Genomic DNA, 125,267 nt, shown 5'->3' on the forward strand with positions numbered 1-125,267 from the left:
GAAAGTGTTGCCACAACTGAAAATCTTCAAATACCTGTATTTGGCTTTAATTTGACTATGGTACCCGTTTCTGTCAAATTATCCATTCCTGCCTCAGGATGTAGTGATTGAAGTGAACGCATATCACAGACATCCTCATGAAGTCTATGAATGGTATTTACAAGTGATACACATAAGGATTTAAAGGAGGAGAATGTATTGATGTCAACGACTTTATTATGAGGATCACAACATTTTGGAGTATATATTTACTCCTTCATTAGGTGAACATTCAGGATTCAGCTCCAATTGCTTAGATCAATGCTCATATTATCAATCACTGGATTGTCTGGTAAAGACCCTATAATTTACAGATCACTGTCCTATGGCTGGAATATTGCTGAGTGCGGCGTTAAGCAACAAACACAACATGTTTCTACTACCTGCCCTTGTGGATACCATTTTGAGGATCCTACACATTACTTCTTTTCATGTCATAACTATTGCCATCTTCGTAATAATATGTACTACTACCTGTGTTTTGAACATATTGATTTAAAAATGTAATGGATTTGCGAACAATCTGATTGTATATCTAAATGCTAATCAAATAATCACATGTTCACATGTTTTTGTATGTAAAAGATGTTTGTACAATTACATCAATCTAATAATTGTTCGTACGTGTGATATGCCAGGATGTCGAGGTATATGTGAACAAGCGTGTACATATGTGTATAAAATATTATGTAAATGTGCATGGACTCACCAGTTTGGCTATGTACCAGTATATGTATGTGTGCTTTTATGTGTGACTTGTATATTTGCATCATGATAGTTTCAACTGTTGGTACAGTTAATCTAAACTTATTTTTTGTGTACAGTTTATGTTTATTAATTGTTAAATGTCTTAGTGTTCAAATAAGCTTTGCCTCTTCACCAATCCTATTCCTCTTTTGGAATAAATTGTGTCTAATTCAAATGCCATCCCTGCTAGTCATCCTAGTGAACAAAACAAAGAAATGCACATCAAAACTATCATTATTATATATCTGATAAAGTAGAAAAAACTGTTATCCGGCAAGATACATTTCCTTGGTCCCCAGAAGCATGTAACATATTAAACTGACTTGATAAGTTGAATGGCAGTCGGCGTGGTTGTAAATGCACAATTGACTAAGCCGTCACTCCCAATTAAGTAATTAACAGACAATTGCAAGTGCTAATACCCACCCGACACTAATTGCACTGTTAATCCCTACTCCACTATGAGTTGACATTGAGTTCATTTTGCTAATGAGCTGTTGTGAGCGTAGCGAGATGATAAACATCAAAGGTGGGGCAGGCTTTGATCATGTGTTCCGTAGAAGAGAAGATGTCACTTGTTTTATGTTTATTTAGGATTAGCTACATCCCTTGATGCTACCAAGGCAGCCCTCGAGATTATCAGACAGTTTGGCTGGAGACAAACAGTTACTTATGTCTCCCTTGTAGCACACTATGTATCAGATAAGGACTTTGACCACTCTGTGCAGATGCATATCAATGCATAAAGAACGTGGGGTAGATGATTCAATAATGGCAAGCAAGTCAATGTTGGGTTTCACTGTATTTAGAAACAGTGATCCAATACTGTTTAACTTTATAACAGTAATTATGATTAATTTAAACTTTCCCAGACCAATATATTGGGCAGATTTGCCTGTTATTGTTAATCTTCATTAAGTTAATGTTAAAAAATGACAGGATAAATTATAAAGATATGATAATGATTTTAGTCATGAATATTGCCATGAATATTTGAATTAAAATCAAAACAAACAGGGAGGGTCACCCAAAAATGTGATAAGTCTCAAGGGGAGGGTTATGAAATAATGGACAATAAAATATAAAGTGCTTTGCGTTTTCTGTTCAGGGAGGGTTATGTCAAAACTGAATAAGAACATATCGGTAATACATGACCGGTCCCTTTAATGTAATATACATAGTTTTTAGTTGATGGTTCAGGTTGTGCTTTTCAGTTATATCTCTTATCAGTGACAGGTAATTTGACAGGTAATTTATTTCATGTCTCACCGCATACAAGTAAAATATATACAGGTCACGTGATAAAATACATGTGATGAGCCATCCCGTATGGGATTATGAGAGACTATAGAACGTAAAAAGATACACAGACGTAAAATATTGAATAAATATATATACGTTAGTAAAAAGGGTAAATAGCATAAAAATATTTATAAAAGTTTAAGATGTATATAAAAGTAATTTTCTAACATCTAAGGCATCCATGCAGATTCTGGCAGTTGGTTAAGTGTATTATTCCACCATGGTTTCTTCCTCAACCGCCTCCTCTTGTTAGGTCCCCATGTAAAGGTGAGTTTTCTGTTAGGTAGAGTACGGTCCTTCTCCTCTCTCACTGTACAAGTAAAACTATTGTAGGCCGCATCAATATCAGATTGATGACAGCTAGAAGCTTCCAGTTTATTGATGGTTTCATGAAGTATATGTTCACAGTTAGTTGAACTCATAAAAGTGTCAGGCACAGTTGATATATCATATTTAGTCATACACAGAGAATTGGTCACGCATTCTTGAACATGATCACTTATAGACACAGAAGGTAGTTTCACACTCCATGATAGAAACGAATGGTCCAGTTGGTTATGGCTTGACCACTGACACATCCTACACCCCCCGCTGCTTCCACCAGGTCAGATACACGTGTCACCTTGAAATCTGATATACTATAGGATGAATTTCATGTACTCTTTAATTGTAATTTATATTCTGCCCTAAGACAAAAATACCTTGTTAATCTTCCTATGCCTACTCATTGCAGTAATTCTCATGTAATAAATATTCTTAGTAATTATAATGAGCAAACATTTTTTCTAGTTTGTAAATTCTTATATTATGCTCACAAAATAATTAATGATAAATTCTGTGCCCTGTAAATATCATGCTCACATGTCTGTATTTTGGGCCATTGGCCTTTTACTGAATAAACATGTCTGTCTGTCTGTCTGTCTGATATACTATTCACATTCTCATATGGATATATACAATAATCGACAACAGATGCCCCCTTGCATGAAACACAAGTAAAATCATTCTTTACATTATTTCTACCATTTGAAATACAAAAATTAGCACTGACAAGGAAATCTATAAAAAGCTGTCCATAACTATTTCTAACTAAATCAATAGTTTCTCTTGGTGGTAGAACATCCAGTCCTTCAATATAGTCCAGTAGATTTCCACATCTGCTGTTCATATTACCACATATATAGCTAATATTTTGCACATGGTAAGTGGATATCTGTGATAACAGAGTGTCGTAAAAGTCGGCTGCGTCGATGTCACTGGTCGGACACTCTGGGGGTAAGTAGCACACTGTTCATATCACCACATATATAGCTAATATTTTGCACATGGTAAGTGGATATCTGTGATAACAGAGTGTCGTAAAAGTCGGCTGCGTCGATGTCACTGGTCGAACACTCTGGGGGTAAGTAGCACACTGTTCATATCACCACATATATAGCTAATATTTTGCACATGGTAAGTGGATATCTGTGATAACAGAGTGTCGTAAAAGTCGGCTGCGTCGATGTCACTGGTCGAACACTCTGGGGGTAAGTAGCACACACATATACAGAAACTGCAAGTCGTATCAGTCTTGTGGTTCAGTTTTAACCACATTATTCCTTCATATTCAGTATCTAAAACAGTCACATCAAAATTTAGTAAAATTATATTTTGTCTGAAATCCTTATGTACTTTCTTTTTGTATTTGGCGTGGTAGGGTAGCCTTGTGGGTAAAGCGTTCTCTGAAACCACATGGGTACAATGTGTGAAACAATAGCTGGAATAGTGCTAACAAGCTGCATGGAAATATACCAACTCACTGGCTCATTATGTTATATTTTGAGATCACTTACATGCCCCGTGTGATTGAAAGTATTGATTATTATGAATAGTTCTGTTTTTATGTATAAGAACCTATGTTACTTAGTTTTACATTGTCTTGTTTACCTTTCCTTACATTTGATGTAATGCAAACATTCAGGTTGCTCTACAGGTATTGTTTTAGAAGACCGGATACATTTTTGTATTTTCTGTACTCTTTTCTGTTTGCAATGGCTTATTTACATGTTCAAGGATTGGTTAAATATCAGTTGCAAGATAAATTATCAATACCTACTGTTCGAGAAAACAACTTTTTACCCTTTGTAAATATATGTGACCTGTTCCATACAAAGGGACCACATATCGGTAATACTGATACCGAGTAAATCGCTCCTCTTGAGCGCGAAATTTGAAATTAAGGTTTTTAGCCAATGGGATCCTTCAGACATCATTCTTCCTGACCATGATGTAAGGAATGAAACAAAGATCCCTTTTTTTCATTGATATTTTGTGAAAACATACGCAAGGATAAACGGTCCATAAGTCGGAGGTTAAAATTTGGACACTCTCTATTGATTTCTTTGTGATAAAATTGTAAGATTTAATGAAAAAACGTTGTCATTTATATGAATATGGGTTTGTATTTTATTGTTTAACATTCTCATTGGTAGGGATTTAGTTGTAAGTGTATGAATACATAGACCATACAATGTGGTTTTGATCTCGACGAAGACGCTGACACATGTGATGGTAAGTTCTTAAATACTGACACAGTATCTTAATTTTTACATAGGCGTATGTGTTTTTGATAACATCTTGCACACACATATAAAATTGAAGTGAAACTGTTCAGTTGTGAAATAAAGAAATGACAATTCATACAAAATGATTTAAAAAAAAAGAGGTACCACAAGTCGGTAAAAGTGTCATTCTACACTAAACACATAAACGGACCACAGGTCAATTTTAGAGTATGTTACACATAATAAAAGGAGCCAGATGACGCATTACACCTAAACGACTTTACACTGTTATTTCACGAATGGTAGAGTGATGTTTATTGATCCTGAGATGTAATTGCGCATGGTTATCTCCCAAAACCCCTACATCCCATTTCCCCTACATCCCATTTCCCCTACATCCCATTTCCCCTACAACCCAGTTCCCCTACAATTAGTTAAAACAACACGCGGCATTTACCTGTCTGGCATTATGAACTCACCTAAAGAAGAGATTAAGGTCTGGAGTAGAGGTAGTAGAAATGAAAGGGGTTGTGGGGGTGTAATATATTTTATTATTTGTATTCAAAATTTCATTTAATATTGTTTTCATAAGTTAGGTGAAATCGTGTGTGAAGAGATAGAGCAACCATGGGCAGATTACCGCTTTTGACACATTGAAACGAACTTTAGTTGCTAGAGAATGGATACATATATTAAAAATGCCATACTTTGACTCGTTACAAGTCATATTTGTGGCAATTTGGCTAATATATGTCAACATAACGTTTTCGCATACATACATGTTGCGCGGGAAGTCCCTACGGTGACTGGTCAAATTGTTCCGTACGTAAAAATATCCTTGATCAGCAATCACCAGTACCAAAATGCTACGCTGGTGGTTCTTATAACTTTAAATATATATATGGTAAAAGATGCAACTAAAGTAACACGATATTGGAATATATTATTCCTGATAAAACAATAAATTTCAGATACAATTTCTTCGGCCATTGCATCAAAATTCTTTGAAGTTGTATCACTGGTGAATAACATTAAGTATTTTCTGGTGTTTGAACTTTGAATTGTTTTGAAGGAAAGTTAGGGAAAGTTCCACTTTGAAGCTTCACAGCTTCAGTAGTCTTGTTATTATAAAATAATTTTGACTGTTCCAAAATCATGAAAGGTTTAATCTTGACATGCTTTAAGTCATGTTTCTTTATCATTGCGTATCGAGATACATATCGTATCGTGATCTTCCTGTATCGTTGCAGCCCTAATTCATGCCTTACGAAAGCTAGACATCTCTATTGGTTGAGCATTAATGGATAAGGTATTAGCAAATTAGTCTTCCTTCAACCGCTACAAAACCTGCAACTGGTGCTGCTAGACAATTGTATGGGTGTGGCGTCAGATGAATTACTATTGCTGTCAGTATTGGCTTAACAGGAGACACTTCATGCTGCATTTACTCACATGACGTGTGCTGTTTTGTGTGAAATTGCCAGGAAGTGTGTTCTTTCAGATGTTGATGTGTCAGGATGTAAGTTTACATGTTCAGAACTCTACCAGATTGCCGCCATTCTTGCAAAAGACAGGTTCATGGTGCGTTTTCGTTTTTCCCTGGCAGATGATGAAAACATTGAACAATACATGCATCTAAGGGTGCTGTTTTCACACAAGGTGTCATTTGTTGTGCATTCATCTGAGTTCCCTGGTCGGCTCTACAATCAGTACCTGTAGAAGAGAATATGAGTGCTTCAAATATTGCTGACAAACTGAACAGTTACAGGGATATTTCTGTAAGTAACTGTGGCGTTGCCTTTGCTCTTGAGGACTACTTTAATGAGGATGACGACAACCTGGATACATTCACAACAGGTAATAGTGACGTGATATACTAATACTTTCACAACAGGTAACAGTGACGTGATATACTAATACATTCACAACAGGTAACAGTGACGTGATATACTAATACATTCACAACAGGTAACGGTGACGTGATATACTAATACATTCACAACAGGTAACAGTGACGTGATATACTAATACATTCACAACAGGTAACATTGACGTGATATACTAATACATTCACAACAGGTAACAGTGACGTGATATACCAATACATTCACAACAGGTAATAGTGACGTGATATACTAATACATTCACAACAGGTAACCGTGACGTGATATACTAATACATTCACAACAGGTAACGGTGACGTGATATACTAATACATTCACAACAGGTAACAGTGACGTGATATATTAATCCATTCACAACAGGTAACAGTGACGTGATATACTAATACATTCACAACAGGTAACAGTGACGTGATATACTAATACATTCACAACATGTAACAGTGACGTGATATACTAATACATTCACAACAGGTAACAGTGACGTGATATATTAATACATTCACAACAGGTAATAGTGACGTGATATACTAATACATTCACAACAGGTAATAGTGACGTGATATACTAATACATTCACAACAGGTAATAGTGACGTGATATACTAATACATTCACAACAGATAATAGTGACGTGACACACTAATACATTCACAACATGTAACAGTGACGTGATATACTATTATATTCACAACAGGTAACAGTGACGTGGTATACTAATACATTCACAACAGGTAATAGTGACGTGATATACTAATACATTCACAACAGGTAATAGTGACGTGATATACTAATACATTCACAACAGGTAATAGTGACGTGATATACTAATACATTCACAACAGGTAATAGTGACGTGATATACTAATACATTCACAACAGGTAACGGTGACGTGATATACTAATACATTCACAACAGGTAACAGTGACGTGATATACCAATACATTCACAACAGTTAACAGTGACGTGATATACTAATACATTCACAACAGGAAATAGTGACGTGATATACTAATACATTCACAACAGGTAATAGTGACGTGATATACTAATACATTCACAACGGGCAACAGTGACGTGATATACTAATACATTCACAACAGGTAATAGTGACGTGATATACTAATACATTCACAACAGGTAATAGTGACGTGATATACTAATACATTCACAACAGGTAATAGTGACGTGATATACTAATACATTCACAACAGGTAATAGTGACGTGATATACTAATACATTCACAACAGGTAACGGTGACGTGATATACTAATACATTCACAACATGTAACAGTGACGTGATATACCAATACATTCACAACAGTTAACAGTGACGTGATATACTAATACATTCACAACAGGTAATAGTGACGTGATATACTAATACATTCACAACAGGTAATAGTGACGTGATATACTAATACATTCACAACGGGCAACAGTGACGTGATATACTAATACATTCACAACAGATAATAGTGACGTGACACACTAATACATTCCCAACATGTAACAGTGACGTGATATACTTTTATATTTACAACAGGTAACGGTGACGTGATATACTAATACATTCACAACAGGTAACAGTGACGTGATATACTAATACATTCACAACAGTGACGTGAAATACTAATACATTCACAACAATTAACAGTGACGTGATATACTATAATATTCACAACAGGTAACAGTGACGTAATATACTAATACATTCACAACAGTGACGTGATATACTTATAAATTCACAACAGTTAACAGTGACGTGATATACTATAATATTCACAACAGGTAACAGTGACGTAATATACTAATACATTCACAACAGTGACGTGATATACTAATACATTCACAACAGTTAACATAGACGTGATATACTAATACATTCACAACAGTGACGTGATATACTAATACATTCACAACAGTTAACAGTGACGTGATATACTATAATATTCACAACAGGTAACAGTGACGTAATATACTAATAGATTCACAACAGTGACGTGATATACTTATACATTCACAACAGTTAACAGTGACGTGATATACTATAATATTCACAACAGGTAACAGTGACGTAATATACTAATACATTCACAACAGTGACGTGATATACTAATACATTCACAACAGTTAACATAGACGTGATATACTAATACATTCACAACAGTGACGTGATATACTAATACATTCACAACAGTTAACATAGACGGGATATACTATAATATTCACAACAGGTAACAGTGACGTAATATACTAATACATTCACAACAGTGACGTGATATACTTATACATTCACAACAGTTAACAGTGACGTGATATACTATAATATTCACAACAGGTAACAGTGACGTAATATACTAATACATTCACAACAGTGACGTGATATACTAATACATTCACAACAGTTAACATGGACGTGATATACTAATACATTCACAACAGTGACGTGATATACTAATACATTCACAACAGTTAACAGTGACGTGATATATGACGAAACCATTTGAAAATTTTGAAATGTTCCCCAACCTATGGAAATGCCTATAATTCAAATCCTAGGGATCTTAGAAAGGAGTCGAAAATTTCAACATCTATTGCAATTAAAAGGAAAGCATTGACAATACTCTATGATTAAGTATTTACTGAGGTATTAACATCTGAATTCATGCTTGGAAATGTCTGCAAATACGGTCAAAGCATTCACGACATTGGTGCTTGTGCATACAAAAATACACGCTGATCATGTGTTTCAAAGGTGTAGCTTCTTCAGGATTAAAGTTGTATTTGTTGACATTGCCTCACGTGAGCAAATTCCATGATGCGCGAAACGCTTCATAGTAAATTTGCTCACGTGAGTCACTGTCTTCATCAGCTGATGAACGTCAACAAATACAACTTCAATCCTTATATTGGAAGATACATAAATCATAACAAAACAATCCACAAAACACCAAACTTTGATTATATAAAGTGAACTATATCAACGCGGAGAGTTCTGACGTCGTGACGTCATCAATCCCAAACATTCCATTTAGAGTGACATCCCTTGGTTTGGCAAACGGCAGAAAATGGCGGCTACGGCAATGCCATTCACTTGAAACAAAAGTTGCACCCAGTAAAGTATGCGTTAGAAAGAAATCCAGACCAGGCTGGCGCTAAATATGGATTGATATTAACGTTCTGTGAACTTTCGGTGTGTGTTTGAGCCATACTACAGCTGCTGGTGACGGGGATTACCGCTTGAGGCGGCGCTGTTGGATTTCCCGAAGCAGTACACGACATTGTGGAGCTCAGTGATTTCTTTTGGTAAGGCGAGCATTCTCTGTTATAGCTTCGAATGGACGCTTCATTTGGACATATACATGATCTGTCTGGCCTCAAACCCCGCATCATTCATAGCCTGAATCGATGTCGTCAGTTGTCCCTTATGATTTTTAATGTTATTTTTAGACATTGAGGCATTCCCCTGAAGTAGTCCTTTATGCCTCCGCTCGACTGACAACGTAATCACGTGACATACTGACATTCATCGGGAAATGAACGACAGTCAGCTTGGTAGTAATTACCTAGGCGAGGTCACCCGCTACTGTCAATATAAATGAAATAAACGCCCAAAGTTCACATCGGGAAACTATAGTTCATAGTTAGAAAAATCCGGTCATTGCATATGTTTCCTACTCTATTTGCGTTCGTTTTAATGGTGTAAAATCCGGCTTTTGGTCCTCTGCATGTGTAACAATGAGTGAGTGAGAGAGTTGGGTTTAACGCCGCTTTTAACAGTATTCCAGTTATATCGCGGCGTGTCAGCTTAATGTGGGAGAGAAGCCCGAAGTGATGCAGGTCTCAGACGTTTACCACTTCGGTGAAACCCACGAGCACGGGTATGGTGCTGACAAACCTAGAAACATAATCGGGGCGAAACGGGATTCGGACCCACAATCATAGGTTTCTGGCATGCCCAAGGGACGCAACTCTGCACAGCGAATCGCGGCGCCTTAGACGACTGGGCCACCCGTGCGCCCGCAAGTGTAACAAAGTATAAACGACATTAATAGTGTTCATCGTTAACGGTACAAATTTAATAATTGGGCAAGCGGCAATGCTGACTTTAAAGGAAGTTTAGAAAAACAGACAATATGCAAGACAGTACATTCACATTAAATATTATTTAAGATATATAATAAAGACAGGTTAAAGTACATTACTACAGGTTAATAAATAATAATGAATAAAAGGTATAATATTGAAGTACTAAATACATAACGTGTTTTTAAGCGGATCAATTCGTTAGATAGAAGGCCCCGTCCAAGGGCCATTATTGTTGGGAATGTCGTCACTGACCAAAGTAAAAATGCATAGATTCGGTGATATTGTTGATTTGCCTGGAAACTGAGCAGTCTTGCTTAATTAGAATTTAACCAAAAGATGTAACACTTACAATGTGGTCATATCAAATTATCTATCGTAAACAACCAATCTATTAGACTTAGAACTGATATAATTATATAACTAACACTTTTGATAAACACTTAATGTTTATTTTATGATATAAAGAAAAGAAGAGCATTGCAACATTATTTTAATCATCTCAAGAAGTCGGCGAGAGGGTTCAGTATACAGCTGGTGAGAAAGTCAGATAGGTCTGGTGCCACTGCCTGTGAATAAGGGATCTGGGGAGGGAGACTTGCCGCCAGTCTTATGTAACCCTACTCGCCTCTGGCTTCAGGTTTACAAATGTACCTGCATTTCTCAATGGCCTCCTGCACACGGCACATAGAAGCCTTCCCAATCTCAGCCAGCCGTGATCACCTAGCGGGAATCATAATTAAACGCTTATCTGGAATGCACATTGCCACGAAACACACCATAGGTCTCCACACTGACAGCTTCCAACATTCTCACCAGCGTGCTGCACATGTGTGCGTTTCATGAGCCTTCAGCGTTGAATGTAAGTGTTTTTTTCTTTTTCAATCAGTCTGTTCCAGTACTCAATTCTTTAAAAAACGTTTCACTTTGTCAGCATATTTTAGTGAAGCCGACCATTCCCTGTTCACAATGTTATATTGATATATAGTGTTATATCGATATATAGTGTTTATTTGAACACTATTCTACCATAACATTTTGCGATCCTACTTTCTGATTTGTTTGCCTGTGGTATTTATTGTAATACGCAAATCACCACAGAAAATATTTATTTCAAATATTTCTTTCTTTCACAAACCTGATCGGTAAGCGATTTCAAAAACTACTTCAACACCATAATCGTTGCGAAGCACCTTGTTTGGGATCAACCACATCAGTGTTCCGCCGTCTCACTTTTTATCAGAATCGATCTTACACATGTTTTACACAATGACGATTTACGTTGGTTCAATACTGTAACTAATAAACCAGTGCCAACAACACTTTTGTAACAGCAAAACCCGAGAGCAGACAGTTCGAAAAAGGTTCCGAGATCCATTTGAAATGTTTACCTCCTTATCCCTCTTCTGATAATGCCAAATAATATGTTTCTGCTTCAAAGGACCCCGCTAACGCAGAATCGCAAGCCACATGTAATATGGGCGAAACACTCTGCATGGTGCCACCGACGGTGACCATGGTGACTGACAGAGGGGGAAATTTTCCAAGGAACCTGGCTTTGTGACCTCATGTGGTTGTAGCCTAACCCAGAAGGAAATACAACGACATGTCAGATTTGTATAAATCATGTTTAACCAATCTTCAATGGCAAATTCAAAGCATTCTAATTTTACAACGAGTTCCTTTAAGAGACATGCTAACGGCATCTGAGAGAGATGCCATGCGAAACATTCTGTGTATCGCGAACGGTACTTGTGGACGATGATTCTGCATCAATAACCTGCACATTTATCGGGTTTTAAGTTTTACTGGATCTGTCAGGGTGGCCCCATAAGTTTAGAAAATAAGCCCATTATTTATGCTGAAGGGGTCCCTGTTTCCACTTGTTCAGTTTCTTGGCAGAACACTGAAGTTTTTATGTATGCAATGTATTATGTATCACTTTACGACAATTGTTTTCAATCTGCTACTTGATCTGGTCGTTATGAGGTTGAGTATTGCCAATGCAATGTTAATCTGCTGATCTATGAGATGGCGAGGTGAAATGGGCTTACATACTTAGATTTGTGCATGCACGTGTATGTGTGTGTGTGTGTAAGTGTGTTTGTCTGCTTGTGGTGAAATGGGTTTATATACTTAGATATGTGCATACGTGCGCGTGTGTGTGTGTGTGTGTGTGTGTGTGTGTGTGTGTGTGTGTCTGCTTGTGTCTGCTTGTGTCTGCTTGTGTTTATCCAGTCAAATGCTGATTTTATAGTGCTAGCCCACTAAGATACCATGCCGCAGTGTTAACATGACTACCCCACTCAGACACAGTATACTGACTCCGAGCCGACCAGTCCTTGTTTTAGTCCCGTAATGCCGAGCGCCAGACAGGGTAACAGCAAGTACCATCATATAACGTCTTTTGGTATGACGTGGCCGGGGATCGAACTCTCGACTTTTCGCTCTCCGGGCAGACGCTCTACCACCAGACAACAGAGGGGGTCCAATCTTTCTGTGTGTTTCCGATTCCTGGTGTGTCTTTTGTGAAGTATAAGAGGAATATGTTGGCCCAGTCGTCTTAGGAGCTGCTATTCGCGGTCCGTAAGTAACCGGTGGCGATCGGGTAGCCTGGTGGTTAAAGCGTTCGCTCGTAACGCCGAAGACCCGGGTTCGATTCCCGAGATGGGTACAATGTGTGAAGCCAATGTCTGAGGTCCCCCGCTGTGATAGTGCTGGAATATTGCTAAAGGCGGCGTAAAACCATACTCTGGATCAGACAAACCAGTGATAGATAATATTATCAACGATCCACGCCGTAAGGATACAATGACACGCAATCAACCAGCTGAAGGTCACTAGGTCACTAGGCCTGTCCATCCGATCCATTAAGTCGCCTCTTACAACATAGGTTGTTGTGGACCTTTTCTAACCTGGATTATTCTCTTAGACATTATAATAGCAACTTTCGTCTACAAGACAATACATACATGAATATTTCTTTCCATCTGCCAGAAAATGTTTGTCACAAAACAGAAACTCTGATAGAAAGAATATTAGAAAGATAATTCTGTTGTTCTTAAATATATATTTTAATTCATTCCAAGATAAGATTACAATTAAATTATCATTTATATAAGAATACGTGTCACGCAATTCCTTCTGTTTGAGGTGTAGACATTATCAATAAGCTCTAAAACAATGCAAAGCTTTGCAGAAAGAAGGGGAAATGACATGAATGAACCGCTGATAATCAGTGATGACACCAGGTATTCGCCAAAAGGTTAAGCGTGTCCTGCCCTACAAACACCACAAGCAACATGCAGTTAACTAGAAAGTGTTCATCTGGCCAACTCGCCGTCGGGGTAAAGTCGAGCGTGAAAGGGAAGCATTTCAACGTTATTCGAAACAAGTAACAGCTGCAGAATACATTGACCAGAGATGTACCTGAAGTGTGTGATGAGTCATTATCCTTGCATTTCTACATAGCCTAGATATAAGCCCCTAGACTGGTGCATGGTTCACACGGCGAATTGTTGTAGTTTTTAACAACATCCGATGGAAAGTAATCTAAGTTTGCACTGCCTCAACCTTGTCAAGGAGATACTATGAAATGTGATGCCAAAATAAAAACTGTATTTCTTTACACATTCCGAAACGGTACTATCTAGCAGTCTTGTAGCAGACAACATTATAAGTGAGTGAGTGAGTTTAGTTCAACGACGCTTTGAACAACAGTTCAGTGATATCGCGGGGTGTGATCTTGAAGTGGGAGGAAAGCCCAAAGTGATGTACGTCTGAGACGTTTACTACTTTGGTGAAACCCACGAATACGGTGCTGACAAACGTGGACACCTAATCAGGGCAAATCTTGGATTCGACCCCACGATCCAGGGACTGACTTAGTCGCCATTTCATGTCATCACTTTGAAAATATTAAATTAAGATCTAAACACACATTATAGAGCTCATCCGCCGAGCTAGAGGCCTCGAGGGCTTTCCGCAATAATGTTTTGATTTGCGCATAATATTTCCGCTCAGTGGGACATTGGGCGCATTCATGTAGATGAAGTTTCTTTTTCTTGTTATAGTTGCGTCCCTTGGGCACGCCAGAAACCTTTGATTGTGAGTTCGAATCCAGGTTCGCCCCGATTATGTTTCTAGGTTTGTTAGCACCATACCCGTGCTCTCGGGTTTCACCGAAGTGGTAAACGTCTGAGACCTGCATCACTTCGGGCTTTCCTCCCACATTAAGCTGACACGCCGTGATATAACTGGAATACTGTTAAAAGCGGCGTTAAACCCAACTCACTCACTCATTTTATTTTCATATAACTATGGGAGTCGCCGACTGTCTAAAACCATATTTTGCATCACTCGGACAGCTTTTTCAATTATTGAATGTAAACTTCCTGACTTTCGTTGCCTTATGCGTCTGACTATTATCTCAGCGCCTTTCATAGGCTGAAAGGCATAAATGGTCCAATCAGAATCGATCTAACACATGTTTTACACAATGACGATTTACGTTGGTTCTGTACTATAAACCAGTACCAACATCACTTTTGTAACAGCAAAACCCGAGAGCAGACAGTTCGAAAAAGGTTCCGAGATCCATTTGAAATGTTTGCCTCCTTATCCCTCTTCTGATAATGCCAAATAATATGTTTCTGCTTCAAAGGACCCCGCTAACGCAGAATCGCAAGCCACATGTAATATTAGCGAAACACTCCGCATGGTGCCACCGACGGTGACCATGGTGACTGACAGAGGGGGAAATTTTCCAAGGAACCTGGCTTTGTGACCTCATATAGTTGTAGCCTAACTCAGAAGGAATTACAACGACATGTCAGATTTGTATAAATCATTGTTAACCAATCTTCAATGGCAAATTCAAAGCATTTTAATTTTACAACGAGTACCTTTAAGAGACATGCTAATTGCATCTGAGAGAGATGCCATGCGAAACATTCTGTGTATTGCGAACGGTACTTGTGGACGATGATTCTGCAATAATAACCTGCACATTTATCGGGTTTTAAGTTTTACAGGATCTGTCAGGGTGGCCCCATAAGTTTAGAAAATAAGCCCATTATTTATGCTGAAGGGGTCCCTGTTTCCACTTGTTCAGTTTCTTGGCAGAACACTGAAGTTTTTATGTATGCAATGTATTATGTATTATCTTTACGACAATTGTTTTCAATCTGCTACTTGATCTGGTCGTTATGAGGTTGAGTATTGCCAATGCAATGTTAATCTGCTGATCTATGAGATGGCGAGGTGAAATGGGCTTACATACTTAGATATGTGCATGCGTGCGTGCGTGCGTGCGTGCGCGTGCGTGTGTGTGTGTGTATGTCTGCTTGTGGTGAAATGGGTTTATATACTTAGATATGTGCATGCGTGCGCGCGCGCGCGCGCGCGTGCGTGCGTGTGTGTGTGTGTGTGTGTGTGTGTGTGTGTTTATGTGTGTATGTCTGCTTGTGGTGAAATGGGCTTATATACTTAGATATGTGCATGCGTGCGTGCGTGTGTGTGTGTGTGTATGTGTATGTGTATGTGTGTATGTCTGCTTGTGGTGAAATGGGCTTATATACTTAGATATGTGCATGCACGTGTGTGTGTGTGTGTGTGTGTGTGTGTGTGTGTGTGTGTGTGTGTGTGTGTGTGTGTGTGTGTGTGTGTGTGTGTGTGTGTGTGTGTGTCTGCTTGTGTCTTCTTGTGTTTGTCCAATCCAATGCTGATTTTAAAGTGCTAGCCCACTGAGATACCATGCCGCAGTGTTAACATGACTACCCCACTCAGACACAGTATACTGACTCCGAGCCGACCAGTCCTTGTTTTAGTCCCGTAATGCCGAGCGCCAGACAGGGTAACAGCAAGAACCATCACATAACGTCTTTTGGTTTGACGCGGCCGGGGATCGAACTCCCGACTTTTCGCTCACCGGGCAGACGCTCTACCACCAGACAACGGAGGGGGTCCAATCTTCTGTGAAGAGAGGTTAATAAGGGTTTCTGTGTGTTTCCGATTCCTGGTGTGTCTTTTGTGAAGTATATGAGGAATATGTTGGCCCAGTCGTCTTAGGAGCTGCTATTCGCGGTCTGTAAGTAACCGGTGGCGATCGGGTAGCCTGGTTGTTAAAGCGTTCGCTCGTAACGCCGAAGACCCGGGTTCGATTCCCGAGATGGGTACAATGTGTGAAGCCAATTTATGAGGTCCCCCGCCGTAATATTGCTGGAATATTGCTAAAGGCGGCGTAAAACATTTCTCTGGATCAGACAAACCAGTGATAGATAATATTATCAACGATCTACGCCGTAAGGATACAATGACACGCAATCAGCAGCTGAAGGTCACTAGGTCACTAGGCCTGTCCATCCGATCCATTAAGTCGCCTCTTACAACATAGGTTGTTGTGGACCTTTTCTAACCTGGATTATTCTCTTAGATATTATATAGCAACTTTCGTCTACAAGACAATACATACATGAATAATTCTTTCCATCTGCCAGAAAATGTTTGTCACAAAAACAGAAACTCTGATAGAAAGAATATTAGAAAGATAATTCTGTTGTTCTTAAATATATATTTTTATTCATTCCAAGATAAGATTACAATTAAATTATCATTTATATAAGAATACGTGTCACGCAATTCCTTCTGTTTGAGGTGTAGACATTATTAATCAGCTCTAAAACAATGCAAAGCTTTGCAGAAAGAAGGGGAAATGACATGAATGAACCGATGATAATCAGTGATGACACCAGGTATTCGCCAAAAGGTTAAGCGTGTCCTGCCCTACAAACACCACAAGCGACATGCAGTTAACTAGAAAGTGTTCATCTGGCCAACTCGCCGTCGGGGTAAAGTCGAGCGTGAAAGGGAAGCATTTCAACGTTATTCGAAACAAGTAACAGCTGCAGAATATATTGACCAGAGATGTACCTGAAGTGTGTGATGAGTCATTATCCTTGCATTTCTACATAGCCTAGATATAAGCCCCTAGACTGGTGCATGGTTCACACGGCGAATTGTTGTAGTTTTTAACAACATCCGATGGAAAGTAATCTAAGTTTGCACTGCCTCAACCTTGTCAAGGAGATACTATGAAATGTGATGCCAAAATAAAAACTGTATTTCTTTACACATTCCGAAACGGTACTATCTAGCAGTCTTGTAGCAGACAACATTATAAGTGAGTGAGTGAGTTTAGTTCAACGACGCTTTGAACAACAGTTCAGTGATATCGCGGGGTGTGATCTTGAAGTGGGAGGAAAGCCCAAAGTGATGCACGTCTGAGACGTTTACTACTTTGGTGAAACCCACGAATACGGTGCTGACAAACGTGGACACCTAATCAGGGCAAATCTTGGATTCGACCCCACGATCCAGGGACTGACTTTGTCGCCATTTCATGTCATCACTTTGAAAATATTAAATTAAGATCTAAACACACATTATAGAGCTCATCCGCCGAGCTAGAATCCTCGAGGGCTTTCCGCAATAATTTTTGATTTGCGCATAATATTTCCGCTCAGTGGGACATGGGGCACATTCATGTAGATGAAGTTTCTTTTTCTTGTTATAGTTGCGTCCCTTGGGCACGCCAGAAACCTTTGATTGTGGGTTCGAATTCAGGTTCGCCCCGATTATGTTTCTAGGTTTGTCAGCACCATACCCGTGCTCTCGGGTTTCACCGAAGTGGTAAACATCTGAGACCTGCATCACTTCGGGCTTTCCTCCCACATTAAGCTGACACGTCGTGATATAACTGGAATGCTGTTAAAAGCGGCGTTAAACCCAACTCACTCACTCATTTTATTTTCATATAACTATGGGAGTCGCCGACTGTCTAAAACCATATTTTGCATCACTCGGACAGCTATTTCAATTATTGAATGTAAACTTCCTGACTTTCGTTGCCTTATGCGTCTGACTATTATCTCAGCGCCTTTCATAGGCTGAAAGTCATAAATGGTCCAATCAGAATCGATCTTACACATGTTTTACACAATGACGATTTACGTTGGTTCTATACTGTAACTAATAAACCAGTGCCAACAACACTTTTGTAACAGCAAAACCCGAGAGCAGACAGTTCGAAAAAGGTTCCGAGATCCATTTGAAATGTTTACCTCCTTATCCCTCTTCTGATAATGCCAAATAATATGTTTCTGCTTCAAAGGACCCCGCTAACGCAGAATCGCAAGCCACATGTAATATTGGCGAAACACTCTGCATGGTGCCACCGACGGTGACCATGGTGACTGACAGAGGGGGAAATTTTCCAAGGAACCTGGCTTTGTGACCTCATGTGGTTGTAGCCTAACTCAGAAGGAAATACAACGACATGTCAGATTTGTATAAATCATGTTTAAACAATCTTCAATGGCAAATGCAAAGCATTCTAATTTTACAACGAGTACCTTTAAGAGACATGCTAACGGCATCTGAGAGAGATGCCATGCGAAACATTCTGTGTATCGCGAACGGTACTTGTGGACGATGATTCTGCATCAATAACCTGCACATTTATCGGGTTTTAAGTTTTACAGGATCTTTCAGGGTGGCCCCATAAGTTTAGAAAATAAGCCCATTATTTATGCTGAAGGGGTCCCTGTTTCCACTTGTTCAGTTTCTTGGCAGAACACTGAAGTTTTTATGTATGCAATGTATTATGTATCACTTTACGACAATTGTTTTCAATCTGCTACTTGATCTGGTCGTTATGAGGTTGAGTATTGCCAATGCAATGTTAATCTGCTGATCTATGAGATGGCGAGGTGAAATGGGCTTACATACTTAGATATGTGCATGCACGTGTATGTGTGTGTGTGTGTAAGTGTGTTTGTCTGCTTGTGGTGAAATGGGTTTATATACTTAGATATGTGCATACGTGCGTGTGTGTGTGTGTGTGTGTATGTGTATGTGTATGTGTGTATGTCTGCTTGTGGTGAAATGGGCTTATATACTTATATATGTGCATGCGTTCGTGCGTGCGTGTGTGTGTTTGTGTATGTGTATGTGTATGTGTATGTGTGTATGTCTGCTTGTGGTGAAATGGGCTTATATACTTAGATATGTGCATGCACGTGTGTGTGTGTGTGTGTGTGTGTGTGTGTGTGTGTGTGTGTGTGTCTGCTTGTGTCTGCTTGTGTTTGTCCAGTCAAATGCTGATTTTATAGTGCTAGCCCACTGAGATACCATGCCGCAGTGTTAACATGACTACCCCACTCAGACACAGTATACTGACTCCGAGCCGACCAGTCCTTGTTTTAGTCCCGTAATGCCGAGCGCCAGACAGGGTAACAGCAAGTACCATCATATAACGTCTTTTGGTATGACGTGGCCGGGGATCGAACTCCCGACTTTTCGCTCTCCGAGCAGACGCTCTACCACCAGACAACGGAGAGGGTCCAATCTTCTGTGAAGAGAGGTTAATAAGGGTTTCTGTTTGTTTCCGATTCCTGGTGTGTCTTTTGTGAAGTGTATGAGGAATATGTTTGCCCAGTCGTCTTAGGAGCTGCTATTCGCGGTCCGTAAGTAACCGGTGGCGATCGGGTAGCCTGGTGGTTAAAGCGTTCGCTCGTAACGCCGAAGACCCGGGTTCGATTCCCGAGATTGGTACAATGTGTGAAGCCAATTTCTGAGGTCCCACGCCGTGATAGTGCTGGAATATTGCTAAAGGCGGCGTAAAACCATACTCTGGATCAGACAAACCAGTGATAGATAATATTATCAATGATCCACGCCGTAAGGATACAATGACACGCAATGAACCAGCTGAAGGTCACTAGGTCACTAGGCCTGTCCATCCGATCCATTAAGTCGCCTCTTACAACATAGGTTGTTGTGGACCTTTTCTAACCTGGATTATACTCTTAGACATTATATAGCAACTTTCGTCTACAAGACAATACATACATGAATAATTCTTTCCATCTGCCAGAAAATGTTTGTCACAAAAAACAGAAACTCTGATAGAAAGAATAATAGAAAGATAATTCTGTTGTTCTTAAATATATATTTTAATTCATTCCAAGATAAGATTACAATTAAATTATCATTTATATAAGAATACGTGTCACGCAATTCCTTCTGTTTGAGGTGTAGACATTATCAATCAGCTCTAAAACAATGCAAAGCTTTGCAGAAAGAAGGGGAAATGACATGAATGAACCGCTGATAATCAGTGATGACACCAGGTATTCGCCTAAAGGTTAAGCGTGTCCTGCCCTACAAACACCACAAGCAACATGCAGTTAACTAGAAAGTGTTCATCTGGCCAACTCGCCGTCGAGGTAAAGGCGCGCGTGAAAGGGAAGCATTTCAACGTTATTCGAAACAAGTAACAGCTGCAGAATACATTGACCAGAGATGTACCTGAAGTGTGTGATGAGTCATTATCCTCGCATTTCTACATAGCCTAGATATGAGCCCCTAGACTGGTGCATGGTTCACACGGCGAATTGTTGTAGTTTTTAACAACATCCGATGGAAAGTAATCTAAGTTTGCACTGCCTCAACCTTGTCAAGGAGATACTATGAAATGTGATGCCAAAATAAAAACTGTATTTCTTTACACATTCCGAAGCGGTACTATCTAGCGGTCTTGTAGCAGACAACATTATAAGTGAGTGAGTGAGTTTAGTTCAACGACGCTTTGAACAACAGTTCAGTGATATCGCGGGGTGTGATCTTGAAGTGGGAGGAAAGCCCAAAGTGATGTACGTCTGAGACGTTTACTACTTTGATGAAACCCACGAATACGGTGCTGACAAACGTGGACACCTAATCAGGGCAAATCTTGGATTCGACCCAACGATCCAGGAACTGACTTAGTCGCCATTTCATGTCATCACTTTGAAAATATTAAATTAAGATCTAAACACACATTATAGAGCTCATCCGCCGAGCTAGAATCCTCGAGGGCTTTCCGCAATAATGTTTTGATTTGCGCAAAATATTTCCGCTCAGTTGGACATGGGGCGCATTCATGTAGATGAAGTTTCTTTTTCTTGTTAAAGTTGCGTCCCTTGGGCACGCCAGAAACCTTTGATTGTGGGTTCGAATCCAGGTTCGCCCCGATTATGTTTCTAGGTTTGTTAGCACCATACCCGTGCTCTCGGGTTTCACCGAAGTGGTAAACGTCTGAGACCTGCATCACTTCGGGCTTTCCTCCCACATTAAGCTGACACGCCGTGATATAACTGGAATACTGTTAAAAGCGGCGTTAAACCCAACTCACTCACTCATTTTATTTTCATATAACTATGGGAGTCGCCGACTGTCTGAAACCATATTTTGCATCACTCGGACAGCTTTTTCAATTATTGAATGTAAACTTCCTGACTTTCGTTGCCTTATGCGTCTCACTATTATCTCAGCGCCTTTCATAGGCTGAAAGGCATAAATGGTCCAATCAGAATCGATCTAACACATGTTTTACACAATGACGATTTACGTTGGTTCTATACTATAACTAATAAACCAGTGCCAACAGCACTTTTGTAACAGCAAAACCCGAGAGCAAACAGTTCGAAAAAGGTTCCGAGATCCATTTGAAATGTTTACCTCCTTATCCCTCTTCTGATAATGCCAAATAATATGTTTCTGCTTCAAAGGACCCCGCTATCGCAGAACCGCAAGCCACATGTAATATTAGCGAAACACTCTGCATGGTGCCACCGACGGTGACCATGGTGACTGACAGAGGGGGAAATTTTCCAAGGAACCTGGCTTTGTGACCTCATGTGGTTGTAGCCTAACTCAGAAGGAAATACAACGACATGTCAGATTTGTATAAATCATGTTTAACCAATCTTCAATGGCAAATTCAAAGCATTCTAATTTTACAACGAGTACCTTTAAGAGACATGCTAACGGCATCTGAGAGAGATGCCATGCGAAACATTCTGTGTATCGCGAACGGTACTTTGGTGAAACCCACGAATACGGTGCTGACAAACGTGGACACCTAATCAGGGCAAATCTTGGATTCGACCCAACGATCCAGGAACTGACTTTTTCGCCATTTCATGTCATTACTTTGAAAATATTAAATTAAGATCTAAACTTAAAACACACATTATAGAGCTCATCTTTGGACTTTTGTATTTTATCTCTTTAATCCACTTTAAAGATGAAATTGCAAACAATTAAGTTCCAACTGAATCAATGCAAAACACAACAATGTTTTATGCACAAAGTAATACACGTCCACGGCTCGTTTTGTTTGAGGAAAATGCGAAAAAATGAAAAACACGTGCCTCTTGGTCAGCCCAAACTACACGTGCAATAAGGGTATATAAATGATACGGACGGCATGTCATTCGCTTACACTAATAAAAAAAAACCCCACTAAAATGCCACGACTGACACCCAAACAACGCGGGCCCTGGGTATGATACCTATTGAGGCACCAATGTCCACATTGCCAGAAGTTGCTCCTATGTTGCTGTTACTAACCTGATGCAACGTTACAGCCAGACCGGGCATACATCAGAAGAACAGGCAGACCCAGGGTAACTACGCCCAATGAAAGTCGGTACTTGCGTACTTTGCATCTCCGGAATCGATTCCTGACAGTGACCTCATCAGCGACGAATGCTTTGCGGCATAGGATTAGTCAAGTGGCCAGGCGACTCAGGGCTCAAGGAATTAGGGCTTACAGACCTTACAGAGGACAGTTATTGGCAGCGCAACATCGTCGTCAGAAAATTAAGACTGTACGTCGTTGGCAGCAACAAGACTGAGAGAGGGTCGACTTCACTGATGAAAGCAGGTGCTGTTTTTTTCAGAGCTGATTGAAGACAGCGTATTTACCACCGAAGGGGAGAACGAACAGTGGCATGTTACGTTCAGAAGGTCGTGCCGTATGATGGGGTGTTATGGTGTGGGAGAAATTTGTGGGCAGGAGAGAACACCACTGGTCATCGTTAATGGAAATTTGACAGCTCAACGTAACATGGAAGACATTCGTCGTCCGATTGTCCTACCATTCCTACAACAGCTGTCACGTGGTGTCCTTTGTCAGCATGACAACGCCAGACACCATACAGCCCGGATAGTACAGAGCTGCCTTGCAGCCAACAACGTCAAAGTGTTGCCGTGTACGCCTGTACGTTCCTCAGACATGTCCCCCATTGAACATTTCTGGCATGTCATGGATTGTCGTGTTCGACAGCGACCACATCCTCAAGCCATCCGACAAGAACTGATGAAAGCCACCCACGAAGAATGGCGACGTTTCCCACGTGACGTCATCAGACGAATTGCCTTTTTCTGTCCGCCGGAGTTTTTCGTGTTTTGCAGCAGGGGTTGGTCATACACGCTAGTCATATGACGTGTCATTGAACTTGAGCGATTTTGATGTGTTTGCCCTTTGTCCATTAAGCTGAAAGCTTGTTTTAGCTACACCACCTCAGTTCGTGCAACTGTCATGCCAATATCGGATGCTGTATGACTGCCATTTTAAATGATGATTTCATTGAGATTTTGATCTTTGCAACACATTTTAGTTCCTGCATCTATCTTGTTTTTGTTGAGTGATTTGAAGCCGTCACTTTAAATTTTAATTACGAAGGATGACTTAAGCGTCCTTAACCTATTTGTAACTACGAAGGATGTACAGTTCTTCACACAACATTGAATATATTAGGGACATAACGTTTCATGCTTCCAGGCTGCGTTGGAACCAAACGTACAATCAGACAGTATCCCACGAAAACGAATCATGCAAATGTCGAACATCATCACTATTAACTCTATCAAAGACAGTAAAACTGTTATGTGACAATTCATCAATTACAATGATGTTGTTTTCATGTCCTTTCTCCCTAACATTTATTTGTTTATTTGTTGTTGTTTTTTTATAGTTTTAACGCCGAACTCAGCAATATTCCAGCTATATGACGGCGGTCTGAAACAAATCGAGTCTGGACCAGACAATCCAGTGACTGACATCTTGAGCATCGATCTACGCAATTGGAATACGGTATCGATGACATGCATAAACCAAGTTAGAGAGCCTGACCACCCTATCCCGTTAGTCACCTCTTACGACAGGCATAGTCGCCTTTTAGGGCAAGCATGGGTTGCTAAATACCTCCTCTACCCCGGATCGTCACGGGGCTTGTTCATATTGACTTGTTCTTACAAGTGTTTTGTTCTTACTTTAAATAAAAGCGTCAAAACCCTTTCCATCTGAAGATTTCCATCATGAGAAATCTCTGGCAAAAGCAAAGTCGATTGAACGATTCTGACAACGTCATGAGCATGTGTTTATGAATTACTATCAAACAGTAATGACACCGGGTGTTCGCTAAAAGGTGAGCGTATCCTGGACAACCTATAACACTCGTGCTTTTTGACATTACCTGTTACAGGATTTTGTCACGCTACCATTCATTGCCAATCTTTGATTGAGTATAATGCTAGTAGGAGTGGTACATTCTAGGTTACTGGTTTCTGAAGAGCACGGTACAGTGATGTGTCCACTCATAAGTGTGCAGACGCTATAGAAAGACAAAACACAACAACAGAACTTGTGTCACTGTGCCCCAGACTCTCAGTGAGTAGTATGACACAAAGTTCCAGCATGCTTGGCCTTGGTGAGGTGAGCTTCCATCTACGTTACCGGCCTGGAGCTCAGCATGGTTTTTGAAGCCACTAGTGAATATGATGATACCATGTGCTCGCGAAGAGGGGGGTCTTATCTTGCCGCCCCGCCGGTGGCACCGTCACAAACACGTGCAAAGGCAAGGTCACGAATATTGCAAATGGATCGGGCATAAGTTTTGTCGCTGATGCGTCAAAGTTGGAATGTTCCTCCACATGGCTTTTGAAGGCTTTACTGAGACCTTGAATGTTGTTACCTTGAGCAACCATCATGTGAGCAAGAGACAAAGGAGCAAGCTCGATTGTACCTCAAAAGTTGTGGAATGTAGACACCAAAAACCGGAGCTGCTGGAATATTGCTCGACATAAAGGGTAAGTGGAGTTTTGGAAAGTTTTGGAAAGTCGTGTGGAGAGTTTATTGTTACTCGGAGGCTTTACGTATCTATAGTTATCAATGTGAAACACACAAGGCGGTCTCGCTGGTTTCTAGTTCAGTTTGGTACTTCAAGTGGAATGGAATTGGCTACTTGACTGTCATTGAACATCCCAACATCGATAAACCTGAAGCTTAAGTTAAACTTATTGGGCGAATTACCTCGTTATATCTTTCGGTGGAGAAAGTCAATGGTTAAAGCGTTCGCTCGTCACAATGAAGAACCGGGTACGATTCCCCTCGTTGGCACAATGTGTGAATCCTATTTCTGGTGTACCCCCGCCGTGATATTGCTGAAATATTGCTAAAAGGTGCGTAAAACCATACTCACTCACTCACTAATAATCATGGCACGCCTTAAGAGACGTAACTCTGCGCAGGTAACTTTGCACATGCTGCGGTTTTAGATCCACAATGAATATGAACGCGACAGGAAAACTCAACTGTGGAATCGACGTGAAACCGTGCCGATTACATTTTTCTCTAAACTAGGAATTGGGCCGGAATAATAATACCCCGTGTCTGTTCTGACTGATAATTGCCGATGAAAAACAAATATATGTATATTATGACTCATGAATAGCATACATGAATATATACCGTCGACATACCTATGATGACTACTTAATTAAGTAATAAACGACGAGTTGGTGTTGTTTATCGTGCAATGAAACACCGTAGGGAGAATAAACCGTAAGATAGAAGTCCCCAGTGCACCGAGTCGTTTATTTCTTATGCGACGTATCAACATTATGTACAGCCTCTTTAAGGATTATGATAAAATGTATAAGCTTTAAAAATATTTACCCGTCTTTTAATAAATAAATGATGATTCCCTCAATAGAATCCGACCTCGACAATGTCGGACAAGTCCATTTTATGGCCATCAAACCTGATCTTGCCCTTTTTGATAAATCCAATGAAATCATTTATATCATTGAAATTTCTGTCCCTTTTGACACTAATGCGATTGACAAGATTGAGGAAAAATATGGCAAATATGCGGACCTCACTTTCAAAATGTCACGCTTGCATGCCAAGTTGTCCGACTCCCCATTGTTCTCGGTGCCTTAGGTTTGGTACCTCCCAATCTGTTGACTGACATTGGGAGAGTACCCGGGTTTGCTACCAGGAGTACAGCCCTTCTGACAATCTGGGTAATGCAGAAGGCTGCAGTGTTGGGGAGTCTTCACATTCTCCGAAAAGTTCTGGATGGGTTTGACTAGGCAGCGCTTCCTGGAAGAAGTCCCATTCGCTGTGTGGGCTGCGTGTATAGTGGGCAAGGGCCCTGAGCTGATCATGAGCCTAACCAGCCTGACTGTGCTAGGATCACCCAAACCATATTTGCTGCATTTTTAAAATTTTAATCTGTAGATAATATTTATGATAATGGATTTTGAGGTCACTGGAATGTATTGGCCTCCCTGAGCGACTACTTGTTTTACTCAAGTCTTTAATGAATTGCTGGTCAACTCAACTTGAGATGTTTTCGCAGGGGCAGGTGGTGACTACGTAACCCATTTCCACTAGAAAAAGAATATTTCAGGGAGATTCTTTAAGTCCTTTGCTTTTTCACTTTGTCATTGAATCCTTTAAGCTTCTTGCTCAGCAAAGAGGAAGGTTATCACCCGGGACCTCCTCAGCACAGATCCCCAACACCCCTTACTCACCTCCTTTACATCGATGACCTTGAAGTTATTGCCAATGGAGGATCTACACTAAAAAAACAGGTTCTGCTTGTCGAATCCTTTTCTAATGATATCGGCATGTCCTTTGGACTCTACAAATGCAAAATTCATCATTTGAAATGTGGAAAGGTAGAAGAGGGAGGATCAGTCAGTTTACTTGGAGGAGGAGTTATTGACCATCTCATAGAAGGTCCGGCCTATACGTACTTAGGGATACAGATTAGGGACAAACTCCAGAATGCCCATATCAAGGAAAAACTTCGGACAGAGTACAAATGTAGACTTAAGAAAATCTGGAGTTCAGAGCTGAACGCTCGAAATAAAGTCAAAGCAACAAATACTTATGCTATACCCGTCCTTTCGTATTCTTTTGGTGTTGCTGATTGGATGAAACAAGAAATTCAGGGTATTGACACCCTCACACAAAGAATCATGTCAGACAATAGATCCCACCACCCTCGTTCTTCCCTCGATCGCTTATATTTACCAATTATTATGGGAGGGCGTGGTTTGATTACAAACATTTGCACACATTTATTTTTCTGATGATCCTCTTGTGAAGCACGTCAAGACTCATGATGAAAACAAAGCATTCCACAGTTTTCTAAAACGAGCCAAGGATGTGGAACATAATCTCAATGTCGGTGTTGATTATGTTGATGGTTCTGTACTGCTGGACGGTACATAAATGAGTGTCAACCAAGCGAGGTGCCATATCCAATCGGCCTAGACTCCGTTTTGAAAGGAGAGGCTATCTGAACGACCACTGCATCGAGATTATGAGCAGTGTGTTGACAAGGGTAGCAACCCTGCAGAGTCCTTCGCTTGGATGCGGTCGACTCGCCTGAAAAGTTAAACAGAAGGTTTTCTGTTTGCTGCTCAGGACCAGTCACTTCCCACTCGAAACAGTCAATGTGTGACTTTGTATCAAAATGTAAATATGAAATGTAGATTATGCAATGAATTTAATGAGACTATCCAACACATCGTCAGTGGATGACCAGCTTTGGCACAGACACAGTATTTTAAGCGACATGATGGCGTGGCTCGATCATTTTATTACCGTCTTCGTCATGCTTGTGGTTTTGACACAGAGGTCCATCCATGGTACGACCCGGAATATGTAAAAGGCGTCATGGAAAATGTTAAACACAAAATCCCTTGGAATAGACCCGTATACAGCCTCAGTCGTATCCAGGCCATCAAACCTGATCTTGCCCTTTTTGATGAATCCAATGACATCATTTATATCATTGAATTTTCAGTCCCTTTTGACACCAATGTGATTGACAAGATTCAGGAAAAACATGGCAAATATGCAGACATCGCGTTCTAAATGTCACGCTTGCATCCCAAGTACCAAGTTGTCCGACTCCTCATTGTTCTCGGGGCCTCTGGTTTGGTACCCCTCAATCTATTGACTGACAGAAACGCATGCATTAAATGAAAAACTCAAATGTATAAAAACTGCAACGGTAAATACCCAATGAAGCTGTTTTAGCAAGCGTACAGCGGAGATAACTCCTAAACACAATTACAAGCTAATTTGACTCCCGAGGCAAGTCTACAGTTAGAACCGTTATATACATCTAAACCATTTTTATCTTTTGTGTAAATCTCAAAATGTTTACTCATTTTTGGAAAAACCCAATAGAGTGATGCAAAGATGAGTGAAAACATATTGGTTACCCAATAACAAATGTAATTACCCAATTTAATTAGGAAATCTTCGAGTAAAGACTCATTTGTTCAAAACGTTATCTGGAGCTCTCATTGTCCCACACGATATTGTGATTAGTGAAGTTGATGATGTGGTCTGAGATTGCTGATTTTCGGTCTGAATTGGTGGTAGGTGCTTTATGTTCCATTCTGAGGTTTATGGCCAAGACCCAGCCACACTACTGCACCACCTCAACCAACAACACCCTCGTGTCGAGTTCACCCATTGAAACAGAATGACCAACCTCCACTTTTAGAATTCGCGAACACCTGGTATCATAACAGATAGTTATTTATAAACACATGCTCATGATACAGTCAGAATCGTTCAATGGACTCTGCTTTTAGAAGAAATTTCATCACTGATTAATCAAAATGTCGGAATTGTTTCCGAATCCAGCTTAAAACTTCAGACTGTCAGACTTTATCCAAATTTTTTTTATTAAGATGACATTTCAGGACAATGGTGTTGTATTAAAACGACATTATTTCGGAACTTTGCAATTGTGCATCATACATAAATCTAGTAGAAATACAAAGCGTGAAATATGAAAGAGTGAGTGAGTGAGTGAGTATGGTTATACGCCGCTTTTAGCAATATTCCAGCAATATCACGGCAGGGGACACCAGAAATAGGCTTCATACATTGTACCCACGTGTGGAATCGAACCCGGGTTTCGGCGTAACCACTAGGCTACCCCACCGCCCGAAATATGAAAGAAAAAATAGTATTGACACAAACAATGACAAAAAAACCAAAGACACGAATAGAAGTTCAATCGTTCTGCTAATCACTCAATGCTTATATACTCACACGCAAAAGAAACGCAAGTGGTTTTAAGCAAATAGGTAACAAACACGGAACCATAAATTGATACGCGTTTTAGCATGTTGTGAAGCCTGATGGTGTTATCAATATTTTTGGTTGCATTTTGGGAGCCCCGAGTAAAAACGCAACATAAAAAACAAATCGCCAAAACGCACCATTTCAATGAATATGTGGGTATCATGCACCCATTTCTCGCGAAATCGAAAATGCACGAACTGTCACGAACTGTAATGGGTATAAAACTGTTGCCGATTCTTGGACCTACCACTCCTTGGACAACAATGCCACGCCTAACTCAAATTCAGAGAACCCAGGCTATCGGACGTTTGGAAGCTTGAGAGTCTGTCCAAGATGTTGCCCGTCATTTCAACGTTAACATAACCACAATTTACGGTCTCCTGCATCGATACAATGCTACACAGACCACAGATGACCTTCCTCGGAGCGGTCGTCCTAGGGTTACCACACCTCGACAAGATCGGCAGATTACCCGTCAACACCAGCGACATCCGTTCCGAATGTGCTCGACATACCCTAGGAACACATAATCGACACATTAGTCGGGACACTGTGATCCGACGTCTCCGTTCCAACAACCTCAGATGTCGCCGACCAGCACGTCGTCCTGTTCTCCAACCACGGCATCGACAAGCACGACTTCAGTGGGCACAGGGCCATCACAATTGGCGTCATCGTGAGTGGAGGCGTGTCATCTTCTCTGATGAAAGTCGCTTTTGTGTCTCCCATGCAGACGGAAGAGTCAGAATTTGGCGGCGTCGAGGTGATCGTTTCGCTGACAGAAACGTTGTGGAAAGGGATCCATGGGGTGGACCTAGCGTCATGATATGGGCAGGGATTGGACTTAATGCGAGACTTGGACCCATGTGCTTTCTGAATGTTGGTCAAGGTCGGGGACACGGCGTCACTGCTCAGCGGTATATCGACCAAGTGATCAGACCCCACGTTGTTTCATTTTTGGCACAACATCAACAACACATTTTCCAGCAGAGCTACCAAGGCCTTTCTGCAACAACACAACATCCGTGTTCTACCGTGGCCAGCCCTCAGCCCTGATCTGAACCCCATCGAACACTTGTGGCACAATGTGCGCCCAGTCCCTACTGCCGATGAACTACGCACAGCTGCTCTGGATGTGTGCAGGAGGATCCCTAGGGCCTTCAAAATTCGTCTGATCCACTCAATGTACAGGAGATGTGTGGCAGTGATCACTGCTAATGGTGGTCACATCAGGTATTGACTGACATTTTGGTTATTGACACGAAACTGTGTAAGCCCTTAACATTTGAAAAAAACAATTATGTCATCTGCCTTTTAATCCATTAAACTGTCTTCAGACAAATTTTTGTCAATCTTGCCCTATTAGTATTTCTTGTCTTTACGGTTCAAAATAAATAACATGTATACTGCATACTCGACTTGCGTTTCTTTTGCGTGTGAATATAGTTTACACTGTACTGTGTTCTCTAGGTGACCGTGATTTGAGAGTCAAATAAAAGCGCCCAAACCCTTTCCATGTTCATATGAAATCTCGGCCAAAAGCAGAGTCGATTGTACGATTCCGACTATACCATGAGCATGGGTTTATGAATCAATATCAAATAGATATTATACCAGGTTTTTGCGAAAAGGTGGGTGTATCCTGCCCCACGGGTGGTACCCGTCACAAACACATGCAAAGGCAAGTCGATTGTACATGTGAAAAGAAACACGGGAACATATGGCACAAGTCTAAATAGGGAACTGCATCGGACATCAATTTTGTCACTTATGCGTCAAATTTGGAATTGTCATTCACATTCCTACCATAAAACTTTTTAAAAATCATTCCTGAGGCCTTGATTGCTGTAACCTTGATTGTTGTAACCTTGATGAAGTATTTCACGTTGCAGTTAACCCACTTTGAGGAGGAAGATGGAAATGTACCGTCTATTCTATCGCATACTGACATGCCTACTGTAGAGACGCTTAGCGTGCCACTCTCTTTTTTCTTGGCGACATGCATTTGTCAGACTGACAAAATGTATTTTTTGTTTGTGGTTGTATCCAGCAATATTCTAGCGTTATCACGGCGAATGTGTGTAGCGTTCATGTGCATGTATGTGTCAGGCTGCCAAGGTGTAAGCATGTAAAGAGTATATATGTGTGTGTCTGACTGACTAGGTGTAAGTATGTGAAGAGTATATGTGTGTGTCTGGCTGACAAGGTGCAAGCATGTGAAGAGTATATGTGTGTGTCTGACTGACTAGGTGTAAGCATGTGAAGAGTATATGTGTGTGTCTGGCTGACAAGGTGTAAGTATGTGAAGCGTATATGTGTGTGTGTCTGACTGACTAGGTGTAAGTATGTGAAGAGTATATGTGTGTGTCTGACTGACTAGGTGTAAGTATGTGAAGAGTATATGTGTGTGTCTGACTGACTAGGTGTAAGTATGTGAAGAGTATATGTGTGTGTGTCTGACTGACCAGGTGTAAGTATGTGAAGAGTATATGTGTGTGTCTGACTGACTAGGTGTAAGTATGTGAAGAGTATATGTGTGTGTCTGACTGACTAGGTGTAAATATTTGAAGAGTATATGTGTGTGTCTGACTGACCAGGTGTAAGTATGTGAAGAGTATATGTGTGTTTCTGAAAGACTAGGTGTAAGTATGTGAAGAGTGTATGTGTGTGTCTGACTGACTAGGTGTAAGTATGTGAAGAGTATTTGTGTGTGTCTGGCTGACTAGGTGTAAGTATGTGAAGAGTATATGTGTGTGTCTGAAAGACTAGGTGTAAGTATGTGAAGAGTATATGTGTGTGTCTGACTGACTAGGTGTAAGTATGTGAAGAGTATATGTGTGTGTCTGACTGACTAGGTGTAAGTATGTGAAGAGTATATGTGTGTGTCTGACTGACTAGGTGTAAGTATGTGAAGAGTATATGTGTGTGTCTGACTGACTAGGTGTAAATATTTGAAGAGTATATGTGTGTGTCTGACTGACCAGGTGTAAGTATGTGAAGAGTATATGTGTGTGTCTGAAAGACTAGGTGTAAGTATGTGAAGAGTATATGTGTGTGTGTCTGGCTGACTAGGTGTAAGTATGGAAAGAGTATATGTGTGTGTCTGACAGACTAGGTGTAAGTATGTGAAGAGTATATGTGTGTGTCTGACTGACTAGGTCTAAGCATGTGAAGAGTATATGTGTGTGTCTGGCTGACTAGGATTAAGCATGTGAAGAGTATATGTGTGTGTCTGACAGTCTAGGTGTAAGTATGTGAAGAGTATATGTGTGTGTCTGACTGACTAGGGGTGAGTATGTGAAGAGTATTTGTGTGTGTCTGACTGACTAGGTGTAAGTATGTGAAGTGTATGTGTGTCTGTCTGACTGACTAGGAGTAAGTATGTGAAGTGTATTTGTGTGTGTCTGACTGACTAGGTGTAAGTGTCTGAAAAGTATATGTGTCTCTGACTGACTAAGAGTAAGTATGTGAAGAGTATTTGTGTGTGTCTGACTGACTAGGATTAAGTATGTGAAGTGTATGTGTGTGTGTCTTACTGACTAGGAGTAAGCATGTGAAGAGTATGTGTGTGTGTCTGACTGACTAGGGGTGAGTATGTGAAGAGTATATGTGTGTGTCTGACTGACTAGGGGTGAGTATGTGGCGAGTATATGTGTGTGTCTGACTGACGAGGACTAAGTATGTGAAGAGTATATGTGTGTGTCTGACTGACAAGGTGTAAGTATGTGAAGCGTATATGTGTGTGTGTCTGACTGACTAGGTGTAAGTATGTGAAGAGTATATGTGTGTGTCTGACCGACTAGGTGTAAGTATGTGAAGAGTATATGTGTGTGTCTGACTGACTAGGTGTAAGTGTGAAGAGTATATGTGTGTGTGTCTGACTGACTAGGTGTAAGTATGTGAAGAGTATATGTGTGTGTCTGACTGACTAGGTGTAAGTATGTGAAGAGTATACGTGTGTGTCTGACTAACTAGGTGTAAATATTTGAAGAGTATATGTGTGTGTCTGACTGACCAGGTGTAAGTATGTGAAGAGTATATGTGTGTGACTGAAAGACTAGGTGTAAGTATGTGAAGAGTGTATGTGTGTGTCTGACTGACTAGGTGTAAGTATGTGAAGAGTATTTGTGTGTGTCTGGCTGACTAGGTGTAAGTATGTGAAGAGTATATGTGTGTGTCTGAAAGAATAGGTGTAAGTATGTGAAGAGTATTTGTGTGTGTCTGGCTGACTAGGTGTAAGTATGTGAAGAGTATATGTGTGTGTCTGACTGACTAGTTGTAAGTATGTGAAGAGTATATGTGTGTGTCTGACTGACTAGGTGTAAGTGTCTGAAAAGTATATGTGTGTCTGACTGAATAGGTGGAAGTATGTGAAGAGTATATGTGTGTGTCTGACTGACTAGGTGTAAGTGTCTGAAAAGTATATGTGTGTGTCTGGCTGACTAGGTGTTAGTATGTGAAGAGTATATGTGTGTGTCTGACTGACTAGGTGTAAGTATGTGAAGTGTATGTGTGTGTGTCTGACTGACTAGGTGTAAGTATGTGAAGAGTATATGTGTGTGTCTGGCTGACTAGGTGTTAGTATGTGAAGAGTATATGTGTGTGTCTGACTGACTAGGTGTAAGTATGTGAAGAGTATATGTGTGTGTCTGGCTGACTAGGTGTAAGTATGTGAAGAGTATATGTGTGTGTCTGACTGACTAGGTGTAAGTATGTGAAGAGTATATGTGTGTGTCTGGCTGACTAGGATTAAGTATGTGAAGAGTATATGTTTGTGTCTGACTGACTAGGTGTAAGTGTGTGAAGAGTATATGTGTGTTTCTGACTGACTAGGTGTAAGTATGTGAAGTATATGTGTGTGTGTCTGAATGACTAGGGGTGAGTATGTGAAGAGTATATGTGTGTGTCTGACTGACTAGGACTAAGTATTTGAAGAGCATATGTGTGTGTGTGGCTGACTGACTAGGACTAAGTATGTGAAGTGTATGTGTGTGTGTCTGACTGACTAGGAGTAAGTATGTGAAGAGTATATGTGTGTGTCTGACTGACTACGGGTGAGTATGTGAAGTGTATGTGTGTGTGTCACTGACTAGGAGTAAGTATGTAAAGAGTATATGTGTGTGTCTGACTGACTAGGGGTGAGTATGTGAAGTGTATGTGTGTGTGTCTGACTGACTAGGTGTAAGTATGTGAAGAGTATATGTATGTGTCTGGCTGACTAGGTGTAAGTATGTGAAGAACATATGTGTGTGTCAGACTGACTAGGTGTAAGTATGTGAAGAGTATATGTGTGTGTGTCTGGCTGACTAGGTGTAAGTATGGAAAGAGTATATGTGTGTGTCTGACAGACTAGGTGTAAGTATGTGAAGAGTATATGTGTGTGTCTGACTGACTAGGTCTAAGCATGTGAAGAGTATATGTGTGTGTCTGGCTGACTAGGATTAAGTATGTGAAGAGTATATGTGTGTGTCTGACAGTCTAGGTGTAAGTATGTGAAGAGTATTTGTGTGTGTCTGACTGACTAGGTGTAAGTATGTGAAGTGTATGTGTGTCTGTCTGACTGACTAGGAGTAAGTATGTGAAGTGTATTTGTGTGTGTCTGACTGACTAGGTGTAAGTGTCTGAAAAGTATATGTGTGTCTGACTGACTAATAGTAAGTATGTGAAGAGTATTTGTGTGTGTCTGACTGACTAGGATTAAGTATGTGAAGTGTATGTGTGTGTGTCTTACTGACTAGGAGTAAGCATGTGAAGAGTATATGTGTGTGTCACTGACTAGGAGTAAGTATGTAAAGAGTATATGTGTGTGTCTGACTGACTAGGGGTGAGTATGTGAAGTGTATGTGTGTGTGTCTGACTGACTAGGTGTAAGTATGTGAAGAGTATATGTGTGTGTCTGGCTGACTAGGTGTAAGTATGTGAAGAGTATATGTGTGTGTCTGACTGACTAGGGGTAAGTATGTGAAGAGTATTTGTGTGTGTCTGACTGACTAGGTGTTAGTATGTGAAGTGTATGTGTGTCTGTCTGACTGACTAGGAGTAAGTATGTGAAGTGTATTTGTGTGTGTCTGACTGACTAAGAGTAAGCATGTGAAGAGTATTTGTGTGTGTCTGACTGACTAGGGATGAGTATGTGAAGAGTATAAGTGTGTGTCTGACTGACTAGGGGTGAGTATGTGGCGAGTATATGTGTGTGTCTGACTGACGAGGACTAAGTATGTGAAGAGTATATGTGTGTTTCTGACTGACTAGGTGTAAGTATGTGAAGTATATGTGTGTGTGTCTGAATGACTAGGGGTGAGTATGTGAAGAGTATATGTGTGTGTCTGACTGACTAGGACTAAGTATTTGAAGAGCATATGTGTGTGTGTGGCTGACTGACTAGGACTAAGTATGTGAAGTGTATGTGTGTGTGTCTGACTGACTAGGAGTAAGTATGTGAAGAGTATATGTGTGTGTCTGACTGACTACGGGTGAGTATGTGAAGTGTATGTGTGTGTGTCACTGACTAGGAGTAAGTATGTAAAGAGTATATGTGTGTGTCTGACTGACTAGGGGTGAGTATGTGAAGTGTATGTGTGTGTGTCTGACTGACTAGGTGTAAGTATGTGAAGAGTATATGTATGTGTCTGGCTGACTAGGTGTAAGTATGTGAAGAACATATGTGTGTGTCAGACTGACTAGGTGTAAGTATGTGAAGAGTATATGTGTGTGTGTCTGGCTGACTAGGTGTAAGTATGGAAAGAGTATATGTGTGTGTCTGACAGACTAGGTGTAAGTATGTGAAGAGTATATGTGTGTGTCTGACTGACTAGGTCTAAGCATGTGAAGAGTATATGTGTGTGTCTGGCTGACTAGGATTAAGTATGTGAAGAGTATATGTGTGTGTCTGACAGTCTAGGTGTAAGTATGTGAAGAGTATATGTGTGTGTCTGACTGACTAGGGGTGAGTATTTGAAGAGTATTTGTGTGTGTCTGACTGACTAGGTGTAAGTATGTGAAGTGTATGTGTGTCTGTCTGACTGACTAGGAGTAAGTATGTGAAGTGTATTTGTGTGTGTCTGACTGACTAGGTGTAAGTGTCTGAAAAGTATATGTGTGTCTGACTGACTAATAGTAAGTATGTGAAGAGTATTTGTGTGTGTCTGACTGACTAGGAGTAAGCATGTGAAGAGTATATGTGTGTGTCACTGACTAGGAGTAAGTATGTAAAGAGTATATGTGTGTGTCTGACTGACTAGGGGTGAGTATGTGAAGTGTATGTGTGTGTGTCTGACTGACTAGGTGTAAGTATGTGAAGAGTATATGTGTATGTCTGGCTGACTAGGTGTAAGTATGTGAAGAGTATATGTGTGTGTCTGACTGACTAGGGGTGAGTATGTGAAGTGTATGTGTGTGTGTCTGACTGACTAGGTGTAAGTATGTGAAGAGTATATGTGTATGTCTGGCTGACTAGGTGTAAGTATGTGAAGAGTATATGTGTGTGTCTGACTGACTAGGGGTAAGTATGTGAAGAGTATTTGTGTGTGTCTGACTGACTAGGTGTTAGTATGTGAAGTGTATGTGTGTCTGTCTGACTGACTAGGAGTAAGTATGTGAAGTGTATTTGTGTGTGTCTGACTGACTAAGAGTAAGCATGTGAAGAGTATTTGTGTGTGTCTGACTGACTAGGGATGAGTATGTGAAGAGTATAAGTGTGTGTCTGACTGACTAGGGTTGAGTATGTGGCGAGTATATGTGTGTGTCTGACTGACGAGGACTAAGTATGTGAAGAGTATATGTGTGTGTCTGACTGACTAGGACTAAGTATGTGAAGTGTATGTGTGTGTGTCTGAATGACTAGGGGTGAGTATGTGAAGAGTATATGTGTGTGTCTGACTGACTAGGTGTAAGTATGTGAAGAGTATATGTGTGTGTCTGGCTGACTAGGGGTGAGTATGTGAAGTGTATGTGTGTGTGTCTGACTGACTAGGTGTAAGTATGTGAAGAGTATATGTATGTGTCTGGCTGACTAGGTGTAAGTATGTGAAGAGCATATGTGTGTGTCTGACTGACTAGGAGTAAGTATGTAAAGAGTATATGTGTGTGTCTGACTGAATAGGTGGAAGTATGTGACTGAATAGGTGGAAGTATGTGAAGTGTATGTGTGTGTGTCAGACTGACTAGGTGTAAGTATGTGAAGAGTATATGTGTGTGTGTCTGGCTGACTAGGTGTAAGTATGGAAAGAGTATATGTGTGTGTCTGACTGACTAGGTGTAAGTATGTGAAGAGTATATGTGTGTGTCTGACTGACTAGGTGTAAGTATGTGAAGAGTATATGTGTGTGTCTGAAAGACTAGGTGTAAGTATGTGAAGAGTATTTGTGTGTGTCTGGCTGACTAGGTGTAAGTATGTGAAGAGTATATGTGTGTGTCTGCAACTAGTTGTAAGTATGTGAAGAGTATATGTGTGTGTCTGACTGACTAGGTGTAAGTGTCTGAAAAGTATATGTGTGTCTGACTGAATAGGTGGAAGTATGTGAAGAGTATATGTGTGTGTCTGACTGACTAGGTGTAAGTGTCTGAAAAGTATATGTGTGTGTCTGGCTGACTAGGTGTTAGTATGTGAAGAGTATATGTGTGTGTCTGACTGACTAGGTGTAAGTATGTGAAGTGTATGTGTGTGTGTCTGACTGACTAGGTGTAAGTATGTGAAGAGTATATGTGTGTGTCTGGCTGACTAGGTGTTAGTATGTGAAGAGTATATGTGTGTGTCTGACTGACTAGGTGTAAGTATGTGAAGAGTATATGTGTGTGTCTGGCTGACTAGGTGTAAGTATGTGAAGAGTATATGTGTGTGTCTGACTGACTAGGTGTAAGTATGTGAAGAGTATATGTGTGTGTCTGGCTGACTAGGATTAAGTATGTGAAGAGTATATGTTTGTGTCTGACTGACTAGGTGTAAGTGTGTGAAGAGTATATGTGTGTTTCTGACTGACTAGGTGTAAGTATGTGAAGTATATGTGTGTGTGTCTGAATGACTAGGGGTGAGTATGTGAAGAGTATATGTGTGTGTCTGACTGACTAGGTGTAAGTATTTGAAGAGCATATGTGTGTGTGTGGCTGACTGACTAGGACTAAGTATGTGAAGTGTATGTGTGTGTGTCTGACTGACTAGGAGTAAGTATGTGAAGAGTATATGTGTGTGTCTGACTGACTACGGGTGAGTATGTGAAGTGTATGTGTGTGTGTCACTGACTAGGAGTAAGTATGTAAAGAGTATATGTGTGTGTCTGACTGACTAGGGGTGAGTATGTGAAGTGTATGTGTGTGTGTCTGACTGACTAGGTGTAAGTATGTGAAGAGTATATGTATGTGTCTGGCTGACTAGGTGTAATTATGTGAAGAGCATATGTGTGTGTCAGACTGACTAGGTGTAAGTATGTGAAGAGTATATGTGTGTGTGTCTGGCTGACTAGTTGTAAGTATGGAAAGAGTATATGTGTGTGTCTGACAGACTAGGTGTAAGTATGTGAAGAGTATATGTGTGTGTCTGACTGACTAGGTCTAAGCATGTGAAGAGTATATGTGTGTGTCTGACTGACTAGGATTAATAAGTATGTGAAGAGTATATGTGTGTGTCTGACAGTCTAGGTGTAAGTATGTGAAGAGTATATGTGTGTGTCTGACTGACTAGGGGTGAGTATGTGAAGAGTATTTGTGTGTGTCTGACTGACTAGGTGTAAGTATGTGAAGTGTATGTGTGTCTGTCTGACTGACTAGGAGTAAGTATGTGAAGTGTATTTGTGTGTGTCTGACTGACTAGGTGTAAGTGTCTGAAAAGTATATGTGTGTCTGACTGACTAAGAGTAAGTATGTGAAGAGTATTTGTGTGTGTCTGACTGACTAGGATTAAGTATGTGAAGTGTATGTGTGTGTGTCTTACTGACTAGGAGTAAGCATGTGAAGAGTATATGTGTGTGTCACTGACTAGGAGTAAGTATGTAAAGAGTATATGTGTGTGTCTGACTGACTAGGGGTGAGTATGTGAAGTGTATATGTGTGTGTCTGACTGACTAGGATTAAGTATGTGAAGTGTATGTGTGTGTGTCTTACTGACTAGGAGTAAGCATGTGAAGAGTATATGTGTGTGTCACTGACTAGGAGTAAGTATGTAAAGAGTATATGTGTGTGTCTGACTGACTAGGGGTGAGTATGTGAAGAGTATATGTGTGTGTCTGACTGACTAGGGGTGAGTATGTGAAGAGTATATGTGTGTGTCACTGACTAGGAGTAAGTATGTAAAGAGTATATGTGTGTGTCTGACTGACTAGGGGTGAGTATGTGAAGTGTATGTGTGTGTGTCTGACTGACTAGGTGTAAGTATGTGAAGAGTATATGTGTGTGTCTGGCTGACTAGGTGTAAGTATGTGAAGAGTATATGTGTGTGTCTGACTGACTAGGGGTAAGTATGTGAAGAGTATTTGTGTGTGTCTGACTGACTAGGTGTTAGTATGTGAAGTGTATGTGTGTCTGTCTGACTGACTAGGAGTAAGTATGTGAAGTGTATTTGTGTGTGTCTGACTGACTAAGAGTAAGCATGTGAAGAGTATTTGTGTGTGTCTGACTGACTAGGGGTGAGTATGTGAAGAGTATAAGTGTGTCTCTGACTGACTAGGGGTGAGTATGTGGCGAGTATATGTGTGTGTCTGACTGACGAGGACTAAGTATGTGAAGAGTATATGTGTGTGTCTGACTGACTAGGACTAAGTATGTGAAGTGTATGTGTGTGTGTCTGAATGACTAGGGGTGAGTATGTGAAGAGTATATGTGTGTGTCTGACTGACTAGGTGTAAGTATGTGAAGAGTATATGTGTGTGTCTGGCTGACTAGGGGTGAGTATGTGAAGTGTATGTGTGTGTGTCTGACTGACTAGGTGTAAGTATGTGAAGAGTATATGTATGTGTCTGGCTGACTAGGTGTAAGTATGGAAAGAGTATATGTGTGTGTGTCTGGCTGACTAGGTGTAAGTAGGGAAAGAGTATATGTGTGTGTCTGACAGACTAGGTGTAAGTATGTGAAGAGTATATGTGTGTGTCTGACTGACTAGGGGTGAGTATGTGAAGAGTATTTGTGTGTGTCTGACTGACTAGGTGTAAGTATGTGAAGTGTATGTGTGTCTGTCTGACTGACTAGGAGTAAGTATGTGAAGTGTATTTGTGTGTGTCTGACTGACTAGGTGTAAGTGTCTGAAAAGTATATGTGTGTCTGACTGACTAAGAGTAAGTATGTGAAGAGTATTTGTGTGTGTCTGACTGACTAGGATTAAGTATGTGAAGTGTATGTGTGTGTGTCTTACTGACTAGGAGTAAGCATTCGAAGAGTATATGTGTGTGTCACTGACTAGGAGTAAGTATGTAAAGAGTATATGTGTGTGTGTCTGACTGACTAGGGGTGAGTATGTGAAGTGTATGTGTGTGTGTCTGACTGACTAGGTGTAAGTATGTGAAGAGTATATGTGTGTGTCTGGCTGACTAGGTGTAAGTATGTGAAGAGTATATGTGTGTGTCTGACTGACTAGGGGTAAGTATGTGAAGAGTATTTGTGTGTGTCTGACTGACTAGGTGTTAGTATGTGAAGTGTATGTGTGTGTGTCTGACTGACTAGGAGTAAGTATGTGAAGTGTATTTGTGTGTGTCTGACTGACTAAGAGTAAGCATGTGAAGAGTATTTGTGTGTGTCTGACTGACTAGGGGTGAGTATGTGAAGAGTATAAGTGTGTGTCTGACTGACTAGGGGTGAGTATGTGGCGAGTATATGTGTGTGTCTGACTGACGAGGAATAAGTATGTGAAGAGTATATGTGTGTGTCTGACTGACTAGGACTAAGTATGTGAAGTGTATGTGTGTGTGTCTGAATGACTAGGGGTGAGTATGTGAAGAGTATATGTGTGTGTCTGACTGACTAGGTGTAAGTATGTGAAGAGTATATGTGTGTGACTGGCTGACTAGGTGTAAGTATGTGAAGGGTATATGTGTGTGTCTGACTGACTAAGAGTAAGTATGTGAAGAGTATATGTGTGTGTCTGACTGACTAGGACTAAGTATGTGAAGTGTATGTGTGTGTGTCTGAATGACTAGGGGTGAGTATGTGAAGAGTATATGTGTGTGTCTGACTGACTAGGTGTAAGTATGTGAAGAGTATATGTGTGTGTCTGGATGACTAGGTGTAAGTATGTGAAGAGTATATGTGTGTGTCTGACTGACTAGGTGTAAGTATGTGAAGAGTATATGTGTGTGTCTGGCTGACTAGGTGTAACTATGTGAAGAGTATATGTGTGTGTCTGACTGACTAGGTGTAAGTATGTGAAGAGTATATGTGTGTGTCTGGCTGACTAGGATTAAGTATGTGAAGAGTATATGTGTGTGTCTGACTAACTAGGTGTAAGTGTGTGAAGAGTATATGTGTGTTTCTGACTGACTAGGTGTAAGTATGTGAAGTGTATGTGTGTGTGTCTGAATGACTAGGGGTGAGTATGTGAAGTGTATGTGTGTGTGTCTGACTGACTAGGTGTAAGTATGTGAAGAGTATATGTGTGTGTCTGGCTGACTAGGTGTAAGTATGTGAACAGCATATGTGTGTGTCTGACTGACTAGGTGTAAGTATGTGAAGAGTATATGTGTGTGTGTCTGGCTGACTAGGTGTAAGTATGGAAAGAGTATATGTGTGTGTCTGACAGACTAGGTGTAAGTATGTGAAGAGTATATGTGTGTGTCTGACTGACTAGGTGTAAGTATGTGAAGAGTATATGTGTGTGTCTGGCTGACTAGGATTAAGTATGTGAAGAGTATATGTGTATGTCTGACAGACTAGGGGTGAGTATGTGAAGAGTATATGTGTGTGTCTGACTGACTAGGGGTGAGTATGTGAAGAGTATTTGTGTGTGTCTGACTGACTAGGTGTAAGTATGTGAAGTGTATGTGTGTGTGTCTGACTGACTAGGTGTAAGTATGTGAAGAGTATATGTGTGTGTCTGGCTGACTAGGATTAAGTATGTGAAGAGTATATGTGTGTGTCTGGCTGACTAGGTGTAAGTATGTGAAGAGTATATGTGTGTGTCTGACTGACTAGGTGTAAGTGTGTGAAGAGTATATGTGTATTTCTGACTGACTAGGTGTAAGTATGTGAAGAGTATATGTGTGTGTCTGACTGACTAGGAGTTAGTATGTGAAGAGTATATGTGTGTGTCTGACTGACTAGGAGTAAGTATGTGAAGAGTGTATGTGTTTGCCTGACTTACTAGGTGTAAGTATGTGAAGAGTATATGTGTGTGTCTGACTGACTAGGTGTAAGTATTTGAAGAGCCTATGTGTGTGTGTGTCTGACTGACTAGGAGTTAGTATGTGAAGAGTATATTTGTGTGTCTGACTGACTAGGAGTAAGTATGTGAAGAGTGTATGTGTTTGCCTGACTTACTAGGTATAAGTATGTGAAGAGTATATGTGTGTGTCTGACTGACTAGGTGTAAGCATGTGAAGAGTGTATGTGTGTGTCTGACTGACTAGGTGTAAGTATGTGAAGAGTATATGTGTGTGTCTGACTGACTTGGTGTAAGCATGTGAAGAGTGTATGTGTCTGTCTGACTGACTAGGTGTAAGTATGTGAAGAGTATATGTGTGTGTCTGACTGACCAAGAGTAAGTATGTGAAGTTTATGTGTGTGTGTCTGGCTACCTAGGTGTAAGTATGTGAAGAGTATATGTGTGTGTCACTGACTAGGAGTTAGTATGTGAAGAGCATATGTGTGTGTAACAGACTATGTGTTAGTATGTGAAGTGTATGTGTGTGTGTCTGACTGACTAGGTGTAAGTATGTGAAGAGTATATGTGTGTGTCTGGCTGACTAGGTGTAAGTATGTGAAGAGTATATGTGTGTGTCTGACTGACTAGGGGTAAGTATGTGAAGAGTATTTGTGTGTGTCTGACTGACTAGGTGTTAGTATGTGAAGTGTATGTGTGTCTGTCTGACTGACTAGGAGTAAGTATGTGAAGTGTATTTGTGTGTGTCTGACTGACTAAGAGTAAGCATGTGAAGAGTATTTGTGTGTGTCTGACTGACTAGGGGTGAGTATGTGAAGAGTATAAGTGTGTGTCTGACTGACTAGGGGTGAGTATGTGGCGAGTATATGTGTGTGTCTGACTGACGAGGAATAAGTATGTGAAGAGTATATGTGTGTGTCTGACTGACTAGGACTAAGTATGTGAAGTGTATGTGTGTGTGTCTGAATGACTAGGGGTGAGTATGTGAAGAGTATATGTGTGTGTCTGACTGACTAGGTGTAAGTATGTGAAGAGTATATGTGTGTGACTGGCTGACTAGGTGTAAGTATGTGAAGGGTATATGTGTGTGTCTGACTGACTAAGAGTAAGTATGTGAAGAGTATATGTGTGTGTCTGACTGACTAGGACTAAGTATGTGAAGTGTATGTGTGTGTGTCTGAATGACTAGGGGTGAGTATGTGAAGAGTATATGTGTGTGTCTGACTGACTAGGTGTAAGTATGTGAAGAGTATATGTGTGTGTCTGGATGACTAGGTGTAAGTATGTGAAGAGTATATGTGTGTGTCTGACTGACTAGGTGTAAGTATGTGAAGAGTATATGTGTGTGTCTGGCTGACTAGGTGTAACTATGTGAAGAGTATATGTGTGTGTCTGACTGACTAGGTGTAAGTATGTGAAGAGTATATGTGTGTGTCTGGCTGACTAGGATTAAGTATGTGAAGAGTATATGTGTGTGTCTGACTAACTAGGTGTAAGTGTGTGAAGAGTATATGTGTGTTTCTGACTGACTAGGTGTAAGTATGTGAAGTGTATGTGTGTGTGTCTGAATGACTAGGGGTGAGTATGTGAAGTGTATGTGTGTGTGTCTGACTGACTAGGTGTAAGTATGTGAAGAGTATATGTGTGTGTCTGGCTGACTAGGTGTAAGTATGTGAACAGCATATGTGTGTGTCTGACTGACTAGGTGTAAGTATGTGAAGAGTATATGTGTGTGTGTCTGGCTGACTAGGTGTAAGTATGGAAAGAGTATATGTGTGTGTCTGACAGACTAGGTGTAAGTATGTGAAGAGTATATGTGTGTGTCTGACTGACTAGGTGTAAGTATGTGAAGAGTATATGTGTGTGTCTGGCTGACTAGGATTAAGTATGTGAAGAGTATATGTGTATGTCTGACAGACTAGGGGTGAGTATGTGAAGAGTATATGTGTGTGTCTGACTGACTAGGGGTGAGTATGTGAAGAGTATTTGTGTGTGTCTGACTGACTAGGTGTAAGTATGTGAAGTGTATGTGTGTGTGTCTGACTGACTAGGTGTAAGTATGTGAAGAGTATATGTGTGTGTCTGGCTGACTAGGATTAAGTATGTGAAGAGTATATGTGTGTGTCTGGCTGACTAGGTGTAAGTATGTGAAGAGTATATGTGTGTGTCTGACTGACTAGGTGTAAGTGTGTGAAGAGTATATGTGTATTTCTGACTGACTAGGTGTAAGTATGTGAAGAGTATATGTGTGTGTCTGACTGACTAGGAGTTAGTATGTGAAGAGTATATGTGTGTGTCTGACTGACTAGGAGTAAGTATGTGAAGAGTGTATGTGTTTGCCTGACTTACTAGGTGTAAGTATGTGAAGAGTATATGTGTGTGTCTGACTGACTAGGTGTAAGTATTTGAAGAGCCTATGTGTGTGTGTGTCTGACTGACTAGGAGTTAGTATGTGAAGAGTATATTTGTGTGTCTGACTGACTAGGAGTAAGTATGTGAAGAGTGTATGTGTTTGCCTGACTTACTAGGTATAAGTATGTGAAGAGTATATGTGTGTGTCTGACTGACTAGGTGTAAGCATGTGAAGAGTGTATGTGTGTGTCTGACTGACTAGGTGTAAGTATGTGAAGAGTATATGTGTGTGTCTGACTGACTTGGTGTAAGCATGTGAAGAGTGTATGTGTCTGTCTGACTGACTAGGTGTAAGTATGTGAAGAGTATATGTGTGTGTCTGACTGACCAAGAGTAAGTATGTGAAGTTTATGTGTGTGTGTCTGGCTACCTAGGTGTAAGTATGTGAAGAGTATATGTGTGTGTCACTGACTAGGAGTTAGTATGTGAAGAGCATATGTGTGTGTAACAGACTATGTGTTAGTATGTGAAGTGTATGTGTGTGTGTCTGACTGACTAGGTGTAAGTATGTGAAGAGTATATGTGTGTGTCTGGCTGACTAGGTGTAAGTATGTGAAGAGTATATGTGTGTGTCTGACTGACTAGGGGTAAGTATGTGAAGAGTATTTGTGTGTGTCTGACTGACTAGGTGTTAGTATGTGAAGTGTATGTGTGTCTGTCTGACTGACTAGGAGTAAGTATGTGAAGTGTATTTGTGTGTGTCTGACTGACTAAGAGTAAGCATGTGAAGAGTATTTGTGTGTGTCTGACTGACTAGGGGTGAGTATGTGAAGAGTATAAGTGTGTGTCTGACTGACTAGGGGTGAGTATGTGGCGAGTATATGTGTGTGTCTGACTGACGAGGAATAAGTATGTGAAGAGTATATGTGTGTGTCTGACTGACTAGGACTAAGTATGTGAAGTGTATGTGTGTGTGTCTGAATGACTAGGGGTGAGTATGTGAAGAGTATATGTGTGTGTCTGACTGACTAGGTGTAAGTATGTGAAGAGTATATGTGTGTGACTGGCTGACTAGGTGTAAGTATGTGAAGGGTATATGTGTGTGTCTGACTGACTAAGAGTAAGTATGTGAAGAGTATATGTGTGTGTCTGACTGACTAGGACTAAGTATGTGAAGTGTATGTGTGTGTGTCTGAATGACTAGGGGTGAGTATGTGAAGAGTATATGTGTGTGTCTGACTGACTAGGTGTAAGTATGTGAAGAGTATATGTGTGTGTCTGACTGACTAGGTGTAAGTATGTGAAGAGTATATGTGTGTGTCTGGCTGACTAGGTGTAACTATGTGAAGAGTATATGTGTGTGTCTGACTGACTAGGTGTAAGTATGTGAAGAGTATATGTGTGTGTCTGGCTGACTAGGATTAAGTATGTGAAGAGTATATGTGTGTGTCTGACTAACTAGGTGTAAGTGTGTGAAGAGTATATGTGTGTTTCTGACTGACTAGGTGTAAGTATGTGAAGTGTATGTGTGTGTGTCTGAATGACTAGGGGTGAGTATGTGAAGTGTATGTGTGTGTGTCTGACTGACTAGGTGTAAGTATGTGAAGAGTATATGTGTGTGTCTGGCTGACTAGGTGTAAGTATGTGAACAGCATATGTGTGTGTCTGACTGACTAGGTGTAAGTATGTGAAGAGTATATGTGTGTGTGTCTGGCTGACTAGGTGTAAGTATGGAAAGAGTATATGTGTGTGTCTGACAGACTAGGTGTAAGTATGTGAAGAGTATATGTGTGTGTCTGACTGACTAGGTGTAAGTATGTGAAGAGTATATGTGTGTGTCTGGCTGACTAGGATTAAGTATGTGAAGAGTATATGTGTATGTCTGACAGACTAGGGGTGAGTATGTGAAGAGTATATGTGTGTGTCTGACTGACTAGGGGTGAGTATGTGAAGAGTATTTGTGTGTGTCTGACTGACTAGGTGTAAGTATGTGAAGTGTATGTGTGTGTGTCTGACTGACTAGGTGTAAGTATGTGAAGAGTATATGTGTGTGTCTGGCTGACTAGGATTAAGTATGTGAAGAGTATATGTGTGTGTCTGGCTGACTAGGTGTAAGTATGTGAAGAGTATATGTGTGTGTCTGACTGACTAGGTGTAAGTGTGTGAAGAGTATATGTGTATTTCTGACTGACTAGGTGTAAGTATGTGAAGAGTATATGTGTGTGTCTGACTGACTAGGAGTTAGTATGTGAAGAGTATATGTGTGTGTCTGACTGACTAGGAGTAAGTATGTGAAGAGTGTATGTGTTTGCCTGACTTACTAGGTGTAAGTATGTGAAGAGTATATGTGTGTGTCTGACTGACTAGGTGTAAGTATTTGAAGAGCCTATGTGTGTGTGTGTCTGACTGACTAGGAGTTAGTATGTGAAGAGTATATTTGTGTGTCTGACTGACTAGGAGTAAGTATGTGAAGAGTGTATGTGTTTGCCTGACTTACTAGGTATAAGTATGTGAAGAGTATATGTGTGTGTCTGACTGACTAGGTGTAAGCATGTGAAGAGTGTATGTGTGTGTCTGACTGACTAGGTGTAAGTATATGAAGAGTATATGTGTGTGTCTGACTGACTTGGTGTAAGCATGTGAAGAGTGTATGTGTCTGTCTGACTGACTAGGTGTAAGTATGTGAAGAGTATATGTGTGTGTCTGACTGACCAAGAGTAAGTATGTGAAGTTTATGTGTGTGTGTCTGGCTACCTAGGTGTAAGTATGTGAAGAGTATATGTGTGTGTCACTGACTAGGAGTTAGTATGTGAAGAGCATATGTGTGTGTAACAGACTATGTGTTAGTATGTGAAGAGCATATGTGTGTGTGACAGACTATGTGTAGGTATGTGAAAAGTATATGTGTGTGTGACAGACTATGTGTAAGTATGTGAAGAGTATATGTGTGTGTCTGACTGACTAGGTGTAAGTGTGTGAAGAGTATATGTGTGTGTCTGACTGACTAGGAGTAAGTATGTGAAGAGTATATGTGTGTGTCTGACTGACTAGGAGTAAGTATGTGAAGAGTATATGTGTATATATAGACATAAGACACATGTACTGAGCACACATAACACACATGTACTCAACACACATAACACACATCTACTGAACACAGATTACACACATGTACTCTACACACATAACACACATGTACTCTACACACATCACACACATGCACTGAACACACATAAAACACATGTACTCTACATACATAACACACATGTACTTAACACACAGAACACACATGCACTCAACACATAACACACATGTATCTACATACATAACACAGATGTACTCAACACACATAACACACGTACTCAATACATAACAGACATGTACTCTACAGACATAACACATATGTACTCTACAGAGATGACACACATGTACTCAGCACGCTTAAAACCATGTACTCGACACACATAACACACGTACTCAACACATAACACACATGTACTCAGCACACATAACACACATGTACTCAACACATAACACACATGTACTCAACACACATAACACACATGTACTCAGCACACATAACACACATGTACTCAACACATAACACACATGTACTCAACACATAACACACATGTACTCAACACAAATAACACACATGTACTCAGCACACATAACACACATGTACTCAACACATAACACATAACACACATGTACTCAGCACACATAACACACATGTACTCAACACACATAACACACATGTACTCAACACATAACACACATGTACTCAGCACACATAACACACATGTACTCAGCACACATAACACACATGTACTCAACACACATAACACACATGTCCTCTACACATAACACACATGTACTCAACACATAGCACACATGTACTCAACACACATAACACACATGTACTCAACACATAACACACATGTACTCAACAAATAACACACATGTACTCTACACACATAACACACATGTACTCAACACATAACACACATGTACTCAACACATAACACACATGTACTCAGCACACATAACACACATGTACTCAGCACACATAACACACATGTACTCTACACATAACACACATGTACTCAACACATAACACACATGTACTCAACACACATAACACACATGTACTCAGCACACATAACACACATGTACTCAGCACACATAACACACATGTACTCAACACACATAACACACATGTACTCAACACATAACACACATGTACTCAACACACATAACACACATGTACTCAACACATAACACACATGTACTCAGCACACATAACACACATGTACTCAACACACATAACACGCATGTACTCAACACATAACACACATGTACTCAACACACATAACACATATGTACTCAACACATAACACACATGTACTCAGCACACATAACACACATGTACTCAACACATAACACACATGTAGTCAGCACACATAACACACATGTACTCTACACATAACACACATGTACTCAACACATAACACACATGTACTCAACACATAACACACATGTACTCAGCACACATAACACACATGTACTCAACACATAACACACATGTACTCAACACACATAACTCACGTACTCAACACATAACACACATGTACTCAACACACATAACTCACGTACTCAACACATAACACACATGTACTCAACACACATAACACACATGTACTCTACACATAACACACATGTACTCAACACATAACACACATGTACTCAACACACATAACACACATGTACTCAACACATAACACACATGTACTCAACACATAACACACATGTACTCTACACACATAACACACATGTACTCAACACATAACACACATGTACTTAGCACACATAACACACATGTACTCAGCACACATAACACACATGTACTCAGCACACATAACACACATGTACTCTACACATAACACACATGTACTCAACACATAACACACATGTACTCAACACACATAACACACATGTACTCAGCACACATAACACACATGTACTCAGCACACATAACACACGTACTCAACACACATAACACACATGTACTCAACACATAACACACATGTACTCAACACACATAACACACATGTACTCAACACATAACACACATGTACTCAGCACACATAACACACATGTACTCAACACACATAACACACATGTACTCAACACATAACACACATGTACTCAACACACATAACACACATGTACTCAACACATAACACACATGTACTCAGCACACATAACACACATGTACTCTACACATAACACACATGTACTCAACACATAACACACATGTACTCAACACATAACACACATGTACTCAGCACACATAACACACATGTACTCAACACATAACACACATGTACTCAACACACATAACTCACGTACTCAACACATAACACACATGTACTCTACACATAACACACATGTACTCAGCACACATAACACACATGTACTCAACACACATAACACACATGTACTCAACACATAACACACATGTACTCAACACACATAACACACATGTACTCAGCACACATAACACACATGTACTCAACACACATAACACACATGTCGTCTACACATAACACACATGTACTCAACACATAACACACATGTACTCAACACACATAACACACATGTACTCAACACATAACACACATGTACTCAACAAATAACACACATGTACTCTAGACACATAACACACATGTACTCAACACATAACACACATGTACTTAGCACACATAACACACATGTACTCAGCACACATAACACACATGTACTCAGCACACATAACACACATGTACTCTACACATATCACACATTTACTCAACACATAACACACATGTACTCAACACACATAACACACATGTACTCAACACATAACACACATGTACTCAACACACATAACACACATGTACTCAACACATAACACACATGTACTCAGCACACATAACACACATGTACTCAACACATAACACACATGTACTCAGCACACATAACACACATGTACTCTACACATAACACACATGTACTCAACACATAACACACATGTACTCAACACATAACACACATGTACTCAGCACACATAACACACATGTACTCAACACATAACACACATGTACTCAACACACATAACTCACGTACTCAACACATAACACACATGTACTCAACACATAACACACATGTACTCAGCACACATAACACACATGTACTCAACACACATAACACACATGTACTCAACACATAACACACATGTACTCAACACATAACACACATGTACTCAACACATAACACACATGTACTCAGCACACATAACACACATGTACTCAACACATAACACACATGTACTCAACACACATAACTCACGTACTCAACACATAACACACATGTACTCAACACATAACACACATGTACTCAACACATAACACACATGTACTCAGCACACATAACACACATGTACTCAGCACACATAACACACATGTACTCAACACATAACACACATGTAGTCAACACATAACACACATGTAGTCAGCACACATAACACACATGTACTCAACACATAACACACATGTACTCAACACATAACACACATGTAGTCAGCACACATAACACACATGTACTCTACACATAACACACATGTACTCAACACATAACACACATGTACTCAACACATAACACACATGTACTCAGCACACATAACACACATGTACTCAACACATAACACACATGTACTCAACACACATAACTCACGTACTCAACACATAACACACATGTACTCAACACACATAACTCACGTACTCAACACATAACACACATGTACTCAACACACATAACACACATGTACTCTACACATAACACACATGTACTCAACACATAACACACATGTACTCAACACACATAACACACATGTACTCAACACATAACACACATGTACTCAACACATAACACACATGTACTCTACACACATAACACACATGTACTCAACACATAACACACATGTACTTAGCACACATAACACACATGTACTCAGCACACATAACACACTTGTACTCAGCACACATAACACACATGTACTCTACACATAACACACATGTACTCAACACATAACACACATGTACTCAACACACATAACACACATGTACTCAGCACACATAACACACATGTACTCAGCACACATAACACACGTACTCAACACACATAACACACATGTACTCAACACATAACACACATGTACTCAACACACATAACACACATGTACTCAACACATAACACACATGTACTCAGCACACATAACACACATGTACTCAACACACATAACACACATGTACTCAACACATAACACACATGTACTCAGCACACATAACACACATGTACTCAACACATAACACACATGTACTCAACACATAACACACATGTACTCAGCACACATAACACACATGTACTCAACACATAACACACATGTACTCAACACACATAACTCACGTACTCAACACATAACACACATGTACTCAACACATAACACACATGTACTCAACACATAACACACATGTACTCAGCACACATAACACACATGTACTCAGCACACATAACACACATGTACTCAACACATAACACACATGTAGTCAACACATAACACACATGTAGTCAGCACACATAACACACATGTACTCAACACATAACACACATGTACTCAACACATAACACACATGTAGTCAGCACACATAACACACATGTACTCTACACATAACACACATGTACTCAACACATAACACACATGTACTCAACACATAACACACATGTACTCAGCACACATAACACACATGTACTCAACACATAACACACATGTACTCAACACACATAACTCACGTACTCAACACATAACACACATGTACTCAACACACATAACTCACGTACTCAACACATAACACACATGTACTCAACACACATAACACACATGTACTCTACACATAACACACATGTACTCAACACATAACACACATGTACTCAACACACATAACACACATGTACTCAACACATAACACACATGTACTCAACACATAACACACATGTACTCTACACACATAACACACATGTACTCAACACATAACACACATGTACTTAGCACACATAACACACATGTACTCAGCACACATAACACACTTGTACTCAGCACACATAACACACATGTACTCTACACATAACACACATGTACTCAACACATAACACACATGTACTCAACACACATAACACACATGTACTCAGCACACATAACACACATGTACTCAGCACACATAACACACGTACTCAACACACATAACACACATGTACTCAACACATAACACACATGTACTCAACACACATAACACACATGTACTCAACACATAACACACATGTACTCAGCACACATAACACACATGTACTCAACACACATAACACACATGTACTCAACACATAACACACATGTACTCAGCACACATAACACACATGTACTCAACACATAACACACATGTACTCAACACACATAACTCACGTACTCAACACATAACACACATGTACTCTACACATAACACACATGTACTCAGCACACATAACACACATGTACTCAACACACATAACACACATGTACTCAACACATAACACACATGTACTCAACACACATAACACACATGTACTCAGCACACATAACACACATGTACTCAACACACATAACACACATGTCGTCTACACATAACACACATGTACTCAACACATAACACACATGTACTCAACACACATAACACACATGTACTCAACACATAACACACATGTACTCAACAAATAACACACATGTACTCTACACACATAACACACATGTACTCAACACATAACACACATGTACTTAGCACACATAACACACATGTACTCAGCACACATAACACACATGTACTCAGCACACATAACACACATGTACTCTACACATATCACACATTTACTCAACACATAACACACATGTACTCAACACACATAACACACATGTACTCAACACATAACACACATGTACTCAACACACATAACACACATGTACTCAACACATAACACACATGTACTCAGCACACATAACACACATGTACTCAACACATAACACACATGTACTCAGCACACATAACACACATGTACTCTACACATAACACACATGTACTCAACACATAACACACATGTACTCAACACATAACACACATGTACTCAGCACACATAACACACATGTACTCAACACATAACACACATGTACTCAACACACATAACTCACGTACTCAACACATAACACACATGTACTCAACACATAACACACATGTACTCAGCACACATAACACACATGTACTCAACACACATAACACACATGTACTCAACACATAACACACATGTACTCAACACATAACACACATGTACTCAACACATAACACACATGTACTCAGCACACATAACACACATGTACTCAACACATAACACACATGTACTCAACACACATAACTCACGTACTCAACACATAACACACATGTACTCAACACATAACACACATGTACTCAGCACACATAACACACATGTACTCAACACACAAAACACACATGTACTCAACACATAACACACATGTACTCAGCACACATAACACACATGTACTCAGCACACATAACACACATGTACTCAACACACATAACACACATGTCCTCTACACATAACACACATGTACTCAACACATAACACACATGTACTCAACACACATACCACACATGTACTCAACACATAACACACATGTACTCAACAAATAACACACATGTACTCTACACACATAACACACATGTACTCAACACATAACACACATGTACTCAACACACATAACACACATGTACTCAGCACACATAACACACATGTACTCAGCACACATAACACACATGTACTCTACACATAACACACATGTACTCAACACATAACACACATGTACTCAACACACATAACACACATGTACTCAACACATAACACACATGTACTCAACACACATAACACACATGTACTCAACACATAACACACATGTACTCAGCACACATAACACACATGTACTCAACACATAACACACATGTACTCAGCACACATAACACACATGTACTCTACACATAACACACATGTCCTCAACACATAACACACATGTACTCAACACATAACACACATGTACTCAACACATAACACACATGTACTCAACACATAACACACATGTACTCAACACACATAACTCACGTACTCAACACATAACACACATGTACTCAACACATAACACACATGTACTCAGCACACATAACACACATGTACTCAACACACATAACTCACGTACTCAACACATAACACACATGTACTCAACACATAACACACATGTACTCAGCACACATAACACACATGTACTCAACACACATAACTCACGTACTCAACACATAACACACATGTACTCAACACACATAACTCACGTACTCACCACATAACACACATGTACTCAACACATAACACACATGTACTCAGCACACATAACACACATGTACTCAGCACACATAACACACATGTACTCAGCACACATAACACACATGTACTCAGCACACATAACACACATGTACTCAGCACACATAACCGTTGTACTCTACACATAACACACATGTACTCAACACATAACACACATGTACTCAACACATAACACACATGTACTCTGCACACATAACACACATGTACTCAACACATAACACACATGTACTCAACACACATAACTCACGTACTCAACACATAACACACATGTACTCAACACACATAACACACATGTACTCAGCACACATAACACACATGTACTCAACACACATAACTCACGTACTCAACACATAACACACATGTACTCAACACATAACACACATGTACTCAGCACACATAACACACATGTACTCAACACACATAACTCACGTACTCAACACATAACACACATGTACTGAACACACATAACTCACGTACTCAACACATAACACACATGTACTCAACACATAACACACATGTACTCAACACATAACACACATGTACTCAGCACACATAACACACATGTACTCAACACATAACACACATGTACTTAGCACACACAACACACATGTACTCAGCACATATAACACACATGTACTCAGCACATATAACACACATGTACTCTACACATAACACACATGTACTCAACACATAACACACATGTACTCAGCACACATAACACACATGTACTCAGCACACATAACACACATGTACTCAGCACACATAACACACATGTACTCTGCACATAACACACATGTACTCAACACACATAACACACATGTACTCAGCACACATAACACACATGTACTCTACACATAACACACATGTACTCAACACATAACACACATGTACTCTACACATAACACACATGTACTCTACACATAACACACATGTACTCAACACATATAACACACATGTACTCAACACACATAACTCACGTACTCAACACATAACACACATGTACTCAACACATAACACACATGTACTCAGCACACATAACACACATGTACTCAACACATAACACACATGTACTTAGCACACATAACACACATGTACTCAGCACACATAACACACGTACTCAACACACATAACACACATGTACTCAACACATAACACACATGTACTAAGCACATAACACACATGTACTCAACACACATAACACACATGTACTCAACACACATAACACACATGTACTCAACACACATAACACACATGTACTCAGCACACATAACACACATGTACTCAACACACATAACACACATGTACTCAACACATAACACACATGTACTCAGCACACATAACACACATGTACTCTACACATAACACACATGTACTCAACACATAACACACATGTACTCAACACATAACACACATGTACTCAGCACACATAACACACATGTACTCAACACACATAACTCACGTACTCAACACATAACACACATGTACTCAACACACATAACTCACGTACTCAACACATAACACACATGTACTCAACACATAACACACATGTACTCAGCACACATAACACACATGTACTCAGCACACATAACACACATGTACTCAGCACACATAACACACATGTACTCAGCACACATAACACACATGTACTCAGCACACATAACACACATGTACTCTACACATAACACACATGTACTCAACACATAACACACATGTACTCAACACATAACACACATGTACTCAGCACACATAACACACATGTACTCAACACATAACACACATGTACTCAACACAAATAACTCACATACTCAACACATAACACACATGTACTCAACACATAACACACATGTACTCAGCACACATAACACACATGTACTCAACACACATAACTCACGTACTCAACACATAACACACATGTACTCAACACATAACACACATGTACTCAGCACACATAACACACATGTACTCAACACACATAACTCACGTACTCAACACATAACACACATGTACTCAACAGACATAACTCACGTACTCAACACATAACACACATGTACTCAACACATAACACACATGTACTCAACACATAACACACATGTACTCAGCACACATAACACACATGTACTCAACACATAACACACATGTACTTAGCACACATAACACACATGTACTCAGCACATATAACACACATGTACTCAGCACACATAACACACATGTACTCAACACACATAACACACATGTACTCAACACATAACACACATGTACTCAACACACATAACACACATGTACTCAACACATAGCACACATGTACTCAGCACACATAACACACATGTACTCAACACATAACACACATGTACTCAGCACACATAACACACATGTACTCAACACATAACACAGATGTACTCAGCACACATAACACACATGTACTCAACACACATAACACACATGTACTCAACACACATAACACACATGTACTCAACACACATAACACACATGTACTCAACACATAACACACATGTACTCAGCACACATAACACACATGTACTCAGCACACATAACACACATGTACTCAGCACACATAACACACATGTACTCTACACATAACACACATGTACTCAACACACATAACACACATGTACTCAGCACACATAACACACATGTACTCAGCACACATAACACACATGTACTCTACACATAACACACATGTACTCAACACACATAACACACATGTACTCAGCACACATAACACACATGTACTCTACACATAACACACATGTACTCAACACATAACACACATGTACTCTACACATAACACACATGTACTCTACACATAACACACATGTACTCAGCACATATAACACACATGTACTCAACACACATAACTCACGTACTCAACACATAACACACATGTACTCAACACATAACACACATGTACTCAGCACACATAACACACATGTACTCAACACATAACACACATGTACTTAGCACACATAACACACATGTACTCAGCACACATAACACACGTACTCAACACACATAACACACATGTACTCAACACATAACACACATGTGCTCAGCACATAACACACATGTGCTCAGCACATAACACACATGTACTCAACACACATAACACACATGTACTCAACACATAACACACATGTACTCAACACACATAACACACATGTACTCAACACACATAACTCACGTACTCAACACATAACACACATGTACTCAACACATAACACACATGTACTCAGCACACATAACACACATGTACTCAACACACATAACACACATGTACTCAACACACATAACACACATGTACTCAGCACAGATAACACACATGTACTCAACACACATAACACACATGTACTCAACACACATAACACACATGTACTCAACACACATAACACACATGTACTCAACACACATAACACACATGTACTCAACACACATAACACACATGTACTCAACACACATAACACACATGTACTCAACACATAACACACATGTACTCAACACATAACACACATGTACTCAGCACACATAACACACGTGTACTCAACACACATAACACACATGTACTCAACACACATAACACACATGTACTCAGCACACATAACACACATGTACTCAACACACATAACACACATGTACTCAACACATAACACTCATGTACTCAGCACACATAACACACATGTACTCTACACATAACACACATGTACTCAACACATAACACACATGTACTCAACACATAACACACATGTACTCAGCACACATAACACACATGTACTCAACACATAACACACATGTACTCAACACACATAACTCACGTACTCAACACATAACACACATGTACTCAACACATAACACACATGTACTCAGCACACATAACACACATGTACTCAACACACATAACACACATGTACTCAACACATAACACACATGTACTCAACACATAACACACATGTACTCAACACATAACACACATGTACTCAGCACACATAACACACATGTACTCAACACATAACACACATGTACTCAACACACATAACTCACGTACTCAACACATAACACACATGTACTCAACACATAACACACATGTACTCAGCACACATAACACACATGTACTCAACACACATAACAGACATGTACTCAACACATAACACACATTACTCAGCACACATAACACACATGTACTCAGCACACATAACACACATGTACTCAACACACATAACACACATGTCCTCTACACATAACACACATGTACTCAACACATAACACACATGTACTCAACACACATAACACACATGTACTCAACACATAACACACATGTACTCAACAAATAACACACATGTACTCTACACACATAACACACATGTACTCAACACATAACACACATGTACTCAACACACATAACACACATGTACTCAGCACACATAACACACATGTACTCAGCACACATAACACACATGTACTCTACACATAACACACATGTACTCAACACACATAACACACATGTACTCAACACACATAACACACATGTACTCAACACATAACACACATGTACTCAACACACATAACACACATGTACTCAACACATAACACACATGTACTCAGCACACATAACACACATGTACTCAACACATAACACACATGTACTCAACACACATAACACACATGTACTCTACACATAACACACATGTACTCAACACATAACACACATGTACTCAACACATAACACACATGTACTCAGCACACATAACACACATGTACTCAACACATAACACACATGTACTCAACACACATAACTCACGTACTCAACACATAACACACATGTACTCAACACATAACACACATGTACTCAGCACACATAACACACATGTACTCAACACACATAACTCACGTACTCAACACATAACACACATGTACTCAGCACACATAACACACATGTACTCAACACACATAACTCACGTACTCAACACATAACACACATGTACTCAACACACATAACACACATGTACTCTACACATAACACACATGTACTCAACACATAACACACATGTACTCAACACATAACACACATGTACTCAGCACACATAACACACATGTACTCAACACATAACACACATGTACTCAGCACACATAACACACATGTACTCAACACACATAACAGACATGTACTCAACACATAACACACATTACTCAGCACACATAACACACATGTACTCAGCACACATAACACACATGTACTCAACACACATAACACACATGTCCTCTACACATAACACACATGTACTCAACACATAACACACATGTACTCAACACACATAACACACATGTACTCAACACATAACACACATGTACTCAACAAATAACACACATGTACTCTACACACATAACACACATGTACTCAACACATAACACACATGTACTCAACACACATAACACACATGTACTCAGCACACATAACACACATGTACTCAGCACACATAACACACATGTACTCTACACATAACACACATGTACTCAACACACATAACACACATGTACTCAACACACATAACACACATGTACTCAACACATAACACACATGTACTCAACACACATAACACACATGTACTCAACACATAACACACATGTACTCAGCACACATAACACACATGTACTCAACACATAACACATGTACTCAACACACATAACACACATGTACTCTACACATAACACACATGTACTCAACACATAACACACATGTACTCAACACATAACACACATGTACTCAGCACACATAACACACATGTACTCAACACATAACACACATGTACTAAACACACATAACTCACGTACTCAACACATAACACACATGTACTCAACACATAACACACATGTTCTCAGCACACATAACACACATGTACTCAACACACATAACAGACATGTACTCAACACATAACACACATTACTCAGCACACATAACACACATGTACTCAGCACACATAACACACATGTACTCAACACACATAACACACATGTCCTCTACACATAACACACATGTACTCAACACATAACACACATGTACTCAACACACATAACACACATGTACTCAACACATAACACACATGTACTCAACAAATAACACACATGTACTCTACACACATAACACACATGTACTCAACACATAACACACATGTACTCAACACACATAACACACATGTACTCAGCACACATAACACACATGTACTCAGCACACATAACACACATGTACTCTACACATAACACACATGTACTCAACACACATAACACACATGTACTCAACACACATAACACACATGTACTCAACACATAACACACATGTACTCAACACACATAACACACATGTACTCAACACATAACACACATGTACTCAGCACACATAACACACATGTACTCAACACATAACACACATGTACTCAACACACATAACACACATGTACTCTACACATAACACACATGTACTCAACACATAACACACATGTACTCAACACATAACACACATGTACTCAGCACACATAACACACATGTACTCAACACATAACACACATGTACTCAACACACATAACTCACGTACTCAACACATAACACACATGTACTCAACACATAACACACATGTACTCAACACATAACACACATGTACTCAACACATAACACACATGTACTCAGCACACATAACACACATGTACTCAACACATAACACACATGTACTCAACACACATAACTCACGTACTCAACACATAACACACATGTACTCAACACATAACACACATGTACTCAGCACACATAACACACATGTACTCAACACACATAACAGACATGTACTCAACACATAACACACATTACTCAGCACACATAACACACATGTACTCAGCACACATAACACACATGTACTCAACACACATAACACACATGTCCTCTACACATAACACACATGTACTCAACACATAACACACATGTACTCAACACACATAACACACATGTACTCAACAGATAACACACATGTACTCAACAAATAACACACATGTACTCTACACACATAACACACATGTACTCAACACATAACACACATGTACTCAACACACATAACACACATGTACTCAGCACACATAACACACATGTACTCAGCACACATAACACACATGTACTCTACACATAACACACATGTACTCAACACACATAACACACATGTACTCAACACACATAACACACATGTACTCAACACATAACACACATGTACTCAACACACATAACACACATGTACTCAACACATAACACACATGTACTCAGCACACATAACACACATGTACTCAACACATAACACACATGTACTCAACACACATAACACACATGTACTCTACACATAACACACATGTACTCAACACATAACACACATGTACTCAACACATAACACACATGTACTCAGCACACATAACACACATGTACTCAACACATAACACACATGTACTCAACACACATAACTCACGTACTCAACACATAACACACATGTACTCAACACATAACACACATGTACTCAGCACACATAACACACATGTACTCAACACACATAACTCACGTACTCAACACATAACACACATGTACTCAGCACACATAACACACATGTACTCAACACACATAACTCACGTACTCAACACATAACACACATGTACTCAACACACATAACACACATGTACTCTACACATAACACACATGTACTCAACACATAACTCACATGTACTCAACACATAACACACATGTACTCAGCACACATAACACACATGTACTCAACACATAACACACATGTACTCAGCACACATAACACACATGTACTCAACACACATAACAGACATGTACTCAACACATAACACACATTACTCAGCACACATAACACACATGTACTCAGCACACATAACACACATGTACTCAACACACATAACACACATGTCCTCTACACATAACACACATGTACTCAACACATAACACACATGTACTCAACACACATAACACACATGTACTCAACACATAACACACATGTACTCAACAAATAACACACATGTACTCTACACACATAACACACATGTACTCAACACATAACACACATGTACTCAACACACATAACACACATGTACTCAGCACACATAACACACATGTACTCAGCACACATAACACACATGTACTCTACACATAACACACATGTACTCAACACACATAACACACATGTACTCAACACACATAACACACATGTACTCAACACATAACACACATGTACTCAACACACATAACACACATGTACTCAACACATAACACACATGTACTCAGCACACATAACACACATGTACTCAACACATAACACATGTACTCAACACACATAACACACATGTACTCTACACATAACACACATGTACTCAACACATAACACACATGTACTCAACACATAACACACATGTACTCAGCACACATAACACACATGTACTCAACACATAACACACATGTACTAAACACACATAACTCACGTACTCAACACATAACACACATGTACTCAACACATAACACACATGTTCTCAGCACACATAACACACATGTACTCAACACACATAACAGACATGTACTCAACACATAACACACATTACTCAGCACACATAACACACATGTACTCAGCACACATAACACACATGTACTCAACACACATAACACACATGTCCTCTACACATAACACACATGTACTCAACACATAACACACATGTACTCAACACACATAACACACATGTACTCAACACATAACACACATGTACTCAACAAATAACACACATGTACTCTACACACATAACACACATGTACTCAACACATAACACACATGTACTCAACACACATAACACACATGTACTCAGCACACATAACACACATGTACTCAGCACACATAACACACATGTACTCTACACATAACACACATGTACTCAACACACATAACACACATGTACTCAACACACATAACACACATGTACTCAACACATAACACACATGTACTCAACACACATAACACACATGTACTCAACACATAACACACATGTACTCAGCACACATAACACACATGTACTCAACACATAACACACATGTACTCAACACACATAACACACATGTACTCTACACATAACACACATGTACTCAACACATAACACACATGTACTCAACACATAACACACATGTACTCAGCACACATAACACACATGTACTCAACACATAACACACATGTACTCAACACACATAACTCACGTACTCAACACATAACACACATGTACTCAACACATAACACACATGTACTCAGCACACATAACACACATGTACTCAACACACATAACTCACGTACTCAACACATAACACACATGTACTCAGCACACATAACACACATGTACTCTACACACATAACTCACGTACTCAACACATAACACACATGTACTCAACACACATAACTCACGTACTCAACACATAACACACATGTACTCAACACATAACACACATGTACTCAGCACACATAACACACATGTACTCAGCACACATAACACACATGTACTCAGCACACATAACACACATGTACTCAGCACACATAACACACATGTACTCAGCACACATAACACACATGTACTCTACACATAACACACATGTACTCAACACATAACACACATGTACTCAACACATAACACACATGTACTCAGCACACATAACACACATGTACTCAACACATAACACACATGTACTAAACACACATAACTCACGTACTCAACACATAACACACATGTACTCAACACATAACACACATGTTCTCAGCACACATAACACACATGTACTCAACACACATAACAGACATGTACTCAACACATAACACACATTACTCAGCACACATAACACACATGTACTCAGCACACATAACACACATGTACTCAACACACATAACTCACGTACTCAACACATTACACACATGTACTCAACACATAACACACATGTACTCAGCACACATAACACACATGTACTCAACACACATAACTCACGTACTCAACACATAACACACATGTACTCAACACATAACACACATGTACTCAGCACACATAACACACATGTACTCAACACACATAACTCACGTACTCAACACATAACACACATGTACTCAACACACATAACTCACGTACTCAACACATAACACACATGTACTCAACACATAACACACATGTACTCAACACATAACACACATGTACTCAGCACACATAACACACATGTACTCAACACATAACACACATGTACTTAGCACACATAACACACATGTACTCAGCACATATAACACACATGTACTCAGCACATATAACACACATGTACTCTACACATAACACACATGTACTCAACACATAAGACACATGTACTCAGCACACATAACACACATGTACTCAGCACACATAACACACATGTACTCAGCACACATAACACACATGTACTCTACACATAACACACATGTACTCAACACACATAACACACATGTACTCAGCACACATAACACACATGTACTCTACACATAACACACATGTACTCAACACATAACACACATGTACTCTACACATAACACACATGTACTCTACACATAACACACATGTACTCAGCACATATAACACACATGTACTCAACACACATAACTCATGTACTCAACACATAACACACATGTACTCAACACATAACACACATGTACTCAGCACACATAACACACATGTACTCAGCACACATAACACACATGTACTCAGCACACATAACACACATGTACTCTACACATAACACACATGTACTCAACACACATAACACACATGTACTCAGCACACATAACACACATGTACTCTACACATAACACACATGTACTCAACACATAACACACATGTACTCTACACATAACACACATGTACTCAACACATAACACACATGTACTCAGCACATATAACACACATGTACTCAACACACATAACTCATGTACTCAACACATAACACACATGTACTCAACACATAACACACATGTACTCAGCACACATAACACACATGTACTCAGCACATAACACACATGTACTCAACACACATAACACACATGTACTCAACAAATAACACACATGTACTCTACACACATAACACACATGTACTTAGCACACATAACACACATGTACTCAGCACACATAACACACGTACTCAACACACATAACACACATGTACTCAACACATAACACACATGTACTCAGCACATAACACACATGTACTCAACACACATAACACACATGTACTCAACACATAACACACATGTACTCAACACACATAACACACATGTACTCAACACACATAACTCACGTACTCAACACATAACACACATGTACTCAACACATAACACACATGTACTCAGCACACATAACACACATGTACTCAACACACATAACACACATGTACTCAACACACATAACACACATGTACTCAGCACACATAACACACATGTACTCAACACACATAACACACATGTACTCAACACACATAACACACATGTCGTCTACACATAACACACATGTACTCAACACACATAACACACATGTAATCAACACACATAACACACATGTACTCAACACACATAACACACATGTACTCAACACATAACACACATGTACTCAACACATAACACACATGTACTCAGCACACATAACACACATGTACTCAACACACATAACACACATGTACTCAACACACATAACACACATGTACTCAGCACACATAACACACATGTACTCAACACACATAACACACATGTACTCAACACATAACACACATGTACTCAGCACACATAACACACATGTACTCTGCACACATAACTCACGTACTCAACACATAACACACATGTACTCAACACATAACACACATGTACTCAACACATAACACACATGTACTCAACACACATAACACACATGTACTCAGCACACATAACACACATGTACTCTACACATAACACACATGTACTCAGCACACATAACACACATGTACTCAGCACACATAACACACATGTACTCAGCACGCTTAATACACATGTACTCAACACACATAACACACATGTACTCAACACATAACACACATTACTCAGCACACATAACACACATGTACTCAGCACATAACACACATGTACTCAACACACATAACACACATGTACTCAACAAATAACACACATGTACTCTACACACATAACACACATGTACTTAGCACACATAACACACATGTACTCAGCACACATAACACACGTACTCAACACACATAACACACATGTACTCAACACATAACACACATGTACTCAGCACATAACACACATGTACTCAACACACATAACACACATGTACTCAACACATAACACACATGTACTCAACACACATAACACACATGTACTCTACACACATAACACACATGTACTTAGCACACATAACACACATGTACTCAGCACACATAACACACGTACTCAACACACATAACACACATGTACTCAACACATAACACACATGTACTCAGCACATAACACACATGTACTCAACACACATAACACACATGTACTCAACACATAACACACATGTACTCAACACACATAACACACATGTACTCAACACACATAACTCACGTACTCAACACATAACACACATGTACTCAACACACATAACACACATGTACTCAGCACACATAACACACATGTACTCAACACACATAACACACATGTACTCAACACACATAACACACATGTACTCAGCACACATAACACACATGTACTCAACACACATAACACACATGTACTCAACACACATAACACACATGTCGTCTACACATAACACACATGTACTCAACACACATAACACACATGTAATCAACACACATAACACACATGTACTGAACACACATAACACACATGTACTCAACACATAACACACATGTACTCAACACATAACACACATGTACTCAGCACACATAACACACATGTACTCAACACACATAACACACATGTACTCAACACACATAACACACATGTACTCAGCACACATAACACACATGTACTCAACACACATAACACACATGTACTCAACACATAACACACATGTACTCAGCACACATAACACACATGTACTCTGCACACATAACTCACGTACTCAACACATAACACACATGTACTCAACACATAACACACATGTACTCAACACATAACACACATGTACTCAACACACATAACACACATGTACTCAGCACACATAACACACATGTACTCTACACATAACACACATGTACTCAGCACACATAACACACATGTACTCAGCACACATAACACACATGTACTCAGCACGCTTAATACACATGTACTCAACACACATAACACACATGTACTCAACACATAACACACATTACTCAGCACACATAACACACATGTACTCAGCACACATAACACACATGTACTCAACACACATAACACACATGTCCTCTACACATAACACACATGTACTCAACACATAACACACATGTACTCAACACACATAACACACATGTACTCAACACATAACACACATGTACTCAACAAATAACACACATGTACTCTACACACATAACACACATGTACACAACACATAACACACATGTACTCAACACACATAACACACATGTACTCAGCACACATAACACACATGTACTCAGCACACATAACACACATGTACTCTACACATAACACACATGTACTCAACACACATAACACACATGTACTCAACACACATAACACACATGTACTCAACACATAACACACATGTACTCAACACACATAACACACATGTACTCAACACATAACACACATGTACTCAGCACACATAACACACATGTACTCAACACATAACACACATGTACTCAACACACATAACACACATGTACTCTACACATAACACACATGTACTCAACACATAACACACATGTACTCAACACATAACACACATGTACTCAGCACACATAACACACATGTACTCAACACATAACACACATGTACTCAACACACATAACTCACGTACTCAACACATAACACACATGTACTCAACACATAACACACATGTACTCAGCACACATAACACACATGTACTCAACACACATAACAGACATGTACTCAACACATAACACACATTACTCAGCACACATAACACACATGTACTCAGCACACATAACACACATGTACTCAACACACATAACACACATGTCCTCTACACATAACACACATGTACTCAACACATAACACACATGTACTCAACACACATAACACACATGTACTCAACACATAACACACATGTACTCAACAAATAACACACATGTACTCTACACACATAACACACATGTACTCAACACATAACACACATGTACTCAACACACATAACACACATGTACTCAGCACACATAACACACATGTACTCAGCACACATAACACACATGTACTCTACACATAACACACATGTACTCAACACACATAACACACATGTACTCAACACACATAACACACATGTACTCAACACATAACACACATGTACTCAACACACATAACACACATGTACTCAACACATAACACACATGTACTCAGCACACATAACACACATGTACTCAACACATAACACACATGTACTCAGCACACATAACACACATGTACTCTACACATAACACACATGTACTCAACACATAACACACATGTACTCAACACATAACACACATGTACTCAGCACACATAACACACATGTACTCAACACATAACACACATGTACTCAACACACATAACTCACGTACTCAACACATAACACACATGTACTCAACACATAACACACATGTACTCAACACACATAACTCACGTACTCAACACATAACACACATGTACTCAGCACACATAACACACATGTACTCAACACACATAACTCACGTACTCAACACATAACACACATGTACTCAACACACATAACTCACGTACTCAACACATAACACACATGTACTCAACACATAACACACATGTACTCAGCACACATAACACACATGTACTCAGCACACATAACACACATGTACTCAGCACACATAACACACATGTACTCAGCACACATAACACACATGTAATCAGCACACATAACACACATGTACTCTACACATAACACACATGTACTCAACACATAACACACATGTACTCAACACATAACACACATGTACTCAGCACACATAACACACATGTACTCAACACATAACACACATGTACTCAACACACATAACTCACGTACTCAACACATTACACACATGTACTCAACACATAACACACATGTACTCAGCACACATAACACACATGTACTCAACACACATAACTCACGTACTCAACACATAACACACATGTACTCAACACATAACACACATGTACTCAGCACACATAACACACATGTACTCAACACACATAACTCACGTACTCAACACATAACACACATGTACTCAACACACATAACTCACGTACTCAACACATAACACACATGTACTCAACACATAACACACATGTACTCAACACATAACACACATGTACTCAGCACACATAACACACATGTACTCAACACATAACACACATGTACTTAGCACACATAACACACATGTACTCAGCACATATAACACACATGTACTCAGCACATATAACACACATGTACTCTACACATAACACACATGTACTCAACACATAAGACACATGTACTCAGCACACATAACACACATGTACTCAGCACACATAACACACATGTACTCAGCACACATAACACACATGTACTCTACACATAACACACATGTACTCAACACACATAACACACATGTACTCAGCACACATAACACACATGTACTCTACACATAACACACATGTACTCAACACATAACACACATGTACTCTACACATAACACACATGTACTCTACACATAACACACATGTACTCAGCACATATAACACACATGTACTCAACACACATAACTCATGTACTCAACACATAACACACATGTACTCAACACATAACACACATGTACTCAGCACACATAACACACATGTACTCAGCACACATAACACACATGTACTCAGCACACATAACACACATGTACTCTACACATAACACACATGTACTCAACACACATAACACACATGTACTCAGCACACATAACACACATGTACTCTACACATAACACACATGTACTCAACACATAACACACATGTACTCTACACATAACACACATGTACTCTACACATAACACACATGTACTCAGCACATATAACACACATGTACTCAACACACATAACTCATGTACTCAACACATAACACACATGTACTCAACACATAACACACATGTACTCAGCACACATAACACACATGTACTCAGCACATAACACACATGTACTCAACACACATAACACACATGTACTCAACAAATAACACACATGTACTCTACACACATAACACACATGTACTTAGCACACATAACACACATGTACTCAGCACACATAACACATGTACTCAACACACATAACACACATGTACTCAACACATAACACACATGTACTCAGCACATGACACACATGTACTCAACACACATAACACACATGTACTCAACACATAACACACATGTACTCAACACACATAACACACATGTACTCAACACACATAACTCACGTACTCAACACATAACACACATGTACTCAACACATAACACACATGTACTCAGCACACATAACACACATGTACTCAACACACATAACACACATGTACTCAACACACATAACACACATGTACTCAGCACACATAACACACATGTACTCAACACACATAACACACATGTACTCAACACACATAACACACATGTCGTCTACACATAACACACATGTACTCAACACACATAACACACATGTAATCAACACACATAACACACATGTACTGAACACACATAACACACATGTACTCAACACATAACACACATGTACTCAACACATAACACACATGTACTCAGCACACATAACACACATGTACTCAACACACATAACACACATGTACTCAACACACATAACACACATGTACTCAGCACACATAACACACATGTACTCAACACACATAACACACATGTACTCAACACATAACACACATGTACTCAGCACACATAACACACATGTACTCTGCACACATAACTCACGTACTCAACACATAACACACATGTACTCAACACATAACACACATGTACTCAACACACATAACACACATGTACTCTACACATAACACACATGTACTCAACACACATAACACACATGTACTCAGCACACATAACACACATGTACTCAGCACGCTTAATACACATGTACTCAACACACATAACACACATGTACTCAGCACGCTTAATACACATGTACTCGACACACATGACACACATGACCCATGTACTCAACATACCTACACACATAACTCACTTCATACTGACACACATTCGGCATGCTTCGCCATGATGCATACTGATAACTACCACTTCTGTGACATGGTCACACGATAGGAATGTTGCAGTTCAGCTTGTTTAATATTTATGACGAATTCATTCACGTATCTGCGACCAATTTATATTCAACTCTTGAATACGATTCATTATTTCTTTGTGTGTCAGGTTGTGCTTCCAGTATTTTCAGAAATATCAAAGTGAAAGACGAAAGTACGCACAATATCGGGTGGCCCAGTCGTTTAAGGCGCCGCGATTCGTTGTGCAGAGTTGCGTCCCTTGGGTACGCCAGAAACCTATGATTACGGGTTCGAATCCCGGTTCGCCCCGATTATGTTTCTAGGTTTAACAGAACCATACCCGTGCTCGTGGGTTTCACCGAAGTGGTTAACGTCAGAGACCTGCATCACTTCGGGCTTTCCTCCCACATTAATATGACACGCCGTGATATAACTGGAATACTGTTAAGACCGCTTATTTTACCTTTTACGCCCAATCGAATCTGTTTCGTTGGACTACCATTGACCTTTTATGTTTCTGTAAGTCTGTATCAATTTTCAACTTCATACGTGTTCTTTAACTTCTTTTGAGTAGTACATGTCGTATTTTTGTTAAACGATGTGTGATGCTTTGATGAAAATATCAATAATTCGATAGAAGTTACGTTATAAGTGAAAAGATACGTCGTTATACACATCAGTCATTGGTAGTTTCTGTGGTTAGGTGTCCGAATCATAAAATTGAGATTTACAAGTATTTTTATTTTCGTATACAATAATAACAGTACCACTATTCCTCTTCAAGATGTATTACACATATACTCAGTTAAGACTTTCGTGTTTGTATCATATAAATATAAGCGACTAAGCCCTTTCCTTTATCATAAGAAAAAGCTCCATGGCACGATCCGTCTATATCATGATCATGTGTTTATGAATCACTATCAAATAGTCATGATAATAATAAAAGCGACAAACCCCTTAATTTCAATATTCATAAGAAATATCTGCCCCGAAACACAGTCGATTGTAGGATTCCGACTACATCATGAGCACGTGTTTATGAATCACTATCAAATAGTGATGGTATCAGGTGTTCGTGATAAGGTGAGCGTATCCTGCCCCACCTGTGGCATCCGTCACAAGCACATGCAAAGGCAAGTCAATTGTTCACCTAAAAAAAAACCACGGGAACATGTGATACTATAAGGGTAACGCTCTTTTTCAGGGCATTATCATTTGCAGAAGCCCGAGGTTTTTCATTAACTGCCCGCCGAAGGAGGGCAGTTGAAAAGACCGAGGGCATCTGCAAATGATAATGCCCTGAAAAAGAGCGTTACCGTTATTATAGCTAAAATGGATGGAATTTGTTATCAAATAATAAGAAACAACAATATCGGTTTTGAAACATTTACTGCAGTCAACACGAATGTCACTGACCACATTTTACAAATATGGAAACGTCATAGAACAAACCAGATGACGTCACTATAATACGTGACGTCATTTTCTCTGCCCTATGACGTCACCTAACAACGGGCGTGATAATGGCCCGTCGTCAAGTAATATGAGGGCATTATCAAGTTACAGTCGCCCGCTCATTTCTGATAGCGTGCGGGCGGTTTAATGATAATTCTATCCATTTTAGCTATAAAAGTCAATATAGGGAATACACATATTTTGTATTTTAGTGTACTGGTTTGTTTATATTAAAAAGTTTAATTGGCATTTTTACCCTGTAAAAACGTATTATTCATCGCGTCTGGCAAATACATTGTACATTGTTATGTTAAGAGCAAAACACATTTTCCTCTTTTTATCAGTCCCATTATTTGTGTATGAGGGAGTGTATATCAAAATTATTGATATATTTGTATAAGTAGCATTTTGAGTTGAATATATATATATATATATATATATATATATATATATATATATATATATATAGAGAGAGAGAGAGAGAGAGAGAGAGAGAGAGAGAGAGAGAGAGAGAAAAGTTTCATATTTGCCTGATATAAAATTATGTTTGTCTGTGTTTGTTTGTTTGTTTGTTGTTTAACGCCGCACTCAGCAATATTTCAGTTATATGACAGTGGTCCGTACATAATTGAGTCTGGACCAGACAATCCAGTGATTGGCATCTTGAGCATCGATCCACGCATTTGAGATACGATGACATGCATCAACAAAGTCAGCAAGCCTGACCACCCGATCCCGTTAGTCGCCTCTTACGACGAGCACATAGTCGCCTCCCATGGCAAGCCTGGGTTGCTGAAGACCTATTCTGACCCGGATCTTCACGAGTAGCTTACCTGTGTCCATAGCACAAGGAATGAGTGAGGTGTGATGGTTTTATCAAAATATCACGGCGATGATAAGAATGAACCTGCTTATCAAGTGAAAGCAACTTCAGACATTTTTTTTCAAACTAATAAATATTGTGTAAGAATATTTTCATAGGCCATATAATAGAGAACATGAATAAAAAATTGTAATAAAGAAGTTGATCTTCCTACTGTGTCGTCATAATAACATATCAAACGTCCAAATGCCCTTAAAAGATGTACTGAAGTGCTGATTAACTGATCTAAGGTATCCCCACGTTTATAAAATAATTTAACCACACCCTGTACATCCTCATCATACTGGAATATCGTGAACATAATAATTATATGTATATTTAAGTATTAAACATTAAAACCCCAGCTATGTTCGATCATTTCTTGAAACCTTTAGTACCATATATTCCCGTGTTCGTTCAGGTTCGTTGACCGGAACTAGAAATAAAAGACACCAGAGAAGCCTTCTCATCTGTTTCATATTTAGTGCCTTGCATAAGGATTCAGTGAACAAAACACTATCCACAAGCCTGTATCGCTCCAGCATTCCTATAGACGCTTTTTGCTTCATGTCGAGCAATATTCAAGCAGCTCCTGCATTTTACAACTTTTGAAGTACAATCGAGCACGCTCTTTGCACAAAGCTGTCAAAGAGCGTCATACGACTCTTGCTCAAAACATGATAAGTCAGGGTACGACATTCAAGGCCTCAGTAAATCTTTCAAAACGTTTTATGGTAGGCATGTGGAGAACATTTCCAAATTTGACACATCAGTGACCAACACCATGTTCGATGCAATTCACTATTTTTACTTGATTATATAAGTTAAACTCCGTTGTGTCGAAGTTGAATACGTAAATATTTCGAGTTATCGAGGTTCCACAAAACCGAAAACGATTAATAAAGAAGGAACACGCAGGGACCAAGCTCATACTTCGAGACAAACGTAAGTTTGACACATCAAAGTTCGACACAACGGTGTTTGACTGTATACAATGAAGGCCAAATAGGGATTTCATCATGTTGAAATCGTACTCAACTTTTGGCGGAGACTATAATTTTGAAAGAAGTTTTGTCGCTTTTGTCGCTTTTATTTATATTGATGGTCATAGGTCCGATCGTTGCGCTACGACTATAGGAAATAAGTTACTGTAAAGCTGTTACGAGCAGCACAGATCAAAGATCGCCTTCTTGCACGGAGCCTGCAAGTCATCTGCTTCAAAGCGATCATACGTATACGCTACACGTAACTCCATTGTGTGACGTTAAACCCAACTCACTCACCCCAATGTGTGACATACTTACATTAGTTGTTCCGCCATTAAACAATCTGACAGGCTATTTCGGGGCTTAAAATTAAATTTACATTGCCTGCACAAAGTGATCCTCGCGCGATTGTGAAACGGATTGTGTACGACTGCGATATTACAAGATCGCCTTTTGGCGTCTATAGCAACTATCTGCATGTTTACATGTGGAAAGTATATTCTATCCACGAATATTTCAGATAAATCACTGCCCCACCCATATTCAAACATCGCCTGCATATAACAGAAATAGCCTTGTGAATGCGTTCTGTTGCTCACGCCACGAATGAATGTTCTATTTTTATTTTTCTGAAAGATAAAGCCTTGCTGCAGCCATCAATAAACATCATTCGTGACCAACTCGTGTTATTTCGGGACAAGCCGAATAAACATGTTCATCAATATTCACGATGCAATGTTTTCGTTATGAGTTTGTGAGGACGCTGGTTTTAATCCGCCATTTGAACAGTAAGTTAAAGTGATTCAAGGTTTAGACATTTACCACTTTGATGAAACCCACGAGCACGGGTATGGTGCTCATTAACAAAGAATAATAGTCCTCACGAATCCGTGCTTCGAACCTACGATCATAACATTCTGGTTGTCCAAATGAACCTGTTTAGTGAATTGGGTCACACCAATAGCATATGTATCTCATTGTGTGATCTGATAAATTTAAAGTTGATATTTCCATGACTTTAGAGATACCACGTGTTCTATACATACATATATGTGTGGAACATTTGTTAAATACCTTCTAACACATGAGTATGTGAGTTGTTTAGTCTACGACGTCCGGGGTAGAATAGGTCTTCAGCAACCCATGCTTGCTGTAAAAGGTGACTATGCTTGTCGTAAGAGGCGACTAACGGGATCGGGTGGTCAGGCTCACAGACTTGGCTGATGCATGTCATCGGATACCAAATGCATGGATCGATGCTAATGATGTCAGTTACTGGATTGTCTGGTCCAGACTTGATTGTTTACAGACCCGCTGTCATACAGCTGGAATATTGTTGAGAGCGGCGTTAAACAACACACAAACAAACAAACAAGTACAATGTCGCCAAAGAATTGGGCAGCGAAATGCGTTCAGTATCAGTGATGAAATAATTGAGTAGGCTGTTGTTTCATAAGCGCATAAATTCAGAGGCATGTGGATTGACAAAACTTGCCAATTAATGACAGGTTGCAGTGAAAACAATTCTCTGAGCGAAACCTTAGAATTAAACTAGATTATAGTTTTAAAACGTCCTGTGAAGGACATATAGTAAACTACGTTTACTACGAACACACTTATAACGAACTGACGATACAACAAATTGAACGTATTGGTCCCGGCCATTTGCTGTATACAAGTATATGTTGCATATATGCTTATAACTAATTATGGCCGGGACCAAAAAGACCCATTTGTTGTATCGTCAGTTCGTTTTAGCGTGTCCGTTATAAACGTAGTTTACTGTACTATCAATCGTCTCTTACGAAGGTAGGTAGGTTACAACGTGTGAAAGTCAGCGATAGTTTTCGTAACCCTTCATGTTTAGACATTACACTTGACAATTATGTAAACCGGTCTAAAGCGTTGGCACTCATAAATTGTGTTAGAAACAAGCAAAGAATCTCTGAAATATTGATTTTATAACAGTTTATCGAGTGATGATATCCTCCAGGCGATGTCATAGACATACGGCCGCAAACGTAGCATTAAGATTGACACACCGACACAGATCGAGCTGAGATTGATTTGTGTTATGGGTCTTGACTGTCCACACAGAGCCAATCTACTATCATGCCAAGAATGGCATATATTCATATGGAATATTATAAAAAACGTGTTATGAATTTACATTTTATAAATCCATTGCATAAGTATATCCTTTGCATTTGTAGTGTAACCACATATGATGACAATATAAATTGGAAACCAACCATTTAATAATCTGGTCAGGGATTTTGTATTGAGGCCAGATATAAGTTCAGCTACAGTTGCAAAACCAGATATTTGAAACAAAACCTATGAGCCACTTAAAACACATTGCAACATTGTCAGTTTTGTGCGAGCCATTTTTTCCCCCAAAATATGAAGCCAAATTATTTTTTGTTTGAAGAACTTTCGGGGACAATTTATTTTTTGCGATAAAATCTTCCCTCCCCTGGGGCTGGGACGGGTAACTCGGGTACTCGGGTACTCGGGTACTCGGGTACTCGGGTCGGGTTGGTCCTAAGTAGGACCCGGGTACCCACATGACTACCCGGACTCGTGGTTAGTCACGTGACATACTGTTTAATGCCATTACAATAAAACTCAATGGTTACACTACAAGTATAGCTAATGTTCACATTTCTTTCTCACTATGCAGGCATTCGTTCCTACTTTTATATGTCCAAGTAAGGATAAAGCGTCTATCAACTGCAGATTATACATGATCAGATTGTTTTATACATGTATCTAAATAGTTTTTGCCAGGGCTGCGGTAAAACAATTCCCATTCGGACATTTAGTACCCAACTCTTGAGACCTATAGCGGGTATCCGGGTAGGGCCGGGTCATAGGGTGGCGGGTACCCGGGTAATAAATTTGGACTCGTCCCCGCCCTTCGGCCTCCCCCAACCAGAATATCAAATGGACGATCCCTTAGTTGGTAAATTTACCTTAAGTCGGAAATAGTGTCATCGTTGATAACTAAAGCATGAGTGAATGTAATCGTGACGTGAGTGGTTATTAATACATATATATATATATATATACGTGTGAGGATGAGCAGCATTTCGATTTCAGAAGGATGCAGTGACGGTACAGTTTGACGACTGGCGCCAAGTTGGCTTGAGAACATCGGTGAATCTTATCTTCAGAACAACCGAAAGGACAAAGTACTTGAAGGTAAGGCTTTTCACATAGCTCTTTTACACAGTTAAATATATGGAATCCAAGAAGGGACATTGTCGCGCGACATTTTGATTTTTAGATACAATTACTCCATTGTCGCGTTGTCGCAATCAAAATGAATTCCAATTGGCAGCTATTGAAATGCGCGACTACGCTACAATCCGACATATTGATATGTTGCCGCCCTTTATCGTTATGTTACTCATGCGTGTAAATGGATTAATCTAACCATTCCCATAAATGGTTGTACTCCTTTTAAAACTCCAATGGTCTTTTTCAACTCCAATGGTTCTAACCCAAAAGTACCAATGGGTTGCTTTACTCAAAATGATCGGATCTTTAATTAGTCGTCACATATCTATATTGTCGGTGATGTTTTCATTAACAATCGTTTTCTGACTGCAAGAGTGAGTGAGTGAGTATGCTTTTACGCCGCTTTTAGCAATATTCCAGCAATATCACGGCGGGGGACACCAGAAATGGGCTTCACACATTGTAACCATGTCTGGAATCGAACCCGGGTCTTCGGCGTGACGAGCGAACGCTTTAACCACCAGGCTACCCGACCGCCCCTTTTGACTGCAAGAAACAAAATCTATGTATTGCTATTACATTTCATTCAAGTCTCTAACAACTTTTCAAATCGCTTGTCAAAGTAGAACAGGCGGTAGAATATCCCCGACGTGTTTCTGGAATTTGTTTAGGAGGACGTGATGCACGTATTAGACTTAACCACTTTGGTGGAACCCACAGGCAGGAATACGTTGCCGGGATTCGAACCATCGATCCTAGGTTTCTGGCATGCCTTGGGGGACTGGATAACGATTTGCGACGTCGACTGGGACACCCATACCGATGGAGCCCGGAATGAAACACAAAAAAACAGTTGTTTTAGACAATTTATAAGGAAACAATCAAATATATGTTTTCATTTTGAGGAAAGAAACATATTGCCATTGGTACTTTAGTTTTAGGGTCGGTTAGCTAGCCCAGTGGTTAAAGCGTTCACTATTCACACCGAAGGTCCGGGTTCGATTCCCACCATCGGTAAAATGTGTGAAACCCTTGTCTGGTCTACCCCATCGTGTTATTGATGGAATATTGCTAAAAGCGGTGTAAAACAATACTCACTCACTCACGTTGGTGTTACAAAAATTGGAATTAAGAAATACCATTGGGGTTTGAAGAGGAGGATAACCGTTTCTGCGAATGCTTACGTTAATTCACTTATTACACATGCGCACTATCAAAGAAAGAAATGGATAATCCGATATATACTGAGTCAAATTAAAAACTTAACATTTTTAAAAGTAATCCCATATATGATATACAACGGACAAATGTATCAGAGAAGGTAATTTTTAATCATTAATGTCCAAAAAAAGGATTATAATTAACGGTTTTAACCATAATTTGTTCCAAGCACCTACGGTATTCGGTAATAACATCAACAGTTTAAATCATAAGTCCCAAGCACGAGAATCTGATGGCACACAAGTTCAGTAGCGTGTATGGCCACCATGTGCGTTGACAACTGCCACACAACGCCTCCGCATGGACCTTGTGATGCTTGTGAACACATGATTGGGAAGAAGACGCCATTGTTGCTGCAAAATGGTGTCAAGATCTTGCAAATTCTGTGGTTGGTTCCGGAGAGTGCGCAGACTTCTGCCATGAGCATCCCAGACGTGGTCGATGGGATTGAGGTCGGGAGACCTTGACGGCCAGTCCATGACGTTGACTCCCGCATTCTGAAGGAAATTCCTTGTCAAAATTGCTGTGTGGGGTCTGGCATTGTCGTGTTGGAAGATCAAACCGGGTCCATGTGCTGCCATAAAAGGCAGAAGTTTTGGTGCCAGTACCTGGTCGCGGTAAGCAGCAGCGTTGAGGTTGCCACGGATGACAAGAAGCCTGGAACGTGCATTGCCACAGAAAGCACCCGACACCATGACTCTTCCGCCTCGAAATCTGTTAACTTCCTGTACACAACACTGGGCGTAACGTTCATGACGGCGCCTCCACACCCTCGCCCTACCATCAGCAAATCGGAGATTAAATCGGGATTCATCACTGAAGACGACCTGATTCCAATTCCTCTGAGTCCATCGTAAGTGTCGCTGTGCCCACAATTGACGTTGACGTCTGTGTAATTTAGATAGAATCAGCCCGCAGTATGGCCGTCGTGCTTGAAGGTGAGCAGTTCTCAGACGGTCTCGAACAGTTTGCGCACTCAGTCTACCCCTCAACAGTTCATTTCTGGTTGATGTAGCCTTAAAAAATCGGTTACGGAGGTGACGTAAGACAATCTGACGATCCTCTGCATGTGACGTCAAACGTGGTCGACCTGGCTGTCTGTAAATCATAAACAGTCCGTCGACTACAACCCATCGTCCTTGCAACTTCAGCTACGAACATTCCCGTCTGCAACATGCCGATGGCACGTTCACGTTTCACATTTGAAAGGCGTGGCATGACAAATGGCTGTAAAGACTTTTGTTTTCTTGTGTTTTTCCTTTTTTTGTTAATGACTGCTAACAAGTATGGCTGAAAACACGTGCGGTATTATGGCCACGTGACCAGTTGCACGTGAAAAACCACTTTTGCCACTATAGTGCTTTGCACATGATTTTGATCGATTCACCTGCACAAAAACGGGTGTTATCTGAAGACAACACGTGGCCATTACTATTTAAATACACAATAAGGGCCCACAATGATAACTGGTCAAAATGTTAAAATTTTAGGATTGTGAAGTTTTTAATTTGGTTCAGTATATATTGTTTGACCTTGGAAAATGTCACATTGTGGCATTATTTCCTTTTGGTAAACCCAAAAGTAATTTCATTGCACGAAGATGAGACAAATGTCGCTATGAGTGTCGTTTTGTCACGCTTTCGTTAATGATGATACTTTTTTATTTTTGTAAGGGCGACATTGCCTACAGAAAAAGGAAGTGTAGTCAAAATGTGTCGCAACAAGAAAAAAGTGTCACAGATCGACCACTCTGCCTTTTCTGCACGCATGTTTATGGCACATAGACATGTCGTGCAGCAAGCATGAAGTACTTTTAATCTGTTAATATTTATTAATATTTTGATCCAGCTACAACACAAGACTTCCACGTATCCCGTGTTGTATTGTTAACATCTTTTCTGAAACAACAAGGTCTATATCGTTTTTATTTGATGTCAAAAGCTCAATCGCACTTTTCGTTTCAGTTTACCAAAACGTAAGTCCACCAATTATTGCCCATCTGAAGAAAGATGCCAGAACAACTTCAAACCGGGGATTATGCGGCAGTGGGCGGGTACTTCGTGCTGGTGTTGGGCGTAGGAATATGGGTAGGTAATCAATGGCGTTATATGACTCCAGAGACTGTTGAACATTAATATGGACTAAATTTCAGTGGCAGCAAATGATTGAAGTGCTAGTACAATACCGGTAGCAGCGAGTGGGTTATAAGGTTATTGTCATAGTATATGAACATGGAAAACTTGATCTTTCGTGAAGTTTCGGGATGGGACAGTTTCACGAAGGTTAGCCGCATGTGAGAGAGACAAGAGGCCGATTCAATGCCTTTTTCGACCTGACTTGCACTCTATCTACTTAACAAGTGTGAGGGGCACGGATGGCCCAGTCGTCTAAGGCGCCGCGATTCGCTGTGCAGAGTTGCGTCCCTTGGGCACGCCAGAAACCTATGATTGTGGGTTCGAATCCCGGTTCGCCCCGATTATGTTTCTAGGTTTGTCAGCACCATACCCGTGCTCGTGGGTTTCACCGAAGTGGTAAATGTCTGAGACCTGCATCACTTCGGGCTTTCCTCCCACTTTAAGCTGACACGCCGTGATATAACTGGAATACTGTTAAAAGCGGCGTTAAACCCAACTCACTCACTAACAAGTGTGCTTTGGATACTTATTTGAAAACACCGAATTCCTGTCTCCTTTCATTATTTGTCAATGATAAAATTCTGGACATCCATGAGTGCACTTACATTAATCCGAGGACCTGTTACTTATTTGCTGCTACCACCAAGATCTGCACCGAGGCAGCTCCACCCAGTCTCCACTCAGGCTCGCGCCCCATGCTCCTCCGTGCCACCACGATGCATGCATTGTTAGTTACACAAGAAGTGAATTCAATGTATTTATATCAATGATTTGGTAATCCTTCCTCCCTTACAGTCCAGCTTACGACGTGGTAAAAACAGTGCGGAGGGCTACTTCCTTGCCGGGAAACACATGACATGGCTTCCGGTTTGTAATTTCTTTGTTTCACCGACGTCCTCTGAAGTCCATGATCACAACCATTTCACCTTACTATAATCACAAACAATATTAGTCAATGTATTTTTGGGGTACAACCGAACATGCTCTTTCTACAAACAATTGAAAAAAGCGTTATACGACGCTGAAAAGTTGTTTTAGTTTTAACATTCAAAGCCTCAAGCAATGTTGTATGGCAGACATGTGTAGGACATGTCCATCTTCAAAGACGACCGTACAGCTTATTATCTTAATACCTAACAATTATTGATCGTTTTAATAAAAAAAAGATACTCAAGTGTTTAAAATTGTGATCAGTACCAAACTGACGACGCCCTTTATGAAGAATATAATGCGCTCATTATTAACACAAAACTAGTTGTCTTGACAACACTGTTTACTTTTTGCTTTTACAGATAGGGGCATCACTGTTCGCAAGCAATGTTGGTGCTCCCATGTTCATTGGCTTAGCAGGCGCCGGGGCTGCATCCGGGTACTCAGTTGTGGTTTACGAATGGATAGTAAGTTCAATAATACACACGTATACGCGCTGCATCTGGTAATCTCAATGTTAAGTTGTCATATTTGGCATTTACATCTGGTAGTGATACAACATAATTGGTCTAAAGGGTCAGTAAAGTAGCCAAAGCATTGTCATATTTAACACAAGATTCGTGTACGAGAATATTTTGCGTTCTTTTCTGTCTTTGAAAACTGAGAGAAGCCTTCGGTTTTTTCATTTTAGATACGGTTAATTCATAATGGTTAATGCATTTGTATTTATTTGCAATATCAGGTGCGAGTTTTAAATGAAATTAAGAGGTATCAAATAGCTTATCTCTAAATATACAAACCTACATATGTATGTACATCCTCTACATGGCAGTAGACCCGTGAAGAACCGGATTAAAACTGGTCATCAATAACCCACGCTTGTTACAGAGGCGACTGTGCTTCTCGTAAGAGGCGACTAAAGGGGTCGGGTGGTCAGGCTCGCTGACTTGGTTGATGCATGTCATCGTATCCCATTGCGTAGATCGATGCTCATGGTGTGAACCACGAGATTGTCTTGTCCAGACTCAATTATTTACAGACCACCGTCATATACCCCGAATTTTGCTTATTGCGGCGTTAAACAACAAACAGACAACAAACAAACTACATGGCAGTAAGAAGTTCATTCGTCTTTTTAGGCATCTTTCCTGCTGATTAGTCTTGGATGGTTTTTCGTTCCTGTTTTTGTCGCCAGTGGGGTAAGTCATGATCAACTGACAAATTTACGTTTAACTCCCGAATGTGACATAAGTATATACCATTGGTAACCTACTGCCTAATAGTTCATTCCGCTAACACGCGTTGAGGAACGTTGAGAACACGCATGTGACACGGGTGCTCAACGAGTTGCACACGGGTTGACTATTTTTTCGTAACGAGTTACGGTACTTCACTAAATATCCTAATGGACCTTCTATTATAAGAAATACATCTTTTTGTAGACCTTTCAATTTCAACTGTTATAAGCTACTAACGTTTAAATGTATCTAATTTTACCGTTAAAAAGGTTGTTGAAATATGTTATTGTGTCAAACGTATTTAAATTTATCTTCACACGCAGCGCTTGTTGCATTAACATTCATAGATTATCATCATCAATGTTTAGGTTTTACGTCAACTTCACAGTCCTGTATTTCATCGACGGGGTAGGTCGGGTTGAATAATAAATAATATGCTTAATGGATATAAACCACCATACTTAATTGTGGGGGAAATGTTTAATGTCATACAGTACATTACATTATTAAGTATAGTATAGCTATATATATTGACTATAAGTTATACATGATATTTATATGTAAATACGGGTTGAGTCCCATTTCGCCTACATCCCACTTTGCCTACAGAAAACATGTAGGCGAATAACCGGTTTGATTGTGATAACTGTCACACCTGACTTATATGTCTGAATGACACGTCTGAAAACAAGGGGTGAACCGTTACACAGTAATTCGGGGTAACGATTTTCTGTGCTATAGAATCAAAGTATCGTTGTGCTGCATGTATATAGAGTACATATAACTTACGATGATATGTTTTTCCTAATATGTACGATGTATGGCATAAGTATATACACTTAAAAGTAGACACATGTTACTGACAATAATGACAGAGAGATAAATAAACGAAGGACGGGTAAGTATTATTACCTTGGTTAATTAAAAGTTGCCATTTTTTAAACAGTTTTTCATAGTATGAAAAATATGATGGTGCAGAAAAAAACCTAGCAATTAACACTATAACCGTGATGCAATCGCGTTACTTAATACAACCCACAAAGAACATTTTTTTACTATTTATTCCTTATTTGATATCAATAATTCATTTATGGATACCAAAGAATGAATTTATATCACAAATGTTATTTTATTTATCATGAAATGTTTATTAATATAGCAAATCGGTTTTTAGATATCAATAACAATATTTATTATCAAATAACGTACTTTATCATCTAAATAATCGAGTATCGTATTGTATTTCAAGCCTTCGTCTCCGTGAACTTTATGCCCATTTTTTAATAATTCGTGAAGATAGGTAGAGTATCGTAACATTTACATATAAAGTCATATCCAGATTATGTCTCTACATATAAGTAAGGGCAAGCTTCTTCCCTTTGTTTAATCAGTGTTCCTCCTGGATATGAATGTGGAACACGGGCTTTAGGGTTACATATGTATCTTGTTATCATTGTATTTTAATGCGATTATGATGTTTCTAGGATCAAGAAGAAGCTATATTGACAGTAGCGCAGGGGATTTATTCAACAAGCCCGTGAAAACAACACAGCTTTGGCTCAATGTTTACCTCTCCTGGCGGCCATTATGCAACGGCCATCTTACACACAACCCCGCGCTCACGTCTACAGGTCTCTTCCTGTGGTACGGTAATTAGTAGAACCCTCTCTCCAAAGTGAATCCTCCATGATATAACCTAGTCTCATTAATTAAATGCTGCCCCTCCCAATCGTCACGGCTATGGAGAGACCCAACCATCATGAAGTAATTAGCATCCAATAAAAACAATGCTCCGCCAAACCTCATAAACATGATCACTGAAAGTCGTACTACAGACGTTTAATCTCAAATCACAAAAAAAGCATGTGAATAGGAATAACTTTTAACAGGATCATGTATCTCTTAACACCATCGCAAAACATCATGTAGAAGCCTTAAACAGTACTTATATTTTCCAACAAAATCACATCTAAAAATGAGACATCAGCAAGTACATATAATAAAATGTCAGCAAGTACATATAATAAAATGTGTATTAACATTTTTCGTCAGGAAATAAAAACACTATCTCCTTGTTTCCACCTCCATGTTCAGCTAAACACGGGTTCTCCTTTGGTCAAAAGTTTGTTCCCCCTGTAATGAGTGTGACACGCGTTGCACACGGGTATCACACGCGGGGCGGACGGGTTCCACACGAGTGACCAACGGGGTGCACACGGGTTGCGTAACACGTTGCCCATGCGTGTAAAGGGAATGAACTAGGCATGAATGAACTAGGCAGTAGTGTATAATATTCACATTCAATAATAATTACACGTATTTGGATGTCTAATAGAATGCATAAATGTCTTCGAAAAAGTAGAAAAAGTTGATGAATAAAAATAATTTCAATTAATTGAGTGAGCTTACCGTCAAGTGAATCTGATGCAATGAACACACAAAGCCATTTAGAAAGTGGTCAAATTAAACAAATGTTATATTTGGGATAACACTTTCTGAATAAAGTACAGACTCTCGTAATTGTTGGGGTCGAGCCCCGCCCGGGATCCGAACCCACACTGCGAGAGTGAGGCACCTAATCGTCAGCACACAATGTCAGCGATCTAACCCAATCAGCCACCGAGGCTTTCACAAAAACGAAAGTCCGACAACTGGTAGTCTAGATCACGTACTTTGCGTATCCCTCTGACAAGTGTAAATTGACGCAGCTCCCATGTCCGAAAGCTATATGAGCATACACTGTCATTTAGAAAGTTGTCAAATGCATCAAATGTTATATTTTGGATAACACTTTCTTTGTACAGTACAGATTCTAGTGCTAATTTGAACTAAGATTAAAGGATAACGGAACACGTAGAGGACTCTGCACGCCAATGTGTTGTCTCTTTAACGACTGGTTCACCGTTCAGAAAGGATTACAAAAGTTACTATTCGAGAAGAAATTATTAAAAATTCAGTAAATTGAATTAATGTTGCTTCGCGCAAAACGTATTTGTTCCTGCAGTCAGATAAATCTGTTTAATATAACACCGAATCTTCATCCTCTGTAGGCCTACACTATGCCTGAATATCTGAAGAAGCGGTTCGGAGGAGTTCGTCTCAGAATCTGTCTCTCCATCCTTGGGCTGTTCCTGTACATCGTTACGAAGATATCGGTATGGAACTTGTGTTAAACAATTGTTAAATATTATTTAATAAATGCATATAAAGATAAGATAGGCATATTTAGTACACAACCGTTATATAGAGGCTAATTACTGTTGGTTCACAAATATACTGCCGTTTCGAGTAGCATGGTGAGGTCCCACCACCGAACGAGACCAGATAAACTGGTTTTTATTCAATTTCTTATTGCATAATTCATGTAATAGAAGGAAGACAAAAATATTTTACACATATTGTATTATTTATATATACTGACGGACAAAAGAAACTTTACCCCATTAATAAGCAATTGCAAAAAATTAATATCACAAGTTCAAACTAAATCAATGCAAAACACACCGTCCACGCACAATGCTCTGTGTTGAAAGTGATACACGGGACGTTTTTTGTGAAATGCGAAAAGTGAAAAAGTCGTGCTGCTTGGGCAGTCCAAACTACACGTACAGTAAGGGTTTACAAATGATACGGAGGGCATGTCAGACACTTACACTAATAAAAAAACCCCATACCACCACAGACTGACACCCGAACAACGCGAGTGGGCCCTGGGTCTGATACAGATGGGACCCACCAGTGCCCACATTGCTCGAACTTTTGGTTGCTCCCGTGTTGCTGTAACTAAGACCGTTACAGACAGACCATTCAGACATCGGACAGGCCAAGGGCAGGCAGACCGAGGGTAACTACGCCCAATGAAGACCGGTACTTGCGTAATTTGCATCTCCGGAATCGATTTCTGACAGTGACGCGTTCAGCGACGAATGAATTTTCGTCAACAGACACTGGGCAGGCGACTCAATGAACTATGTCTAACAGACCTTACAGAGGACAGTTATTGACAGCGCAACATCGTCGTCAGAGATTGAGATGGCCCAGGACTGTACGTCGTTGGCAGTCACGTGACTGGCAGAGGGTCGTCTTCACTGATGAAAGTCGGTTCTGTCTGTTCATAGCTGAAGGATGACAGCGTGTTTACCTCCGAAAGAGAGAGAACCAGCGTCGGCATGTTGCGTTCAGGAGATCTTGTCGTATAGTGGAAGGGTGTTATTATGTGGGGAGGAATTTGTGAGAGAGAGAGAGAGCAGAGAACAGCCCTGGTCTCCGTCAACGCATATTTGACAGCTCAGCGTCACATGGATGACATTCGTCGTCCGATTGTACTACCATTTCCACAACAGCTACCACGAGATGTCCTTTATCAGCATGACAACGACAGACCCCATACAGCCCGAATCGTACAGGACTGCCCTGCAGCCAACAACGCCAACGTGTTGCCGTGGCCTACACGCTCCCCAGACATGTCCCCCATAAACACCTTTAGGATGACATGGATCGCCGTGTTCGACAGCGACCACGTTCTCCATCCAAACGACAAGAACTGACACAGGCCCTCCAAGAAGAATGACTGCGTATCCCAATTGACTTCATCTGTGCACCGGAGAGTGAGTGAGTGAGTGAGTGGGTGAGTGGGTATGGTTTTACGCCGCTTTTAGCAATATTCCAGCAATATCACGGCGGGGGACACCAGAAATGGACTTCACACATTGTACCCATGTCGGGAATCGAACACCGGAGAGTTTTTGAATGTAGCGGAGAGTGCTCATACACGCTATTTATGTGTCGTGTCACTGCACTGGAGGTATTTTAGATTCATGTGCCCCTTGTTGAAAGCTTGTTTTTGCTACCCCACCTCAATTCGGACAACTGTCATGCTAATATCGGATGCTGTATGACTCCAATTTTTAAATGTTTATTTCGTTGAGATTTTGTTCTTTGCAATACATATTACTTCAGGCATCTATCTTTTGTGGTTTTTAAACTAGAGTGATTTAAAACTATAGTAAAGTTTCTTTTGGCCCTCAGTTTATATGTATTGTATAAAGAGGGAGATGAACACCATACACTTTGCAGAACATATCTCATGGTGTCTGTAAAACTTTTATGTGGCAGTGTCTGATATCATATCAGGTTTTAAAATATGAGTTCGTTGTCATTCGACAAAGATATCATATCAGTTCATCGTCACTCGGCAGAGATAGGATATCAGTTCATCGTCATTTGGCAGATAGGATATCAGTTTATCGTCATTTGGCAGATGGATATCAGTTCATCGTCACTCGGCAGAGATAGGATATCAGTTCATCGTCATTTGGCAGATAGGATATCAGTCCATCGTCACTCGGCAGAGATAGGATATCAGTTCATCGTCATTTGGCAGATAGGATATCAGTTCATCGTAACTCGGCAGAGATAGGATATCAGTTCATCGTCATTTGGCAGATAGGATATCAGTCCATCGTCACTCGGCAGAGATAGGATATCAGTTCATCGTCATTTGGCAGATAGGATATCAGTCCATCGTCACTCGGCAGAGATAGGATATCAGTTCATCGTCATTTGGCAGATAGGATATCAGTCCATCGTCACTTGGCAGAGATAGGATATCAGTTCATCGTCATTTGGCAGATAGGATATCAGTCCATCGTCACTCGGCAGAGATAGGATATCAGTTCATCGTCATTTGGCAGATAGGATATCAGTCCATCGTCACTCGGCAGAGATAGGATATCAGTTCATCGTCATTTGGCAGATAGGATATCAGTCCATCGTCACTCGGCAGAGATAGGATATCAGTTCATCGTCATTTGGCAGATAGGATATCAGTCCATCGTCACTCGGCAGAGATAAGATATCGGTTCATCGTCATTTGGCAGATAGGATATCAGTCCATCGTCACTCGGCAGAGATAGGATATCAGTTCATCGTCATTTGGCAGATAGGATATCAGTCCATCGTCACTCGGCAGAGATAGGATATCAGTTCATCGTCATTTGGCAGATAGGATATCAGTTTATCGTCATTTGGCAGATAAGATATCAGTTCATCGTCATTTGGCAGATAAGATATCAGTTTATCGTCATTTGGCAGATAGGATATCAGTTCATCGTCATTTGGCAGATAAGATATCAGTTTATCGTCATTTGGCAGATAAGATATCAGTTTATCGTCATTTGGCAGATAGGATATCAGTTTATCGTCATTTGGCAGATAAAATATCAGTTTATCGTCATTTGGCAGATAGGATATCAGTTCATCGTCATTTGGCAGATAAGATATCAGTTTATCGTCATTTGGCAGATAGGATATCAGTCCATCGTCACTCGGCAGAGGTATCATATCAGTTATTAGTCACTCGGCAGTGATAAGATATCAGTTCATCGGCGTTTGCTTGTGGTAGAGATACTAGGTTGACCGAACCACCCTGGGTTGGAAAGTGTAAAATAACAAAAATGAAATTTGTATTTATTGTCAAATATGATCGTCTGATCTAATGACCAGACAATTTTGACATTTTTACTTTTGGCGGTGATATATGAACTTTGTCCGTTCACTCGATGTGCACTTTAATTATTAATTTTTAAAATCACTTTTCAGATTGAAATCTACTGCGGGGCTGTGTTCATGCAGCTACTTCTTGGCTGGAATCTCTACATGTGCATCATTGGCATACTGGCCGTTACAGCTCTATATACAGTCATAGGTACATGTGTAAATACTATAATGTAATCACACACACACACACACACACACACACACACACACACACACACACACACACACACACACACACACACACACACACACACACACACACACACTCTCTCTCTCTCTCTCTCTCACACACACACACACTCTCTCCCTCTCTCTATCTCTCTCACTCACTCACTCACTCTCTCTCTCACACACACACACACACACACACACACACTCTCTCACACACACATACTCTCTCAAACACACACACACACACACACACACACACACACACACAACACGCATTGGAAATGGTTAGATCTGTCATGTCAAAGGTCAAGGTCATAGCTTGGAAACGTATGTTTACCGCCAAACCCAAGAAGATTTGACTGTATGTCAATGAATCATATATATTTCACCCTAAGGGCGGGCCGTGATAGTTAAATGTCGTGACCTACGTGTAAGTCGGGTCACGGTGAAGGTCGTTCGTAAAGTATGTTTTCCATTTTACCAAAATGGCTTATTATGTGTAGATATGTTTTAAATATTATTTTATCAATCTTCATACACTCAAGGAGCGGTGAGGGTAGTCTAGTGGTTAACGCGTTCGCTCATCACGCCGAATCCTTGTCCAGTTTGAAACTTTTACTGAACTTTCAATTTGAAAAGCACTGTAAACGTGTTTGCCGAACCTTAAATGATGTCACTGGTCTGGAAGTGATGCCATTGGAGCGAAAAGCTTTTATGTCTCTCAATATGGTAGCTAGAATAAAGGTACAACAACCTGGTATGAGGTTTCTTAATTAATCAGTTTGCTTTAAGTGAGTGAATGAGTTAGATTTAATGCCGCTTTTAACAGTAGTACAGTTATATCACGGCGTGTCAGCTTAATGTGGGAGGAAAGCCCGAAGTGATGCAGGTCTCAGATGTTTATCACTTCGGTGAAACCCACGAGCACGGATATGGTGCTGACAAACCTAGAAACGGGGCGAACCGGACGCAACTCTGCACAGCGTATCGCGGCGCCTTAGACGACTGGGCGCCTTTACGATGCACACTGGAAAACCAATTTGAAAGCAGTAGCTAATTCATTTTCTCCTGTATGTTTATGGGTATAAAATGTTTCTTATGAACCACATTTATGCTCAATACATAATCTTTCTGAATCTCGTTGCAGGCGGTCTCGTTGCAGTTATGTACACCGACACATTACAAACATTTATAATCTTAATAGGAGCCTTTATTCTGACATTCAAAGGTAAGCTGAACACAGGTATTTATAATTCTAAAACGAATGCGGAAGTTTTGCCACTGCTTGATTGGTTGAAATACTGACTACAAAAGTCCAGTTTCACCCGTTGCCGAGCTAGGTTGGAATTTCGTGGCTCGATCGTAGCGCCACCAGTGGCTATTGCGAGTAATGTTCCTCCTATTGACCAATCAGATTGAAGCTCTCATATTACTTTTATTTGCTTCAAAGAATATGGCGGCGTGCAGTCTGATCGATAATCAAGATCAATATTGTTATAAAGCGGACCTTACCTCGCGAAGTGCATAAAATGACGTGAGGACCTTGATTACAAATATTTGGCAAATATCTGTCGACGCCCTGTTTGCGGTACGCAGGGTAGAAACTAGACTTTCATAGTCAGTTAACTCCCTTGGCTCAGGAAGAGGCATTGCGTCTGATTTGTTTCATCAGTGTTTGGAGTGAGTGAGTAAGTTTGGTTTAACGCCGCTTTTAACAGTAGTACAGTCAAATCACGGCGTGTCAGCTTAATGTGGGAGGAAAGCCCGAAGTGATGCAGGTCTCAGACATTTACCACTTCGGTGAAACCCACGAGCACGGGCATGGTGCTGTCAAACCTAGAAACATAATCGGGGCGAACCGGGATTCGAACCCACAAACATAGGTTTCTGGCGTGCCCAAGGGACGCAACTCTGCACAGCGAATCGCGGCGCCTTAGACGTGCACCCGTGGCCCAATTCATAAACAGAGAATACCTTGTCACTTTGATACACGCTGGGTGTGTATTTGGTTCAAGGCAGACTTTAAGCATGGAACGTATTAATACACACAAACTGTTAAGTATGTACTATACATCACTCGTAGTTAGGCTCATCACGTTTCAGACATCCTCATTCATTGTATCATGGCGTCATAGCATTCAAGGGGGCGGTCGGGTGGCCTAGTGGTTAAAGCGTTCGCTTGACACGCCGAAGACCCGGGTTCGATTCCCAACATGGGTACAATGTGTGAAGCCCATTTGTGGTGTCCCCCGCCGTGATATTGCTGGAATATTGCTAAAAGCGGCGTAAATCCATACTCACTCACTCATAGCATTCAAGAGAAACGCCTTGAACGTTTTGCTGCTGTTTTTGCCAACATATTTTTCTAAGATTTTCTCATGTTTTGGACTTTTCGAATGTAACATTTAAAAGTTCTGGGGTACGACTCAGATTCCAAATGAACTCCTAAATGTAGTGTGTTCCTTGGTCTTCACTCAGAATACATACAACTAATTTGTAACACCTCTAAATAAATGGTTGTTTCCTTCTTGTCACAGTTCTTAAAATGCAAGGTTTTTGCGTTTACCTGTAATAAAAATGGATTTTGTTCAGGCTTCCAACAAATCAACGGCTTCGGGGGTTTAGAAGAAGGTTTTTTGACTGCTGTCTCCAACACAACTAAGACTAACGCCACTCACTACACCTGTGCTCTTCCCCCGAAGGACTCTTTGCACATCTGGAGAGATCCTGTGGATGGGGACATTCCATGGCCAGGGGCTGTCTTTGGCCTAACCATCATAGCTGCGTGGGTGTGGTGCACTGATCAGGTAGATACATAGAAGCATGTCAGTTCAGTCATGAATTCTTTGTTACATGTACGTCCTGTCATGGGTCCCTGATTTTGATCCTTGGCTTGTCAGAACCATATTCTGATAAATAACGAGAATCATTGACACCTACGAAACTTCATCACATTATATCTGTGTCATAATTCAATTTAGACCGCCTCCGTGGTCTAGCGGTAGAGCGTCCGCCCGGAGAGCGGAAGGTCCGGGATTCGATCCCCGGCCGCGTCATTCCAAAAAGACGTTAAAAGATGGTACTTGTTGTTACCCCGTGTGGCACTCGGCATTAAGGGGCTAAAGCAAGGACTGGTCGGGTCGGAGTCAGTATACTGTGTCTGAGTGGGGTATCCATGTTAAACTGCAGCATGGTATCTCAGTGAGCTAGCACTATAAATTCAATTTAAAAGAAAGTCTCAGTGATTTTGCACATACAAAAGTCTCTGTATGGATTAAACTTATTATTGAAACGGTATATCTAAATGTTGCCGTCAGGGTTTTCAAGAGAGAGCTGCTGACATGTTGAATTAAGAGGAGGAAATAAGGACAAGAGAGATAAAAACCAAGATAAAGCTTACCGCTGGTATATTCAACAATGAACAATGTCTGTATTCATTTGTCCATTGGCCCAGACAGTGAGAGCTAGGTTTTTACCTGTGTATCAATGTTGGTACCAAATATAAAACACCAACGCCAGTCAAGAATCAATCTCAGTTATCTCCTGATTCTTTAAGGTATAAAAAACATATCAGTGGTGAAAATTATATCACCAGGTGTTCGCCAAATCAGATAGAGCTGACATTTCCAGCCATCCAGCCATTGCTCTTCATGTTCAGTATGGTCTTTCAGTTGATGGTCCAGCGAGCGCTCTCAGCTAAGAACATCAGTCATGCTAAAGGTGGATCCCTGTTTGCCGGAGCATTGAAGATATTACCTTTCTTCCTCTGGATTATTCCAGGGATGATAAGTCGCATCCTCTACCCAGGTACAATTATAACAATTTATGATTCCACAGGACATATATATCGCTTAGTTGAGAATGCTTCAATGAAATTGCATCACAATGCTTTGCAGACTATTTGTGACATCAGTAGGTATGCTGTCACAATCAAATGATATCACTAATCTCTCTGCCACTGGTTAGCTGTACTTTACAAACTGAAAAATGGGGAAGAATGATTTGCCTGATAAATAGAAACTCACCTTTGATCTAAGATCTATCAACACTGGTCAAAAAGGGATTACAGCTTCTAGGAGTTTTATACTTTTATCCACTCGTGTTGATAGATTTGGTATAAAAACACTTGATTGGTTGGTTGGTTTGTTGTTCAACGCCGCACTCAGCAATATTCCAGCTATATGACGACGGTCTGTAAATAATCGAATCTGGACCAGACAATCCAGTGATTAATATCATGAGCATCGATCCACGAAATTGGGATCGATGACATGCATCAACAAAGTCAGCGAGCCTGACTTCCCGATCCCGTAAGTCGCCTCTTACGACAAGCATAGTCGCCATGTACGGCAAGCATGGGCTGCTGAAAGACACTTAAGGTGAGATTCCTTATTGCTAGACACATGATATGAACTCTCGTCACGATATGGATGAAATATTGCCGATGCGACGTAAAGCATTAACTCACTCACTTGATAGGAACTTTACTCATTTGACATCGAGAGTGTCAGTAAACCTTACACCTTAATGATCGAGGGGCGGTCGGGTAGCCTGGTGGTTAAAGCGTTCCCTCGTCACGCCGAAGACCCGGGTTCGATTCCCGACATGGGTACAATGTGTGAAGCCTATTTCTGGTTTCCCCCGCCGTGATGTTGCTGGAATATTCCTAAAAGCGGCGTAAAACCATACTCACTCACTCACTCACTCACTCACTCACTTAATGATCGAACATCATTCTGGCACCACCAGGGGATGGCATCAGTTCTTGATATACTTATAACAAATGAGATATCAATTTTTTTTAAAAACTTAAAAACGTGAATAAGATCAATCATAATGTATATTCCATACACCATGGGACATGTCGTATTGTTACTTACTTTGTAAACTGAACACGAGACACTACAGATAATTCATAAATGTTGTAATTCCTTTTATGCATCAAATATTCAGCAATGACTATTATCTTCCTTCAGATGAAATAGCATGTTCTACTCCTGAGCGATGTTACGAAGTATGTCGGAACAGAGCTGGATGTACGAATATCGCCTACCCTCTCTTGGTGCTGAGGCTATTGCCGGAAGGTATATTGGAAATCATTGTGCAGTTTTAGAAATTCTTCTATTTATTTCATAACTAAATGGTGACAAGACTTGATATAGTGTACCACACAAGAGGAAGTCTGTGAAATGCCTTAAAAAGAGTTACTTCATAAGGTTTTTATCATGTACATGTATACACGTTTTCAAACCAAACTGAATGAAAAAAAATGAAAAAAAAGGAATATAGTTTCAACCGTTTATCAACAGATTCTTTAAACTCAGTGTTTTCTTGTTCATAGAACCATCGACATTTAACTCATTCAGAGCTTATTCAGTTTGTTGCTTGTAGGTCTCCGAGGTCTGATGCTTGCTGCTCTGCTTGCTGCCCTCATGAGCTCACTGACCTCCATCTTCAACAGTGCAAGTAGCATGTTCACGATGGACGTCTGGCCTCGGATCAGAAAGAAGCCCTCGGAGAATGAACTGATGATAGTTGGACGAGTAGCAGTGCTCGCCTGTACAGCAATAGGCATACTGTGGTTACCAATCTTGCAGCAAGCCCAGGGAGGGCAGCTGTGGGGGTACTTGCAGTCAGTAACGGCTTACACTGCTCCTCCTTGGCAGACAGTATTCATGTTTGCTCTACTGTGGAGACGGACATCTGAACAGGTTGAGTAAATCTTGGAAGATGGAGCAATCGCCCCTAACCATCCTTTAACCATCCTTTTCCCAATCAGCAACGATCAACGGACCCTGAAACGCTCTTCTGCATTTATGCATCGTTTTACTTCAGAAACAAAATCGTGGATGATGCATACAACATACTGAGTTCATTCATGTTCCCCATTAACACCCCCCAAGAATGGATTTACTAACAACCCTTCATTAATTCAAAAGGGGGCACGGGTGGCCCAGTCGTCTAAGGCGCCGCAATTCGCTGTGCAGAGTTGCGTTCCTTGGGCACGCCAGAAACCTATGATTGTGGGTTCGAATCCCGGTTCGCCCCGATTATGTTTCTAGGTTTGTCAGCACCATACCCGTGCTCGTGGGTTTCACCGAAGTGGTAAACGTCTGAGACCTGCATCACTTCGGGCTTTCCTCCCACATTAAGCTGACACGCCGCGATATAACTGGAATACTGTTAAAAGCGGCGTTAAACCCAACTCACTCACTCACTCACTCATTACTTCAAATAGTGTAATTTTAATGCAGGCATAACTACTAAGACCACGTTTCATTACAGGGTGCCTTCTGGGGTTTGATCGCGGGGCTGGTTGTTGGGATAATCCGCATGGTCGTGGACTTCACACACCCAGCCCCTTACTGTGGCAGTGAAGAGGAAGACACTCGCCCGGGAGTTTTGAAGCATGTGCATTTCCTCTACTTCGCCATGATCTCGGCTGCTGTTACTTCAGTAGTCATCGTCCTTGTCAGTCTGTGCACGGAGCCCAGATCAGAAGTTCAGGTAGGGCTGAAGGATCGTAAGAGATGCCTCAAACTTTTAGCATCTGCGGTTAGAAGGTAATGTAGATTTATGAAACACCTATGATACCAGTATATGAGGAAATACAAGTAGACTGAAATAAAACTAGAAAAAAAAGATAAGTTTTAAAGTTCAATGTCATGGCAACTGCACGTTTGTCTGTTTGCTTCGAACATTATTTCAGTTATCTTAAGGAATGTCAAGCTTATGTCAGAGGAAAGTGTTTGTTTGTTTGTTGTTTTAACGCCTCACTCAGCAATATGATGGCGTAGTGTAAATAATCGACTCTCGACCAGACAATCAAATGATTGACATAATGAATATCGATCTACGCAATTTGGATACGATGACATCGATCTACACAATTTGAACACGATGACATGCATCAACCAAGTCAGTGAGCTTGACCACTTAATCTCATTAGTTGCCTTTTATGACAAGCACAGTCGCCTTTTACGACAAGCATGGGTTGCTGAAGGCCTATTCTCTACCTTGATCGTCACGGGTAGGAAAGTAGAGCAGGTCATAGACGTCAACCACTTAGGTGAATCCCACGAACACTGGTTGGTGATGACAAACCAGTTATCGTGATAGTAACGGATTCTGACACGCCTCAGGGATGCTATTGTGCACAGTGAATAGCAGTTCTCTTGATTATTGAGCCATTCTCTTCTTGTCCATGGCGGAAGTTTTCAGTGACATGCTGTATCAGCGGCTGTACTGCACTAGAGAACACCACCAAAAATCTTCCACTTCGATTTCTCACATATTTTCTTGGTCTATTCATTTGGACTGATTCACAGATTTCACTAAACAATATGTACAATTACTTGCCCTACGTAACACATATAAAATAACCAAACCGTAAAGGAGTATCAGGACTCATGCATAGGAAATGATACTTACAGATTGGGCGCACTACGTGGTGGACACGCCACAACGCTGATCCAGACTTGGACCTAGAGAAAGGAGAAGGTGACATCAATTTAGAGAAGGTAAACGACAGTGATGACAACGAAGACAACGATTTTGAGAAGATAGAGGAAAATGGTGACGCCATAACTGACGAAAATATGAAATCAGCCGAGGTAGAAGACGGCCAGTTTGACACTGAGGTGCACCGTAAGTTTCGTCCTGTTATAACATTTCTGATCTATCTCAATATGGTGCATATTACCCTGTTCTGCACAATCTGCTTGCCTGTTTATGCTTCTGCTGTGAGTGAGTGAGTTTAGTTTTACGCCGCTTTTAGCAATATTCCAGTAATATCACGGCGGGGGACACCAGAAATGGGCTTCATACTTTGTACCAATGTCGTGAATCGAACACGGGTCTTCGGCGTGACGAGCGAACGCTTTAACCACTTGGCTACCCGACCGTCCCAACAATGCAAGACATGTCGTCTCATGCTTTCAGTCAGGATTGTACTACGTGTTTACCAGATTTTAAATTGAGGGACTACAAATACATACATAATCACTTTCTTGGGATATTTTCCTGTTGTTTCATTCCACGGTATTCCTGTTGGTCTATGCTTCGGTTCATGTGGTGAATAACACAACTCAAATAATAATTGTCACTTTACATTTTCAGACATTGCTCAACACCTATTGAAAACGTAATCTAGATACTAAGTTATGATCATGCGACACATTAAGAATTATTGTGATTACCATATAGGCGAAAAGACAGTTGCTTACATATAACTGTTCGAGGTAATTGTTTGAAGCGCTTATATAACTTTGTCAGTGATCGTCTTTCGCGGAAATTCACACGTTCGCCCGCTTTGCCCATTATCAAAGGGAAGCTACTCTAGACCATGAGACGTCACGTTTGTCTTCCTGGATATATAACGTCATGACGTTACGAAATGCAGCCAGATGACCCACACAGTGACAGGATGAACAAACGGACTTTCTGACATATTTCGGCCAGATCCAAGCACTTTATATTCGGGAAACGACCTCAAGCCGCAGAGGTGTGACAAATATATGGAAACTAGTATCTCTACTCTCTCGCTATATTGCTTCGCAATTTATATCGCCAACGATACCTATATTTGTAAAATGCCTCAGGTACTCCCCAGTTAGACGCTGATTTTGAGACTATCTATTATCTATTATAGATCCCCAATGGCATCACTGGATAACTCTAAACACTGAAAGAAAACACTGAAAATAGGACCTACCGTTGTTTATCCGTTGTTTGTTTCCTGTCGAGAGTCCTACCAATCCTATGATAAATTATTTTATTACGCATTAAATGATGAAATACTGTATTTATCTGAACTGAATATAACTGATACCTCTTTCGAGTGAAATAACGTCTTATGACACAGCGGTTTTCAAAAAAAATGTGAAACTCACAACATTTGTCCCATTTTGCTAAATACCATGTGTATCTCATCTCGTGACCCGAAAAACGTTTTTCCCCTGAAGCACGCCACTCATGATCATGAACCCATGAAGATCCGAGTTAGAATAGGCCTTCAGCAACCCATGAATGTCGTAAGAGACGACTAACGGGATAATCTGGTCAGGCTCGCCAACGTGGTTCATGCATGCCAGCGTATCTCAATTGCGTGGGTCGATCCCCGGATTGCGTGGTTCAGACTCGATTATTTACAGCTGGAATATTGCTGAGTACGACATTTAACAAAACACCAATTTTGTTAGGTTCATTGATTAGACAAAGGTTTTTTGGACAAGAGAAGCCTGATATCCTCAATATATTCATATATGTATTACACTTCTTCCATTCCATTATATTATATCTTACAGGGAAAGGTAAGGCAATATGCAAAGCTATTGCGATGTGGATGTGCGGGATGACCCAGAGGAAGTCCCGGATCCTGTCACCCTATGAACGAGCAGCCATACAGAAGCGATTTACCAGTTTGGAAGAAAATGAGACAACAAAAGCTGTGTTGAATATTAGCGCCATTGGACTTTCAATGCTGACTGCCTTTCTCTTTGGTTATTACAGTTAAAAAAAGTATCTTTTTTATGCAAATCATTAAATGTATTAATCATATGTAATAAGATGAGTCGTTCATGAACTGTTTCATCAGCTGCAATGTGTTTGCTCAAATTAAAGCTTTGTCGCTACTATTAGATTTGACAACCGCAGCCATGGATACTTCACACCTGACATATGATTTGGGGACATTGAAGGCCAAGGTCAATTGGTATGATCAAGGCATCGAAAAGTTGAACTTGAGAATTAATGATTGGAATTTGATGACACTTGGTTTACATGACCTCCAAGGCGGGTTCCGACAGCATCAACTTTTGGTCGACCGCTGTGTAAGGTCAAGGTCACCGTAGGACAAATGATTGAACATCGCTTAAATTTTGTGGATAGGTCACTGTACACCTTTTTTGAACTTGGGAAATTTGATTTTAATTCATGAAAATAATAACAAAACAGTTTTCAATGATAAATAATACATAATCACTTTCTTCTATACTCATACTATATTTCAATCACCACACGTGTAATTTCTTTTACTGCATTGGTCTTATGTTGTCATGGAATTTGGAGTTTGCATAACTGTGTTGTAAAGGTAGCTACAGGCATGCATTTGTTTGTTTTATATTACATTATCCGTATTGTTGTCATTAAACCGGTGGTGCCTAAGGTAGACAGAGGCATGGACCGATCTCTTTCAAAGTTGAACTGCATTGGGCATTTATTTTCTGAAAACGGCAGTGGTGTTATTTTACTAGAAGTGTTTATCACTTTGTCATGAATGTAGCTAGAGGCAATGGACTTTCTGTTTCTACGTTGTACTGCATTTGACATCTGTTTACTTAAATCCGGAAGTGATGTAATTAAACCGGAAGGGCTTATAACTTGTTTGGGGTGGCTATATGGCATATGTTTAAATTGTACTTCATTTTGACAACATTAGGGATCAAAGATGAATATAGATGGATGTTGGTTCCATCTTTGTTCATGATACATGTTTCTGTTGGGAAAGCTTTGGGGCACTCAAAGGTGGTGATGGGGCTTTCTGTTCTTTTGCGTGTAATGCGTACACTTTTGTATACTTTAGTCTCTTGGACTCAAAAGGATACGTCAGATGGGTACAGTGTTCCCGTGGTTAGCGGGAGCAATGTAAGAAACAATTTTAACCACAAACATGATCTAACGTTTAATACTTGCATCACAATGTGCCTCCCTATAGACATTGAAACTCTACCTGTTACTTTTGTCATGTGATCAGAGTGAGTGAGTGAGTGAGTGAGTGAGTTGGGTTTAACGCCGCTTTTGACAGTATTCCAGTTATATCACGGCGTGTCAGCTTAATGTGGGAGGAAAGCCCGACGTGATGCAGGCTTCAGACGTTTAGCACTTCGGTGAAACCCACGAGCACGGGTATGGTGCTGACAAACCTAGAAACATAATCGGGGCGAACCGAGATTCGAACCCACAATCATAGGTTTCTGGCGTGCACAAGGGACGCAACTCTGCACATCGAATCGCGGCGCCTTAGACGACTGGGCCACCCATGGCCCCTCATGTGATCAGACCGTGCGCACATGTAATTGTGAGTGAATGGCCGAGTGATTCAGTGATTTGGTTGAGAGAGAGAGAGAGAGAGAGAGAGAGAGAGAGAGAGAGAGAGAGAGAGAGAGAGAGAGAGAGAGAGAGAGAGAGAGAGAGAGAGTGTGTGTCAAAAAGGTTTATCCCAGGTAAAGACACCACGCCGGGAATCCTTTATTGGCAAAAATGTGACGGATACAACATTGTACATATTTATTTTATTCGCCTTCAGTATCTGCTTTTAAGTGTTCAACTTTAAACATAAATCATTAGTTAAGATAGATTAAATGTAATTAATGTGTCCTTCATGTTGTAAGCCTTAACAAACCCAAACCATGACTTGCTCAACTGATTGGCTAAGCTAACCCTGCTCACTGCATGTTCTCAGTCTGCACACCCGTAAAGTCATGTATATGTATGTATTTTGAAAGAGATTTGTAATCGCTTTACACTTAGATAATATAAAATATGAATAATTATTCTATTTGGTTCTTACATCAGTTAGCAGATCATTGTACAGTGTAACAACTAATATATGAATAAGATGTGTTTGTAATGTAAAACGGTTTGTAATACTGTGATGTCGATGACTGCATTATGTATATTGTTAATATTACTTATCATTCCTTTAATATGTTTCAGGGTGTAGATACTAGATAGATAAATGACAAATCCATTGGCTGAATTCACTGCCCTGCTATAAAAACACAACGTTTGTTCTAAATTTCTAATGTACATTTATGTTTGTGTTTTTCATTATGACGTCAACGGTCTTCACTTTGTACTGTTTGAACATGTGAATTTTAAGTGCAATAAATAACTTTGACTAGCCCAATGTCGTTATCACTTGTTCGTTTAAAACCTCTGTTGCCAGGCCATTGTAACTATGGGAGGCCATCCGTGGTGTGGCCCTTATGTTACAAGTAAGATCAGTTAGTAATACATGTGCTGTTCTCGTGACATCAATGAGGGAACGTATCATTGTGAGCCTCTCATTGTTGACATCACCACTAACGGAACTCTCATTTCGAGGACCATTCGGTGCCCGGATGTATCCCCCGGTGGCTAAAGCCGCAACAAGTGTGTGCAGAGTTACGGCCCTTAGTTGTAAAGCACCCGCTGACATGTAAACTTTGTAAACATGAAAAGATTTGCAAAATATCTATCGACGCTCAGTTAGCTGTAAATATGCTTTGCAAAGCCTGTAGTCGACCAAAATCTGCACTAGTGTCTAGTTCGTCGCGCGATTTTGATTGGACTATGCATAGACTCGATAGTCCAGCCAAAATGTAACGCCGGAATTCCAGCCTAGTTAGGGGAGAGTGGAAACTGTACTTTTATATTCAGTTAACGCCCTTACCTCGGGAAGATGGGGAAGACTAGGGAACACAGTCTGGTGTTAAACGCTATACTGACATTTCTAAATAAAATGGCTATTTATTTTTACAAAAATAATTCGTGAGCCAGTTATTCTTGTGTAAAATGCGCCAGGTGCATATTGACGCTTATAACAACAAATAAATGAACTAACAATATCACACTGAAAAATTATCTCATAATGTACACCAAATTCTAACCTAAAACACTTTTGTCAAACAACAACTCATGCAGAGTTTGACAGAAAATGACTGAAAGAATCGTTGGTGGTGGATTGAAAAGCGGAATTCAGGGGTTAAACCACTCCACACCCAATCCCACTCCGTTTGAAACCCACAACCAGTAAAACCTTCCCTCCCTACCGTGGGTACAAACTGTTCGTTTGAGAAAAAGTGGTCCCGCCTCTGATGATTATTTTCCGGTAATAAACATATATCCCAAAAAAATTGATACACTAATTCTTTTTTCGCATTGACATTTATCGCAAAAATCATTACCGTGGCAAATAAATGAACTTGATATATATTTTCTTCATTTTTCATGACTACGACATCTTCATATATATCATCTATCCTGTTTTCATATATATAATGTACGTGGTGGTGAATATTAACGTGTTTCATGTTCGTTTTATAGTTATTCTTAAAGAGGCCTCATGAATATTCATATCTAAACCAGAACGAGGCTAACGTAGGGAAATTCACCTTATCATAATGGCGGCGAATGCTATTGGCTAAGAATGGTCTATTAATTTCAGGGCTTGCATAAACTGTGCATACAGAAGATTCTCAACTGTAAGTCTCGTTTATTAAAAATGGCCCGGAAATGAGGCAGCCACCCCCCTTGTGGCACGCGGGATTCAGGTGTTTGTTTAGAGGGTACTCGGGACTCATATGAAATGGCCATAGTCGCCATGCTGGCAGTGAAAGGCGACTATGCTTGTCTCAAGAGGCGACTAACGGGATCGGGTGGTCAGACTCGCTGACTTGGTTGATGCATGTCATCGTATCCCATTTGCGTGGATCGATGCTCATGATGTCAATCACTCACTGGATTGTCTGGTCCAGACTCGATTATTTACAGACCGACGTCATACAGCTGGAATATTGCTGAGTGCGGCTTTAAACAACAAACAAAACAAGATAGCTGAATGAAACAAAAACAAAAATCCAAATTGACAAAGAAACAAAATATTTTAACTTGTGTAAGAGTATACGGGTCACACCCCATCTGTGGAGTAAAGATGTCTCTCTGTATAATTAAGATAAAATTAATAAAATACAGTGTCAGATATATATGAATTTCTCACAAACATGCTGGCTGATAGCAGTCAGTCGATTGTGAGTTCAACTTCAAGCATAGTTGTGGCCACCAACCAAACCAATATTCCGATTGGCGCAAGTTGACGACGCGCATAGGGAGCCGGGAACCAGCTTAGACTTTTCTTTTGGAAGGGCGAGCAGCGAGACTGGTTCCCGTTCGTTCCTACGACAGACGACACCAAACGATAAATGTAGGTGTCATGCGCCGAGGAGGAGCTCGGATGTGACTCCATTCACAATGGCGAAATCCTATTTCAAATATTTCAGCTGTTTAGGTTATTTTCTCAAGAAAGACGCTAGAACAGGTGGTTAGAAAATGTTCTTGGCATTTTCATGAATACTGTATGTATAAGTCACGAGGGCACGAGAATAACGACTGTTGCAACTTTTAGTGAAGGAAAACATTATTTAAGCTGTTTCGAGACACGAAAGTCGTCTTAATCTATTTTCAACAGCGAGATGTGCGTTAATATTTCTTGCAGCTCGCTAGTGTTACGAATCGTATGTATTATGCAGAGAATTGAACGACCACTTCATGAAACATCGTTTTGGTCTCTATTTAGCATTTTTGATGACGCCAATATCGCCGATTAAACCTAAGTTTCTCCCGACATTTTTACAAAGAATATAGTTTCTCGGACCCCATACACAACTTTTCTCTAAAAGCGCGAGGCCCGGCTTTTACTCGAAGCTACTAATGTAAATAATGAACTTTTATCAATAAAATATGCATTGTTAGATAAAATAAATGAAATCTGATATAGAGAACACGAATAAGCATAAAGGTTAGTGAGTGCATTTTGTTCCGTTAAGCGTACATGACCAATACCGCGATATCCCGAGGTTGCAGGCTACATAGTTCTAAAACACAAGATTGAAACTTATCAGTTAGATCTTTGTCCTTAAAAGACTTTGTGGTGCTAAATTTTAAAGGTGCTCCTGGTGTTTCGTGATCGGGTCACTGGTTCTGATATTTGGTCTCTAGATTTTATTCACATGAAAATCCATTTATTGTGCATTTGTTTCATTGTTACATTTTGAAATTAATTATAAAGTTAAATAAATCTATTGATTTGGAAGACTTAATGGATAAATTTTAATGTGTTTTGGGACTGATATAATAATAAGATGAATATATTAATCATTTTTAATTAAATTTGTACAATGACATGTATCATTTGAACATAACTTTGCAACACATTCATGTGGATTTTTTTTTCACACACTATCATGCAATAGCCATTTTAAACAATATTACAGTATTCATGGTACGGCAATTAATCAACTGAACATGCTGAAAATACTTCAGTGTGACTGTGAGGTTATTGAAAATATTATGACACATGACACATCTGGCATGATAACTACTGGATATGGAAAATTACTATGCTATGATATAATCAGTGTGTTGAATGAGGGGAAAACATTTACAGTATTAGGTATTTTATCATGATACATTTCATATTATCAAATTGTATATGGTCCCAGACCCATTTGTTCTTGTGAAAACATCCTTAGGAAATGCATTAACATGATGAAGGAAGTGAGGTGAGGTGAGGTGAGGTGAGGTGAGGTGAGGTGAAATGAGGTTTAACTTCGCGTCCAAGATTATTGCACTTATATAGCGACGTGCATGTACGTGTGTGTGTTTGTGTGGCTGCTTGTACTAGTCCGGACTGATGCCGATTTATAGTGCTAGCTCACTGAGATACCATGCCGCAGTTTAACACGAATACCCCACTCAGACACAGTATACTGACTCCGAGCCGACCAGTTCTTGTTTTAGCCCCTTAATGCCAAGCGCCAGAAAGGGTAACAACAAGTACCATCTTCTAATGTCTTTTCGTATGACGCGGTCGGGGATCGAACCCCGGACCTTCCGCTCTCCGGGCGGACGGTCTATCACTAGACCACGGAGGCTGTCGGTAAAATCAAGAAAGAACCTGTTACTGAAACATGTGTCATCACAGAGAGAGAATTGTTGGAAACAGGTGATCTCAAGAAAGATACTGTTACTGACATTAGTGGAAACACTGACTGTGAGAGAGAAGGGATATAAAAAGTCAAGTGACCTGCAGGTACACAAGAGGATTCACAGAGGAATCAAGCCTTATCAGTGAGTTGAATGTCGGAAAGCATTTATACACTCAAATAGCCTTAAGTCACTCATGATAATTCACAGTGGAGTCAAGCCTTATAAGTGTGATGCATGTGGGAAAAGATTTACACAGTCAGGTGAACTGCAGACACACATGAGGATTCACAGCGAAGTGAGGCCTTATAAATGTGGTGAATGTGGGAAAGGATTTAAACAGTCAAGTACCCTGCATGTACACATGAAGATTCACAGTGGAGTCAAGTCTCATGAGTGTGTTGAATGTCGGAAAGGATTTAAACGGTCGGGTGACCTGCATGAACACAAGAGGATTCATAATGGAGTCAAGCCTTATCAGTGTGTTACATGTTGGAAAGGATTTACACAATCAAGTAGTCTACATAGACACATGAAGATTCACAGTGGACTCATGCCGTATCAGTGTGTTGAATGTGGGAAAGGATTTAAACTGTCAGGTGACCTGCAGAAACACACAAGGATTCACAGTGGAGTCAAACCTTATCAGTGTGTCGAATGTGGGAAAGGATTTACAAAGTCAAGTGTCCTGCAGACACACATAAGGACTCACAGTGGAGTGAAACCTTATCAGTGTGATACATGTGGGAAAGGATTTACACGATCAGATGACCTGCAGTCACATATGAGGATTCACAGTGCAGAGCTTGATTTAGCTACATAAAAGATGCACAAGTGCAACCTATTATAGAAAAGTGCAACCTAATCATGCTTATATTTATTTCTACATGCACTAAGCGCATGTTTAACAAATTCACATTTGTGTCTTACTTAGCCTTACTTTTCCACACAACTAGTTTGAACAGTGAATACCTCTAAAGCTTTATGGGCCATATTACCAGTGTCCGCGCTGGCTTTTGAAACTGCCAACTCTAAAATCTAACGGTCCCCCCCTTTTTTGTCAGTCCCAATTTTCAACAATTAAATAATGTATGAAAATTACCTGGTTTTAATTCTTCCAACATCATGTTCAATGCAATGACGTCATCTCTTGAGTAACTTAGTTAGATCTACACATCATTCACACAAAGTTCAGTCACAATTTTCTCTGTGTTTTAAATGTTTTGAGACTAAGTTGCTACAAATATATATTTAACCAACTGAAATCTTATCATGCTTATGCCATTGCACTAAAAATAGACAAGGGGAAATCCTGATTGTAAACTGACAGACAAGCTGGCTTCGTTCGAAAAATATACTTATATGAATATTGCTGATGTTTTGTTCAACAACATAGATTTTTACTTTGCCTGTCCACAGGGACTGGTAGTCACATGAATTACCAGTCCAACTCCAAGCCAAATTTTACCGGTAAACGGGAACACAGACTACATAATAAATCCCTTGGTTATGTGTAATTTGCCATCCCTTCTTTGGTACTGTTTGTACTTCAAGATTAGGTGCACGTTCTATTACGTTTTACGGCAGTATTTATCATCAGAGATATGAGATGTATTTATTCAGTTTATGCATCTACGTTTCATTTTTGATAAATTGATTGGACAAGAGTGCAACCATGTGGGGCAATTATGTTTTCATGTCAGCATGCACCTGGTGCAACTAAAATGTCGCTGTATGGTGAGAGCACTAGATGATGTGCCTCTGTTTAAGCCCTACTAACCAACTACCAGTTGAGCCAATAATCACCCTGACTTTGTTGTTGTACAACTGTATCCATTTATACAATAGCCATATCTTCCCGAGGCAAGAGAGTTAACTGACTATAAAAGTCCAGTTTCCAACCTTGCCGAACTAGGCTGGTATTATGGAGTTAGATTTTGGCTGGACTAACGAGTTTATGCATAGTCCAATCAAAATCGGGCACCGAAATCGAAATCCGGTTCGTAAACTCTCATGCAGACTTTGGTCGATTGCAGGATTTGCAATGCATGTTCACCGCCAACTCGTTGTCAACAGATATTTTCCAAATCTTTTCAAGTTTTTAATCAAGGTGCTCACGTGATTTGATGCATTTCGCGATGTAAGACCCGTTTTATTACAATATAGATCTTGATTGTCGATCAGATCGTCTTGACTGAGCGCCACAATTTCGTTGTTTTACGAGAGGTGGAATCTGATTGGTCCATAGGAGAGGCTTAGAAGGGACATCACTTGAAATAGCCACTGGTGGCGCTACGATCGAGCCCAGGAATTCCAGCCTAGTTCGGCAAGGGTGGAATCTGGACTTTTAAAGTCAGTTAACTCCCTTGCCTTGGGAAGATATAATATAATATAATATGATATGATATGATATGATATGATATGATATGATATATGATATGATATGATATGATATGATATAATATTTTTGAACCCATCAACAACAGAAAGCGCTGTGTGTGTACTAAAGAAACTTTCACTTTATTGAATATTCAACATTCCCATTTTGAACATCACTGTTAACACAACAGCGCCGAATACGCCAATGACTATAGCAGAGATAGCATTGAATCTAGCTGTCCGTCCATTGAAGAAGGCTTTGCCGTAGTCACCATGTTGGTAAGAATTGCGAGACTGAAATAAGGATTGATTACTATGAGAAATAAACAAAAGTCAAATTTAAAACTGACATACTCATTTTCACATGTTCATGCAAAATATTACCCAAATTACTATTACCAATTTGACTTTAACCCAATTCACCGGGGAGATCCGGGGTAGAACAGGTCTTCAGCAACCAATGCTTGAAGTAAATGGTGACTATGCTTGTCTTAATTAAGAGGGGACTAACAGGATCACGTGGTCAGACTCGCTGACCTGGTTGATGCATGTCATCGTATCCCAATTGCGTGAATCGGTGTTTATGATGTCAATCACTGGATTGTCTGATACAGACTTGATTACTTGCAGACTGCCGTCATATATCTGGAAATTTGCTGAGTGCGGCGATAAACAACAAACAAACAAACAAATATTACCCAATTGACTATTACCCATTTTTGCATATAACAATACTTGGGACATTAGATTCTTTGCACATGCAACCAAAGTATCAGATCACTTTCATGAAATACCTTGATTAAAGAAGCTGCATGACTTAAAATGTTTCTCCTTTGTCCGTTCAGTTCCTCTACGCTGTCAACCCCGATACTATTCGCTAACTGTGTCAACACAATAATGTCCATCCTGATACTTTGAATGTTCTGTCAACACTATAATGTCCACCCCGATACCATGTGACTGCTCTGCCAACACTATAACATGTAAAATGTCCATCCTGATACTATCTGACTGCTCTGTCAACACTATAATGTCCACCCTGATACCACGTGACTGCTTTGTCAACACTATAATGACCACCTTGATACCATGTGATTGCTCTGTCAACACTATAATGTCAACCTTGATACCACGTGACTGCTCTGTCAACACTATAATGTCCACCCTGATGCTATGTGACTGCTCTGTCTACACTATAATGTCCATCCTGATACTATGTGACTGCTCTGTCTACACTATAATGTCCATCCTGATACTATGAATGCTCTGTCAACACTATAATGCCCCCCCCCCCCCCCCCCCCCCCCCCGATACCATGTGACTGCTCTGTCAACACTATAACATGTATAATGTCCACCCTGATACTGACTGCTCTGTCAACACAATAATGTCCATCCTGATACTATCTGACTGCTCTGCCAACACTATAATGTCGACCCTGATACCATGTGACTGCTCTGTCAACACTAAAATGTCCACCCTGATACCATGTGACTGCTCTGTCAACACTATAACATGTAAAATGTCCATCCTGATACTATCTGACTGCTCTGTCAACACTATAATGTCCACCCTGATACCACGTGACTGCTTTGTCAACACTATAATGACCACCTTGATACCATGTGATTGCTCTGTCAACACTATAATGTCAACCTTGATACCACGTGACTGCTCTGTCAACACTATAATGTCCACCCTGATGCTATGTGACTGCTCTGTCTACACTATAATGTCCATCCTGATACTATGTGACTGCTCTGTCTACACTATAATGTCCATCCTGATACTATGAATGCTCTGTCAACACTATAATGCCCCCCCCCCCCCCCCCCCCCCCCCCCCGATACCATGTGACTGCTCTGTCAACACTATAACATGTATAATGTCCACCCTGATACTGACTGCTCTGTCAACACAATAATGTCCATCCTGATACTATCTGACTGCTCTGCCAACACTATAATGTCGACCCTGATACCATGTGACTGCTCTGTCAACACTAAAATGTCCACCCTGATACCATGTGACTGCTCTGTCAACAGACTAATGTCCATCCTAATACCACGTGACTGCTCTGTCAACACTTTAATGTCGACCCTGATACCATGTGACTGTTCTGTCAACACTATAATGTCCACCCTGATACCATGTGACTGCTCTGTCAACAGACTAATGTCCATCCTGATACTACGTGACTGCTCTGTCAACACTATAATGTCGACCCTGATACCATGTGACTGTTCTGTCAACACTATAATGTCCACCCCGATACCATGTGACTGCTCTGTCAACACTATAACATGTAAAATGTCCATCCTGATACTATCTGACTGCTCTGTCAACACTATAACATGTAAAATATCCATCCTGATACTATCTGACTGCTCTGTCAACACTATAATGTCCACCCTGATACCACGTGACTGCTTTGTCAACACTATAATGACCACCTTGATACCATGTGATTGCTCTGTCAACACTATAATGACCACCTTGATACCATGTGATTGCTCTGTCAACACTATAATGACCACCTTGATACCATGTGACTGATCTGTCAACACTATAATGTCAACCTTGATACCACGTGACTGCTCTGCCAACACTATAATGTCCACCTTGATACCACGTGACTGCTTTGTCAACACTATAATGACCACCTTGATACCATGTGATTGCTCTGTCAACACTATAATGTCCACCCTGATGCTATGTGACTGCTCTGTCAACACTATAATGTCCACCCTGATACCACGTGACTGCTTTGTCAACACTATAATGACCACCTTGATACCATGTGATTGCTCTGTCAACACTATAATGTCAACCTTGATACCACGTGACTGCTCTGTCAACACTATAATGTCCACCCTGATGCTATGTGACTGCTCTGTCAACACTATAATGTCCATCCTGATACTATCTGACTGCTCTGCCAACACTATAATGTCGACCCTGATACCATGTGACTGCTCTGTCAACACTAAAATATCCACCCTGATGCCATGTGACTGCTCTGTCAACACAATAATGTCCATCCTGATACTATCTGACTGCTCTGTCAACCCTATAATGTCCACCCTGATACCATGTGACTGCTCTGTCAACAGACTAATGTCCATCCTGATACTACGTGACTGTTCTGTCAACACTATAATGTCCACCCTGATACCATGTGACTGCTCTGTCAACAGACTAATGTCCAACTTGATACCATGTGACTGCTCTGCCAACATTATAATGTCCACCTTGATACCATGTGACTGCTCTGTCAACACTATAATGTCCACCCTGATACCATGTGACTGTTCTGTCAACACTATAATGTCCACCCTGATACCACATGACTGCTCTGTCAACACTATATTGTCAACCCTGATACCATGTGACTGTTCTGTCAACACTATAATGTCCTCCCTGATACCATGTGACTGTTCTGCCAACACTATAATGTCCACCCTGATACCATGTGACTGTTCTGTCAACACTATAATGTCCACCTTGATACCATGTGACTGTTCTGTCAACACTATAATGTCCATCCTGATACCATGTGACTGCTCTGTCAACACTATAATGTCCACCTTGATACCATGTGACTGTTCTGTCAACACTATATTGTCAACCCTGATACCACGTGACTGTTCTGTCAACACTATAATGTCCATCCTGATACCATGTGACTGTTCTGTCAACACTATCATGTCCACCCTGATACTATGTGACTGCTCTGTCAACACTGTAATGTCCACCCTGATACAATCTGACTGCTCTGCCAACAGTATAATGTCCACCTTGATACCATGTGACTGTTCTGTCAACACTATAATGTCCACCCTGATACCACGTGACTGCTCTGTCAACACTATAATGTCCACCTTGATACAATGTGACTGCTCTGTCAACACTATAACATGTATAATCGCCACCCTGATACCATGTTACAGATCTGTCAACACTATAATGTCCACCCTGATACCATGTGACTGCTCTGTCAACACTATAATGTCCACCTTGATACCATGTGACTGCTCTGTCAACACTATAATGTCCACCTTGATACCATGTGACTGCTCTGTCAACACTATAATGTCCACCTTGATACCATGTGACTGCTCTGCCAACACTATAATGTCCACCTTGATACCATGTGACTGCTCTGTCAACACTATAATGTCCACCTTGATACCATGTGAGTGTTCTGTCAACACAATAATGTCCACCCTGATACCATGTGACTGCTCTGCCAACACTATAATGTCCACCTTGATACCATGTGACTGCTCTGTCAACACTATAACATGTATGATGTCCACCCTGATACCATGTGACTGTTCTGTCAACAGACTAATGTCCAACTTGATACCATGTGACTGCTCTGTCAACACTATAATGTCCACCCTGATACCATGTGACTGCTCTGCCAACACTATAATGTCAACCCTGATACCATGTGACTACTCTGTCAACACAATAATGTCCATCCTGATACTATCTGCCTGCTCTGTCAACACAATAATGTCCACCCTGATACCACGTGACTGCTCTGTCAACACTATAATGTCGACCCTGATACCATGTGACTGTTCTGTAAACACTATAATGTCCACCCTGATACCATGTGACTGTTCTGTCAACACTATAATGTCCACCCTGATACCATGTGACTGCTCTGTCAACACTGTAATGTCCACCTTGATACCACGTGGCTGCTCTGTCAACAGTATAATGTCCACCTTGATACCCCGTGGCTGCTCTGTCAACAGTATAATGTCCACCTTGATACCACGTGGCTGCTCTGTCAACAGTATAATGTCCACCTTGATACCCCGTGGCTGCTCTGTCAACACTATAATGTCCACCCTGATACCATGTGACTGCTCTGTCAACACTATAATGTCCACCTTGATACCACGTGGCTGCTCTGTCAACAGTATAATGTCCACCTTGATACCATGTGACTGTTCTGTCAACACTATAATGTCCACCCTGATACCACGTGACTGCTCTGTCAACTCTATAATGTCCTCCTTGATACCATGTGACTGCTCTGTCAACACTATAACATGTATAATCTCCACCCTGATACATTGTTACTGATCTGTCAACACTATAATGTCCACCTTGATACTATGTGACTGCTCTGTCATCACTTTAATGTCCACCTTGATACCATGTGACTGCTCTGTCAACACTATAATGTCAACCTTGATACCATGTGACTGCTCTGTCAACACTATAATGTCCACCTTGATACCATGTGACAGCTCTGTCAACACTATAATGTCCACCTTGATACCATGTGAGTGTTCTGTCAACACTATAATGTCCACCTTGATACCATGTGACTGCTCTGTCAACACTATAATATCCATCTTGATACCATGTGACTGTTCTGTCAACACTATAATGTCCACCTTGATACCATGTGACTGTTCTGCGAACACACTAATGTCCGACCTGCTACCATGTGACTGCTCTGTCAACACTATAATGTCCACCTTGATACCATGTGACTGCTCTGTCAACACTATAATGTCCACCTTGATACCACGTGACTGTTCTGTCAACACACTAATGTCCGACCTGATACCATGTGACGACTCCGCCAAGACTATAATGTCAACCTTGATACCATGTGACTGCTCTGTCAACACTATAACATGTATAATGTCCACCCTGATACCATGTAACTGCTCTGTCAACAGACTCATGTCCACCCTGATACCATGTGACTGCTCTGTCAACACTATAATGTCAACCTTGATACCATGTGACTGTTCCGTCAACACTATAATGTCCACCTTGATACCATGTGACTGCTCTGTCAACACTATAATGTCCACCTTGATACCATGTGACTGTTCTGTCAACACTATAATGTCCATCTTGATACCACGTGACTGTTCTGTCAACACTATAACATGTATAATGTCCACCCTGATACCATGTGACTGCTCTGCCAATGCTATAATGTCCACCTTGATACCATGTGACTGCTCTGTCAACACTATAACATGTATAATGTCCACCCTGATATCATGTTACTGCTCTGTCAACACTGTAATGTCCACCCTGATACTATCTGACTGCTCTGTCAACACTATAATGCCCACCCTGATACTATCTGACTAATCTGTCAACACACTAATGTCCAACCTGATACTATGACTGCTCTGTCAACACTATAATGTCCACCCTGATACTATCTGACTGCTGTGTCAACTCTATAATGTCCACCCTGATAATGTCTGTCTGTCTCAAAGATCTCATCTGATCTCTGAACACCCTGCCCCCACCCACTTCTACTTACACGTTGCGAGGCCTGGATTGCACCCAGAGCTAACAGGGGACAGAAGAGGCAGGAGATGTAGGATAGCATCATGTAGTCAGGGGGTTGTGGGCCTGGGGGGTGTGGGCTCGGGGGTTGGATTGCCACGACCTGTGTATAACAAAATCAGGATATTTTATATATAAATATAATACACACAAAAATAAGTAAACAAACACAATGAAACAGAGCCATATAAGTCTCCATCTGTTAGGTTGTTTCAGATTCAGAAGCCTTGAAGGCTTTTACGCCGATTTAGAAGTGCAGTCTTCAGTCCCAGACGAATTTTGCGATTCTGCAGAAACGTTTGCAGAAGATGTGACTTACCACAGATACTGGACTTTCTTTTGGTCAATCAAAACACTATTTTTCCCTCCTTTTTTCTCAAGCTTTTCTGTCGAATTTTACACTCGAATGATGCCCAATGTTTTTACATGTGATTCAAACATACAAAATATGAATTCTACAATAAAATGAAATTTGAAAAACATAATTCTCACTTCTAAACGTTCTTATGGAATTATGACTCCCTAAAGTTGACACCTTAAACCAAACCAGAAATGTCTAAAGAGATTAAAATTTGTCAAAAGAAAGTTGTAATTAATTTTTGAGGGAAAATAGTTATCTTTTACTGACTTTTAGGTACTTTTACCGCAGAATCTTGATAAGTTCACCGCAGAATTTGACTTAGACTGAGAAGTAGCCAGGGCTGTACCATGCACTGACCATGCTGACATATCAGAGAGCAACTCTGTAGACAACTTGAGTTAGTAATTGGAGCCAAAGATGAGACTTGAGGATCACGAAGCGCATCATAGTATATGGGAATCTGTGTAGCATTTTAGCCTGTTTCGTTAATGTTAATGTTATATACCCACCGTCAAAAGAAACGCAAATTATAGTGAGTGAGTGAATGAGTGAGTGACTATGGTTTTACATTGCTTTTACCATTATTCCAGCAATATCACGGCGGGGGACACCAGAAATGGGCTTCACACATTGTACCCATGTCGGAAATCGAACCCGGGTCTTCCGCGCGACGAGCGAACGCTTTAACCACTAGGCTACCCGACCGCCCCGCAAGCTATGGAGAAGTATGAACGTTAGGAAGAGATGTTTCCAACTTGTAACACCTAGTGATATAACTAACAATCAGTCAAGTGTTACCACAGTGTCTTTATTCTTATCAAGATATGCTGCACCAGATTTCCAAACTTTACACGCTAATCCTGCACCAGACAAATGATGCATGTCAAGTCATCAATCTATGACGTCACATGTGATGCATTCATGACACACACATTATAGTTTGTTCATTTGTGCATAGAACCAATCTAATATCTTTTGAATACGAGTGATTCTTCACTTATTAACCAACATGTATGGTAGTCGCGTATCTTGTGCCGATGAGTATATATGTTATATGCTATATATATGTGGCTTTCTTGCACAATGTTTTCAGCAAAGCATTTGCTCTCTAGTCAAAGAATCAATGACGTGATTACGTCACAAATCAGCTCGAGAATGATACCAGTGGCCACGAAATGGATTTTAATTTACCGAAGGCGCCGATAATCTGCTGACATGGCTATTACAAAATGTGATGAAAAATAATTGTTCGTTATATTTGTAAGACATTGACTAACTCACCGTCACTTGATTGGCAGCTGCAGTCATCTCACTTTGTGGTTGTGGAAATCCTGACACCGGCGGGGCGTATCCTGACATCGGTGGGGTGTATCCTGGCATCGGCGGGGCGTATCCTGGCATCGGCGGGGCGTATCCTGGCATCGGCGGGGCGAACCCAGCCATTGCCTGCCCATATGATGGGGGAGCTTGAGTGGAAATTACAATCAATAATGTATCTAGTTGTAAGGTAGTGAGGGGTGGTCGGGTAGCCTAGTGGTTAAAGCGTTCGCTTGTCACGCCGAAGTCCCAGGTTCGATTCTTGACATTGGTACAATGTGTGAAGCCCATTTCTGGTGTTCCCCGCCATACTATTGCTGAAATATTGCAAAAAGCGGCGTAAAACCATACTCACTCACTGTAGTGGGGGTGAATATCACGTTACGCCTCAGCAAGTCAAATGTCTAATTAATAAATTGCAAGTCTCTAAATAGTCAGTATATTCGACAAACTGACAATCACCAGACACATATTGTAACGACAAACCAACCAAATGAAACTTTCGCGCTCACAAGGTTTGTCGGATCCCGGATTAGAACTTACGGCAATACCCACGCAACCTGTAATGGTCGTTATCAGGTGGCAAGGTATGGTCACGTGTCATCATGCTCATAATATCAATCACTCGATTATTTACATTGCCCCATGGTTGATCTAGATCTGCTCAGAGGCTGAGACCCCGAGTTTGCACAACGTTAGAAATTGGCACTCGTCCCCTCGTCCTTGCCAAACTTCCCAATAGTTAAGGTACCGAAAGGATAAGTAGAATTTTGCCCTTTTGGGGTTTTGCCATATCCGTGAGTATATGTAATTATAAGGACTAGTAGACTAAAACTGTTAAAATTGTCAGTACAACCCACAAATTGGAATTAAAAATGTACCAATTCATGTTGATATCGTCATGGTTATAACTAATGTTTTGCAGACTTGTTTTTTTTCCCACTGATAACAGGAGTCGGACCAATTCCTTATTCTGTACAAAATAATATATGTATGTTCGCACTTTGCCTGCCACCTTGTTTTGAATCCTAGATAAATCTTCATTCAAAATTAGAAACAGTAGACAGTTATTTTGCACATTTAGCATTGGCCTGTTTTGCTACATGCATCAAGGATCATTCAGAGACCTTAAGTTTTACTGGGCTTAAACTAGAAAAAGTAAGAAATATGGCTCCACCCCACACAGTCTTCCTGTACAAAGAATGAAGACACACTGGGATTGTCACATTGTACCTAGACTTTGAGTTGCCTCCCCTTGACCATTAACTTGGAGACGGTAATATTCCATGTACAAGGGTTATTTATTTAAATTCAATTTCAAATATAAACTTAGACAGATAAACGTGATCTGGTATAACTACAAGTAACATTCAAGTAAAGGTTCTTCCAATTCTACAAATCAAAAGTATAGATTGAATTAATTAACTATATCCATGTATTTGCAAAATAGAAATAAACAGAAAACTACTTGATCAGCATATCAATTTGATGTCTGAGTCACAAACATAAACGCAAAACATCTACATATTTTAATTCATCTCTGAATAGCAATTCAATACAGATGTCATGTTGTTTTGGTACAGTTGACATAAATGGGACATTATTAACTTATTATAGATAGTATAAACAAAATGAGCCACCCTTCCCTCAACCAAACTTTGAAATTAACAAATTCTTATTTATAAATGGATTAAGGATTTATTTAATAATTTACCAAGGCCTTTTTTTTGATGAACACAGGGTTAGCTTTTAAATACAAATTTATGACAATGTTTTGTCGCACAAAATGGGAACAATTCATGATTTTCTTCACATTTTCATAGGACATTCTTCAATAGCATGACTAAAATTTAAAACAACAACAACAATGTCCTAAAACATAAGCCATCTGAAAAACCTGAAAACAAGAAGTGCACAATTTATTGTCAACGAAATATGTAAGAGATCCGGATGTAAAGAACTGATAGATCTAGGCGAATTTAAACCCAGTTTAATATAAAGACTTATAAAAATATTTTAAGTCATGAAAGAATCATTCGATTATCATCATTCAGTGTTTGTTTGTACCTGTATGTTGTAAAACTAGCCCATTTCGGGCATTAGGATTAGCTGCCTTCTGGACCATTAACTCTGTTGTTTTAGACTTCCATTTTGTAGTTTCTTCGGTCACAGAACCATGACATATAATCAAATATTCTATACTAGTACTCTTCGTATTCGTCTGCGAATTTATTTGCAGAGAATATTAGTTACAATATCACGATCCTGGGCTTCGGTGAAGAATTTATTAACATTAGTGTATCCGACTGTCCCTTATCAAAGAGTGGTATTTATGTCTTATAAGGGGCAGATAAACTGTTTATATTCATTTTGAATCTTGGCTATGTGAGCAAGGTTTTGTCTTTTTGTCTTTGAGGTAAGGCACAGCAAGATCAAGCGTATCCGAGATGTCACGAAATTAGGATACAGACATAGCCAATGTTTCAGGGTTTCCCCTTGTTTACATCATGTTTTCGCGTGATGTTCTGTGGATAAGTGCTAAACCATCGCTGTTTTGTAAGGTGTATTCAAGTGGGAAAAAGATAAAGAAGTCCCAGAGTTATAGAAAGTGTGATCACTGTTTCTTCGCTAGATATGCGAATCTAAAGATCATTAATTTCGTTCAGCCTAGACCTTGGCTAAACATGGCCGAAAAACGCCGTGAACGCCGATTTTTCAAACAAAATGCCTACTTCCTTCCCTTAATTTCTGCCTGCGAATGAATCGAATACAACGTACCCGCAGTCATGATGTGAATCGGAACAATTTCAAAATCTTCTGTTAACTTGTAGTGCCGTTGGGGTTTGATAGCAACTTTCTCATCGTTGACGTGTATCGATCAAGGAAAACCCTTTTCAAAACGAGGCTTTGACCTATGTTGCCTCCCATCTTCACGTCGCTTCACCAAGGTCGAGGTCGTCTGTACCGTCACTCTAGCAAATGACACCATGTTGCTAATAGCATGAAATTCCGTTTTACATTGAACAGTTACTGGATTTGAAAAAAAGTGAATATGTCGAAATAAATTGGAAATGTCCTTGTGAATAATTGATGAAAAGCAATTTGTGTTCACGCAAGTTACACATGAAGTTAAATCTGTACGTGGTTAGACTGAGATCGCCAAATTAATATAACACGCTTCCGTAAACTGTATCTAGTTTACATTACAAACCCATACTCCCATATTGTACGAAAATTCATAAAATACTTCAGATCTACCTAAACTTACAAACTAATTTGTTTTGCAGTTAAAACACTCGTCATAAGAATAAAACCAGAACAAAATTTAAGCTGAACATCATAATCTTTATACACCCTTTCATAATTCAAATGGACCCGTGAAGATTCCGGGGTAAAATCCAAGCAACCCAAGCTTGCCGTAAAATGGTGACTATGCTTGTTGTAAAAGGCTACTAACGGGATCGGATGGTCTGGCTCGCTGACTTGGTTGATGCATGTCATCGATCCCAATTGCGTGGATCGATGCTCATGACATTAATCACTGGATTGTCTGGTCCAGACTCGATAATTTACAGACCGCCGTCATAAAGCTGGAATATTGCTGAGCGCGGCGTTAAACAACAAACCAACCAAACCAATCATAATTCAAATGACGTACGACCTTGCCAGAAATCCCAGCAGCATGGGTGTTTAATCCTAGAAAGAACAACAACTAAACATAAATAACTATTGCCTGGTAATGTACTGCGTCGTCTGTTAGAGGTTTTGCATATTCTTTATGAATGAGTGAGTTGGGTTTAACGCCGCTTTGAACAGTATTCCAGTTATATCACGGCGTGTCAGCTTAATGTGGGAGGAAAGCCGAAGTGATGCAGGTCTCAGACGTTTACAACTTTGGTGGGACCCACGAGCACGGGTTTAGTGCTGACAGACCTCGTAACATACTCGTGGCGAAACGGGATTCGAACCCACGTTCACAGGTTTCTGACGTCCCGAAGGGACGTAACTCTTTATAATATGTGTGCCGTCATTAACATACAACTTCGCGATACCAGGACCTTCGATACAATACATGATATTAATACTTAACTTCGTGTGAATGTTGTAACATTAAAATTGTGTAAGATTCTCAATTTTCAATATTCGAGAATTGGTAAGAGCATCTGCCCGGAGAGCGGAGGCCAGAGGTTCGGCCTCCAGGCCGCGTCATATAAAAATTGTGTTAAAAGATGGTATATTTATAATTGGTTAGCTCACCTGGTGCTCGGCTCATAGGAAACCAAGCAAGAGTTGACGTTTACAGAGGAAGAAGTGTCCTAATTCTGATGCCTTCAATAACGGGGGATAGCCCGGATATGAAGTTAACAGAGGAAGGGGTGTCCTGATTCTGATGCCTTCAATAACAGGGGATAGCCCGGATATGACGTTTACAGAGGAAGAAGTGTCCTGATTCTGATGCCTTCAATAACGGGGGATAGCCCGGATATGACGTTTACTGAGGAAGAAGTGTCCTAATTCTGATGCCTTCAATAACGGGGCATAACCCTGATATGAAGTTAACAGAGGAAGAGGTGTCCTGATTCTGATGCCTTCAATAACGGGGGATAGCCCGGATATGAAGTTTACAGAGGAAGGGGTGTCCTGATTCTGATGCCTTCAATAACGGGGGATAGCCCGGATATGACGTTTACTGAGGAAGAAGTGTCCTAATTCTGATGCCTTCAATAACGGGGCATAACCCTGATATGAAGTTAACAGAGGAAGAGGTGTCCTGATTCTGATGCCTTCAATAACGGGGGATAGCCCGGATATGAAGTTTACCAAGGAAGAAGTGTCCTGATTCTGATGCCTTCAATAACGGGGGATAGCCCGGATATGAGTTTAAAGAGGAAGGGGTGTCCTAATTCTGATGCCTTCAATAACGGGGGATAGTCTTGAAATGAAGTTTACATAGAAAGGGGTGTCCCGTTTCTGATGCCTTCAATAACGGGGGATAGTCTGGATATGAAGTTTACAGAGGAAGAGGTGTCCCGTTTCTGATGCCTTCAATAACGGGGGATAGTCGGGATATGAAGTTTACAGAGGAAGAGGTGTCCCGTTTCTGATGCCTTCAATAACGGGGGATAGTCGGGATATGAAGTTTACAGAGGAAGAGGTGTCCTAATTCTGATGCTTTCAATAACGGGGGATAGTCGGGATATGAAGTTTACAGAGGAAGGGGTGTCCTAATTCTGATGCCTTCAATAACGGGGGATAGCCCGGATATGAAGTTAACAGAGAAAGAGGTGTCCTAATTCTGATGCCTTCAATAACGGGGGATAGCCCGGATATGAAGTTTACAGAGGAAGAAATGTCCTGATTCTCATGCCTTCAATAACGGGGGATAGCCCGGATATGACGTTTACTGAGGAAGAAGTGTCCTAATTCTGATGCCTTCAATAACGGGGCATAACCCTGATATGAAGTGAACAGAGGAAGAGGTGTCCTGATTCTGATGCCTTCAATAACGGGGGATAGCCCAGATATGAAGTTTACAGAGGAAGAAGTGTCCTAATTCTGATGCCTTCAATAACGGGGGATAGCCCGGATATGAGTTTAAAGAGGAAGGGGTGTCCTAATTCTGATGCCTTCAATAACGGGGGATAGTCTTGAAATGAAGTTTACTTAGAAAGGGGTGTCCTGATTCTGATGCCTTCAATAACGGGGGATAGCCCGGATATGAGTTTAAAGAGGAAGGGGTGTCCTAATTCTGATGCCTTCAATAACGGGGGATAGTCTTGAAATGAAGTTTACATAGAAAGGGGTGTCCTGATTCTGATGCCTTCAATAACGGGGGATAGCCCGGATATGAGTTTAAAGAGGAAGGGGTGTCCTAATTCTGATGCCTTTAATAACGGGGGATAGTCTGGATATGAAGTTTACATAGGAAGGGGTGTCCTGATTCTGATGCCTTCAATAACGGGGGATAGCCCGGATATGAGTTTAAAGAGGAAGGGGTGTCCCAATTCTGATGCCTTCAATAACGGGGGATAGTCTTGAAATGAAGTTTACATAGAAAGGGGTGTCCTGATTCTGATGCCTTCAATAACGGGGGATAGCCCGGATATGAGTTTAAAGAGGAAGGGGTGTCCTAATTCTGATGCCTTCAATAACGGGGGATAGTCTTGAAATGAAGTTTACATAGAAAGGGGTGTCCTGATTCTGATGCCTTCAATAACGGGGGATAGCCCGGATATGAGTTTAAAGAGGAAGGGGTGTCCTAATTCTGATGCTTTCAATAACGGGGGATAGTCTGGATATGAAGTTTACAGAGGAAGAGGTGTCCCGTTTCTGATGCTTTAAATAATGGTTGGTGATCCAGATATGAAATTTACAGAGGAAGAGGTGTCCTATTCTAATGTTTTCAGTAACGTGCGATGTATCAAATCCGGCGTTTCAAGCGGTGTGGTGATTCCGAGATTTATGGTTTCCAAGTGTCCGTGGTATACTGATTTCAGGGGCGTGAGAAATATAGATTCTGATATTTACAGTGGCGTACAGAATCCATTACGTGAGACGTTGGAATGCACCGTGTACATGAAGTATGGGGTGTTTAGGGCTTCAAGGCACTGACATTTGACATGA

General features: G+C 40.2%; 2 protein-coding genes across 2 annotated transcripts; one reads left to right on the forward strand and one right to left on the reverse strand.

Moving 5' to 3' along the window:
* Positions 1–11,375: 11,375 nt before the first annotated feature.
* Positions 11,376–103,303, forward strand: LOC124117483 (sodium/glucose cotransporter 4-like). The gene is made up of 16 exons (XM_046479399.2): positions 11,376–11,487; positions 80,107–80,208; positions 83,433–83,555; positions 84,399–84,470; positions 84,896–85,000; positions 85,673–85,732; positions 88,822–88,926; positions 92,372–92,477; positions 93,648–93,728; positions 95,093–95,307; positions 96,172–96,307; positions 97,477–97,584; positions 97,892–98,211; positions 98,786–99,007; positions 99,934–100,147; positions 101,806–103,303. The coding sequence occupies exons 3-16, from the start codon at positions 83,478–83,480 to the stop codon at positions 102,012–102,014; spliced, it is 2,031 nt and encodes a 676-aa protein (XP_046335355.2). The 5' UTR covers positions 11,376–11,487; positions 80,107–80,208; positions 83,433–83,477; the 3' UTR covers positions 102,015–103,303.
* Positions 103,304–110,739: 7,436 nt separating this feature from the next.
* Positions 110,740–121,566, reverse strand: LOC124117502 (extensin-like). Its single transcript, XM_046479431.2, has 4 exons — positions 121,422–121,566; positions 118,608–118,792; positions 116,940–117,068; positions 110,740–110,917 (listed from the first exon to the last, which is right to left on the reverse strand). Exons 1-4 carry the CDS (start codon positions 121,429–121,431, stop codon positions 110,765–110,767), a joined length of 477 nt encoding a protein of 158 aa, XP_046335387.2. The 5' UTR covers positions 121,432–121,566; the 3' UTR covers positions 110,740–110,764.
* Positions 121,567–125,267: the final 3,701 nt, after the last annotated feature.

This window comes from Haliotis rufescens, unplaced genomic scaffold, assembly GCF_023055435.1.
Source record: "Haliotis rufescens isolate VD_foot unplaced genomic scaffold, xgHalRufe1.0.p SCAF_7, whole genome shotgun sequence".
Taxonomy (NCBI): domain Eukaryota; kingdom Metazoa; phylum Mollusca; class Gastropoda; order Lepetellida; family Haliotidae; genus Haliotis; species Haliotis rufescens.

Excerpts from the sequence above, each read along its gene's own strand:
- LOC124117483 (XM_046479399.2), top strand. The coding sequence starts at position 83,478 with ATGCCAGAACAACTTCAAACCGGGGATTATGCGGCAGTGGGCGGGTAC. Across the intron at positions 95,308-96,171 it reads GGGTGTGGTGCACTGATCAG|TTGATGGTCCAGCGAGCGCT; the intron begins GTAGATACATAG and ends ATGGTCTTTCAG. Across the intron at positions 100,148-101,805 it reads GTTTGACACTGAGGTGCACC|GGAAAGGTAAGGCAATATGC; the intron begins GTAAGTTTCGTC and ends TATATCTTACAG.
- LOC124117502 (XM_046479431.2), bottom strand. Across the intron at positions 117,069-118,607 it reads CAGCTGCCAATCAAGTGACG|GTCGTGGCAATCCAACCCCC; the intron begins GTGAGTTAGTCA and ends TGTTATACACAG. Across the intron at positions 110,918-116,939 it reads CAATCCAGGCCTCGCAACGT|TCTCGCAATTCTTACCAACA; the intron begins GTAAGTAGAAGT and ends TCCTTATTTCAG.